The sequence below is a fragment of the Dreissena polymorpha genome, chromosome 9 (assembly GCF_020536995.1).
Source record: "Dreissena polymorpha isolate Duluth1 chromosome 9, UMN_Dpol_1.0, whole genome shotgun sequence".
NCBI classification, from domain to species: domain Eukaryota; kingdom Metazoa; phylum Mollusca; class Bivalvia; order Myida; family Dreissenidae; genus Dreissena; species Dreissena polymorpha.
In genome coordinates this window covers 78890504-79023003 of record NC_068363.1, presented here as the reverse complement: position 1 = coordinate 79023003, position 132500 = coordinate 78890504, and the positions used below count along the sequence as shown (strand labels likewise).

The window sequence follows — 132500 nt, the reverse complement described above, 5'->3', positions numbered from 1 at the left end:
CGTTTAATGTTCATCTTTTTAAAAGAGCAATAACATCTTCCAAGATAGTGCGTATTTTATGGGTGACCAGTCTAATTACATTTCAGAGAAAATATAATTCAGGAATCTAATAATCTAACAATACTAATGTCTTTTGTCACAAGCATTAGAATGAGGGTTTAATAATCCAATCGCTGACCAGGATTATGTGTTGTTTTTTTGGATATATTTGATAAGGGATGATCAGCATCATTTCAACGAAATACACTGTTTTTACTTCCTTAATTCGTCTCAATAATATGGCACAGCAAACAGCAATCAAACAGGTTTTCCTGTATTTACTATACTAATGAAAACAACACGTACACAAACATAGTGCACAAGACTTGTTTAATGGAATAATTTATGTATCTTGTAAAGTAAATGAAATTATAGCTGCGTAATGCAAACGTTTTGTAAAGGGATGTCTTAGTTATTAGAAGCGACATTTATATTGGCAGGTCCTTCATTTGAGCTTTCAAGAATATCATTAGCTATGGTACAAAAGGCGTAATAAAGTATACTCAAAAACATATAAATTCAGAATACGATCTTATAATTTAATATAAATTATAGTGCAATCAAGGGATTGATGCAATGATATAATTGTGTTATTTCGTAATAACCAAGTATTTTCAAGGCCTAAGAGAACAACATTTAAATCAGGATCTTTTCATTAGAAAAAACCTATTCAGATACATTAGGTAATAAAATGCACATGTTTACTCCGTTCAAAATTAAGATGTTAAAAACTCAACTTCCCCTAAAACGTCGCCCATGATCGTGTACCATCTTTTTTCAGCAGATGTCGTTATTTAAATTACTGTTTTATTTTCGGCGTATCCTTTTCCAGAGTGGAGAAGTGTCTCCATAAGCTCAATTCAAATACCCATTTAATGTGCTGTTGGCATTCAACAAATGTCGATGCCATTTTCATTCAGCCAAACTGCCGTTATGGGAAAGACAAACCGCGATCCTGTTCAATTGCTCTGATACTATATTTAAATGTGTTCATTATTATGTAATTAATAACAAATTCAACAAATACGGATGACATCAAATGCTTAGCGGATGATGCATTTTATATTTTTTATACAAACACGAAAGCAACATACATGGATCATGGATGTAGACGATTCTCACTTTCATGGTAACTTCATAATAAATACACTTGTTGGCTAGAGGTTATGCCTTTACTAATGAATTCAACGTAAATTGAATATATTGAATAGTCACGTTGCCATTAATACTTATAATTACACACATTGGTACAAACGTTAACACTGAGAAACACGAATGCGTGTTCATGCACATTAGCAAAATTTCGTTGTAATAGTGGGTGCTTTTATAGAGATTAAGTCTGTTCAATCAATCAGACATGCATACATTACATATTGGATTTATCGAATGATGTATATGAATGCTTTTTGTTTTGTTATATCTGATGCAAATTAAGGTATAGATGAGGGCCTTCCTTTTTGGACTCCACCATAGTTAAACTCTCTATTTTCTGGTAAATACAGAATACTCTGTGTATGTACTGGCTATTGACAACGTTATATAGTAAAGAATGTTAGTACTAAAGTGTAAACAGAAACTGACAATACACACGGTTAACCATCTGACGAATTTTCCCAACAGAGATGACAGTGCCATTTTTTTGGCCAACCAGTCATTGTTTTTGTCTTTGTTATTTCTGATATAGTTATAACAAATGTTTATGCCATTGACACATTTTACTGCATTTTCGTTTCATGGAGCTTCGGTATCAACAAATAATAATTCAGACGCGTAAGTTATATGTTTATTTGAAGTATTTAATCCTGAGTGATTTTACATGCTACTTTTCTTGTATGGTATACATACACACTTTACAATAATCTGCCATTAAAAACAATGGTCCAAATCATTCAAACAATAAATACCTTCCTCGGCACAAGAGGTCGTTGTGGTAAATTATCTGGTTGTTATATATTTCATCAAGGAAAGTTTGGAAGTCGTCAGACTAATGTCCTCCTTCTGGTAAGCAATTCAAAAAATGTTTGCATGTTTGTCACTTAGTGAATGTAGGTTTATTTATCTGAGCATAGTTTCCTTTACCTTTATTGAGTGTGTTCACGTTAAGTGTTGTGTTTAAAGGTTAATATAGGCTTTTTAAATTGTAAGCATGTGTTCAAAAATAAAATGTATTATTTGTTGAAGTTTTAGCAACGTTTTTTAAATAAACCCTAGCTCGCTGCGCATATGTTGTGTATCCGTGTAAGGAGTTAATACGATTAGTTATGAGTGATACATACAGAACCTCTTAAATGTATAATTACAATATTCGGCCAGCAATTTTCAGCAGCATAAATAGCGTTCAATAAAGTGCCCCCTCCCCCTCCAAAGTGTGGTTTCCTTTCGTTAATAAGACGATGAAACAACGAGTTTTGAAACACTCTCAGAGTGTGTTTTGTTCATACAAATTATTCAACAGATCTCAGTAATGATATATATCATATTTATACAAATTGTCATTATACGAGTTTTTAAATCACAGTTAATGATTACTGAACAGTGCATGGTGAACTTGACTTTTGTTACATCGTAGTTTACATGCGCTGATTATTTGCACTTGGTATCGGATTGTAGATTTAAATTTAACAGAAGCAAGCTTAAATCATCACAGTTGTTATTTAAAATTATGATTGTTCTTTTAGGAAGTTATATTTTGTTATTGCAGTTTCCTTTTATATTATACATCCAATATTGAAGTAAAAGATGAATACATTTCCTACACAGAATCATATATGAAATCGGAATAGAATGATCTCTTCGCTATACTATTATTATACGAAATCAATACATTATGGTACATAATGGTAGGCTTAACTTATATTCTTTCTGATTAATATCTTTTCCGTATATATTAATTATATTCATATATAATGCATAAGAGAGTACAAATTTAGTAGGCATTAACAGTAGGCGGAGCCGCTCGCATACTTTTCGTAGACAATTTAAATATTGTACAGATCTAAAAAAAGGTTCAAATATATTGGTGTTTAAACATGTTTTTAATTTGGTAGAAGATACGGGCCATTTCAGTAAATTTTCATGGTGGATGGCCAAGAAATCAGGAAAGTGATCGACACATGTATGCACACCTTTCACGCATATTATTTTTAGCTCAAGCAAGAGTATTGTACGATGGACCTTGTGAATCAAATTGACAGAATACTACTTTAAAAAACATATATGTTAAAAAATTAACACATTTTTTCTTTATGCTTAGTAAAAATGGTAAAATGGCGTATTTATATTTTGAGCTATTGCGAGTATAAATTGCAGTGAAGCGGAACAATGTGAACATTTATATTATTCGACAGTCAAAGTAACATTTGTACAACGTATACATGTTAACGAAGATAGAATTAGCAATAAAGGAACTTTTACAGGAATAAAACACTGAAATAGATTATGTCGATTTTTCTTTTTATTTGTAACTACTCTAAGTCATGCGTACGATGGGTGGATATTTCAGGCAAAGCTACATTATAAGGTGAACCTGAAAGAAAACTATTTTTGTTGACTATGCAGCATGTTTACGTCGACCGAGTGTTTTTGTCTATTTCCTTATGTTAAGTGTTCGTACTAGACTCTGCTTCGATGGCAAAAGTATTATATTTAAGATAGCTGACTTTCGAAACAATACTACTATTCTTAATAGTTCTTGTGCAAAGGACGTCCAATTAGACACGTAAACTTTGCAGAGTTATGTGTGGTCTTTTTGAAAATAACGATGAAAATCTTGCGGGTGTGTCATGTTCACAACATGCGCATTTATCATTTCATAAAAAAGTCTACAATTTTGTCACGGATGCCAACAAATGGTTATCCTACACAAAAATGTTATGAAAGTGCGAAGCTATTAGACTTTCTCTGATAAAATTTCTGATACATTTATTGCATTTTCGAAAGTCAAAAGGTCTGTCTGAAACTAATACATCATATGTCCAATTCAACAAATAACGTTATTTTTATTTTCAGACAGTCTGTCTGTGAATCTTTTACATGCCCAAAATGACTTTCAAGTAGATCAATATTCAGGTTTTGCAAAACAGTATAGCCGCTGACGTACATAGTATTCAAACCAAACAGCACGTATAACATTCAAACACTCTCTGCTTGCCATTGACTTATGCCATGTCAGGTTGGTCCAACAAATCAACTTATAATTAGTCAAGATCACATGCACACATATATACTATATACAAACATATTAAACAAGCATTTACCAAGTGCATATTTTCTGAAATATATGCCACATAGTAAACCGCTTTAAATATTAAATATTGTTGTCGATATGTGTGTGTGTGTGTGTTTGTGATTCTCACAATATGAAACAGCCAGACAGCTACAAACACATTTGCTTTCGTGCAATAGGATATTGTTAATCTTTCTAAAACGAAAACAACATACTTATGTTCTTTCGTTTGTTGAAAGCTTCGAGAAGCTTCTCAGCTCTATCAAATTGTTAGCACTAAAACCGGTTTACATGTACACACTCAATTATGTGCAAATTCCCTTCCATAGCGGTGATTTAAGTTGTAAAAATTATATGTTTATTGTTCGGTTTCTGGTATAAAATTCAATTTTTCTCGTTATATAGTTTCTGGAGTTGTATTGTTTTCTAAATGGAATCAACACGCAGATTTATTAGCGATGTTATTTTTTAAAGGAAAATTTATGATTAATAATATTTTTAAAGGAAAATTTATGATTATTAATAACAAAACAGTCATAGTTGTTTATGTTTAGTTCATATGTGAACACCTGAACATGTTGAACTTTGGTAATTTCGTTGTTTGATCACAGTCAGACCATAGTAAAGCATGATTACTCATGATCAAATACAACCAGAGTCTAAGTCAGAGCGAGCACCATAGTCAACGATGTTTCAACCACGTTTAACCGCGATAAAACTGTAGTCAATGTTAGCTTCTGACCGGTTTATTTAATACGAACGTTAAAGAAGGCTACATATATATATTGACTAGGCTTTCCTATTTAATATGTCGTTCTATTTACTTGTTCTTATAGTTCTAAACAAGTCATATTACATAGTTTTTCGAGTTAAGCTTTCTCCAGTTTTTAGTTGATTTTTTATCATAATTGAATCAAAACAACAAAAGTCTACTTGCATCTCAACATTACCGAGCTCATTGATGTTAAACACAAAACTACAGACACATTTTGGCACTGCTCTAAGGAGAAAAGTATAATCACACGTCTTTTCTTTTTATCATATAATCACGAAATTGCATTATGCCTTTAAACGCCTCGCAATAAAATACCTTTTCGAAAACCAAGATCGTTCTTTAAAGCAAACTGAATCTAAGACATATAAAAACACTCGTTTGCGTCTGTTTTTTATCAGACATACCACAATAAAGCACCGTGATCATCAGTATGAATAAACAATAAATATATTTCAATCTTTTAAACATATATTTTAGAGTATAATTTCCTGTGTATTGTAATTGTTTACTCGATTTTACCAAACACACAAAGAAAACGTTCTTTTTAAATTGCCTTTATCACCTTGAGCTCTGTGTATTTGCATGTGTGTAGGGTATTTTGTTCAATATCGTTTTGGTTGGTCAACCGGGTTCTTCTTTATCTGAGTTCAATTCAACTTCATGATCGTCGGATGTCTTTATAAAAGCATACCCAGTTTACATAATCCGATTTGATTTCAATGGAAACGATTGTTGAATTTTATCATACGCGTTCTTCAAATAATTGTAATATTCGCACGGGCCGAATTCGACTTGTATTGGAAAACGTAACTATATTATACGATGCTTAAAATAATTTATACGATTCATTTATATGGCAAATATGGCATAGTCATGCTCTCGTATTCATCAAGTCACCTGGTATACATCTGCTTTTCTATTGGATTTCTTTATATTTAAATGCGCTATCAATGATTCGTAGCTTAAATTTAAACTAAAATGCTATAAACCGTCCACTTAACTCATTTAGTGATCCGCAAACTTCTTAATTCATTAAAAAATATGTTAAAATGTGCATTTTGTGCATACAAATCCATTGGTGCAATTATATCAACGGTAGTGTTTGTCGATAGCGAAACATAACTTTAAGACGATTATTCACTAGACGCCGAAATTGGTTTTAAGGTGTGAATGAGGAATATTTTACAATGCAATACGTTACGTGGAATGCGTGTCTTTCAATAAGTGATCGATTGTAAGAGAATGTATATGTTCTAGCAAGTATGTCTGTACTCACAAGTTTCTTATACGACAAAGTGTTGTAAATGAAACCAATGGACTATAATAGTTCGCGAGCTGGTGAGTGGTTTATTTTACGTACGCATAGTAATAGAATCATGGATTGATATTAAGCTTAATATAATTGCAGCGAAAAGTGAAGACAAAGGAAACAGCATGTTTAAGATTAATTTCATCAATGACAAATGTTTCTCATTACACACGTATATGCATTTGAAATGAAACGTTCATCAATTGTAAATTTAGACCAAATACAAATGATATTCCATCACTTTTTTCCGTCAAGCTTTTCATTGATAAACGTATCGATCGACGTGATTAACGTAAATTATCTCAGATATCCAACTCAGCTTAAGAAAACCCTATTAGACTAAAAACAATTGAATGACACACTTATGTGCTCTTATGTACATGAATAATGGATATTTGCTATTTGTAATACGCCAGACTGATTGCTCTTTGATGGTATTCTGTGGAATACGGAAGCTCTATCAACCTTCTTAAGATTAATTTTGAAACGTGTGTCTCCCTTTAGACACATCAGACATTGTTTGGTTGTATGCTCAAAGCAACGCTGTATCGTGCTACATTACTATACTCTGCCGGTCATACACAAATTAAATTCGTTGAAAACTACCTCGTAATTCCAATATAACAATAACCATGCAGTATATACTGCCAGGGGTTACGCATTGTGTACTATATATAAACTGTATGATAAACCTGATTGTATCCATCAGTTCTATTATTTCACAGGCGTCACCCCCAAACTGTTAATGCGAAGGAAAACTTAATATAGTATGGAAATTAATTTTCAGTAAACGTCATTTTTCATTAGGCATTTGGAAAACGTTCATTACGGGATAACGACACGTTAATGTCATACTAATAGGAAGGTAAACTATTGTATTTCTTATTGCATGTTCATGTTCACGACGAGCCAATTTAGTTACGCTGGGAAGCGATAAATTTCCAGGCATATATATGTAATATATCAAGGTTTGGATTACAATAGTTACCTATATGCACACTATACGAGTTCATGTACACGTCATGATTTTTTTGGTCAAAAAATTGAGTTCAAATATTTGCATTTTTAGATCGCATTAGTATTTTATATAGATTGAGTTAAACTAATGTGGTTGATTGAGAAGTTGTATAAATATTTTAATTTTTAGTATTGCTTCATCTGTTAAGTGCTATATTAATTATCAAATGCTGACACAATCCTTTTTAAAGGTTTATGTCAACAGAAGCCGAAGTTTAAGCCAATATGAATAAACGTAAATCTTTCTATCGTGTCCATTAAACATATATAAATAAGTTAAACTCCAGTTGCTCCAGCATTATTGCAGTCCTATTATACACACGTTCGTCATAATAATTGCATAACTTTCATATATATTGCGCACGTTATTTTGAGCCTTGAACAGTCAAGTACTATTAATCATCATTTCGAAGTAAGTTATTTGTATTATTCTATGTTTTATTTCCATCTTTTTATATTTAATTCATAATATATTTAGCATAACATATAATGTATCAAATACATAATATTAAGTATCTTTGTTTCACAATGTTTTATATAAAATTATGGTATATAGCATCTATGAAGACTTTGATTGGTTTTAATAAAATATGTTGAAATAAAGTTTACCAACATGGAATAGAATTACAAAATTACATTATATATGGGTAGAAAACTAAATAGGATAAGTTGTATGTTGCTTTAAGGATATGTACCTATGGTGCAAAGTATATTTAGGGTAGGCGTACTAATTCAGCAATAAAAGCGCAAAGTGAGTATAATATATGTAATTTATTTTTTTTTGTCGCTATAAATTCATCGAGTTTTATTTACTTATTAAAATAAAAATCAAACATACATTTTCAATACTTATGAGAATAATTATTTCTCTCCAATCACGCATTTTAAACAAAGAGTTGAGCCGATGCATTTACCCCCAGTGCCAACATCGCACGTTTGATAACTGGTCGTCAGGCATTGAAATACAATGAGAATACATGCAGCATATTTTCAGGACTGATTTACTACAGATTTATAAACATCACAAAAAATCCAAAATATTAACACACAGTTAAAACACATAAGTTAAAGCCGTGCTTGTATCGCGCTATTGCTCTCGACAGGACGTTAAGCGTCGTATCAAATCACTCGTGCTTCGCGCAAACTGTGACATACACACATTATGTCTTTAGTAAAAACATTCTTCATGTGCGTCGTCCTGCTATTCCGTTAAACTATGTTTAATAATCAACAATATTTTACAACAAATAGATTTTCGTTAACAGGTAAAACAAGGACACGTTGATATGATTTAACTAGTATCAAGACAACTGTTGCGGGTGCATTATCAAGATCCACTTTGACATTATCACATCCCTAGTTAGTCAACACGATTACTTTACAAATTAATGTGCTGAATAAAATCTTGTTAATACTGAATCCGTGCGTTAAGCACGTATTATTCTTTAATATAAAATGTTTTTAATTTATAAAAAGGCGGGCCGTTCTTATTATAATTATAGATTTCTCATACAACTTGTCTTGTTCGTAGAAAAATCTATACTTGACTTTTTTATGTTGCCTTTGTTATTTAAATAATTACTCTGAAAACCTTTTCTTTTTACACACAAACTTGTTTGATGCACAATCTTCTTAAAGCGTTTCGATTGGCACCAATCAGTTTATAGGAAATATAGGCCAAAAAAGGCACCAGAGCTGATTGGTTTGCTTCACCGTTACGCTTGGAATGTATATATGTAAGCATAGTAAGTAACAATAAACTATGTGTATTGCACACTTCTAATATAAGAAGCCGCTAATCTTACATACCGCACATCTAAAGAACTGATTCGATTTCAATCGTTGCTGTCACTTTGTTACTGCTTATCTCCAGGCCGTTGCCATTCGCTCAATATCTGCTTAGAAATGTATAGATGGTTTATATTTTAAGGTGGTCGTATGTCTATAATACTGTTTGTACTTACACTTCATGACACTGTTTGGACAGAAAAGCAGACACCGGAAGATGATGCGTTACTGCTTTGCTGTGATGATAATCAGCACTATTATACATGTGTGTAAATACAGTCATGTTAGATGAATGTAATTTATTGAAACACGTGCTTAGTAAATTTCAAATACGATAACGTTTACTACAGGCTCAAACAAATTTTCGCAACCAATCAAAAATCCATTAACACTGCCGTGTACTTGTTTTAGAAGGAAACTCCTGTGACTGCAGGTTCTAACAAATATAGCAACACAATTAAAAGTCAGTTAACACTGCCGTGTGCTATTTTTAGAAGAAAACCCATACGCATTAATCTACTTCCCATCCAGTTAAATACATTAATAATCCAATTTCTAAGTATTGAACGTGTCGTCAACAAGTTACTGCTTTCTGTAGATGCGTATAATATTCTGTTTAATATATACACTCTGTTTAATTGTTCATAAATGTGTTAATGTCTAGCATACATATTTATATAAATGCCTTGTCTATTTTGACAGACAATCTTTATGATGACGCTGGCTCTGATTGCACTGATAAAATGCAGATGAAATAGGCACAACCGACATGCCTTTCGTTTCGCTTTATAAATATGTACTACTTTAACGCACTGTAATCGATATTTTGTGTTAAAGACCGAAGTTGGGTTTAAACCAAATTGCCTTGCAACAATGTCATCGGTTTTCATAATAGCAAAAACATGTAGACTCTTCAGCGCTTTAATTATTAAAAAAATTTCAAGCCGAAAACAGTTAAATAATTTATCATTTTTCTACATAAATAAGGATGTTGTAAATAATAAGAGAGTTATCTACATCAAATGAAGCTGGTTTAATTTTCTCTTTTAACCGAAGTCACTGTGGGTTTTGTCATTCCTGTTTTTGATACAGTTTGTTTTCGCATTGAAGAGTTCCCTTGCGATTTAACATCTATTCCTAACCGGACATTGCAGTTAGCGGTGACGAAAGAAGTCAAGGCTGCTCAGATCTGAAGTGCTCTCAATGAACTAGATCAGAACAGACGAGTTTTTTGTTAGAGAAAGAAGGTATATGATCAAATCTTAAATGATGTTATAAACAGGAAAACATGTTATTGTCATATCGTTTTATCATATATAAAGCTTGAATCGGAAAACCTCGCCGTTATCTTATTCTGAGAATCACCTGATAAATAACAAAACGATAGGGAACAAACTTGTTTGTCCCGATGTGTATGCTTTTTCGTTCAATGATTCACTTAAGCTTATTTAAACGTAGCAACTGAGCAACGTATGTTGTCATTTTTTCAATGTCCAGAGGAGAGTAAATATGTACACGAATATATTGCATGCATGGATTCCTCAGACCCATCCCACAGCTTATGATGCAGCTGGTGTTGTAATGGACATTCATTAACACATAATTAATCCCGTCTTAAGTAAGGATTTCATACTTATCTAACCACGCAATCAACCAAAAACATAAGCATCATGAAATCATGACTTACCATGACTATAATGATGTTTTATCTGTTGTTTTTTCCAAGTGTTTTCTTTTGTTTATTATTGATGTTGTCAGAAAATGCACTGTCTTGCAAACCACCATTTTTGTTATAAAGGCCATCTCTGCAATTTTGTAAGTTCCTTTAATTTATTTTAATACTAAGGAACGCTAATCTCGTTACACCGCATCATTACACTTAAGACCGGAATGTACTTATATTTCGGAACACAACTAACACCACAAATCTATGAAACATCTGTATGTTAATCCCAATTACTGTTTAATTATTACACAAAACTATGTGATCGATTGGGTATGTATATATATATATATATGAGATCTAGTCCTTTTTCCAACCATAGTATTTGTCGTCTAGAAATCATGCTCTCCGATACTGTCATGGTATTGTTGCAAGTAAGTTTAATTTTATTATTTAATGACCATTAGCAAAGCGAAAGATGGGTAACATTAACAAATAAAGATGAAGCTGTTATTGGTGCTAATTTGATCAAAACATAACAATAATAATAATTTCATGTAGATACAAATGTGTTATGTAACTGATTCGACTTTGTATAGCTAGAGCATTAAAAATAAAAACACCGAAATCAACACAAAACTTTACCGATATATGCTACCGTATATCTATTTACTAAAACATGTTTAACCAGTTAATAATTTTTTTTTAAATAAATATTAATTTAATTCTGAATTCAGTACATATGACTAATCAATATTATATGCACATCACAAACTGGCATTATACATAAACTTGTTAAGAAATCATTTACGAGAGATAATGTTCTTACGTTAGTTACACAACGGCATTTTTAACAATTCCAGTTTGGAAACGTGCATCGTTTAGACGTTTCTAGATTAATGTTCTTTTTAGATTTTCTTTCGGGCAAGTTAAATGTGCCTTTAGATTTTCAAACACGTTATGGATGTCCATTAGCATGTGTATCCATAGTGCCGGCCCTCGTAATGAATACATCTTAATATTTAAAGTGAACATATTAATAAACATACAAGTTTGACATGTTAATTTATAGTTAAATATGTATTCTGGGACATGACAACAAAAACTTCGTTACAATCGACAAATTATTGGCTAGCTAATAACATTCTTTAGTACAGTTTCAAAGTTACTCAAAATATTTGCCCTTCGGATTGGTTGCTAAGATTTGTTACTATGTGAATGTGATCTATACATAAATTCCTAATGGAAAAAGGAAACTCTACCTCATGTTGTTCTTAAAATATTTTAACACTGTTATCACAAATACGCGGTTTATAAAACTTAATATAAACCTACTAATTAACCATACACAAACTAGCACAATGATGTGTTACTTCATTTAAAGATGATAGAATCACCCTGCAAAAACATCATATACTTTCCAATTAAAATGAGAAATAGGAAAACAATGATCGGCATAATTGTCATTCATAAACAAGTAATTACAGTTTGTTAAAATTGAAAAAATAGCTGTTATGATATTTTAAAAATAAAACTCGTTATAATTACGATTTATGAGAAGGTCTACTTTTAATTGTGCATACATTTTCTTTGCTAAGATAAATGCTAAGTGTTTTTTTGAAGAAAGGCAAATACATTTTATGAAAGTATTTACCAAAATAAGAAGATATATTTAGAATGAAACCATATTTAAAAATTACATTAAAAGAAGGGTACGTAGTCTTAACTGTATTTTGTGGTAAATTGTATCATTATTCCCGATTTAATAAGCATAAGGCATGATATTTCATAAACCTTTCAAAACATAGATTTCCGGAATGGTATATATTTAAAGCTAAGATAGCGATTATAATCGATGTAACACACATTATGCAAACTAAATAGTGTCTTGTTCATTTAATAAAATGATAGGAAGCTCACCCTACAATAAAAAGTATATGGTAAGCAAACGATAGTGGTGCTGGTCGTGTGAGCTAGAAAGAAACACCATTTAACGCATTTAGGTTTGCATATACGTTTTTTATCTAGATTGTCTTTAATGAGTTAACACTTCAAGCCTTAACATATAGTCCGAGTGTAGTTGCATATTAACAGCTTATCCAAATCACTTAATAATAGTTAAACTAGTAAACACAGACATTTATAGTGTAAAAATAAACCTTATTAATTTTCAAAAATATATGTTCAGATCATCATGGTGCTGACGTGCGTTATATCGATAACAAATGCTGCTCCGGTCGAAAATGGTATGCCATCAGAGATCGCCAACTGTATAAACAGACTAACGCCTGTAGTTAACACCACGGATGCGAAGAAAGTGCCCGGACTTGGAACGCCACAGGATGTCTACCTGTATTGTCTCCAGCAGTTCGTGTGGAGAGCGGACATGGTGCGATGGGAGGACTACGACATAACTAAGAAAGACAAGGACTTCGTCAACGGCCTTCTTGCATCTGTAGGCATAATCGCTTACACACTATCTGACTGTCTGTAAATTTTAAATTATAACCAATCTCAAATCCACGTGCATCAACGCTTTAAGTTCACTTTTTAGGACAATTAAGGACAAAACGACATGATTTTTATCAATACTTATTTAGGAGCTCCTAAACAATAACTATTTTTACCGATTTGTTTAATTCACACTGCATGTGGAACTCTGCTGTCTTGAAAATTATCCGCCATACACGACCACGTGGTAATATAATAGGATTGTTTGACAATTTCAAAGAGTTAAGTAAAATTTATAATGCATCACCTTGTTAATATTTGTGTATAGAATGGGTTTTGAGGTCAATTGTCATTCCCATAAATATATTTATTTTAATAGTAATATATTTATTTAAATATGTTTCGTCGTATTACTGAAAACAAATCTTGATAGGACAAAAACGGAGGAATAACAATATATAATTGCATAAATCCACATCTCATATCTGACCTAACTGTCCTATGAAACAAATATAAGATTGATTATATTGAGTGTGAGTAATAAGCCTTTACATCCAAGCTGGTCGGGCATTTAATACCCTGTGTGTTTAATCCTCCAGAGATTTATTACGTTGATCTGGAATTGTAAGCAAATGACATTGGTTTTTAAATACTGTCAACGTAAAAGGATAATGCCGATACGCGTATTTATTGCATTCCATGGTGCCCAACATTTTGCAATAACGCTGATCTTATTTATGTTTTCAAATTGGTCATTTGCCTTGCATAAATGACAAAACCAACTGAACTTTTTATCCTGAAAGACTATGTTGAAAAAGATACAATATTTAAAATAGTAAAATATTCGTTTTAAATTTGCCAAAATGTCCTCAATTAGATGATGAATCCAACAGGGGAGACCAACTCAAGAAACAAGCGTCAAGTTGGCGTCTTCAACCCTCCAGTGACAGGTTTCCGCATCCGAAGGGAATACAGAGTTTTAAACGACACAGAAAGAAACGCGTTTCATAGTGTATTGCGAACAATGAAAACGGTATGGTCATAACCATTACATGGTCCCGATTAGCTGATTTGCTTTCGTTACAAACGGGCCAAATAATGCCGCCTACTATGTTTTCAAAAGAATGCAAAGAAGGCATAATCTAACACCGTAACATGTATTAAATATGTTATGTTCAAGACGTCCCCGATCTAAATCAGTTAAAGTGTTATATATGTGCTATAAGAAAGCTCAAGCTAGTATAACAATTACATATTTAAAAAAATGTTTTTGTACAGCTTTCCAATAAATTTGGTCAACTTATTGTATATATTAAAGACCGAAAAAAAAACACACAAGCGGTTATCGATTTCCCATTCTTGCTTCAAACGTACGATATATATCAAAAAGGACTCACCGAACAATAACCCTGAAATGCTTCGAAATGCTTTGGACTGCGTTTCAAAAAATGCACATACATCACACCATTAATTTGCTATTAACGCCGATTAAGTCATATATTAAGCCGACTGGCTCAGTTCGTAGAGTGCTGGTCTACAAATTCAAAACTTGCGGGATCGATTCCCGGCTCGCCCTCGTTTGTGTCGTGATCGGGTCTGACGATTAAATACATGTACTTTTGACAAAGGCAACCACGCGATAGCGTATAAATGGAAACAGAAAAAAAACACCATTCATGATATTCATAAGAACAAGGATATGTTTAGCTTGACATCGATACCGACACGTCTTCTAATGCATGTTACTTGCCCAAGTAAGTGTCTATAAGGCGTTTGTATTCCTACATAATAGTAGGAAATCAGCATGTTCAGCTCGTTTAACCATCAGCAATCGTTAGAGAGCAAAAACTAGAACTATGGGCAACTTTCCTAGTCTAATTCTATTCATTGCATTGTTTTAGTAGTATAAACCGCAACAGGTCGTATGTTTATCTGCGAATATATACCGAGCAAATTTTCTGTCAAACTCGGTTAATTTATATCGAAGGTTCTCGAAAGAAGCTAATTCTTATCTGAAATATGTTTGCTAAATATCGTAGACGATAGCATTAAAACCCAATATGTTCGGACCAACGCTATAAAGCGATATGTATTGCGTGTTCAAAATTGTTCACCAAGCATCGAATGTATAGTTCATGAAAGAAACTACTGACCTCGTTTGTTTGTTTATGTATGATCATATTCACTTTTTATATTGTATTTTATTGTTTCAGAATGGGGAGTATGACATGTTCGCAAATCTCCACATGGGCGGTGTATCAACTTCTGCCCACGGGGGTCCGAACTTTTTCGGGTGGCACAGAGTATATCTAGTTTTGTACGGAACTATAATATTAAATTTACGATGCAAAAATCCTTATATAAAACGTCATTGCCATCTTTAACGTTTCCGTCATTAAAATTATGTTCATGAATGTGGTACATTAATTATTCAAGGTTAGAGGAAGCTATGCGAAGAATTGACAGAACAGTTTCCCTCCCATACTGGGACTCAACGCTCGACTTTGAAATGGACAATCCAGCAAACACAATCTTGTTCTCAACGGAGTTTTTGGGAAACGGATACGGATTTGTCACCACGGGACCATTCGCCAACTGGACAACCTCACAAGGTCAGTTAAGAAGGAATATAGCCGGCGGCAGTCGTCTGATGACTAGAAATGCTATCAATTTGATCTTGACGCGTTGCCGGACTCGCCAAATATCTCGCCCTACTGCCACTGCGACATACGACCTTGAGTTAGAACACGGAGGCCCTCATGTTTGGGTCGGTGGACAGATGCAGGGTTTAAACACAGCCGCCCACGACCCCATATTTTTCCTCCATCACGCATTTATAGACAATATATGGGAAAGGTTCCGCGTCCGCCAATCATCTGCATGTGGAGTAAATCCTAGCATTGATTATCCATCAGCTACTGGCCAACATGCCCCAAATAGAATAATGGACGGAATACCAGAATACAGAAATATTGATGGTTATAGCAACTACTGGACTACTAATTGGTTTAACTACGAACCTGCTCTGAGTTGTCCGTCGTGTGGCGCATCTCCCTATATAAGATGCAACACGGCCCGCAATGTGTGCGTGTCCATTGCACGTACACTTGTTCCACAAGAAGGAGCCCTAGTGGGTGGAACTTTAGCGTTCTCCCCTGCTGAAACGGCATCATCGATTGATGCAGTTGAAGCAAGAGAACTGGAAGCAATTCTCGACGTCGGTCCAGTTTTCGCAGCCCCTCCCGCTGAACCCAGAACGCAGAGGGGTCAGATGGCCCGCATGGCAGAAGCGGCCCGCTTAGGAAACGCCAGTCGTCCTTAGAAAAGGGCGATACCGTAGTTCTACGTTCATATTATTGCATGGTACATTAGTACTTCAATGTACAACTTTACGTTCTTCTTGGTGCAATGGAATATATTGCATCATATATACACAGAGTGTACTATTATTGTTCATTCGTAAAATAAAATGTAAAGCACTAAAATTATTCCTTTTAATATCAGAGAGGCATTGTGAAGATACAATGTGATGTATTTTCAACAACAAAAAACATATGTTTAAAATAATATATTTGGAGCGAATGATTTTCAATGGCTGATGAAAGACAGGGGGGGGGCGTTAAAGTTAAACATCACTACATTTTTTATATTCCAACAACAACTGGTAGGTGCTTCGCTTGGGTATTACAATAACAGCACACATGGCGGTAAATTATGTAACTGGCTCTTATGTGAAACTGAAATATTGTATCATAAAATATGTACAAGAAAAATAAAATTGAAGAAGCAAAATTAACTTAATTTGCATAGATTATACAGTGTATGATGTACTCATTAGAAGATCAACTATATGCTTTATCGATGTTAGGCTTTACTAGAAAGAACATGACATTGAAAACAAACTTACGTTTGAGGAAGTTTAATATCTCTGTTTGGAACTGATAATTGCTTTTAAGTAGATGGGATTACTAAATCATAAAAATATAATTTTCATGTAAAGTACTCACGCTAAATCAAATTGTAGCCGAGAGGAGCGCTTCTGCGCATCTGCGCAACGGATGCGTATATTTATTTAAGTAATAGTAAAAAACGGCAGAACTTAAGCATATGCATACTTTCCCTGGGATAGCAAAGTCGATCAAAGCGGAGTACTTGTTGTACTAAAGTTGACAACTGGAAACAGCTATTACGTAATCCTAGGTATATTTGAAGCATTTAAACTACACACCATTCCCAATTATGTGTCAAAGCCGGAATTTTACTTTCTAAATCCAGCTATACGGATTTTTCTTTACTGAGCTAGCTGTGTTTGTTTGCTTATATTTCCTGTAAATGAAGAAGTTTTATGAACGGGCATGAATTTGAGTTACAAAACGTAATGATTTGAACAATGTTGATTTTACAAGTATCATTACATTAATCTATATTTTAGCATTTTCTTGAGCATGAGTTGAACATTTTTTTCAGGATCGATAATTAGGTTGTTTGAACATTGTTATTTTGTATAACTTTGCACAGTTTCCAAAATAAAAAGTAATTATCGTAGTGTTTTTGGTAATTGGGAATAAGTCTGACCTTGCCGGTCGTTTAAACTTAACACAGAGATGACGTCTCCAGCCAATTTTAAGTCAAATATTAAATTCTTATTAAGTACGTTAAACTTTATATTTGTTAATGAAGACGATGACTGGATATTCCTTAATTGTTGTGTTCAAGGCAATTATACGTGAGTCATTATTTATGTATATTTCGGGAATGTTATTTCTATGAAATCTCGATTTTTAATTTCACGTGGGCCGTTACAATTATAATTTAGGAAAATAATTTTCACTCATTAATCTTATATTAACAACCTGATGTTTACACCATCAGATTGGTGTTGAAGTTCTGAAATAACATTGATTAAAACCACAACTGGGCGTATTAACATCATCTATTATAGCCATTGGTTCACGCGAACATGTTTAGAACAACTAACTTTAAAAGATATGCATTGTCCCAAAAACAAATCAAATATTTAATATATTTCCCTAAGGTGAGAGATGTTACAAATTACCATAACCATGTCAATATAAAACGCCTGACACGTACAACAACTACATATCTGTTCGAAGTATACTAGTGGCAGACGGTGAACTGTTGTGTTTTTATTTCTTAATGTATACAAATTGATCATGAGCGCCGACACAATAGTGATTATAAAGGCGTATATTGACGCAGAAAACAGACGACAAACCTCTAGCATACCAATATCGCATATCACGCAAAATCAATATCTCACTTTTTTTAATATCATCATTCGTCGAAACAAAGCATCATAATATTTATATTTGATGATTACACTGTCACTCTGTCGTTTCCATGTATAGGGCTAAAGTTTATTTGTTTTTGTTTTTACAAAAGATCACAAAATTAAAAAAAAATCGTTTGTTTCGGAATTGTTATGGGTACAACCGATGTATTGCTTAAAACACATTAACAAGGAGCGTGGAAACAACAGCATTAAAAAAACAATTTCCCCGCTTAGTACCATGCGACACCTTAAGTCTAACTGCTGCTGGAAAATGCAAACAAAACTGTTTCCAGATGTCGCAGTGACAGATTAGTGTAAACTAATCGAACGTGAGCTTTTCCTCCTGAAATATCTCCTGGTAGGAGTGCAAGACGAATCGTTATGTTCTACTTTATTTTATTTAGATTGCACTTCAACTATTGCAAGTTCTACTTATCACGCGAAAAAAAGATAAATAATCTTATGGATCAGCATATAAGCAATAAACACCACAATGTTATTAGATCCTTAAATACGCTTTGTATTTATCTTATTGCGGCTATAACACATTTCCGCTTAATACTTGTTCAAAATTTGTTTGCTCCTGTTATGTTTATCCCGAATAATACCTTACAATATGTGACGTCTTATGAAAGTACTTACTCTGCAATTAACCTAACTTTAACTTCTAAATGAACCATGCATATACATGTAATTGGCTTACAGGAATGATATAACCGTTGTACAAGAGTGGATGACAGATGGTGTGCAGGAAATACTGCCTTGTCGGATGCCTTGTCGGATGCGATCGATTTTGACCGACAATAATAAATATTGCAACGATAAATTCCGACAACGAATTAACGGTATCATATATGAATGAAACATAGTTTGTTGTAGCATATATATTTTTAATTATTTTAATCTATACTACTTTAAACCAATAATAAAATTACATATGTACAAAGTACCGGATTTAATGAATTTGTTTTATCACCTTAGTGTCAATTTTTGTTTTAGAATCCTTAATCTGAAGTTGTGTGAATACATTTTAAGATATCACTAAGTTGTTGACCTTTATTTAATCTATAAAATGCCCTCATCAGAGCCAGCTAAACATCTATATTTCACCGCCATTTTTTGTGTCGATTGTTTTAAACGTTAACAAATTAAAATCACTTACAGATTCAGCTTCTTTTTTTTAAATGCTAAAGATGCCCATAATTTTGTATAAAACTTCGGTCAAATGTAAATTCCTGTTAAGCTACATAATAAGTAAAATACTTAATTGGTCTTGTTGTGTAAAAAAACAAGTATCAAATACATATATGAGTTATATATATAACGTCGTTTATTTATTTATTTATTTATTTATTTTTTTTTTTTTGTCAGTTAACCATATACTCAAAGATCAACGATGACGAAAATAATACTATTTCGCATTGATTATTTAAACATAGCAAACACAAAATATTTAAAGTAGTATTGGTTATACTAGTTGTAGTAGTAGCAGTAGTTGTAGTAGTAACAGCCGTTGAAGAAGTAATCGTGATAGTTAAAGTAGTAGCAATAGCAGTTGTAGAATGAATACGAAGCAATAGTATTATAATAGTATTATAAGTAGCAATTACATTACTAGAATAATAGTTAGGAGAACTAGTTATTGTTGTACCTGCAGTAGACGAAGTAGTAGAATAATAAGTAGTAGTTAATCTTTGTTGTTGTAGCAACAACATCAGTAGAAGAAGTAGCAGTGCTAAAACTAGTTATTGTTATTGTTTTTGTGTTTGTTGTTGTTTTTATAGTAGCAGTATTTGGGGGTAGTAGTTTCGGTAGCAACATTTTAAGTAATAATAATAGTAGTAGTAGAGGAAGTTATTGTTGGTGTAATAGTAGTAGTGGAAATTATAATGCAAGTAGTATGAGGAGGAGGAGGAGCATCAGCACTTGTAATTGTAGAATAAGAAGAAGTTATTGTCATATCAGAATATAAAAGTTGACGAAGCAATAATTTAAGTAATGTTAGAAGCATTAGAGTTTTAACCAAATAATTTACCTTTCTAGCAGTACTTAAAAATTGTATAGCTTTTTACATAGCTTCCACAGGAAAGGAATATCCGTCCGGAATATTAGGACAACATAGTGACAAGGAAATTCCATGCCTACACATGTATACTTAGAGAATGTTGCCGGGATGTCAAACAACCCTGCGGCAAACTTGAATATGATTACAACAAAGGGACATGCTTTATACCTTTAAACCATATGCACTCGTTAATAAATGTTAAATAAAACGGTAATGTCATTACGGGTCCGTTTGTTAAAGCGGGCAGTGTTGATGTCATCCGGTTTGTCCACCGGGAGGGCTGGAGATCGAGTATGTTTGCCGCCTTACAGCACTGAAGATATATGTATCAACAGCTATGCATGCCCGCATATGTTACCAAAACATATGTAATTTAATAATGTATCAGACGAATTAATAATGTATCAGACGTATGCTATAGTATGGAATGTTGGTACATTAATTTCATGGTGTAATTATAAAGCTTCAACTCTTCATCGGTTATCTGGAAAACAAAAGTCTATAACTAGCATAGCGTTAAATACGCAATTATCTTGCTACGCTTCAAATTATAATGCTATAATATTTATGCATGTATATTATGTCAAATTGCGTCTCGTTTCTATCGTCTTCCTATATGAATAAACGTTCGTTACAGTGAATAAGTGTCCCGCCGTAATACAGACGGTTAATCATAATGACACAGTATCCGATAAGTGCCAAGCCTATGCGGACTGTGGCGATGGGGAGCTTTGTTAGACTTCAACGTGTGAAAAACATTGCAAGGGTCCTGGCTTTCCTGACTAAGATTATCGAGTAAATCAAATTACTTATTCCACATTTTTAATAAACGTTGCTCGTTTTCATGTTTCTCTGTTTTCAACAGAATCCTAATGTTTTGATATATACCAACGTTAATGCACTACTTTCCTATAACCTGATAAGATGAATAAATACAATAACCATATACAAATCAAAACGTGTTATTGGGTAGGATATTATATAAATACTATATAACACCATCAATCTTTATAAAAAATTTATAGGAATGTAATCAACTCAATGTTGAGATAACGTGTCTTGCGTCCTTTGTTGACAACATTAATTGGGCAAAACGGTTTCTCTACTAAACATTATCATAGTTATATTCTCATCTAACGTTTTTTTAAATTGAAAATATGAAATTTAAAAAGTTCTAGAACGACTTAGAATTTGATATCAATACATTTTCCAAAAACATATAGCTTATGAAAGGTCATTAAATGTGCATCTTTATAAAATTGCAATAACATCTTATTCCAAGATAATGCGTATTTTAAGGGTGACCAACCTAATTACATTTGAGAGAATTTCATTCAGGAACCTAATGATCTAACAATACTAAGGTATTTTGTCACAAGCATTATAATGAGGTTTTAATATTCCAATCGCTGACCAGAAATATGTGCTTCCTTTTCTGATACTTGATAAGGGATGATCAGCATTATTCCAACGAAATATAATGTTTTTACTTCCTGAAATCGTCTCAATAATATGATACAGCAAACAACAATCAAACCGGTTTTCCTGTTTTAACTATATTAATGAAAACGATATGACAAAAAACCTAGTGCACAATACTTTTTTAATGGAATAATTTATGTATCTTGTAAAACAAATGAAATTATATATGCGTAATGCAAACGTTTTGTTAAGGGATGTCTTCGTTATTAGAAGCGACATTTATATTGGCAGGTCCTTCATTTGAGCTTTCAACAAAATCATTATATATGGTACAAAATGTGTTATAAAGTAAACACACAAACATATTAATTCAGAACTTAGTTTAAATAATAGTACAATCTAGGGATTGATGCAATGGTATAAGTGTGTTATTTCGTAATAACCAAGTAGTATCAACGCCTAAGACAAAAACATTTAAATCAGGACCATTTAATTAGAAATCCTATTCAGATACAAAAGATAATAAAATGTACTTGCTTACCCCGTTCGATGTTTAACACTAATCGTCCCCTCAAACGGTGCCCATCAAGGCATGATCGTGTACCATCTTTTTCAGCACACGTCGTTATTTAAAATACTGTTTTTATTTCGGCCTATCCTTTTCAAAAGCAGAGAATTGTCTCCATAATCTTAATTGAACGACCCAGTTAATATGCTGTAGGCATTCAACAAATGCCTATGGCATTATCTTTCAGCCACAACTGCCGTTACGGGAAAGACAAACCGCGATGCTGTAAAAGTTTAATTGCACTGATACAATTTTTGCATTTTGTAATTATTATGTAATTAATAACAAAACAACACATATAGATGACCTAAAATGCTTAACGGACGATGCATACATGTATTGTAATTTTTATACAAACACAAAAGCAACACACATGGATCATGAATGTACACGAATTTCACTTTCATGGTAACATCATAACAAATACATCTGATGGCTAGAGGTTATGACTTTACTAATGTATTCAACTTAAATTGAGTAGATCGAATAGTCTCATTGCCGTTAGTACTTATAATTACATGCATAGGTCCAAACGTTAACACTGAACAACCAGAATGCGTGCTCATACATTCTAGCAAAAGTTCGTTGTAATGGTGTGTGCTTTTATAGAGATTAAGTCCTTTGAATGAGTCAGACAATGAGTTTGTATTGCTATATCTGATGCAAATTGACGTATAGATAATGGCCTTAAAATGTCAATATTGTGGTTAATACAGAATACCCTGTGTATGTATTGGCTATTGACAACGTTATAGAGTATAGAAGGTTAGTACTCAAGGTTAAACAGTAACTGACAATACACACGGTTAACCATCTGACGAATTTTTCGGGTGACAGTGCTCATGTTCAGGCCCACCAGTCATTGTTTTAGTCTGTGTTATTTCTAATATAGTTAAAGAATGTAAATGCCATTGGCACATTTTATGATCACAATACTGCATATTGGTTTCATGGAGCTTCATTATCAACAAAGCATAATTCAGAAACGTAAGTAATATGTTTATTGTAAGTATTAAATCCTCAGTTTTAGCAACCTCTTTTATCTCCAATAAACCCTAGTTCACTGCGCATATGTTTTGTATCCGTGTAAGGAGTTAATACGATTAGTTATAAGTGATACAGACAGAACTTGGTAAATGTATAATTAAAATTTTCGGCCAGCATTTTTAAGCATAAATAGCGTACGATAAAGTGCCCCCTCCAGCTCCTAACAAATTGCGGTTTCTTTTCGATGAAAAGACGATGAAATACCGAATTCGTTTTGAAACACTTTCATAGCCTTTTTTTCATACAAATTATTCAACACATGTCAGTCATGATATATAACATATTTATACACATATTGAAGTCAACGATTATGGTACATAATTTTAGGCTTTTACTGATATACATTCTTATTAATTTCTTTTCCGTACATATTGATTTATTTTCATACATAATGTATGAGAGAGTAAGAATTTAGTAGACATTAACACTTTACTGTTGTTGTGCACTATTTTAAGTTAAACTCAGACAGCTATATTGTGAGATGGTTCGGAACCTCTCGCATAATTTTCGTGGAAATTTTAAATATTTAACAGATAAAGGTTCAAAATATAATGATGTTTAAACATGTTTTTATACAGATTAAGCAGAAATATTCGGCTATATTGTTCATTGAAGCGGAACTGTAAACACCTGTTTAGTAGAAGAGTCCTACGGAAAATTTCAGTAAATTGTAATGGTGGATGGCCAAGAATCAATATTCAGGTTTTGCCAAACTGTATAGCCGCTGACGTAAATAGTATTCAAACAAACAACACGTATTACATTCAAACACTCTCTGCTTGATATTGAATTATTAATATGTGCCATGTCAGGTTGGTAAGACGAATAAACTTATATTAACAAAAGATCACATGCATTCATATATACTATGTACAAACATATCAAACATACAATAACGAAGTGCATATCTTCTGAAATATATGCCACATAGTAAACCGCTTTAAATATTAAATATTGCTGTCGATTTGTGTGTGTGTTTGTGTGATTCTCACAATATGAAACAGACATCTACAAACAAATTTGCTTTCGTGCAATAGGATATTGATAATCTTTCTAAAACGAAAACAACATACTTATGTTCATTCGTTTGTTGAAAGCTTCGAGAAGCTTCTCAGCTCTATCAAATTGTTAGCACTTAAACCGGTTTACATGTACACACTCAATTATATGCAAATTCCCTTCCATAGCGGTGATTCAAGTTGTAAAAAATGTACGTTTATTGTTTGGTTTCTGTTATAAAATTCAATTTTTCTCGTTATAGAGTTTCTGGAGTTGTATTGTTTTCTAAATGGAATCAACACGCAGATGTATTAGCGATGGTATTGTTTAAAGGAAAATTTATGATTAATAATATTTTTAAAGTAAAATTTATGATTATTAATATCAAAACAGTCATAGTTGTTTATGTTTAGTTCATATGTGAACACCTGAACATGTTGAACTTTGGTAATTTCCTTGTTTTATAACAGTCAGACCATAGTAAAGCATGATTACTCATGATCAAATACGACCAGAGTCTAAGTCAGAGCGAACACCATAGTCATCGATGTTTTAACCACGTTTAACCGTGATAAAACTGTAGTCAATGTTAGCTTCTGACCGGTTTATTTAATACGAACGTTAAAGAAGGTTACATATATATATGTTGACAAGGCATTCCTTTTTAATATATCGTTCTATTTACTTGTTCTTATAGTTCTAAACAAGTCATATTACATAGTTTTTCGAGTTAAGTTTTCTCCGGTTTTTAGTTGATTTTTTTTCATAATTAAATCAAATCAACAAAAGTCTACTTGCATCTCAACATTACCGAGTTCATTGATGTTTAACACAAAACTACAGACAAATTTCGGCACTGATCTAAGGAGAAAAGTATAAACACACGTCTTTTCTTTTCATCATATAATCACGAAATTGCATTATGCCTTTAAACGCCTCGCAATAAAATACCTTTTCGAAAACCGAGATCGTTCTTTAAAGCAAACTGAATCTAAGACATATCAAAACACTCGTTTGCGTCTGTTTTTTATCAGACATACCAAAATAAAGCACCGTGATCATCAGTTTGAATAAACAATACATATATTTCAATCTTTTAAACATATATTTTAGAGAATAATTTCCTGTGTATTATAATTATTTACTCGATTTTACGAAACACATAAAGAAAACGTTCTTTTTTAAATTGCCTTATAACCTTAAGCTCTGTGTATTTGCATGTGTGTAGGGTATTTTGTTCAATATCATTTTGGTTGGTCAACCGGGTTCGTTTTATCTTAGTTCAATTTAACTTCATGATCGTTGGATGTCTTTATAAAAGCATACCCAGTATACATAATCCGATTTGATTTCTATGGAAACGATTTTTTTTTTACTTTTATCATACGCGTTTTTCAAATAATTGTAAAATTCGCACGGGCCGAATTTGACTTGTATTGGAAAACGTAACTATATTATACGATGCTTAAAATAAGTTATACGATTCATCTATATGGCAAATATGGCATAGTCATGTTCTCGTATTCATCAAGTCACCTGGTATACATCTGCTTTTCTATTGATTTTTTTTATAATTAAATGCGCTATCACTGATTCTTAGCTTAAATTTAAATTAAAATGCTATAAACCGTCCACTTAACGCATTTAGTGATCCGCAAACTTCTTTATTCATTAAAAAATATGTTAAAATTTGCATTGTGTGCATAAAAATCGATTGGTGCAATTATATCAACGGTAATGTGTGTCGATAGCGAAACATAACTTTAAGACGATTATTCACTAGACTCCGAAATTGGTTTTAAGGTGCGAATGAGGTATATTTTACTATGCAATACGTTTCGTTAAATACGTGTCTTTCAATAAGTGATCGATTGTTAGAGAATGTATATGTTCTAGTAAGTATGTCTGTACTCGCAAGTTTCTTAAACGACAAAGTGTTGTAAATGAAACTAATGGACTATAATAGTTCGCGAGCTGGTGAGTGGTTTATTTTACGTACGCATAGTAATAGATTGTGATTAAGCTTAAGATAATTGCAGCGAAAAGTCAAGATAAAGGAAACAACATGTTTAAGATTAATTTCATCAATGACAAATGTTTCTCATTACACAAGTACATGCATTTGAAATGAAACGTTCATCACTTGTAAATTTAGACCAAATACAAATGATATTCCATCACTTTTTACCGTTAAGCTTTTCATTGATAAACGTATCGATCAACGTGATTAACGTAAACTATCTCAGATATCCAACTCAGCTTAAGAAAACCCGATTAGACTAAAAACAATTGCTTGACACCCTTATGTGCTCTTATGTACATGAATAATGGATATTTGATATTTGTAATACGCTAGACTGATTGCTCTTTGATGGTATTCTGTGGAATACGGAAGCTCTATCAACCTTCTTAAGATTAATTTTGAAACGTGTGTCTCCCTTTAGACACATCAGACATTGTTTGGTTGTATGCTCAAAGCAACGCTTTATCGTGCTACATTACTATACTCTGCCGGTCATACACAAATTAAATTCGTTGAAAACTACCTCGTAATTCCAATATAACAATAACCATGCAGTATATACTGTCAGGGGTTACGCATTGTGTACTATATATAAACTGTATGATAAACCTGATTGTATCCATCAGTTCTATTATTTCACAAGCGTCACTCCAAACTGTTAATGTGAAGGAAAGCTTAATATAGTATGGAAATTAATTTTCAGTAAACGTCATTTTTCATTAGGCAAATGGACAACGTTCATTACGGGATCACCCCACGTTAATGTCGTACTAATAGGAAGGTAAACTATTGTATTTCTTATTGCATGTTCATGTTCACGACGAGCCAATTTAGTTACGCTGGGGAGCGATAAACTTCCAGGCAATATATGTAATATATAAAGGTTTGAATTACAATAATTACCTATATGCACACTATACGAGTTCATGTACACGTCATGATTTTTTTTTGTAAAAAAATTGAGTTCAAATATGTGCATTTTTAGATCGCATTAGTATTTTATATAGATTGAGTTAAACTAATGTTTTTGATTGAGAAGTTGTATAAATATTTTAATTTGTAGTATTGCTTCATCTGTTAAGTGCTATATTTATTATCAAATGCTGGCACAATCCTTTTTAAAGGTTATGTCAACAGAAGCCGAAGTTTTAGCCATTAGGAATAAACGTAAATCTTTCTATCGTGTCCATTAAACATATATAAATAAGTTAAATTCCAGTTGCTTCAGCATTATTGCAGTCCTATTATACACACGTTCGCCTGTATGCCTTTTGTTGAAGAAATCGTCCGTCATAATAATTGCATAACTTTTATATATATTGCGCAAATTATTTTAGCCTTGAACAATCAAGTATTATTAATCACCATTTCGAAGTAAGTTATTTGTATTAGTCTTTGTTTTTATTTCCATCTTTTTATATTTGAAGCATAATATATTTAGCATAACATATAATGTATCAATGCATAATTATATTAAGTATCTTTGTTTCACATTGTTTTATATAAAATTATGGTATATAGCATCTATGAAGACTTTGATCGGTTTTAATAAAATATGTTCATATAAAGGTTTACCAACATGGAATTGAATTACAAAATTACATTAATATATGGGTAGAAAACAAAATAGGATAAGGTGTATGTTGCTTTAAGGATATGTGCCTATGGTGCAAAGTATATTTAGGGTAGGCGTACTAATTCAGCAATAAAAGTACTAAGTGAGTATAACATAAAGGTACTTTATTTTGTTTTGTCGCTATAAAATCCACGAGTTTAAATATTGTATTTAAATGTAAATGAAACTTACATTAAGATTCAATACTTGATGAAATAATTATTACTCTCCAATCACGCGCTTTAAACAAACAGTTGTGCAGATGCATTTACCCCCAGTGCAAACATTTCACGTTTGATATATGGTCGTCAGGCATTTAAATACATTGACTACATGCAGCATAATTTCAGGGCTAATTAACGTCAGATTTATAAAGTCAGTATAAACATCACAAACAATCCAAATATGACCACACAGTTTAAACATAAAAATTAATCCGTGATAGTATCGCGCTAGTGATCACGGCCGGACGTTTAGCGTGGTATCACATCACTCGTCCTTGGCGCAAACTGTGACATACAAGTATTATGTCTTTAGCAAAAACATTCTTCATGTGCGTCTTCCTGGTAATCTGTAAAACCTGTGTTCAATTATCTGCAGCATTTAACAACAAATATATTTCCGTTATCAAGTAAGACAAGTATACGCTGATATGATGTAACTATTATTTAGACACCTTTTGCGTTCGCATTATCAAGATCAAATTTGACATTGTCACATCCCTGATTAGTCAACACGATTACTTTAGAAATTAATACGCTGAAAACAATCGTGCTCATACTGAATCCGTGCGTTAAGCACGTTTAATTCTTTGAAAATAATATGTGTTTTTAATTGATCAAAGTTAGGCCGTTATTAAAGTATAGATTTCCCAACATTTATACAACAGGCCTTCAACTTAGAAAAATCTTTGTAAATATACATCAATGCCATTCTATCAATACATAGTTTGTAGTTGATGTTTATTTCTGACTACCGCGTATTTGTCACGGTGCCACGATGACAAGATGAATCAAGTAGTATTCTGCCACACGATGCATACATTCATATAACAAATATATGCAGATTATTTAGAACCTTCCAATATACTTGTAAAATCCGATTTATTCGATAGTTGTGTAGTAAATTGTAGTAAAAAACACACATAAATACTTTTTGTTGGTGAACATGCAAAGTAAACAACGACACGCATGTTAAAGGGGTCTTTTCACAGCTTTTGGCATGTTTTGAGTTATGTAATTAAATGCTTTATATTGGTAAATGTAAACATTTGGATATAAAAAGCTCCAGTTAAAAAACAAGAATAAAATGAAAAAAAGATAAAAATGGTAACCCTCTTCAGGGCTCAAACCACTGACCCCTGGAGTCCTGGAGGAAAAAGTCTACCACTTAGACCACTCGACCATCCTTCCGGATACAATGCCAGATGTATTTTATACTTTATATAAGCAATCCTCGTAGTTTAACAAAATATAACAACAACAACAGAACTCTCCAAATTATTAATTCGTTTCGCGTTGCAATGCTTTATAATTTTCGGATTTTTAAATCGTCAAAAGATGCATATAATGGCTATTTTAGAGCATGGTAAATGTTCAACTTTACTGTTTCCTCACAAATACAATAACTAAAACGAAAATGTTCGAATCTGAAACAACTTTTTTCAATTTTGTCAATTAACCCAAACGTGAAAAGGACCCTTTAATATTCATTTTTAGAAATGCAATTGCGTTTATGTTGCCTGTGTTATTTTAATTATAACTATGCACATTATTTCATTTCACACACAAAATGGTTTGATGCATCATTGTCTAAATGCGTTTCCATTGACACCAAGCAGTTAATAGGGAATTTAGGCAAAAAAACGCCACCAGTACTGATTTGTTTGCTTCACCGTTTTATTGGGAATGTACATATGTATGTATAGTAAGGAACAATAAGCCATGTTTATTGTACACTTCTATTAGAAGAAACCGCTAATCTTACAGAACGCACATTGTTATCGATCGTTGCTGTCGCTTTGTAACTGCTTTCCTCAAGGCCGTTGCCATTCGGTCAATGTCTGCTAAGAAATGTATAGATGTTTTATAATTTAAGGTGGTCGTATGTCTATAATACTCTTTGTACTAACACTTCCCGACACTGTTTGGATGGAAAAGCAGTCACCGGAAGATGATGCGTTACTGCTTTGCTGTGATGATAATCATCACTTGTATACATATGTGTAAATACAGTCATGTGAGATAAATGTAACCTATTTTATCATACCACCGCATTGATATCTGCCTGATATAACGTTGCCTGATATATTATTTTATATCATGGTCAACAGGAAGTTTTTGTATCAGTTAATGTTTAGAGTTACGTGGGATTTGCAATTAAGTCAACCGTTTCTATCAACATGAATTAGGTTAAAAAAACAAAAAAACAATTTGATACCAAGAACGTACATATTTTATTCTAGTTTAAAGTCATAAATCACAAAAACGTTTATTTAAAAAAAAATCACAGCCCGCACTAAAGAAGTTAAATGACGTCATCAATGGGACAATAAATCTTGAATAGCGATATAGTCATTGTATTCGCAAGTGTTGCACAGAAAGTCAAGACAAATGATGACTGTGTGCTAATCCTCAACTATTCAAACAAACGATTTAACACCCTTATTTCAATATTGACACCATCATCAAAATGTCAATTTCAATACGCATCTCCAAAATGGCATCTCCAAACTATTCGGTGAAGTGTGTTCTTCGATTAAATTTGTCGCTGCAGTCCATTCCTGATCTCAAATTCAATTCGTTTATAATTAAAGCGGGTGTACTCTTCCCATTCGTAATGCAAATATTTGTTCTCTATACGATGTTAAAAATAAGCGATTATTCGTGTCGTCTTTTTGAACGCCGTTGCAACATGTATGTCCACGTGTAAAAGCCGGATCAGCAAAATCAGCGGTGATCCGTACATTTTAATTATGAAGAATGGATTGCTTTGCAGATTTTTAGGAAACTGTGGTATGATAAACAGAAAAAACAGGTTACTGTCCCATCGTTTTGTAATATATCAGGCTCTGCACGAATAAAATAACGGCTCGGCAAGCCTCGCCGTTATATTATTCTAAGCCTCACCTGATATATTACAAAACGATGGGACAGTAACCTGTTATTCTCTATAAAACACGTGATTAGTAAATTTTGTATATTTTATAAGGAAACTCCTGTGACTGCAGGTTCTTACAAATTATAGTAAAACAAATACAAGTTAGCTAACACTGCCGATTGCTTTTTTTAGAAGAAAACTCATATGCAGTAATCTGCTTCCCATCCTGTTAACTACATTAATAGTTAAATTCCTAGGTATTGAGCGTGTCGCCCACAAGTTACTGCTTTCTGTAGATGAGTATAGCATTATGTTTATAATATACACTCCGTTTAATTGTTCATAAATATGTTTATTTCTTGCATACATATTTATATGAATGCCTTTAACTCTATTTTGACAAGACAATCATAAAGATGACGCGGGCTATAAAAATGACGATTGCATTGATGAAATCAAGATGTAATAGGCACAACCGACTTGTTTCGTTTCACTTTATAAATATGTACTTCTTTAACGCACTGTGATCGATATTTTGTTTTAAAGACCGAAGTTGGGTTAATAACAAAGTAACAACAATACCATCGGTTTTCGTAATGGCAAACACATGTAGACTCTCCATCGCTTTGATTGTTGAAATAATTTGCTGCCGAAAACAACGAAAGTGTCTATCATTTCTCTACTTACATGCTGCAAATAATAATAAAATTATCCATATCAAATAAAACTGGTTTGATTGTACCCTTTTAAGGTACGTCAATGTTGCTTTTTAAATTCATGTTTTGGTACAGTTTGTTTTCGCATTAAAATGTTCCCTTTCGAGTTAAAATCTACTCCTTACCCAGACATTGCAGTCTAGACTTCTCAGAAGTGCTCTCAATGAACTAGATCAGAACGGACGAGTTTTTGTAAGAGAAAGAAGGTATCTGATCAAATCTAAAATGATTACCTCTATGTTATAGATTTGTTAAGTTTTCGTTGTCGACAAACCTGCAGAATATGCTGACATAAGTCAATGTTGTCTTTTTGCATTGTGTCGTAACGAATATTGTTATTAGTTAAATGTTTATATCGTTCAATGCATCTTTATTTCTATCTATTATTAGTACGGGTCGTTCTCCAATTTTCTTTAGAACGTGTTATATGAGTTTAATTTTCATTATTATATAAACTGTTTTCATTATTATATAAAAGATAGCATATGCTTGTTTTATGTTGTTTTCTCTGAACATTTATATGCCAGAAGCAACCTGTCCAACATATGTATTGCACGTACCCTACAGTTGAGGTAAAAAAGTTTGCACTGTCTGTTAATGTTATGATCTGAAAATAAGCATGTAGAACTTTGTTTTAACTACGATCGATTCGCTAATTATCATAAGTTAGCACGATTATATCAGGTTGGTATGTAGCCGCTTTTATAAGCCGATACGTAGTATTACTCGAAATCAATTATTGGATACCAATAAAATATTTAGACGAAAAGTTTCAAAATACAACCTTTGCATGACGTTATGATTTAAACGACAAACGTCATTCAACATAGTTACTCCGGCAATAAATGGGGATGTGATACACTGGAACACGGTTTAATTGTCTTATCGTTTACTAGTTATATATCAGAATTAAATCGGAAAACCTCGCCGTTATTTTCTTCTTAGAATCGCATGATACATTACAAAACGATAAGGAAGTAACTTGTTAGTCCCAATAGTCACAATGTGCTTGCCTTTTCGTTCAATGATTCACCTAAGCTTAAGTAAGCGTAGGAACAAGGCAACGTATGTTGTCGTATTTTCACATTCCAGATATAGAGTAAGTATGTACACGGATATATCACATGCATGGATTCATCAGACCCATCTCGCGGCTTATGATGCAGCTGGTGTTGGGACATGTAGTTATACCTATTTAATCCCGTCTTAAGTAATGATTTGATAATTATCTAACCACTCAATCAAACAAAATCATACGCGTGATGAAATAATGACTTACCATGACAATATGGATGTTTTACTTCATTTTGTAGCATGGCCATATTAACATGGCTATTGATACACACGAGTAGAAAATGCACTTTCTTGCAAACCACATTTTGTCTTATAGAGGCGACCTTTGCAATATGGTTCCTTTAATTGATTTTCTAACTACGGAACGGTAATCTCGTTGCACCGCATCAATACACTTAAGACCGCGATATACTTATATTTCGGAACACAAATAACACCACAAATCTATGAGACATCTGCACTTTTACCCCAATTACGTTTTAATTATCATACAAAACAATGGGATCAATCGTGTATGTATATATATTAGATCTAGTTTGTTTTCCAACCGTAAACCACACGTGTTTGTCGTCTAGAAAGCATGCTCTTCAATACTGACATGACATTGTTGCAAGTAAGTTTGATTTTATGATTCAATAACCATTAGCAAAGCGAAGGATAGGTAAAGTCAATATAATAAGAGTAGGCTGTTATTGATGCGCATGTGAACAACGCATACCAATAATAATTGTAATTATATAATGTAGAAACAATTTCTTCATTGATTCGATTTTGTTAAGTTAGAGTGATGAATATAAAAACAACACCATCAACACAAAACTTGACTTATATATGATACCGTATAACCATTTAATAAAACTTTATTTTAAAATACATTTGTAAATAGTTATTTAACGTTTGATCATATTAATGTTCGATGTAAGATGTGCAGCACACATGTTTGATATGGTAATGTTAAGTTAAATGTGTATTATATGAGAAAACAACAAAAACCTTGTTAAAATTAATAATGTTTAACAAAATTCTGGCTAGCTTAAGCAACCTGTAGTTAAGTTTCAAAATTTCTCACAATATTTGTCCTTCTGAGTGGATGCTATGCGAATGTGATCCATAGGTAATTTCTTAATGGTAAAACTAAGAACTATCTAGTTTAAACCTATTTATTTTAGCTCGATTGCATCGAAAGCCTAAGGCCTAAACGCTCTCGAGTCCGTTTCCTGGGCCTAGAACCAGTACTTGGTGTCTTTGGGGGAGATCTAAAGAACGCTCCCACGGTGGGGATCGAACCCGTGACCCCCCGGTCGCTAGGCGGACACCATATCCATTACACCACGGCGACCTCTCTATCTATCTAATGTCCTTAAAAGATTTAACAATCAATTCACAAATAAGCGGCTAATAAAACTTATTATTAACCTACTCATTTACCATACACTAACTAGCACAATGGTGTGTAACTTCATTTCAAAGATGACAATTTTTTTCGAATTAAAACGGGAAATCATAAAAATGATCGGCTTAATTTCGATTCTTAAAATTATTTACAAATGTTTAAAATTAAGCAAAATACCAACGGCATGAGTTTCCTAATAAGACTCGTTAAAGGTGCGATATATGAGGATGGCCGCTCCTAAGAAAATAGGGGATACTTTAAATTGTGCATGTATGTTTCTTTTGCTATGATATATGATAAGTGTTTTTTTAAAGAATGGCAAATACATTTATTTGAACATAACAAGAAGATATATTTAGAATGAAATAATATTTTTTAAATATATTTAAAGAATGGTACGTAATAAGTCTAAACTTTATTGTTGTGGTAAAATGTGTAAACGATTCCCGATTTAATACGACTTAGTCATGACATTACAAAAATTTTCAATAAATATGTGTCCGGAATGGTAGATATTTGAAGCTAAGATAGCGATCAAAATCAAATTTAACACACATTAGTGCAAACTTAATAGTATCTTCTACGTTTACCTAACATTAAAAAGTATATGGTCAGCAAACGATAGTGGTGCTGGTCTTGTGCGCTTAAAATAAACACCATTTAACGCATTTAGGTTTGCATATAAGTTTTTGTTATCTAGATTTTCTTTCACGGGTTAATACTAAAAGCTTAAATTCCTATTATAGTTGCAAATTTATAAGTTATCCAAATCACTTAATATTTCTTTAACTAGTAAACACAGGCATTTAAAGTGTAAAGTTAATCTTTATTAATTAATATTTAATAATATATATTCAGATTATCATGGGGTTGACATGCGTTATTGCGATAACAAATGCTGCTCCGGTCGAACATGTCGTGCCATCAGAGATCGCCAACTGTATCAACAGACTTACGCCTGTAGTTAATACCACTGATGCGAATAAAGTGCCCGGACTTGGGACGCCACAAGATGTATACCTGTATTGTCTGCAACAGTTCGTGTGGAGAGCGGACATGGTGCGATGGGAGGACTACGACATTACTAAGAAAGACAAGGACTTCATCAACGGCCTTCTTGCATCTGTAGGCATAGTCGCCTACACACTATTTTGACATCCTTTCAATTTTAAAATATAATCAATCTTAAATCCATGTTTATCAACGCTTTAAGTTCACTGTTTAGGACAAGTATGTAAACGTCATGTGTTTTATAAATACCTATTTAGGAGCTCCTAAACAATTAATATTTGTACCGATTTATTAAATTTGCATCACACGTGGAACATGCTGTAAAAAGATTATCTTGAAATACATAATTGCCAATTATCCACCAAACGCGACTTCGTGTTAATACAATCGGATTGTTTGAAATTGCTTTCCATGGTGCACAACATTTTGTAATAATGTTGATCTTATTTATGTTTTCAAATGTGTAATTTGTCTTGCCTACACGTCAACACCAACTGAACTTTAATTATGATAAGACAATGTTTGAAAATATAAAATATTTTAAATATTTAAATATTCATTTTTAATCGCCGAAATTGTCTCAATTAGATGATGAACTCAACCGGGGAGACCAACTCAAGAAACAAGCGTGGCGTAACGAACCCTCCGCGGCCAGCGACAGGTTTCCGCACCCGAAGAGAATACAGAGTTCTAAACGACACAGAAAGAAACGCTTTTCATCGTGTATTGCGGACCATGAAAACAGTATGGTCAATATCATAACATGGTCCCGATAAGCTAATTTATATCGTTACTAATAAGGATAATGCCGCAAAGTATGTTCTCAAAAGTATGCAAAGCAGGCTTAATCTAACGGAACATGTTTTAAATATGCATTGTTCAAGACGTCCGCGCTCTCTATCAGTTCAAGTATAATATCCTTTATGAAAGCTCAAGATGGTATAACAATTTATTAATTAAAAAAAGAAATGTTTATTTTTTTACAGCTTTCCAACAAGTTTGGTCAACTAATGGTATATATTTAAGACCAAAAAACACACACCCGGTTATCGATTTCCCATTCTTGATTCAAATGTACGATATACTTTAGGAAAGGATTCACAGAGCGATTACCCTGAAATGCTGCAAAGCGCTTTGTACTGCGTTTAAAAATTGCACATATATCACAACAGTTATGTGATTTTAACGCTTATTAAATCATACATTTAGCCGGCTAGCTCAGATGTAGAGCCCTGATTTACAAATTCAAGACTTGCGGGATCAAATCCCGGCACGCCCTCGTTTGTGTCGTGATTGGTTCTGGAATCCTTTATACGGATATTGTCCATCTCTGATTCAGGTAGTGTCCTTGCCAGTTAGAGTATTCACTTATCACAAATCAACAAGCTCGCCCAAAACAAGTTTGAGTTGATTAACTGACCGCCGTGATGATTAAATACTGTTGAAAAAGGCAACCAAGCGATCGCGTATAAATTGAAAGAATAAAAACACCATTCATGATACTCAAAATAACAAGGTTATTTTTAGCTTTACATCGATACCGACACTTCTTCTAAATCATGTTAAAGGTCCAAGTTAGTGTCTTTGTGGCGTTTGTATCAGTACATAATATTCGGAAATCAGCATGTTCAGCTACTTTTACAATCATTCGAGAGCAAATATTAGAACCATGGCCATCTTTCAACGCCTAATCATATCCAAAGCATTGTTTTTGTAGTATAAACCGCATCAAGTCGAATGCATATCTGCGTATATATACTGAGCAAAGTTCCTATCTACGCCAGGTTAATTTATCTCGAAGGTTCTCGAAAGAAGCTAATTCTTATATTAAATATGTTTGCAGACAATCGTAGATAATAGCCTGTTTACCCAATATGTTCGGACCAATGCTATAACGCGAGATGTATTGCGTGCTGAAAATGGTTCACTAAGCATCGAATGTATAGTTCATGAAAGCAACTACTGACCTCCTTTATTTGTATATGTATGATCATATTATTTTTTCTAATTGTATCTTATTGTTTCAGAATGGGGAGTATGACAGGTTCGCAAATCTTCACCAAGGCGGTGTAGCAACTTCCGCCCACGGGGGTCCCAACTTTCTCGGGTGGCACAGAGTATATCTAGTTTTGTACGTAAATAGAATATTTACGATAAGAAATTCCTTATACAAAACGTATGTCCATCTTTATCGTTTCTGTTACTAAGTGATGTTTATTAAATTGGTACATTTATTATTTAAGGTTAGAGGAATCTATGCGAAGGATTGACAGAACAGTTTCCCTTCCATACTGGGACTCAACGCTCGACTTTGAAATGGACAATCCAGCAAACACAATCTTATTTTCAACGGAGTTCTTGGGAAACGGATTCGGATTTGTAACCACGGGACCATTCGCCAACTGGACAACCTCAGAGGGTCAGTTGAGAAGGAACATTGGCGGCGCTAGTCGTCTGATGACTAGAAATGCTATCAATTTGATCTTGACGCGTTGTCGGACTAGCCAAATATCTCGCCCTACTGCCACTGCGACATACGAGCTTGAGTTAGAACACGGAGGCCCTCATCTTTGGGTCGGTGGACAGATGCGTGGTTTAAACACAGCCGCCCACGACCCAATTTTTTTTCTCCACCACGCATTTATAGACAATATATGGGAAAGGTTCCGCGTCCGCCAATCATCTGTATGTAGACCAAGAAGAAATCCCAGCAGAGATTATCCACCAGCTACGGGCCAACATGCCCAAAATAGATCAATGGACGGACTACCAGGTTACATAAATATTGATGGTTTTCGCAACTACTGGACCACTACTTGGTATAGATACGAACCTGCTCTAAGTTGTCCGTCGTGTGGCGCATCTCCCTATATAACATGCAACACAGCCCGCAATGTGTGCGTGTCCACTGCACGTAGTGTTTCTCTGCAAGACGGGTCCATGGGTGCAAGATTATCGTTATCCCCTGTTGAAACGGCAACATCCAATAATGCAGCTGAAGCAAGAGCACTAGACGAAAGGCTCAGCGTCGGTCCAGTTTTCGACGCACCTCCCGACGAACCCAGATCGCAGAGGGCTGAGCTGGCCAGCATGGCAGAAGCGGCCCGCGTGCCAAACGCCAGTCGTCAGAAAAGGGCGATACCGTAGTTCTTGGTTAATACGTTTTGCATATTATTGCATAGTACATTAGTATATATGTATTGCAATCATTCATACAAAGAGTTTGCTATCATTTTTCCTTCGTACAATAAACTGTTAGTAACTCAAATTATTTCTATTAATATCGGAGTGGCACAGTGAAGACATGTTTTTTCAACAACAAAAATCATATGTTTTAAAAGAATTTATTCGGGGCGAATGATTTTCAATGTCGGATGAAGGTCAATGGAAGATTAAGGCTACACATCACTAAATTTGTTTCTATCCCAACATAAACTGGCGCTACACTTGGGTATTATAATAACAGCACACATGGCGGTAAATAATGCAACTGGCTCTTATGTGAAACTGAAATATTGTATAATAAAATATGTACACAAAATGAACAAATATATTTTTAAGAAGCACAATTAATTTGAGTTGCATAGTGTATACAATTTATGATATACTCATTAGAAGATCAACTTTATGATTTGTCGATGTTAGGCTCTACTAGAAAGAAAATGACATTGAGAACAAACTTAGGTTTGAGGAAGTTTTATATCTCTGTTTGGAACTTTAAGGTACATGGAATGACATGCAAAGTACTCACGCTTAATAAAATTGTATCCGAGAGGAGCGCTTCTGTGCAACGGTTGCGTATATTTATTTAAGAAATAGTAACAAACGGCAGTATTGTTTTGATTTTACAAGTATCATTTCATTAATCTATATTTTAGCGTTTTCTTAATATGCAACCTTTTAATATTGCTTGTGTGAACAAAATTTGAAAAACAAAATTCAGGATCGATGATAAGGTTGTTTGAACATTGTTATTGTGTAAAACTGTGCACAGCTTCGGAAATAACTAGTAATTATCGAAGGGTTTGGGGTAAAATGGGAATAAGTCTTACCATGCCAGTCGTTTGCACTAAACTCAGAGAATACGTCTCCAGGCATTTTTAATCAAATATAACATTCTTATTTATTACTTCTATATGTGTTGATGAAGACGTTAACTGCATATTCCTTTTTGTGTTCAGGGCAATTATACGTGAGTCATTATTTATGTATGTTTCGGGAATGTTATTTCCATGAAATTTCGATTTATTATTTCACGTGGCCCGTTACAAATATAATTTAGTAAAATAATGTTCACTCGTGAATCTTATATTAACGACCTGATGTTTCCACCATCAAATTGATGTTGACGTTCTGAAATAAAATTGATTGAAAACCAAAACTATGATAGCCTGTTGGTTCAATTCAATGCTTCACGCGAACACTATTATAAATAACATGACATATTTTTGTAAATGTTAGGTTTAATTATTTGGCATTTCACAATCAGAGAGATCTTTGAGGCAAATATAATAATCACGCACCGTTTGGTCAGCCACGATATATGACATGTTACTCGGGATTTAGAGAGTTACTTGGCTAAAACAGAGGCTTAGACATCTTCACTTCATGTCAGGATATATTTGAAGTTTAAAGTGCAGCGATTGGGAATCTTTGACGTTATCAATTCAAATACTTAACAATCAAAACATTCTCACCGCAGGACTGAACAACCGACCGACGGAATTACTCCAAAATAATGTTCGTCCGATGTACATGCATCTCGCGTGCAGACGTATTTTATCATAAACTCCGCATACCTTTTCGCTACAAACTCCATATCGTTTGATATACTGGTGCAGTGTTTACTTCTCTTTTGTGCAATGCACAATCATTCGGATTATCTAAATAAATTATTGCAATTAATTCCAATAGAATTGTGCATAATACGCATGTCTTGATATAATGGTCAAACCAGTTCTCTCACTCAATCTTTAACATAACGTTTTTTAGTTAATAGATTAAATGATTGTTGGATGTTAGATACAAACATATTTGAAAGCAAACGTGTTACGTGTAGACTCAGTTTTGTGCTAAATCAGTAATTTAATATGTCGGTAATAAAGTGTACGAGACATAACGTATACGAGACATTATTAAGTCACATTGAGTCACTTTTGGATGAAAGCATAAATACCAGCTAGCCAGAATTGTTTCGTCTTATGTCAATGTTTGTCTATAACTGAGAGAGAAACATTGGCAGATATGTGTTATCCGTTATATTATAATGTTAGTGGGAATAAACTTCACTTAGGTGCATTAGGTAGTCTCACATTATAACTGCTTATAATTTGTGTATAAATAAAGAATGATTTTCAATCGGAATAAAAGCGGTATTTTAAAATGTATTAGCTTTGACAACATACATACACAATCATTACAAATTATGAACGCAGTTTGGGCAAGGTGATTGTAACACAATAATAAATTTGGAATTGTGTATCGTTACAATAAGTTGTTATAATGTTATATTTGATAACCAAGCAAAGAAACAGGCACACAATCCAAACCTGCCGTTGATCAATTGTATTCATATTATAACAAAGCGATGTCACCCGTATATATTCTAAAAGTAGTTAAATGTGAAATGGACTTGCTGAGCGAAGTCAAAAATGAATCATTATTATGTTTTGTATGAATAAATTCATAAATAACTGTCTAGCACAACGTGATTGTAGATTTTATAATAGCATGTCTTAAAGGTGCTCGTGTAAGTGATCCAATGGTGGGACCAGCATTCCAGTCAGAACTGTACAAAGGCAAACCTGGAGATACACAGCGTCTGCATAGGCATCCGCATGTTCTAATTCCAAAGCCTACATGATAATTGATCACAGTAAATAATTTATTGTATCGTAACACTAATATTTTCATTTTTTAAATGCAATATAATTAATCAGCTTATACATTTTGCTGAAAATATTGAACTAGCTTGAGGGGAACGTATTAAATTAACATGGTTTGAACAACTACATTAAAAAGATATGCATAATCCCGAAAACAAATCAAATATGTAACACATATCCCTAAGTTGAGAGATGTAACAAATTACTCTTACTACAGTCAATATAAAACGCTTTACGCGTACAAGAACTACATATCTGTTTGCTGTATATTAGTGGAAGACTGTATTATTTTTTTTAATTAAACGCGTGTTACGTTATGTAGGTTTTAAACCAACGAGCAAAATATAGACATCTAATCAATGGCACATCTGCCTGACTCGTAAATAAACTAGATGACAAATTGCATATACCGACAGAACTCTTAAATCATAATCGATTATATATCTGTCGCCAACAAACAAAAGGGGCAGTACAATATGTTCGTTTTTAGAACTTGACCGTCAAAGAAAGATTTGAATAAATTTTTATGTAGATTGGCAAACACATTAAAAACATATTATAGGAATTAACACTGAAATGACTAGCCATTGTATTAGTGTTCGACTACTTCTTTCAGTCAAGTGTATAATGCGTCAATATTACCGGCAAAGTAACATGTACAGTAAAACTGAATGAAAAATGTAGTAATTTATATCACAAATTATCCGCGACTTTAACTTGTAACTACCGTTTTGCGGTACTTTGCCAATCCGCTTCTTCCATTAAAATTATAGTTGAATTAAAGAATAACCTAAGAATAAACTAAACCATGGTTATTAAAACAGCGGAACAATAGTTTTCCGTATTTTCTTTTGTTTTTAATATGGTTTAAATTAGCCTAACCGCTGCTTATTGTAACCGTTTCAATAGCCACTGTTAACTGAATTAGTTTTGTCTAATCAATTGTATCAATCTTTGAATGAAATAGAATTGCTAAATAAAAATAAATACAAAAATCTTGCTGTATATATGCATGACATAAATTGTATCATAATCAGTTATGCATTTTAGTTCGTAGCTTGACAAAATGTTCAGTTTCTGAATACACATCGATTTCCATAAAAATGTGCATTCGTTTGTTTTACTATAAACATATTAATAATATTCATGTCTGTTCATGGCACTGTTTTTTTCTGTAATTGTTTGTCTTAAATTCTTTAGATGGAAATACATATGAAACAAAAGGATGTTTTCAGTTTTCATGGCAACCACGAGTATTTATGGTTTATAATGCTATAATTAATTAGGTATTCGGTAATCAATTTATATATTCATAGGCATACGTAAATAATGAAATTATTCTCAACACAAAATGATTGTCGCATAGCAAGATGGATTATCAAGTTATTAAATTAAATATCTTAAATATAATAATAAATTCTAGTTAAATGGTATATTATATATAAATAGACTAAATACAATAAATATCGAAGATATAAACAATAAGAAACTCAGTTGGCAAATTCTCTCTATAACCAATATCGAACATACAAAGATAATATATGGCATGTGGTGCATGGAAGTATATTCGATCGTAAGACAATACACCAATGACGGGTTATTGTTTAGATTGACATTCAGATATGAAGGCCATGATGGAACTGCACGATAAAACCCGTCACGAGTTGTCGTCTTACGTAACATACGGACGAATATAGCTTAGGAGCGGTGTCTGCATACTGAGAATCATAATTGAACACGAAAGACCTAAACGATCAGATAGGAAGGGCAGTGTACCTTATAAGTATACCCAATTAATTAATCAAAGGATACATGTTTCCGTATGATGCCAGATGTCCAGTACATGCATCTCGACTTATATAATGCTTACCCCCAAGGCATGATATGGCACTAGTGTTAGGAAGTAGGATAGGTTTTTGTTTGTCATTTGATAAGTCTTTTGAAATTATTGATTATTATAACTTGAGATTGTTGATTAATAGAACTTAGCATTGTGAACTGACTTAGTTGTGTTCTTTCATACTTATAAGGTTAAAGTATAGAACTACGTTACATGATCACAATAACGTGTACTGATACTTTTTCAATTAAAATTAATTTCATTCAAAAAGGCGATATTCGGCGTAAATGACATGAAACACAACAAAAATGACAAAACTTCGTCATTTTATGGAATTGGAGGCTCAAATGTCAGATTTTGATTTGTCAAACCTAGCACTGAGATAATTTATATGCTTAACTGAAAAGGTCATTTTTGACCAGATGGGTCAGATCTCGTTTTATGTTAATGTCCACCGCTTGCGACGTATATGACGCTAAGAAGCCTTAAAGTTCCAGGTATATAGGTAATAATTATCATATTACCGTATTCCAAAGGCTTCGTTAACTATAATTATCTGTATGCACGAGTTCATGTAAACAGCATGTGTATCTGTCAGTTTGCAAAACCTGTTAATGTACAGATGACATTTGTATTTTATGTAGATTTTGTTACATGTACGTTATTGATTGAGTAATTTGTATGTTTATGTGTTTCTTTTTTTTTAAATGATGTGTATCTTATTGTTGTATACGTATATTACCTTTAATTATTTCCCAAAAGGTGTTTGGATTTGCATCTTTGTTATTTTGAACTGTATTGTATTTTGAATTGTATTCAATTTGGTTATTTCCTGTTTTATTTGTATTTGATAGTGTGTATCTAATAGGATGCTATTATTAAGTTTAAAGTATCCTGGGCCTCTTTCAGGTTGTATTTTATGTAGTTTAAGTTCAACTAGCGAGTGGTCAGTCATTAAACCTGGTTTTTTGTTACATATGTCAATTATATTGCAAAGTGACTCAGATATTAAAAAATAGTCTGATCTGCAAAATATTGTTGGTTTTGTGTTTGATTGTCAGGTGAATTTTCTCCTATTCGGGTTACTGTACGCCAGATGTCTATTAAATTGTGGTTCTCAATTATGTTATTCAAAATGTTTCTATTGATTGAGTGAGTATAAAGGTTTCCATTTCTGTTATCTAATAATGGGTTAAGAACAATATTGAACTCAACTCCGATTATAATGTTTTTTATCTTGGTTTCTAATTATATAGGATTGCAGTGTTTCGTAAAATTTTGATTCATCTATGTTAGGGCCGTAAACGTTTATTAATGTTAAATGTGTTTCGTGTATTTTTATATCTATACTTGCTTGTCTGCCAATTATTATTTCGTTAAAGTTATCCACTGTTATCCCTGTATTAGTTTTGATAAAAAAACGATTCCTTGTTTATGTGTGTGTTGTCTACTAAGATAAATATCTCCGTCCCATTCGTTTTTCAAGGTTTGTGCTAAAGTAAGTGTTAGGTGACTTTCCTGTAAAAGACATATATTATATTGTTCTTCGTCTAACCATTTGATAAAATGTGTGCGTTTGTCTTTGTTAGTATGCCCTTTTACATTAAGAGTACATATGTTAATACTCATACAAAATGATAGTTAAGTAAATGGTAATTTTTTGTGCGTCAGTCCAGTTGGCTGTTAGTACCGTTTGTACACAAAGGCAAAAATTTAAAGTTAATGATCTACAGTCTAAACGGTGATTTGTACAGCATCCGACAGACATTCTAGTTACAAAAGTTACAACAATTTCAGACGTTTTATCTGTTAAGATATGCCCTTATGATAGAAAGATCGCTTCTATTCATTTGTGTTTTGAATATGAAAAACGCTTCTAGCTGGAATTGGTGTGCGCTTGTCAAAATGTGTGCGTGGTACGTTGTTCCACCTATCTCGGAACAACATTTAAGTCAGAGGAGAAAAAAGTACGGACAAAGTTAATTATTTATAAAACATTAATACATCGCCTATCCCATTCAAAAGTGCTGTATAAGTGATGCTGTTTCCGTAATAATCTTCGTATACACGTGATTAAAATAAAAAATAAAACATGTGTTTTTGGCAATTCTTTTAAAATTATGTCAATGAGTCAGGCAATCAACCTTAAGTCAAATATCCAACGAATCCGGCTTATTTAAAATTTTCAAAGGAGTACATCAAAATCTGATTATTGTTCGTTTGTATCTTTTTTTATCAGTTATCACCGAATTGTTTATATTTGTAATAAATTGTAGTATGTTTTTCTAAGCTCTAGTATTTTATTATTTTCAAATAACATACATAGGTTTATCGGCAATTGTTGGTATCAAGTTTTAAATCTCGTTCTGTAGTATCCCATGAATTCATAAATGGGTGTGTTCTATACAAACCTTGTTATTCAAGCGATGCATTTCATAGTTATATACTCAAAAAGGCATAGTTGAGCGTATATTAATGGGCATTTCTTGAGACTTCCCATGTAGTCTAGTATAAACTGAGGTTCACGATACACGATTAGAACATTGTTTTAAATATGCTGATAATGTTCTACATTTTCTTGGGTAAAAGATAATTGTTGTTCCAAAGAACAATTGTATGCCCACGGGGTCTAAATCCAAGATGGCCGCCAAGATGGCCTATCAAAATCATAGGAAAAAAAGTTTTTTCACAAATGACAAAAACACAATTTTTTCCATGATTTTACTAAGATTATTAATGTTCAAATGATCTATACTTGTTATTTGTAAAACAGTACCAGTGGGTTAGGTAAATGGCAAATACAAAGAAAAAATACCTTAGGTGCATTTTTATATATTTTTAGATATACTAGGCTTTTTTACTTGTTATGTTTATGTATTTGGATAATTTTGGTTTACTTGTAAGTGCATGAACATTGTTTTTAAACATAAAATACATTTCTCGTAATTAAACTAGCAAAAATAAAGATAAAAACAATTATTTATCAACAAATGGCAAACAAATCTCTCACATTGAGCTCTGGTAGTATAGGGGACTCACGCTCCATGATTCTAAGATTTTATTTGAAAATGCTGATGATAGTCTACAATTTCTTGGGTAAAAGATTACTTCTGTTCACTCGAAACTTATTGATCACATAAGGTCCAAAGCCAAGATGGCTTCCAAAATGGCTTCCCATAAATTTATAAAAGTCTGCGTTAACACAAATTGCAGAAACCACATCTAATTTTGACCAGTTTTGTTAGCTGTTTAACTTATGCAGTTTATAAAATATTATTAAAAAACAATTTACTGTTTTTGATGAAATATAATACATGTAATTACATAATTATTAAATACACTTTAAAGGGGCCTTTTCACAGATTTTGGCATATTTTGAAGTCTGTCATGAAATGCTTTATATTGATAAATGTAAACATTGGATCTTAAAAGCTCCAGTACAAATTCAAGAATAAAAGTAAAAAAAGGAAAAAAAAGTAGCCGGTACCAGGGCCCGAACCAGTGACCCCCGAAATCCTGGAGTTAGTCTGAAGTAAATACGCATTAGCCCTCTCGGCTATTCCGACGGGCATACACAGGTTAAGTATTTTATGCCTTATATAAGCAATCTTCGTAGTTTCGTAAATTTAAACGACAACAACAGAACTCTCCAAATATTTAATCGTTTCGCGTTGAAACGCTTTATAATTTTTAGGTTTTCAAATCGTCAAAAGATACATATAATGGCTATATTGGATGTTCAGTAATACTGTTTCCTCACAAATATCATAACTAAAACGAAAATTTGCGAATCTGAAAGAACTTTTTTCAATTTTGTCAATTTACCAAACCGTGAAAAGGTCCCTTTAAATCAAAACATATAATGGTTGTTTTCGCGTAGGACATTTTTTAATTTTTACCTGACAGGCTATTTGGATGTAATTAACATGTCAACTACATATGTGGCTGGGAACGAGATTTTGACCGATCTGGTAAAACATTGACTTTTTCAGTAAAGCATATATTATGAAAGTGATACATCAGACGAATCAAAATCTCAAAATTGAGCATCACATTCCTAAAAATGACGAGGTTATGTCATTGTGTGTGTTTTATGTCATAAATAGCGCCGTTTTGAATGAAATGACGTTTAAATTCAATAAGTATCAGTACTTGTTATGCTGATCAGTGTTTGTTGATAATAACTGCATTATTCGCGTATGTCGGTGAACATAATTGAATACAAAATGCAGAATTAGTTGTAGTAATATAAATCATAAATACTCATGTTGGCTATGAAAAACAAATGTTTTTTTTTTTATATTTATTAACATTTTAAAGAATATACGTTTAAAGCCCTATACTAACGTTTAAATTTAATCACAATCATTATGATATATATCGTATATTGGTGACAAGTTTACGATGGTAATGAAAGGTAACAAAAACAAAAACAATTTACTCGGCCAATGACGTAAGCGTTGTCTGGATCATCTTGTACCCCGGCACAAATGTTACATAAGCATGTTTTGTGTATCATTAGCATGCCTCAGTAAACCGTGTTACGGCTTTTTAAGTTGTTAAAATCATCTTGCTCAAAACAATCCGTTAGTAAGTCGCAGGAACAGCATAGTTAACGTGTGGTCACGACATTTCAAGTTGTGAAAAAGCAATACATTGTTCCATCAATGTGAGACAGCTATATAATCAGAACACTAGTAATTTGTTAAACGTATGTATAACACGACTGACAAATAAATACTGTCATGACTGTTTATGATATGAATAGGATAGGCTCGTGCATTTAAATGATTTTCATACAGCGTGTATTCTGATTGTTTTTTACTACGAGTAATCTATCTCAATCACTAGTGTAAGATTTATAATTTTCAAGATTTATTAAGTTGTTCACGTGAGTCAGATATGTCTTAACCACTACTTAGGTACTCCTTCACGGGACTTGATAAGTCGTTCCCACAAGTTAACTATATCCTTCTCTCAAATTATCATTGCAACTCATTTCTCACATTATTTCGTGTATTGTAGAGTTTGAAGAAATTTACTGATAATCGGAAAGTCGATGATTCGCTGAATAATGTTAAATAACTCAAAGAGATAAGCCTGACACAATCTGCACTCTCTATGAACAACAGGAAAGTACTGGTCTTTCTTATATAAGCATTCGCTTAATTAATCCCGTATTAATACAGGGCGATATGGTTGTATTGACTGTATTTTAAAATGATTGTCATTTTTATGAATACAGTTCAATAAACACCCGTTCGAACGAAGACACCAGACATTGTGCAATTCTATATGTTCTTATTTACTATAAAGAAAAATAGTTACAATCAATCTAGGCAGTGTTGACAAAACGCTTTGTTTGGAATACATGTATGCCAAAAACATAATCGGCTCAATAAACAGATTAGAAAACGCACATACAACAACAACAACAGCATTGTGTTAAAATCCTGTAAACACAATAAGTAGAATACGAAGGATTATCTTAAACATGTAAATTGAACACATTTAAATTAGACATGGGTGCCAGCTCCCGTTATAAGCGCCACCTCCACGACACGGGCTAGTCTTTGGAAAATGCAATCATATCTAGTGCATCGACCAACAAACAGACTTCTTGTTGAAGCTACAAATTGTATATTTTGTTTATGTTATAGGTGGATTGCAATCTCATTTTCCTTTGCACTTAAAGGATTAATGAATCTTTGCTGAATCGCATTGCATTGCTGGATTTTACGAATAAGGTGCCATTTGTTGAAAATTAAACAAGAACTCTCCACTCATCTTGTTTTTATGATTTTTTTTTAAACACTCTCAAACTTAGCGACCCCTTGGAAGTGTAATAGACCCTTTCAGTTATTCGCATTTACTAGTGTAAGAGTTGTGTCCCTTAGCCGGATGTGACGTAATGAGATGATACAAAATCCGCCAGAGAGAGAATTGTACAGCGTCGCTGATTATATCAACGTTTCTTGCACTATATATGCTTAAATTGCACATATATTTCATTTTTTATTATATTGACGCTTATTAAAGTTATCGCTTTTCGCATATTTCATTTACGTACGTTGAAGCGTGAAAATACATTAAACATTCCATTCAATAACCCTGTGTGTCGCAAGACAAATCCCGTACTGTTATCACTAAACTTTAAACGCAAATATTTTATTAAAATGCCAAATATTTAAAAAAAGCGCCAAACGTTTATATTTTAATGGTATTGATCATTGGCATATGATTTGAGCGCATTTTTACCACTTGGAAACATGATCTTTATCATTGAAAATGATAATTGAAGTGTCAATTCACCCCACCTGCAAAGTTTAGACCCCGCCCACTGGTTGGCAAAATGAGGTGTAATTCATAAAAACGCATACAGGGAAGGTAGACACAATCATCGTTTTTAATGATATTCATGCAAAATATCAAATAAAATGTTACTAATTATGTCTGAATAAAACATGTGCATGCAAGGAAATGCATTTTTGAAACGATAATATTGTTGATATTATTTGTTTTTACTAAAATCGAACTCGGGATTAGAACACAATGTAAGAGCTCGGTATAAAGTTACGACAAAAATCTACATACTTGGCGCTTCTTCGCGACCATTTTTTTATTAAAGAATTCTCATAAATTGAACTTATTTCAGAATAAATTAAATTTAACGAACGAAAGCAAATACTGATGAAAACAAACAACAAATATATCAATTTTATGTACGCAACTTATTGTACCTGATTTGAACCTTTATTTGTCTGAAAAAAAACATACCTTGTTACACATAAAATAAATTCTCTTGATTAATATAATTGTTTGATTTAATTGTTCACACCAATGTTAACACTTTTTGTTGTTGCATTTTTATACCGGTGTTTTATTACACCTTTGATCATCACAACCCTATTATCTCGTTATGATCGGATACTGTCCAGACAATTACAAAGAAAACAAGGTGTCATAAACCTAGGGACCTATACTTGGGTCCCTGCATAAACCACATTTTGCAGTCTAGTGTCTGGTAATTAAACACAATTTATGATACCCCATATCATCCCTCCTTGGCACATTGAGCAGTCATTTTAGCCGAATTTTAAAGCCAAAATACTGAACAGTTGCTTCAATAAAATATTTTAAAAAAATGAAGACATTATCGGAAATGGATTTACCGGAACTAGTGTATACATATTAGCCAGTTTATTCATAAAAATACAATGTTTAATAACTATAAATAAATTTAAAATATTGTGCAATTTAACTGCTACGCAACTGAGGTATAAAATTGGTACCGGCAAATGTGAACTCCGCTAGTACGTGAAAAGATTTCAAGTACGTTATTGCGGTGTACGAAACACCATCATGAAAACAAGCAATCACAAAAGGGTAAACAATACTTGCGTTAAATATTTTTATATAGATTTATTGATCATAAAATGCTAGATTGTTATCACTCCTTATCACTAGTAAAGAGATTTCAATGTGTATACATGCAGACATTGAATTTGCATTATATGCAGAGTTCTTTTCCGTATGTTTGCTAAAATGTATATAAAATTGTCATTTAATGTAAAGGAAAGCAAAATCCATTCAATGGAAAAGAAAATCATCACAGCATTAGAAAAATTGTAATGTATTCCGCCTGTTAGTGCTTTGTCTTATAATTATTGCATAAACTCTATCTATAATGCCCTCTGGCGGGGTGCAGAAACTTGGCAAAAGGAGGGCTTGAACGGGAGAAATCGTGTATTAACAATGCGATTCACGTGCCTTTCAAGCCCTGTTATGTGTTTTTCATATCCATAATCTGGTCCACGCGCAGTTACTTCCCTTCTCCAGCCTTCGACGACTTTCCAAGCATAAATGGGGAACTGAATAAGCACCAGTTTCCTCATGCATGCAGGGATAATGACTATTTCAATCCACTTTTCAAGTTATACCATCTGCACTCTCTTGACAACAGCTTTATTTTATTGGCAACGTCAATGAAGTTAAGGTTATTAACTCAACACTTTCAAAAGACTATGCTGTAAATGTAAGTGTTTATGTACCTTCAACGTTCCTGCTGTAAATTCCAAAATAATTCCTCATTTCTTACTTTGCGCGGCTGCATTTCAACTTTGCATTAATCCACTGTATATTTCGGATGATGACCGAGTAAGGCATATGTAAAACACAACCTTGAACTGTATTGAAATAATCGAATTATTTTGTCGATGTCGAATGAACAAAACATATTGTTTTTAATGTTATTTAAATTTATTTTGGAATGTGTGATTTATTTATGCAATAATAGCGAAATACACATTTGCTCGGACATGATCATCTGCGGGCGCTCTCAAAATCAGTTCCTGCCCTCGTGCTGAGCGCTCGGGCAGGAACGGATTTTTCGAGCGCCCGCAGATGATCATGCCCTCGAAAACGTGTATTATCCCTATATTGAAATGCACTTTCGATCGCTGACGAAAAATATCACTTTCCACTCCACTTTTCCATTTGCATGCTTAAAATCATTAATATTGTCATTCAATGGAAGTACAAACCTTTTTGTACAAAAGTTCACTCCATTTACATCGTTGAAAAAAACATTTTCAAACAAGATCTCTGTTCTCGTTTACAATCGATACACTCGATAATCATCGCATGACGTCACTCAAGGGAGATAATTAAAAACCAACAATAACTGAAAGGGTCTATTAGAGAGGCGCCTGTGACCAAGGGCTGTCTTAGTATACTGAATGAGTTTATGCATACCAGTGTTGTGTGTGGTCAGCTTGACAGGCTACGGTTGTTTAAAATTTTAACAGCCTGCTAAGATAAACGTCATTAAAAAAACAATTCAGTCCCAACAAATAATACATTTAAAAGCAGTGTTATTTTCAAAGATTTTCAAGTTATTATAGAAACCGAATTTGCTCCTAATTAACATATATTGAAGGGTTAACAATAACGTAACATAAATACCTTGATGGAACAATCTACGACTGTAAACCGAAATGGCCGTTATATTTTTTTTTAGCAAACTTGCATAGGGAGCAGAGAAGTGCATAATATGGCCTCACACACTTCAAGGAATTAAACCGGTTAATTTTTTTTGGGGGAGTGGGGGGGGAATAGCTTTTTTAATAAGATGGAATATTTGTTGTTGTTTTCTATCAAACAAAGAAAAATAATTATTAATTGCATGACCAACATTTATTGACTTGTTGAGTAAAATTGAATTGATTTATATATACACTCAGATATTGATTTTGTTTTGGTCATTTTGATTTTATTTTCACAATTGTATACTATGAAATATATACGTTTTAGTAAAATAAATAAAAATATAATAACTTAACATTCAAAGAGGTATAAATGACACTGTTGATGTTTCAAAACGAATATGTTTTATAGGGCAATCACATTAATATCTATCAACATGTATATTATTTTCCAAATGTGAGAGATTTTAATGCGTTACCTCATTTTATAGATATATTCTTATTTTCCTTTTGTACATTAACATTTTAGTTACAGTCTAGTATATTCTAATTTTATACATTGTTCGTTCACTTATCAGTATAAACCAATTCACAATATGTATTAAAGAAGATAACAAGACAACTATATCTTGAAATATATCAACACGCACATTAGGCATGTTTTCGTCAGATTTGTCGTTTACTCACTTTTCATGTGGCATATTATTCCTCAGTCTCTTTGTTTTTTATTAATGTAGTGCAGTGTGTATACTAATTACATTCAAATTACTTTTTTCGGTAAAAATTGAAATATATCTCAGTTATCTCGGATATTCAACACAGCTTGAGAAAACTCGATTCCGATAGAAGTAGTTAAATGAAATCCGTATGTACATGACTAATGTATATTTGATATTTGTTTTTAGCCAGACTGATTGCTCTTTGAGAATATTCTGTGGTATACGGAAGCCATCAACCGTCACGTATTATTTATCACCATATTGCAGTATGTTATTTGTGTTGTTCTATGTTTAATTTCCATCGTAATGTATTAAATTCATAAAATATTAAGCATAACATTAGAATCGAGCACCTCTTTGGTATTGATTTTGGTGTGTTTTGCTGACATGTACATACGACTGTGTTTACTTCCGTCTCGTTTCGCGAACAAGGTTAGACATTAAGCGCGGCCACATTTAATAAAAAGGTTGGTAAGTTAGAAGTATATGAATATATTTAAAGGTCATTTAGTAGTATTTTTGCCTGCAAAACACCATTTCAGTTTTTTTTCATTTTTAAGATTTTGCACCACCGTAAAGGGCATGCAGAATTAGGGCAATAGCGGATAAAGCGTGTCAAGTTTACATGAGTAAAAAGGGCTGTCTCAAACGCTTAAAAGGCCATCCAACGGTGTTACTGACATAAAAATTAATTGTTTAAGCTGTAAGGGAATTGTTTAGTCTTATGTCATGAAGGTTTTTGTCTAAATAAGAGCTTACGGTGTATGACACATATTTACATTATTATGGTTAACGTATACTGTTTATTTATTTATTTAAAAGTGAACAAACGTAAATAGATTTATTGATTGAAAACGGTTTCATCCCTAAAAAAAGTGCATGTATATATCATATGTTTGTATGACACCGATGTAGGCATAATTATTAACTTGTCAACAGCATCAACATTAACTGTTAAATTTACATGTATTGCCAACAACAAACTCTTGTTTCTTTCACATTTCCAATGAGATAAAACTGAAACTTCTAATATGTAATCGCCATGAATTGTAGATGAGAATGACACTGCATCTCACACATACCTGAGTTATTTGTCCTTGAACATGGCCGAGAATTATTATATTCATATTTTGCAAAGCTATTAATATTGATGATTTAAAGTATTTGTATGTGTATGTTTCAGGTAGCCACCGAAGAGGCTAAGAAGGGTTGCAGCCACCAGTCACTTGAGCACTTTCAATCAACATCAACGCATTCTAGTAAATATCATGATTGACAATTCAGTAATTTAGGGTTACCATGTTTATATAATTAAACCCCCTGTCACAGTTTCTTACTGTCTTATTGACCGGGAGTATACAAACCATGTAGATAAGAATGCTTGTCTTGTATAGATCCATAACATATATTAATGTATTATCTATTTGCATATAATGGTCACATATTTAAAGAAACACGTTTGACATTGTCAGATATTGATGGCTTACTGTAAGCCATATCCCAGGCACATTGTATGGCAGCATTTTTAGAATATTGTACTTTAGACTATATTAATGCGATTGTTACAGGAGAGCCTAGTCTAAGCGTTCTACCATGGCCTGCCGCACAAGAGACATTGTCATAACTCGTTGATATGTTGTTGTTGATGATACAAAAAGCACTTTTGCCAGTGTAACTGAAGCACGTTCCGATATGTTTGAGGGCAAAGCTATGCAATTATCAAAGTTTTGATAAGTTTCATACTTTGTATCCTTCTTTGAATGATTTAAAGTCTCAAGCACGTGTAACATATACATATACATATATAACATAAGTACTAATATAATTCTTAATTGTCCTTCAATATTCGAAATGCTTAGATATTTACACATACCTATAGTGTGTGCTATTTTTCGTAGATAATTACATTGATTTTTACTGCAACCTTTGCTTAAAAAAATTACCATCAAAACATGTAATTAGACCAAGACTGTAATTAAAACCTTTGAAGGTTCAGTATCAATATTATTTGTGAATCGGTGTCTTTCAAAGAGCCTACTTACTGCGCAGCATTTTTTTAAAGTCATAAGTCTTTTCTCATTTGAAACTTTCAATTTTCTGTTCAACAGAGTCATTCAAGTTGAGTCTTTATAACATGCAGCATTTTTAGAAAGTCATAAGTCTTTTTAAAATATATTATTTGAAGTTATATTACTTTTCAAGATCAGTCGTTTAATTCTTTTAAATGAGGCATGAACATGTTTCAAACAGTCATCATTTTAAATATAATGATATGATCAATCTGTTGTATGGTGTGATGCCATTTTACATTTATTGTGTATCTTGTTATGCTATTTTACATTGTTATGGTATCTTGTTATAATATTTTACGTGATTGTGTTCAGTTATTTTAGTTCTGTTTGGCTTGCTTATAGTTTACTGTTGTTTATGATAATATATTTTGTTTACTTAATACCGCCCCATTGGTAATATATACATATATTAAATTTAAACAATATGCAAATCTTGATGACTTTTACAATAAATGATCTCAAAAGATTGTTCACGTGTTATTTGTGTTTCAGATTAAATATTGATGATTAGATATGAATAGAAATTATAATGTTGTATACTTAAAATACATACCCGTTGGATCTTTTGAAGACTTAAAACACACAATTCACAGTGAAATAATATAGATTTCTCTTAAATCGATAGCCTGTGGATAAACCCACTTATATCTGATGTGTAAAAAAGGTTGTCCTTTTGATAATTCTTTTAACATCACATAGCATAGCAATTATGATTAAGGGAAAGAAACTATCATTGTTGGATAAAATGGGCCAGGTTAAAATGGTTAGAAGGTTTTTCCAGTCTAGTGCAGACTTTGCAATGTCTTTTTTCACGGCGTGCAAAATGTAAAATATTAAATAAAACACAAAATTATCACTGTTTTTAAGCATATCACCTCTGTAAAATATTTTATTCACAGTATAGAAGTACAAGTTTCAGTATAGAAGTACAAGTTTCATGTTTTGACAGTTCAAATAGTGGTTTTGATCACGTGATCCGTTATGACTACAACTGATCCGTTAATGCCTCAATTCCACTGTGACAAAAACGTGTCACCAAAAGATACAACGTATTGTCTGCATTTTATAACAGCTTTTTTGCTTTAACTATAGCATAGGCAATATTTTTATAAAACTTGTGTAATATAAGTATCAAAACATATATTGCTTCTAACAAGCATAACTTTATTACGCTACTGATTCGGTAATGGTAACTCGGCTGTATATTTGTGTCACATTTTATATATTTATGGTAAATAACATCTATGAACACTATGGTAGGTGTTAATAAAATATGTTCAAATAAAGGTTTACCAATATGGAATAGAATTACACAATTAAATAAATATATGGGCAGACTAATTGTGCAAAGTATATTTAAAGGTTGATTAGGGGTTGGCGTAATTGATTGTTTGTTGTCGCTATAAATTCATTGAGTTTTATTATTTTATTAAATCAAATTTGAGCAACAAAGTCAAAAGTCAGTTAACACTGCCGTATGCTATTTTTAGAAGGAAACTCGATCAAAATTGCATTTTTTTAATTATTATGATCACGGATAGCCCAGTGGTCTTAGCGATAGACTTTTACTACATGGGTCAGTGGTTCGAGCCCAGTTGTGGGTTACTTTTTTTCGTTCATACATTTTCTTCTTGTTTTTTACTGCAGATGTTTATATTTTCAATATAAAGCATTTTATGAAAAACGTCAATACATGCCTAAATCTGTGGAAAGATCCCTTCAAAGTCATACTCTGAATATTAGTATGTAGTACATTATATTATCTGCGATCGATTCGCTTATTACCATATGGTAGCATGATTATATCAGGTTCGTAGCCGTTTATATAAGCCGATACGTAGTCAAATCAATTACTTGATACCGATTATGTTTTTTAGAAAAAAGGCTTCAAAATACGTACTTTAAATACCGTTATGATTTAAACGTTGAACTTCATATAGCATAATTACACTCGTCATAGATGGGGATATGATAAAAAAACAACAGGTTATTGTCTTATCGTTTCGTAATATATCAGACTCGAATCGGAAAGCCTCTCCGTTATTTTATTCTGAGCATCACCGGATATATAATAAAACGATAGGGAAGTAACTTGTTATTCTACAATGGCTCTTTTTCAAATACACTCTTATTTTATTTAGTTTTGCACTTTTTTTTCTAGCTCGGAGCCACGACATAGCTAACTCGTGGCCACGAGTTAGTAAGTCGTGTCCTCGAGTTACTAAGTCGAGGCCATGCGATAGAAAAAAGAGGAATGCAATTTTAAATAAGACGAGTGAGTGCCGTCTCTATGCCACCGTATCATTCCCCATGTGTATGACTTTTTTGTTCAATGAATCAGCTAAGCTTAAGTAAGCGAAGGAAATAGGCAACGTATGTTGTCGTCTTTTCAAAGTCCAGATATAGAGTAATTATGTACAAGAATATAGTGCATGCATGGATTCCCCAGACACATCTCGCAGCTTATGATGCAGCCGGTGTTGTATCGGACATTTAGTCACACATATTTAATTTCGTTTTAAGTAAGGATTTCATAAATATCTAACCACTCAATCAATCCAAAACATAATCATGATGACATTATAGTAACTTGACATGACAAAATATATGTTCTATTAATTTTTGTTCTTGTTTTCAAGTGTTTATCTTTTTTAAATTATTTATGTTGTCTACGAAATGCAATCAATCAATCAATGAACGCCGATATTATATTTGCGACATACGTATACGGTTTTATCATTAGCGTTTGTGTTACTAGCCATTCTTGTTTATCAATATGACGTTGTTAATTCTGAAAAATGTTTCCCCGTGTTACATAATAATATAAAGTTGTTGGTTTTTAATGCGGAAGCAGTTGCATTAAGTTATCCATCTGTGTTTTACTTCATTTCTGTAGCATAACTTAATTTTAACATGGCTATTGATACACAAGAGCAGAAAACGCACTGTCTTGCAAACACCATTTGTCTTATATAGGCCACCTTTGCAATTTGGTAAGTTCCTTTAATTTATTTTCATACTACGGAACGCTAATCTCGTTACACTGCATCACTACACTAAATACCGGGATATATTTCGGAACACCACAAATCTATGAGACATCTGCAATTTGTTCCCAATTACTGTTTAATTATCATACAAAACCATGTTATCGATTATATCATATATATATATACTTATATAAATATGAGATCTTGTCCTTTTTCCTACCGTACACCACACGTGTTTGTCGTCTAGAAAGCATGCTCTTCAATACCGTCATGGCATTGTTGCACGTAAGTTTAATTTTATTATTCAATAACCATTAGCAAAACAAAGGATAGGTAAAGTTAAGAAATTATGAGGATGCTGTTATTGGTGCGCATTTTAACATCACATACCAATAATTATAATTATTTAATGTAGAAGCAATTTCGTTATGCCACTGATTCGAATTGCTTCGCTTGAGTGATAAATATAAAAACAACAACATCAACACATAACCTGACCGATATATGATACCGTATAACCATTTGATTAAACCTTTTTCTAAATAAATAATAATTTAACATTTGATCATATTAATATTCGACGTAAAATGTTTTGAAGGTTGCAAATAATAACAACATAGCATCTGCATTCGTTACAGTCATATGACTTATCAAAATGTTATGCACAGAACGAACCGGTATTTTATAAATGAACTTGTAACATTGCTTAAAAACTATTTATGAGAAAAAAAGTTCTTACTTTAGTTACAAAACGGAATTCTTAACAATTCGATTTGAGAAACGTGCATCGTTTAGTCGTTTCTTGATTAATATTCTTCTTTGTTTTTCTTTACGGCATTTTAAATGTTTCTTTATGTTTGCAAACACATCATGTATGACCAGTAGCATGCGTATCCATAGTTGCGGCCCTCTTAATGAATATATATATACATATTCAAAGTGAACAATTTAACAACACCCATGTTTGATATGTTAATTTATAGTTAAATGTGTCTTCTTGGACAAAACAACAAACGCTTCGTTAAAATCGGCAATGTTTAAAAAAATACTGGCTAGTTTTAGCACCATGTAGTTAAGTTTCAAAGTTCCTAAAAATGTGTCCTGATTGGTTAATGAGCTTTGTCACTATGCGAATGTGATCTATAAGTAATTTCTAAATGGAAAAACGAAACACTATCTCATGTTGTTCTTAAAATATATTAACACATTTTAACAAATAATCGGCTTATAAAACTTATTATAAACCTACTTGTGTACTTCACACAAACACAAACTGTGTTACTTCTTTTAAAAATGATAATATCCCCCTGAAGTGAACATTGCATAGTTCCCAATAAAAACGGGAAATCAGAAAAATGATCGGCATAATTGCCATTCTTAAAAAAAGTAATTAAAACGTGTAAATATTAAACAATAGCAATGGTAATAGCACTGTTTTTTTAATAAGTTGTGATATACGAGGAGGGTTGATTCTATTAGAGTAGGGGATGCTTTAAATTGTGCATAAATTTTCTCATGCTAGGACTTATGGTTAGTGTTTTTTTTAAGACTGATATATTTAATTGAATAATTTAAAAAAAGAAGAAGAAATATTTAGGATGAAATCATATTTTTTTAATTACATTAAAAGAAGGGTACGTAGTTAGTGCAAACTTTATGTTGTGGTAAATTGTAAAACGATACCCGATTTAATCAGAATTAGTCATGACATTACATACACCTTTAAAGCATATATTTCCGAAATTGTATAGAGTTGAGGCTTAGATAGCGATTATGATCAGTTGTAGCAAAAATTATTGCAAACTTAATAATTTATTGTACATTTAGCAAATGTATACATTTAGATGCTGGTCGTGTGAGCTGAACAGAAACACCACTTAACGCAATTAGGTTTGCATATAAGATTTGTATCGAGGTTTTCTTTCATGAGTTAATATTAGAAGCTTAAACTTACAGTACGAGTTTAATTGCATATTTACAGCTTATCCACATCGAAATATTAGTTTAACTAGTACACATACATTTAAAGTGTAAAGTTAATCCCAATTAATTAAAAAAATATATGTTTAGTTTACCGTGGTGCTGGCGTGCGTTATTGCGATAACAAATGCTGCTCCGGTCGAAAATGGCATGCCAACAGAGATCGCCAACTGTATAAGCAGACTAACGCCTGTAGTTAACACCACTGATGCGAAGAAAGTGCCCGGACTTGGAACGCCACAGGATGTCTACCTGTATTGTCTCCAGCAGTTCGTGTGGAGAGCGGACATGGTTCGATGGGAGGATTACGATATAACTAAGAAAGACAAGGATTTCATCAACGGTCTTCTTGTATCTGTAGGCATAGTCGTCTACACACTATTGTTACTGCCTTTCAATTTTAAAATACAATCATTCTTAATTCCACGTTCATCAACGCTCCAGGTTCACTGTTTAGAACAAGTATGTAAACGTCATGATTGTTATCCTAAAATGTCCTTTAAATGTCCTATTTAAAGGGGCCTTTTCACAGATTTTGGCATTTTTTAACTTATTCATTAAATGCTTTATATCGATAAATGTAAGCATTGGATCGTAACAGCTCCAGTAAAAAATCAAGAATAAAATTTAAAAAAGGAAAAGAACATTGCCCGGTCCAGGTTTCGAACCAGTGACCCCTGGAGTCCTGCCAGAGTCCTGAAGTAAAAACGCCTTAGCCTACTGAGCTATTCCGCCGAGTACACGTACTTGACGTATTTTATACCTTATATAAGCAATCTTCGTAGTTTCACAAAATTTAACGACAAAAACAGAACTCTCCAAATTATTCAATCGTTTCGCGTTGCAACGCTTTATAATTTTTAGGTTTTAAAATCGTCAAAAGATGCATATAATGGCTATATTAGACCATGGTAGATGTTCAGTATTACTGTTTCCTCACAAATATCATAACTAAAACGAAAATTTGCGAATCTGAAACAACTTTTTTCAATCTTGTCAATTTACCAAAGCGTGAAAAGATCCCTTTAAGAGCTCCTTAACAATTAATATTTCTACCGATATATTTATTTTGCATCACATGTGGAACTATGCTTTCTCCTTAAAAACATTTCTTGAAATATATAATGACAATTAAAATCGATTTGTTTGAACATTTCAAGGAGTTAAGTAAAATGTATCATACACAATATTACCTGGTAAATATTTGTGTATAAACTCGGTTTTGTGGTCAATTTGTCATCCCCATCAATATATTCACTTTAATAGTAATATAAATTATACATATGATTCGTTTGTATTACTGAAAACAAATGTTAAGGGTAAGAACGAATTTATATGAATATATAACTGCATGAATGCATATCTTCTATCTGCCCTATCTGTCCTATACAACACATTTTATATTGATTTTATAGAATGTGTGTAATATGCCTATAAATCCAAGCTGGTAAGAATTTAATTAATGTGTGTGTAATTCCTCCTGAGATGTTTTACGTTTATCTGGAATTTGTTAGCATATAACATCGGTTCTTACAAATTATCAAGATGAAAAGATAACGCCGATACGTGTTTTCATTGCATTCCATGGTGCCTAACATTTTGTAATAATGTTAATCTTATTTATTTTTTAAAATATGTTATTTGCCTTGCATACCAACTGAACTTTTTATCCTGATAAGTCTCTTTGAAAAGATAACATATTTAAAATATTTTATTTTAATATTCATTTTAAATTTGCCTTAATGTCCTCAATTAGATGATGAATCCAACAGGGGAGACCAACTCAAGAAACAAGCGAGGCGTCACGAACCCTCCGCAGCCAGGGACAGGTTTCCGCACCCGAAGGGAATACAGAGTTTTAAACGACACAGAAAGAAACGCGTTTCATCGTGTATTGCGTACGATGAAAACGGTATGGTTATAACTATAACATCGTTCCGATGAGCTAATTTCTCTCGTTACAAGCGGGACTAATAATGTCGCCAAGTATGTTCCCAAAAGAATGCAACGCAATCTTAATCTAACTGAACATGTATCTAATATGTTATGTTTACGACGTCCGTGCTCTGTATCAGTTCAAGTGGTATCTACTATCTGAAAGCCCAAGCTGGTATAACAATTAAATAAATAAAAAAAAAAATAATGTTTTTAAACAGCTTTCCACCAAATTTGATCAACTTATTTTAAACATTAAATATTAAAAACACACGATGTTATCGATTTCCCATACTTGCTTCAAATAAACGATAGGTACTATAATCGCAAATTTACCGAGCGATTACCCTGAAATGCTGCGGTTTGATTTGTACTGCGTTAAAAAAGTGCACGTATATCAAAACAGTACTGTGCTATTAACACTGATTAAGTAATATATTTAGCAGGCCATCTCAATTCGTAGAGCGCTGGCCTACAAATTAAACAATTGATGGATCGATTCCCGGCTCGCCCTTGTTTTTGCCGTGATTGGTTATGGAATTATCTCTACGGATATTATCCAAGTCTGATTCAAGTAGTGCACTTGCCAGTTAGATTAGGCATTTACCAAAAAAATCAATTAGCTCGAGTTAAGTTTGAGTTGATTTACTGACCGCCGTGACGATTAAATACTGTTGAAGATGGCAACTAAGCAGTTGCGTATAAATGAGAACAAACAAAAACAACACCATTCATGATATTCATAAGAACACTGTTATTTTTAGCTTTACATCGATACCGACTTGTCTTTTAATTCATGTTACAGGCCAAAGTAAGTGTAAATGTGGCGTTTGTATTCCTAAATAATATTGGCAAATAAGCATGTTCAGCTCGTTTTACAATAAGCATTCATTCGAGAGCAAAAACTAGAACCAGGGACATCTTTCCACGTCTAATACTATTCATAGCATTGTTTTCGTAGTGTAAACCGCTACGAGTCGTATGAATTCTGCGAATATATACCAAGTAAAGTGCCTGTCTACGCTAGGTTGATTTATCTCGACGGTTCTCAAAGGAAGCTAATTCTTATGTGGAATCTGTTTGCAAAACATCGTAGACGATAACCTCTAAATCCAATATGTTCGGACCAATGCTATAACGCAAGATGTATTGCGTGCTGAGTATGGTTCACCATGCATCGAATGGTTAGTTCATGAAAGCATCTACTGACCTCCTTTATTTTTATATGTATGATCATAGTAACTTTTCTAATTGTATCGTATTGTTTCAGAATGGGGAGTATGACAGGTTCGCAAATCTTCACCGGGGCGGTGTAGCAACTTCCGCCCACGGGGGGCCCAACTTTCTCGGATGGCACAGAGTATATCTAGTTTTGTACGTAACTAGAATATTTATTTTACGATAAGAAATTCCTTATTTAAAACTTAATTGCCATCTTAAACGTTTCCGTAACTGAAGTGATGTTTATGAATTGGCTACATTTATAATTCAAGGTTAGAGGAATCTATGCGAAGGATTGACAGAACAGTTTCTCTCCCATACTGGGACTCAACGCTCGACAACGAAATGGGCAATCCAGCAAACACAATCTTGTTCTCAACCGAGTTCTTGGGAAACGGATTCGGAGTTGTTACCACGGGACCGTTCGCCAACTGGACAACCTCAGAGGGTCAGTTGAGAAGGAACATTAACGGCGGTAGTCGTCTGGTATCTAGAAATTTTATCAATTTGATCATGACGCGTTGTCGGACTCGCCAAATAGCCCGTCCTACTGCCACTGCGACATACGACCTTGAGTTAGAGCACGGAGGCCCCCACGTTTGGGTAGGTGGACAGATGCGTGGTATAAACACAGCCGCCCACGACCCCATATTTTTCCTCCATCACGCCTTTATAGACAATATATGGGAAAGGTTCCGCGTCCGCCAATCAACTGTATGTAGCCCAAGAATAAATCCCAGCACAGATTATCCACCAGCTACTGGTGAACATGCCCAAACTAGATCGATGGACGGACTACCAGGATACAGAAATATTGATGGTTATCGCAACTACTGGACTACTACTTGGTATAGATACGAACCTGCTCTCAGTTGTCCTTCGTGTGGCACAACTCCCTATATAACATGCAACACGGCCCGCAATGTGTGCGTATCCACTGAACGTAGACTTGTTGCGCAAGAAGGAGCCATTGCAGGTGGAAGATTAGCGTTTTCCCCAGCTGAAACGGCAACATCTGTAAGTGCAGCTGAAGCAAAAGCATTGGACGAAAGACTCACCGTCGGTCCAGTATTCGACGCACCTCCCGCTGAACCCAGGACGCAGAGGGCTCAGCTGGCCCGCATTGCAGAAGTGGCACGACGCGCGGGAAACGCCAATCCTGAGGACGATACCATAGTTATCGGCTAAAACGTTGTGCACATTAGTACATAAGTATTTGAATGTACGTTCTTTTTGGTGAAAGCGAATATATTTCAATCATTCATAAAAATGATGTACTATTATATTTCAATCATAAAATAAAATGTACATTACTCAAATTATTTCTATTCATATCGGGCAGGCATTGCGACAAGACAATGTGACGTGTTTTCAACAACAACAAAACACATATGTTTTAAAAGAATACAATCGAATGATTTTCAATGGCTGATAGAGTTCAAGAGAAGGTTAAGGCTATACATCACTACATGTGTTTCTATTCCAAAAGCAACTGGTAGGCGCTACGCTTGAGTACTACAATTACATCACACATGAAGGTAAATTATGAAACTGGCTATTATTTAAAACTGAAATACTGTCATAAGATATATAATATAAATTCTTTTTTTAAAGAAGCACAATAAACGTGAGTTGTATAGTGTATTCATTTATTTATTTAATATTTTAACAATTTGTAAAACATGGTACATAGAGCATATATTACACATAAAATAAGTTGTATCTGCTTATGGCATAAGGAATAGCAAACCTGTAAATTAAAATAGCATCACAGTTGATAAATCAAGCAAACAGAGATACAGGTTAATAACAATTCAATACATTTTATATAACTTAATATAAAAATTTAAAACAGTAAAATAAAAATACTATTTTTGGTAAATAAATGTTATATATATATATATATATATATATATATATATATATATATCTATATATCTATATATATATATATATATATATAATATCGATGTTAGGCTCTACTGGAAAGAAAATGACATTCAGAACAAACTTACGCTTGGGGAAGTTTGATATGCCTTTTTTGAACTGATCATCGCGTAAACGTAGATGGGATGACTTCATCATTAATATATTGTTTGACATGTTAAGTACTCACGCTTAACCAAATTGTAGCCAAGAGAAGCGCTTCTGCGCAACGGTTGCCTATATTTATAGAAGTAACAGTAAACACGCCGAACTTTAGCATATGCATACTTCCCCTGGGATAGCCAAGTCGATCAAAGCGAAGTACTTGTTATACCAAAGTTAACAGCTGAAAACATATATTTTATAATCATAGTTATATTTCAAGCGTGTGCAGTACAAATCATTGCCAATTATGCGTCAAGGCCGGAATTAACTTTCTAAATCCAGCATAACGGATTTTTCTTGTCTGAACTAGTTATATTTGTTTTCTTATATTTCCTGTAAATGAAGTTCGCTTTATTCAGTCGGACTGAATATGCCTTGTGGGATTTGTGTTTTAATTAAGAAGAAGTTTCATGAACGGGCATTAATTTGAGTTGCAAAACGTTATGATTTAAGCAATTTTAATTTACAATTATCATTACATTAAACGTTATTTTAACATGTGCACAGCTTCCGAAATAACTAGTAATTATCGTAGTGTTTTTTGTTAATTGGGAATAAGTCTGATCTTGCTCAGAGAATACTACTCCAGGCAATTTTAAATCAAATATAACATTCTTATTTCCTACTTCTATATTTGTGGATGAAGATGTTAACTAAATATTCCTTTTTATGTTCAAGGCAAGTGTACGTGCGTTACAATTATAATTTACGAAAATAATGTTCACTCATAAATCTTATATAAACGACCTGATGTTTCCACCATCAAATTGATGTTGACGTTCTGAAATAACATTTATTAAAACCACAAGTGGGCGTATTAACATAATCTATGATAGCCCTGGTTTAATAAAACACTTCATGACAACACCGTTAGAAATGAAATGACATGTTTTTTTTTAATGTAACAGTTTGATTATGTGACATTTCACAATCAGAAACAAAATTTGTGTAGCAAACTTACGTCACGCACCGTTTGGTTAGCCATGATATATGACATGTTACTCAGGATTTCGAGAGTTATTCTGGCTAAACAAGTTGCTTAGACATCTTCATTTCATGGTGAGAACATCTTCACTTCATTGTGAATTTTAAAGTGAAACGATTGGGAATCTTGGGCGTAATCCATTCAAATACTCAAAACATTTTAACCGAAAGACCGAACAATCGACCTACGGAATAACTTAAAAGTAAGGTCCGTCCGATGTCTCTCGCGTGCAGAAAGTATTGTTAAATTAACTCTACATACCTTTGCGCTAAAAACCTCATATTATTTGATATAGGTGCATAATTTACTTATCTTGTGTGCAATGCACAGTACTCCGGATTAACTAAGTTAATTGTGGCAATCAATTTCAATATAACTATGCATAATACGCATATTTAGTTGATATTATGGTCATACCAGTTCTCTTACTCAATCTTTAACATAACATAGCGTCTTTTATTTAATAGATTAATGATGATTGGTTGTAAGGTGCACAAACATTTGACAGAAAACATGTAAAGTGCAATTTGATGAGTTTGTATGTTTAATCAGCAATGTAAAATGTCGGTAATAAAGTTTACGTGACATTATCAAGTCACATCGAATCACTTTTGGGTTAAGGCATGTCATGCTAGCTAGCCAGAATGGTTTCGTCTTATGTCAATGTTTGTGTATATTTGAGAGCGAAACATTGGCAGATATGTGTTTTCCGTTATAGTAGTATGTTAGGCAACAACAAATTGAAGATTTGTTCTATGGATTCACGCCCCCCCCCCGCCCCCCCCCCCCCCCAATAAAATAACAATGGAGCGAGCGAGTGAAATAAGAATAAAAATATTTTGTATTATGTTTTTTTTAATCACAGGCGAGCGAAAAGCGAAATATAAAAAAAATACATATATTGTCTATGTAAATTGTTTTATTTTTTTTCCAAATAAATGCACGATATCGGCATTACTAATAAACGATCATTCAGTAGTAATAACTGACATTTAGTTCTAATCAAATGTTTGAAAAAACAAATACAAAATCTCCGCTAGCTAGTGACTACTTAAATTAAACATGGTACACTGTTGTTTTCATTATCACAGTTGTATTAGATGCTCAGCTTTGTGTCAATTTTGGTTTCATAACATGAAACAATGAATAATACAATAAACATCACATAAAGCATAAACAGTGATTTTTCTTCGCGTTATCTTTTACAGCCTGTGCCTTTTTTATTGGGGAAAATGCGATAAACCATAAAAACGTGAAAAAAAAACAATAATCTTATTATTATAAAAAACAGTTATCAGTATCCCAATTGTTAATAAGTGAATGTTAAACTGGTTTCGAAAATTTATATTTGAAAGTGCTAGGAAGTTAAACTGCTGTATGACCAATTTAATTTATTTACAAAGTTTGGCCTATTTTTTGGAAATTTTCGCCAGATTTTGAGGATTTTTTTTACTGTTTTCCAATGGAAAACAGACTTTTTTACTTTTTGTTATTTGGACACAGCCTGTAAGAGGTTGAAAATTGGGAATAAAAACATTGATACGAAATAAGTAAAACATGAAATGAGAAGTTCAAGTTTTGAAAAGTAAACAAAACACATAATTTCCTAATTAAAGAACAATAAGACATGGGAGTAAACGTTTTGTATTTAAATATAAAAAGTCAATCACATCCAAGCAAGGGTGTTGAGGTACAGAAAAAAAAATTACGTTCGCACTAATGTTAACTTTAGGGCATAATGTACACCTTGGACTTAACTATCAACAGTTTAAACTAGTAGATGGGAGGCATCTTCATAGTACACTCGACAATGTGTTGTCCAGTTTAACGGCGACACTCAGTTGCATGTTAATGTTTGATATTTTAAATAAATCAATACGAACAAGTTTATTGCAGATTTATACCAAACGCATACCTGCGACATTTCACATCATGATGTAGATTCGGCTGAGATAATAAATTACTAAAATTATCTGCGATGTAATGACCTGTTGCCACGGGGAAAATTAACATTTCCATTTGTGTCTTTGGCCGACACGACAAGACAGACCAACACCGCCATGTTTTACCATAAACATAAATCTATTAATGCAAAGCGTTATAACTGTTACAGTTTATTTCGTAAAATACGTGGGCTTAATTAAACTAAATCATTATATGAATCGGTGAGCAACCAAATTGTTGCTGCTGGCGCAAAATAAAAATAAAAAATATTTGTATTCCGTTTAAAGATTTTAAGGTGCGGCAAATCCGACGAACATTTAATCAATATGCTGTTGCATTAGTTGGAATAAACTTTAGTAAGGTGCATTAGGTAATCTCAAATGTTAACTGACCTTGAGGTTAATTATTGTTATTAGGTTTATCTATTCATCGCATTCTTCTTCTAATTTGCGTTTAAATTCAGATGGATTTTCCATCGGAATTAAAGCGATATCTAAAAATGTATCAGGCTTTGACAACATAAATGCGCAAACATTACAAATTCTGGACTCGGACAATATTACTTTTGTGGACAAGGTGATAGTAACACAATGATTGCTTTTATATTGTGTATCGTTACTATAAATTGTTATGATGTTATATATAATAACAAAGCAAAGAAACAGGCATATCATCGAAAGCTCTCGTTAATCAATTGTATACATATTATAAGTTCTTTAAGTAGATGAACTTGAAATGGACTTGCTGGGCGAAGCTGAAAATTAATCATTATTATGTTTTTAATGTCTAGAGCTGACCGTTTAAACATTAAGTGTTTTAAGTATTCCTCGTAATCATTATTGTTCACATAACACATACTTGATTTCAAAATCAAAAATAGCACAATGTAGGAGGTTAAAAAAGTTCAAATAATTGCCTTAACAAGATGCAAGTTTTAGTAACTTTAAGATTGACAATACAATCATAACAAAACTAAGTTTTCGAAACTGACTGATATATGCATTAACCTTGTCTATTTTGAAAATAATTCAAAAATAACTGTTCTGCAATATTGGATTGTAGAGTTTATACTATCATGTCTTAAGGGTCGTTTTTGTGGGCGATCTGATACTGGGACCAGCATACAAGTCTGAACAGTACAAAGTCAAACCGGGAGCTTACACAACGTTTACATAGGCATCTGCACTAATGTTCTAATCCCAAGCCATCCGAGCATATTGATCACACTGCAGAAATTAAAGTATTGCGGAGGGGTGTTTTTATCAAATATATCACTAATATTTTCATGCTTAAATGCAAAAAACAATAATCAACTTATAAATTTTGCTTAACATATTGATCTAGCTTGAGCTGTAGTCAATTCAAAACGCCTTACACGTACACGAACTACATATCTGTTCGGTGTAGATTAGTGGCATACGTTGCAATGTGGTGTTTGTTTGTAATTAAACGCTTCCTATGAATGCAGCTTTTTAACAACGAGCACAATGAAGACATCTATTAAATGGCATATCAGCCTGTCCCGTAAATAAACCAGTTATCAAATTTCATATACCGACAGAACTCTAAAATTATAAACGGTTATATATCTGTCGCCAACAAACAAAACAGGCAGTACAATGTGTAAGTTTTTAGAACTTGACAGTCAATGGAAGATTTGAATAAATTGTAATGTAGATTGGCAAAGCAATTAAAAAAATATTATAGGAATAAACACTTAAATGACCATTAATTGTATTAATGTTTGACTCCATCTTTAAGTCAAGCGTATAATGTGTTAATATTACAGGCAAAGGTACATTTACAGTAAATTTGAATGAATAATGTATTGATTTGCATTACATGATACACGTTGACCTATTATGTGTTGTTGATGGTCTTTTTCTTTTATTAGATAATAGTACCAGACTCAATGGAAAGTGTCTGCTTTGATGGCAAACATTATTGTATTTAAGATAACTAGTGTTGCTTTCAATACTATTATTCGTATTAGTTCGTGTGCAAATACCGTTATTTTAGCCACGTAAACGTTCGAAATTAAAGTGCAAAAAGTGTCTTCTTTAATATAACGATGAAAGGATTTAAAATCGTGTAATATTCACAAATCATTTAATAACATACGTTACAATATTTTGATTACCTACTGAAACGAATGGTTGTGATTTAAAGACAAATGCTATAAAAGTGCAAAGGTTTTAGACGTTCTCTGCTTGTATGTCTTATATACGAAATTCATCATTGTACTGCAAACTGTGTGTCTTTAACTAATTAATCACATGCCAAATGCAACAGATAACATTTATCTATATTTTCAGACCACATGTCTGTTAATTGTTATCAGCCGAAATACAATATTCCGTTCTGTTCTGTTTGGTTTCATGCCTAAAATAACGTTCAGGTAGATCAATATCCAGTTTGTAACAAAATATATACCCGTTGACGTTCATATTAATAAATATTAATAAATACACAACACGTATTATATTGTGATTGAAATTGTTTTATACATATTCGCCATGTCAGGTCGGTCGAATACAAAAACTATATATACTTTCAAAAATGAATCTTTTCTGAAATATAAGCAAAAACCGAAACTTTGTTTGTTGGTCGAGGTGTGTGTATTTGTGTTACTTACAATATGAAAGTGTAAGAACCAAATGGGGAAAGGTGATGTCGATCCAGGCAACGTATATGTGTAAAGTTTGGAATCCCATATTTTGATTTACTGTTCAAAGTATACCAAATTCAGCTGTGCTTTACACATAATTGTTCCTTCTTTCTACCTTACAAATTTGGATTCTTGCGATAGGGCATATTTCATCTGTTTTCAATGGAGACAACTAGCGTATTCGCTTTCTTTTGTTGAAAGCTTCCATAAACTTCTCAGCCCTGCCAACTTTTTCTCTGTAATAAAAGAATTGGTAAACAAACGAATAATTAGCCGGTGATTAAATAAAGATTGAATTTCAGAGTAACTTTTACGAAGATCTTAAAACTTGTTTATGTTTTGCTCATATGCCCACATCCTGCACACGTTGAGCTTATGTGATGCCTTATTTGCTAACATACATACCATAGTCAAATCATGATTACTTATGGTCATATTTTGCCAGAGCCATAGTTGAATCGAACACCAAAGTCAACCGTGTTTTAACTTGCTTTCCAGTACGTGGAGGGCACATGTTTCAGTCTCATGTTTCAATTTATCTATATTGTTGTGGTAAAAGACAATCATTATTGATAATTATTATTTGTTGATTTCAGATTCATAATCCGTAAAAAAGATGTCCCGCTACGATTATAGAAAGGTATAAGCAAATATTGGTGTAAAACTAGCCGAAAGAAATAATACATTTAGTTTTGTATAGAATGTACAGTGTGCTGTTGCATTGGTTACATTTACTAAATTATGAATTTGGTGTTTGTGTCCAAAACCAAATAAAGATATATACCAAAGATGCTCTCGACTACTTATATCAGAAACAAAGGGATTACACTTATAAAATAAACAACTTTTTGAGACTGTCTATTGAAGCTTGTGAATGCATGCCTCCATAGATAAGACATTACAGCGCGGTGCGTTTTAACGAGATGTAAAGGGTTCGAATCATATATAGTTATTTCCGTCAAGTATTAACAACAATTGAAAACCAAAGTTTTGGTATCACCTTCAGCATCGGGAGAAAAAAGTCTTCTTTTCTTGTTTGTTTTGTTTGTTCAAACATAAATTTGAACGTCTCTTCCTTCTGAAAGAAAATATATCAGAATAAAGTGGTCGTAAAAAATCATAAAGATGCGGTGCTTTTACGGACATTGTTGATCGGTGTCCATATTATTATAATGTCAGTGTTGAGCGGTGCATACTTGCTAACACGTGTAAATGTAAATAATCACAGTAATATTCAATAAAGCATGTCATAATGTGTTGTAAATTGATTCTTCTACCATAAAATACCGTTTAACAAAAAATATTTCATTTAAAATGTTTAAAATCGACAGTGCGATTTTTCGCGTCACGAAAGTCACTTCTTTCACGACATGCTCACATTGTTTTCACTATTTTGAAGTTAATAGCGACTCCATTTTGATGCGGTAAACGGCAATTAGATGTAATGTATATACTTCGTTCGATGGAATATCTTTTTATTATCAACTTACCGTCTTTTCTCGTTTTCCTCCTTTTTTTAAATATGAAACACGCTTTAAGCTGGAATTTATATGTGCTAATAAACATGTGTGCGAGGTACGTTTACCCACCTATCGAACAACACCAGAAAAGTTCTAGGAGTAAAATGGTAAGGACAATAGTAATAATTTATAAAACATTCCTACATACTACATAACATTCGACACTTTTTAATGATTGTATGATCGCCTATCCCATTTAAAAAAGCTGTACACGTGATGTTGTTTCCGAATAATTGTTAGTACACATGTGATCACAATATATGTGTTTTGACAAAGCTTTTATAAAATATAACAATGAGTTAGGCAAAAAACTTGTATTCAAGATCCAAAGCATCCGGCCTATTTTCAATATTCAATAGAGTTCATAAAAATCAGATTATTTGTTTCGTATGTTTAATTTTTAGTACCGAAACGTTTATATGTGTAATAAAGTGTAGTGTGTTTTTATAAGCTCTAGTATGTCCTTGTTTCCAAATATATCATACAGAGCTTTAACACTAATTGTTGGTATCAGATTTTAAATCACGTTATATGTGTTGTAGTATCCGATGAATTCATACATGGGGTGTTCTATTTAAATCTTGTTATTCAAGCAATGCATTTCATATTTATGTTCTCATAACGGCATAGTTGAGCGTACAGAGTTTTCTTGAGATTTCTCATGTATGCCCATGGTTAAGTTACGCTATGAACAGTCGTGCAAATGACAAATGTTAAATGAAAGCAAAAAATAACATTATCAATATGAAGGCATTTTAGAACTTATTGACTTCACTTGCTTTTCTCACTCGATCTTAATATAAACATGATCTTTTGCCATACTGATTTTAGAAATTCACACGATTTGGTGTACCTTTATACATACCATGTGTCTAAACTTTTTGAAAGAAAGTTGATTTGCATTTACGAGCGCAAATGATTATTCATTATCTTTTTAAAACAATACACTTTTATGTAGAAAAACGAGTTGGCCCGAATCTTAATAAAACTTCCAACTTTTTTGGGAACAATAAGGCCATCAGAACTACTTGTTTTCCCCCTCTGCGCTGGAAATGTATATATAGTGTTATAGCAATAAACGTTAAACATTCTGCATACCATTCTTCTTATATAGGAAGCCACTATGGTTACATACCGAACATGTATTGCACTGATTTGATTTCGATTGGCGCTGACAGTTTGACATGTTTTTTCTCAATACCGTTGTAAATAACTTATTGTCTGCTTAGCAATGAATCTCACGTACTCGTCATAAAACTGTCTGCGTGGAAAATGAGACACCAAAAGACGATGAGTGATAATTTGTTGTGGCAACAATATTATAGATGGGTATGAATTAATTCTCGTGGTATGGAATTGAAATTTGATATTGATTTACTTGGATGAATATAACCTAGTTCAAAACAACGCACCGTGAACGCTCTTAGTAATTTAAATTAGTAATTCGGCTTATACCGAAGAGTTGTAAAACAATGCCCTCGGTTTTCACAAAAGCAAACACCTGTAAAGATTTCAGCGCTTTGATTGGTAAAAGTATTTTAGCCAAATAAACGAAATCATTCATCCTGTCTCTATCTGAATAAGAATTGTAAATAGTGATTAATTATCGACCTCGATTCATGGTGGTTGTTTTCCATTAAACAAACTTTCTTTGTTCAGTGCCTATTTTGTCAAACGACAAAAATATTGAACCATCTTCAATGAAGGTTTTCATTGCGAGTTTCATTATTCTTATGATGGACATTATGTTGTGCCGGAAGTCTAGGCCCCTCATAATGGATTTCATAAGCCTCGTATTGTTTTGAAACTAACCTGTGAATTAAATTGCCATTAGCCAATGTCATTTAAGAAGTGATTATTTGTTCTTATTCAGTCATGCATAGTATCAATGTGTTTAATTAAAAAATACTTAAATGCATTTTTTTTCTACTTTTAGAAGTAAGTGTGTTTTTGCAATATTCGTACGAAAGTATAAAATAATTGGATTTTGATTATTTTATAAAATAAAACGTATGCTTATGTCTTTTTATAACTGGATTAATACTCTGGTGGCAAAATCAAACTGCTCAACGTACATGTATTCAACATCAATAAAGCATGATCTAAAAAATAAGCATGTGCTCTAAGTATTAAGCGTTAGTTTCCACGATGGGCTGTGACACGCTCGCCTCTTTTTAAATAATACGATTCAAGAGAAATAATTCAGGTTAGCAGACGTTTACATCCGTTCATGTGTATAGGCACGTAATTAAATTTAAAATCAACTAAAATAACGTAATTATTTTCGGTAAAAACGATTCCGATAAGAACAAATAGTAATTTCTCAGCAAGATGTAATATATTTAAGACGAAAAGCTTCAAAACTGCAAAACAACGATGGTCACACGACTCCATGACTTACACATCATACAATATATTCAATGCCTCTAAAAATGCACCGTTCCACCTATAATATTATATTATTTTCTTCAAAAATGGGGGCATGGAAGTGTTATAAACAGGAGAAGATGTTACTGACATATAGTTAAGCAATATATAAGGTTCGATTCGAATATACAGCGATAATTTAAGCTTCCCCTTTACTTTAGTATGAGCATCATCTGATATATTACAAAACGATAGGGAAGTAACTTGTAAATACATGTGTATGAATTTGTAGTCCGATGTTACATAGCGTATGAATTAGGCAACGCTTTTGCTGTCCTTACAAATTCCGGATACAAACTAATTATGTACACGGATATATCACAGGCATGGATTCTTTAGACCCATCTCGCACCTTCTGATGCAGTTGGTGTTATTTGGGACATTAAGTTACAAATATTTCGCTCCGTTTAAAGCAAGGATTTCATAATTATCTAACAACGCAATTAAACTAAAGCATACGCATTACATTGGACAAATGGATGTTCTATTTGTTCTCGTTTGATAATTTTCTCTTTCTATTTCGATACAATTAGCGCAGCGTTTGATTATTTTCTTTTTCATAAATTAGTTATGCCGTCTAAGTAATGAACTAACTATTTCGATACAATTAGCGCAGCGTTTGTTTTTTGTAAGATTTATTGATAAAGATGAAAGTACATGTACTCATGGCGACTTACGTATACGTTTTTATTATTTTGTCAACACATTTGCATGTGTTCTTTATATAATAATGCTCAATCTCAAAAGTATACTCCAGTGTTACACAATAAAATTAAAGTATTTTTAAAAAAGTTGTAAAGCGGAATCGAATTCGTTATGGTAGTAACCTTTGTTGTGCTTGATTTTACGTACTATTGTACTTTTTACCTTCTCTATTTATCCACTTGAATAATGAAGGTATTATCTTGTTATATTAAGTCAAACGTACCATTGTACTTTTTAACATCTCTATTTATCCACACGAATAATGCATGTATTATCATGTTACATAAAGTCAAACGTTGAGGTTTCTTAACTATATAGTTTAGTGAGCAACTAAGTAATAGGATATATTTCTTTAATGTATTCCCTCTCTGCGAAACGTTAATCTTGTTACAGCGCTGGAATATGCTTACATAGCGAGACAAAAATAACACCGCAATCTATGAGACATCTGCAAATTGTGCGTGCTAAACGTTTAATTACCACACAAAAGGATGTGATCGATTTTTTTCCATATATAGTTATATAAGAAACCCCTTTTTCCCCAACGTAGACACCACTAGTTTATTGTCTTGAATAAAATATTACATTCCCTCCTCTAAGGTCATGGAATTGTTGCAAGTAAGTTATATATTAAATTCTGATAGCAATCAATAACGCGAAACATAGTAACTGTTTTAGTTAATAAATAAAGATGAAACTGTTGTTTATGCATATTTGAACAATAAAAAACAAACATAATCGAAAAATCTTATGGAGAAATACATTCATTCGTTTTGTCAATGATTCGAAAAACTGATCCGATTATGTTGACATCAATAAGATGCTACGCGTAGTCTGCAACAACAAAAAACTAAATCGCTTCATTCGAGAACAAAGCGATATCGAAAAAGTTTAAAGTATAAATAATATTATTAAGTGCCTCATTTTTTGCAATGGGTGACCGACTCATATTCCAACAAATGTTGAATAATGCAAAAGTTTTTGTTGTTTATTCAATCTGTGATTTCTGTTCAAATCAAAACGGCATACTTTATGTTACTCAGTATTGTGCTTTTAATATAATTTAGTGACTGTCGATTAAGATAAGGGTCATAGAATTGACGTTGTATGTATATCAATCCTGTATTTCAGTTCCTTTGACAAAAAATAAATCCAACAATATTGCTTTCCAACAGTGACCTGATAGGTGTGAAAACTATTACAGTGGATTTCGCGATTGAATTGTGATCGTGATCTGTAATTGTGCATTTGTTTCACGAAATAAATGACCCCAAAACAATAAGTAATTGTGATATTAGTTTACTGCCTATTACCAGATTATGGTACGAAACTTATTGCACTTATGATAACAGTTCTTTATACTTTGCATAATACAGGATAGGATCAAGTGTATATCTATAGAACTGACACACGTTCTGAATTCATTCTTGTAGTTTTCATCTTTCTGTTTTGCCTCATACATGTCATAGCTCAAATCATATTACATGAGTCAATCCACAAGCTGTTTGTTTATTGAAGTAATATGTATGCTGATTACTTTAAAATAATTAAAAGCTCTTGTTATGTTAAAACAGGTAATATATACCAGAAGAATTGATAGAATATTCTTGTGCTGACCATAATTTGTTGTTAAGTTTCAGACGTTTTGTTTGTTAAGATATGACTAAAAGCTTGCTTCTGCTGCATTTTCGAACCTCTGTGTTTTAAATATAAAACAAGCTTCAAGCTGGAATTTATCTGTGCTAATAAAAATGTGTGCGAAGTACGTTTACCCACCTATCGAACAACACCAAAAAAATGTTTAGGAGTAAAATGGTAAGGACAATAGTAATAATTTATAAAACATGCGTATGTTCTTCATTACATGGCTTGTTTATGTACGATCACCTATCCCATTAAAAAAAGCAGTACAAGTGATGTTGTTTCCTTAATTATTTTTTGTATACGTGTGATCACAATAAATATTTAATGTATTATGATAAAGTTTAAAAAAATATATAAATAAGTCAGGCAACATTTATTCAAACATCCAAAGCATACGGCCTATTTTCAATTATCAATAGAGTTCATAAAATTCAGATTATTGTTTCGTATGTGTCATTTTTATCGCCGAAAATGTTACATTTATAATACAGTGTAGTGTGTTGTTCAAAGCTCTGGTATGCCATTGTTTTCAAATTTATCATACAGAGCTTTATCAGCAAGTGTTGGTGTCAGGATTTTTATCACGTTATATGTGTTGTAGTATCCGATTATTTCATACATGGGGATGCTCTATACATACCTTATTCTTCAAGCGATGCATTTCATATTTATGTTATCATAACGGCATAGTTGAGCGTACATATATAGAGTTTTCTTGAGACTTCTCATGACCAAGGTTAAGTTACGCTATAAACAGTCGTGCAAATGACACATGTTAAATGAAAACAGAAAATTACTGGATCACTATGGGGGCATTTTAGAACTAATTGACTTGACTTGATTTTCTCACTCAATCTTAAGACAAATATGATCTTTTGCCATAATTATTTTAGAAATGTACACGATTTGGTGTACCTTTATACATACCATGTGTCTAAACTTTTTGAAAGAATGTTTATTTCACCTTTACGAGCGCAAATGAGTATTCATTATCTTTTTAAAACAATACACTTATATGTAGAGAAACGATTTGGTCCGAATCTTGATAAAACTTCAAACACTTTCGGGAACAATAATGCCATCAGAACTACTTGTTATTTTCCCTCTGCGCTTGGAATGTATATATATATATATATATATATATATATATATATATATATATATATATATATATATATATATATATATATATATATGTATACTGTTACAGCAATACACGATAAACCTTCTGAATAGCATTCTTCTTATAAAGGAAGACACTATGGTTACATACCGGAAATGTATTGCACTGATTTTATTTCAATCGGCACTGACAGTTTGACAATATTGTTTTCTCAATACCGTTATCAATAACTTAATGTCCGCTTAGCAATGTATCTCACGTACACGTCATAAAAATGTCTGCGTGTTTAATGACACGCCAAAAGACGATGATTGATTGAGATGATGTGGCAATTATCAGCAATATTATGTATGGGTGTAAATTAATTCTCGTGGTATGGATTTGAAATTTGACATTGTTTTTCTTGAATTAATATAACCTAGTTCAAAACAACGCACCCTGGAAGCTCTTTGTAATCTACATTCGATGTTCGGCCTATACCGAAGTGTTGTAAAACAATGCCCTAAGTTTTCACAAAAGCAAACACCTGTAAAGATTTCAGCGCTTTGATTGTTAAAAGGATTTGAGCAAAACAGACTTAAATATCCATCCGACTCTATTTGAATTAGAATGTTGTAAATAGACACACAAGATCGACCTCGAATTATGCTGGTTGTTCCCATTGAAACTTACTTGCTTTTTTTAGTGCCTATTTTGTTAAACAATAAAAATATTGAACAATCTTCATTTAATATTTCTATTGCGAGTTTCATAATTCCCGAGATGGACATTTAGTTGTGTCGAAAGTCTGGGCTCCTCAGGAGTTCTCTCAATGCATCCGATCAGTACAGACACGTTTCTGAAATGAAATAATACGTCGATTTGATGGATTTCTTAAGCATCGTATTGTTTTGAAACTAACCTGTGGAATTAATTACCATCAGCCAATGTCATCTAAGCAGTGATTATTTGTTCTGATTCAGTTATGAATAATATCAATGTGTTTAATTTTAAAATTCTTAAGTACATTTGTTTCTACTTTTAGAATTAAATATGTTTTTTCAATGTTCGTAATAAAATATATAATTAATTGGATTCTAATTAATTTATAAAATAAAACGTATGTTCTGTTGATTTGTTTTAGCTTCATTAATTCTATTGCAAAGTCAAACTGACCGCCGTGTATATTGAACATCAGAAAAGCATGATCTACAAATAAGCATTTACTATAAGTATTACGCTTTAGTTTCCACGATGGGCTGTTATTCGCTCGCTTCACTTAAATATGATACAAGAGAAATTATTCAGGTAAAAAGAAGTTGACATCCGTTCATGTGTATAGGTAAGTACTGAAACTCAAAATCGACTATAATACTGTAATTATTTTCGGTAAAAAGGATTCCGATAAGATCAAATAGTAATTCCTTAGCAAGATGTAATATATTTAAGACGAAAACATTCACTAACTGCAAAAAAACGATATTCATAAGACGCAATCATACAACATATATAATGCCTCTAAAATGCACTGTTGCATTTATTATAAGCTATTATTATCTTTTAAAATGGGGGCATTGAAGTGTTATCAACCGTTAACAATGTTACTGACATACAGTTTAGCAATATATATATATATATATATATATATATATATATATATATATATATATATATATATATATATTTATATATATATATATATATATATATATATATATATATATATATATTTATATATATATATATACATATATATTTATTTATTTATTTATATATATACATTCGATTCGAATATACAACGATTATGAATTTGTAGCCGTACCTTTATTCTGAGCATCATCTGATATATTACAAAACGATAGGGAATTAACTTGTTAATATCCATGTGTATGATTTTCTAGTCCAATGGTTACCATAAGGTTACCTAGCGTATGCATTAGGCAACGCATGTTGCTGTCCTAACAAATTCCAGACACATAATAATTATGTACACGGATATATCACATGCATTGATTCTTATGACCCATCTCTCAGGTTATGATGTAGATGGTGTTATATGGGACATTAAGTTACAAATATTTCTCTCCGTTTTAAACAAGGATTTCATAATAATCTGACCACGCAATCAAACTGCAAAATGTACAAGCATACTTATGATAAAATAATTATTTACATTGGAAAAATGGATGTTATATATGTTCTCGTTTGAAAAAAAATTTCTCTTATAAATTAGTTATGCCGTTAGAGTAATGACAATACTATTTCGATACAAATAGCGCAACGTTTTTTTGTAAGATTCATTGATAAAGATAAAAGTCCATGTAATCATAGCGACTCACGTAATTATTATTTTGTCAACACATTTGCATTTTTTCTTTATATCATGATGATCAATCTCAAAGTATGCCCCATTGTTACACAATATGATTTAAGTATTTATTAAAAAGTTGTAAAGCGGAATCAAATTCGTTATATTAGTACCCTTTGCTGTGCTTGATTTTATGTACCATTGTACTTTTAAACATCTCTATTTATTGACACGAATAATTAATGTATTATCTTGTTACATTAAGTCAAACGTTGACGTTTCTGAAATTAATAGTTGGTGGGCAACTAAGTAATAGAATAAGTTTCTTAAATGTATTCCCTCTCTGCGGAACGTTAATCTTGTAACAGCGCTTCATTTCACTTACGACTGGGATATGCTTACATAGCGAGACAAAAATAGCACCGCAAATCTATGAGACCTCTTCAAATTGTGCGTGCTAAACGTTAAATTACCACACAAAACGATGTGATCGATTTTCTTCATATAATAAACCTCCTTTGTTCTCACGGAGACACCACTCGTTTGTTGTCTTGAACACATTATTACATTCCCTCGACTAAGGTCATGGGATTGTTGAAAGTAAGTGTTATTTTAAGTTCTAATAGCAATCAGTAAAGCGAAACTTACTTTTAGTTAATAAATAAAGATGAAACTGTTGTTTATGCATATTTGAACAATTAAACACAAACATAATCAAACAATCTTATGGAGAAATTCATTCGATTTGTCAATGATTCGAACAACTGTAAGTCAGAGTCACAAACATAAAAGTAACATCAACAAACACTTGACTGATATAAGGAAACATATTATTATTTAATAAAACAACTCAAATAATAGCGTGTAATAGTTCTAGTTGACAACTTACTATTAATTGTGTACCATTAAAAAACAACATTAAAATATGGATAGGTTAGTCTTCTTAATTTTATTTTGTGGTAAAGGAGTGTTGCTGCAGTTTTGCTGATTTTTTTCCCACCAAATAGTATAATACAATTTATATTCAAGTACTATATACAAATATAATATGAAACATGAAATAAAAATATAGGGTCACCGGCCTTGTTTTGATTTAATTCACAATTTTATAACATGCACTTTTCCATTTAAACTGGAAAATCTCTAATTGCCTCAAACTAATTAATAACCTATGAAATAGACAACATATGGATATTATATAAGCTGATATACATAAAATACCATTTAATAAAACAACACAATGCCAAAACAACGGAGAACACAAGTTAAATTAAAAAAAAAAAAAAATTCATTTTTATGTCGACCCAAAAAACATCATTTTTTAATATTTTTAATACCAAAATGTAATTTAAAAAAACATTTGTCAAATAGAATTCTGCAAAACTGCTCAAATACGTTCATCTACGTGTTGTCATCATAAAACCCAAATAAAAAAATGGGGTCACCGCACTTTTAACCTAGATTTTTTGTTTTAACTGTCCTTACCGTCTACGTCAAATTTTATAAAAATACATCAATTAGGCAAAACCCAAGTACCGGTACATAGATTGTAAGACATATGCATAAACATTAGACATTGTTTACAATCTTAACTTGGATCACAACAGCTTACCAAAAGATATTAATAAAAAACAATATTTAATCACAAACATAATACCATACCGTATCAAACTCGACCTTAATCATTAATAACTTACATGTACTTGTTCACAGATTTCGGTTTGTTTTGAAGTTTGTGATTAAATGCTTTAAATTGATAAATTTAAAAGACATGACTAAAAAGCTCCAGTATAAAACATGAATGAAATTAAAGAAATAAAAAAAAGTAAAATAAAAAGTTACCCCCACCTGGAATAGAACCACTGACAATTGAATTATGAACCAACTCAGTCATTTCTGATGATACTGATAACAAAAATATTGAGTTGTGATAATAGCATCATCGGTGTTGCTATAAATATATTCTCGGTTAAATAACCTGCAGCAACACCCCTTAATTGATTAAAATTTCTCTATTAAATAAATATAAGAACTGACATCATCATATCTGTTTTTTCTTTATGAGAGTATAATTATATTTGAAGCTTATGTAGCAAATATGATCAAGTGTAGCAAAACGTTGCAAACTTGAAATGTGTTTTGTGTGAATTAAGCAAACTGATAAACAAATAAGTTTATGGTCAGCAAAAAGTAGTTGTGTTGGTCATGTAACTTGAAAACACAAATCTATATAACGTCTTTATGCTTGAATATTATATTGTATCTATACTTTTTCTAATTGGACAATACTAAAAGCTTAAACGTATTTACGTATTGTAGTTTCCTAGTTTCAGCTTTAATTTTATCCAAATTACATAATATAGTCGTACTAGTACACACGGACATGTGAAGTGTACATTTAATCGGAACTTATATTTACTGATATTTTTTCTGATTATCGTGGTGGTTACGTACGTATTTGCGCTAACAAATGTTACTCCGCTCAAAAATGTCTTGTCATCAGAGATTGCCAACTGTATAAATAGACTGACACCTGTAGTTAACACCACTGATGCAAAGACAGTTCCCTGACTCGGAACGCCAGAAGTGTATTTGTATTGTACACAGCAGTTCTTATGGAGAGCGGACATGGTTCGCTGGGAGGACTACAACATAACTAAGAAAGATAAGGACTTCGTGAATGACATTCTGGATTCTGTAGGCATAGTCACTTGCACAATTTTGATAATTTTAAACAAAATTCAAACTGAACCCCATATGCATCAACGCTTCATGTGCACTCTTTGTAGTATAAACTTAAATACGTTATGATTGTTTTTAACCCTGTTTAGGAAAAACTACAGAATTTCATTTTTTTACAAATTTGTTTAATTTACATCGCCTGTTGAACTCTCCTTTCTCTGAAATGAATTGAGTTGGTATTTATAATTGGCCATTATCCCCCATCAGCGAACTACGTTGTCATTGAATAGGAGTTTTTATAATTTCAAAGATGTTAGTAGGATTCACGGCGCATGTGGTAGCCTGTTATATATACATGTATGTGTGGAACGTGGGTTTTGTCATTACCATAAATACATGAATTTGCATAGTAATCACGGCGCTTGTGGTAACCTGTTGTATATATGTGTAGAACATGGGTTTTGTGGTCAATTTGTCATTACCATAAATGCATGAATTCACACTTTTATAGTAAGATAATAAGTTAATTTTTTTAAAATTTTTTGTATTTCTTACTACACACGTTTATGTCAAGGAATGATAAAAAATGATAATTACATAAATCTACAACACCGACAGTCCTGCAATACGCGGGTGGGTTTAACATGTTATGTACAAGCCTTGAGCGCTCATGATTGGTTGAGTTGAAATGCCCTATTGATACCTCAAACTGGTAAGGAAGAAAAACAATAATACTATTTTTAAACAAATTTTCGCGTATAAATTGTATATACTGAATTTTAGTAAACGATTAGTTAAATTAACAACTTGATAATGATTGAATAGTTTTCGTTTATCAGTCGAAAGCAGTTATGTAATTTCGATTATCTCATAGATGAGCGTTGATGATAAAGTAAGTACTATGATTTGTATAATAATATCACTTGTTTAAAGTTATAGTCAGTTTAATAATGAACATCGCCCCTGTGTTTATATAAACAAAAATTCAAATAAATGTAGATTATGTGGATGTACATGGCACCCGTTTGTATTCAGATAAATATATAAGTTGCCCTTCAAACATGGCATGCTCTATTATTGCTTTTTATCAAGATTAAGTTATAAGGCATTAACCGGCAGATATTCCTAAATTTCTTTCTACAAAAATACACAATTAAAATATATTGATTACAGTTGTTAAAGCAAACTATCTCCAAGTTATTGTATATCTTTAAAGTCTAACATCATAACGCGGATATCGAACGCCAATTCTAGCATGCAAACAATAATAAACTAACATCACGGATTGACCAAGCGAGAAAAGTGCACACCTATTACACCATTCCAGTATATTTACCACTGATTAATAAATGATTGTCAATCTTTTGATGTTTATATAACGTACAAGCAGGGTCATCTTGTACTGTTAGTAAACCGCTTTGCTACACATTATAAGATTGCAGGCTCAATTCCTGTCTCGTCCTAAAAACCTGAGTCGTACAAGGAATATTTTAGTAAATGAACACACCGCATACAATAGTGTTACAAAAGGCACAAAATCAACGAATAAAACAAAGAAACACTGCAGATAAGAGAAAATACTTTTTGAACGTCGCAGACGGAAATTAAACAATACAAAAGTACTATCTTCACGTTTTCATAACGATCTGGCTATTTTAGCGTTTCGCTGATTCAAAAACATCTTTAATTTTTAGTCAAATGGCCAACATTTGTGTCTATGTGACTTGTGCAATATAGAATTGGGGATTTGCCGACACTGAACCGTTTTACTTACTTACGCTTAACTCATTCATGAAAAAACAAATAAAGCTTATGTTCTGATGATTTTTTTTAAGTAAAGCAATACAAGTTTAGGATTTATTCATTTGGATCCTATGCTCAGAAAGTCTCCAACACACGATTTGTTATTTAAATTAAATTAGGTAAGATAGGTAAGTAAGCTACTCCGAATCAAAATGTAAGCAACAAGTTCATCCCACTCTTTTTATGTAATGCAATTTAACACTAGTAATAATCAAACTACTATAAAAAACATTATGTGGTTATGGACATTTCTAGTACCGATTGTGCCCTAAAGCAACCGATAACAAATATGTAGTTCTGCATTATGCTTACAACACGATACTTAGATTGGCAACATTCGATCATTCTATTAACACACATTTGTTACTCATCGGCAAGTTCTGCGAAATACGGTATTAATTTGAGAGTAAATACTAAACGAGTCAGGATCTTTCCGCGTCTCATCCTTGTCATTGATTGCACTTTTTGAAGTGTCAACCACAACCTATCTGGAAATACATGCCAAGCGAATTTCTTTGAACACGGCTCATTTTATTTCGAAAACTCCCCTCGCGTACCTTATTGTATCGGTAACATGTACCCACATAACAGTAATTATGTTGTAGAATGCATCCGTTACGCAAATGTGATGTGCTAGTTTAATGATGTACAAATGTACTGCAAACTGTATTGCGTTGTCAAATCGTTTACGTCGGTGACAAATATTGAAGCATTTAATGACATCCGTTATTTGTACACACACGAATATATTTACAATTCGAATGTTATGTTTACTTCTCTTTTTTAGAATGGACAGTATGACACGTTTGCGAATCTTCATACGGGTGTCAGCGCGTCTGCCCGCGTTGGTCCCAATGTTCTCGGGTGGCATAGAGTATATCTAGTTTTGTACGGAAGAAGAATATTGTATGTACGATAAGAACTTCTTAAATGAAATGTTATTGCAATGCTTTACGTTTTTTCACTAACGTAATATATGACTGTTTCAACTTTATTTTCTAGGTTCGAGGTAGCGATGCGAAAAATTGACAACACTGTTTCTCTTCCATACTGGGATTCAAGGCTTGATTATGCCATGTCCGGTCCGGCAACTACAATCTTGTTCTCAACGTATTTTTTTGGAAACGGATTCGGACTTGTCACCACGGGGCCGTTCGCGAACTGGGATGCTGGGAGCTTTGGTAAGCTGCGCAGAAATATCGGTGGCGACAGTAAGCTTTTTAGCAGAGACGATATCAGAGCGGTCCTGAAACGTTGTAAGACTAGCGAAATCACATTTCCTACTGCCACACTTAAAACCGACTTTGAATACTTCCACGGTGGCCCTCACAATTGGGTTGGTGGACAGATGAGTGGTCTAGATTCATCTTCGACTGCATATGGGAAAGGTTTTGCATCCGCCAATCAACTGAATGTAAACCGAAGATTAATTCCGAGTTAGATTATCCACCAGTCTCTGGTCTTCATGGTCCATTATGAACAAATGGTCGCATTACCACCATACAAAATTATCGATGGTTATTGCAACTACTGGACAAAAAACTGGTATAAATGCGATCCTGCCCCTACCTGCCCGCGTTGTGGTAAGGCCGGTGTGTGCGTGTCCATTGAACGTACATGCACGGAAGAAAGATGCGAACCTGTAGGCAATATGGCTCAAGCAGTATCTACTGATGAAGCCATCAATGTTGGTCCACGTTTCAGGGCACCTCCCGCTGAACCCAGGACTCAGAGGGCTCAGATTGCTCGCGCGGCAGAAGCTAGTCGCAATTAAATTCAAATGTTTTTCTCAACCAGAAGCAACTTGTGGACGCTTTGTGCCGATAGTAAAGTGTTTAGGTAAACGTTTTGCAAACTAGAAGGCATATCATACTACTTAATATAAATTAAATTTAAATGATTTATGTTAAAGTGATATTTAGGGCATCTAACAGTGTATGGGTGTCTATCGCAACCGTTGTTTATTTTTGTTTTTTTCACTTCATACACACTCATATTTGTTAATGCAGCATCAACATACTTAAACAATATCCCGTAAAGAGAGAAATAAAGCATTTGCATATCAACCGTACTTTCGTTTGACAACTGATCATGCATGTACGATGTGAACCTAAATTTAGTTTTAGTGCAGATTCGTTCATTCGACACAAAGACACAATTTTGTTTTACGGATCACGGATCATTTCGGCCTACAGGACTGGGTGAGTCACGTAAAATATTGAATATAAAATATTTTTTTATAAACAACTGGTAGCAAGATGAGTTGCGGAAGTTTGGTCAGTAACCAAAATATAACTAAATCTTTTGACCTGTTAATTCTTTTCAGCTCAACTCAACAGTGCAAAAATGCCCATAATATCACTTTAACATATTTATTTACAAATTTAAAACAATGTATTTAAAAATGCAAATAGAGTGGGTTGTATATTTTCTATAAAGGCCTTTGTAGGAATTTGTACACGTTTTAATACACGTATTCAAGTAATCCAATCCGAAATACATTTTGTATTCAGTTGATGCTTTACAAATATATAATAACTGTACTGTAACAAACCACCACGTCGAAATTGCTGTCCCTAAAATCCACGGAGTCTTGCTTAAACTAGTATGTTTCCGAAAAAGTTCCACTCTTTCCTGATATATTTCTTCTAAATGAGATTTCTCAAAATTTGATTTTTGAAAAAGCCTATTTAGGCGAAATATATCAGGAAAGAGTTAAACTTGTTCTGTGTCAATTCATATGAATCCCTACTGGAAGCGGAACTGAGTACTAGTATGTTCTTCAGAGAAAATACGTCACGCTAGATACGTCATAATTTTCGTGATAAAGTAAATGAAAATAAAACATACGGAAAGCTGGTTGTGTAATATATTTTTTAGAAGAACAAAAATAGGATGATATATAATATAATTATAAAATTGATGCAGCGTCTCAATAAATGTCAAAGGTCAAATATTACAACATGCTTATCGGCGCGTAGGAATACGTACTTACGGTAGATCGCGGTCACGCGAGGTAATGTCGGAGATAAACTAGTTTATTCGACCCTGCTATATAAGGTCTATGTTTGCAACAGAGGCAGGATAAAATGAATTACTCAGAATAATTTATTTAATTTAATTACACAGATGTGTTTTTTTTTCAAGAAATAACAGTATTTTTTAATTTGTGTTATTCGTTTCGGTCGTGAAAATACATAAAATAAATAAATGCGGCAATATTCAATCCATACATGAATCAACCATGAGATCGGTGAAAACAATATAATCAAATATACCAACTTGTGTGCTTCAGGAACTTATGAAATGTAAAATTGTTATGTTGAATGCTGTTCCATACACCAGTGAATTTTCTTGCAATACACAACTCATGGACATTTGATTTTAATGGACTATAACTCAATCACTGGAGTGACAGGGGATTGCGAATCTGCAAGAGGCAAGTTTGGTTGGGGATTTATACAATTTATAATATGCGCATTGTTTGAAGTGGATTATATACGAGGTTGGTGTCTTGATGTGTGTCGTTGTGTTTTGTATGTGAAGCCTCGTGTAGTGTTCATAGTGATTTTTTTTGAACCAAAACAAATGTACAATTCAGGATCATTTAAAATACATCATCTTATCAGGCCTCATTGACAAGTAGCACAGTGTTATAAACATCACACAGTGAATAAAGCACAATTAAACATTAAGGTTTAATGTAATAAGTGCCACTGTGTTGATCTACATGAGGGCAACATGGTACAAACATAAACAAGTGGAACTTCGTCTTCTTCGGTGCTGCTACAAATGCTTGCATGTAGATAAAAGCAGAAAACATTGCAAATACGCCCATTAATAGGTGGAACGGTCATTTAAGCAATCAATGCTGCAAGAAGCGTTTATTTCTTAGCATTGTTGATGTTATCGAAACACACACATATATCATTACTGAAATGTGCTATATTATAACACACGTTGTTGTCAACCTTTAAAACGTCTTAACCAAAAAGTACGTGATCTTTTAAACTAATTTTGCTGGTAACAAGGATTCTGTTTTTTAATATCGTGTACTGTGTTTCGTTTGTGTTGAAATAGATTAAAATATAAAAGTTGGATGTACTCCTTTCCATTATGTTCATTTTTTACACGGTTCCTCATCTTCCTCGTAATCACAATCATCAACCACACAACGTCATCAGTATCATCAACAACAGAAACTTAACAAACAATCTCCCATAATATACCATCATATTATTCAAAGTATTATTCTATTCTCATCCCACAAAAGCAAATAATACCAACGTCTACATCATCATTTCATCTTCATTATATACATATATGCACTTCTACCACGTTCTGCGGTTTCTTTCTGGTTTTACAGACAGAAGCTGTGTTTAAAGCAAATGTTGCCCTCTATTGGTGGTATTTGTAAGTCGTCTTACACCTTTTCACGCCTTAGGGCTTGAATACTGGTGTTTTTAGATAGAGTTTGTGTCAAGACGTCAAAGTTAAACAAAACGAAGATAAAATGTGCATGCATAGTTATAGATTATCGAAAACACATAATGTTAATTTTACCAGTTCACACGGTCCTTTAAAGTTTACAATTAAACGTAATTAATATTTACTGATATATTTTCAAATACCATGGTGGTAATGCGTGTATTGGCGGTAGTAATGCTGCTTCGCGCGAAAATGATGTATTGTCCTCAGATCTTGCCGACTGTATTAATATACTTAAATCTTTAGTTTACACCACTGATCCAAAGAGAGTTCCCGGGCCCCAAACGCCGGAAGAAGTGTACATGTACTGTATTCAGCAGTTTGCGTGGAGAGCGGATATGGTTATGATGCACTGGGTAGACTATACCATGACAAAGAAAGACAAGAACTTCGTCAATGGTCTAAACAAATGTTTGTTTGAAATGCTTTGTTGGCACAGTGTTTATTTCGGGGAGAGTCTTTAAAGATATTTCGTATATAATAATCGATGGCATACAAACAGTCGCCGGTATTTTGCGTGCGTCTTAAGTTTGTTTTGTTCATTTTTAAATATAAATAAAAGTCATTGCAGTTTTCAGAAAGAGCAAAAATAAAATGCAAAAAAGCGTCCTGATGATGACGTTTGAACTCAAAGTTTGACTATGACATCATGAAAATCATCAAATAAGTAAGCATCTCCATACAATTGGGCAAATATTTCACCAAATTTAAAACGTTTTAAATGGAAAAACTGGTTAACAAAAACGTTCAGAATAAAAGTTATAATAATCAATACACGATTGGAAAAGCTTTAATTGACAAAGTTAAAATTTGTTGTTTGGTTATTTCGAATTATACAATACATTAGGACGCCCGCACTGTTTCGGGGTGTATTGACCGATCTGCTGATTTCATGTTTACATACATACTTACCAATCTTCCTAGAGTTAGTAAGTGTATAATTAAACCTGTACACGTCTTGCTTAAATATTGTGCGATTAAACGACATTTTGTATTGTTTAAGTACGCATGGAAACAAATGTCCATTTGTTCTAAAGATTTGCGTCTGTATGGTACAACCGCGGCTTTATGTGAGCATTTTCAATCGGACATACAGGTCATTTGGTCAACAAAGTGTGTCATCTCAATATATTGGCAAAAGCATATTTCTGGCGAAATTAATGCCGACGAGATTCAAAAAGAACTAATTTAAAACCTGCCAATCAATGAGAGTTACTATGACAACAGATAATAAATGCATTTAAATGCGCGCATGGTGATAAAGACAATTGTATGCGTACAGTGTCTTCGAAAGTTTTAACTTCTCACCAGAAAAGTCAATGCCAGAAATTGAAAATCAAACTCACGTTAGATTTTGCGAATAACACGAATGGTAACATTTCATTTTGTATACAAGTCTGGGACACTAAAAAATACTGGATACCAAAGTGTGATAACTGGATACTTTTGATGATAAATTCTAGATTATCATTTCTTAAAGGGATCTTTTTACGGTTTGGTAAATTGACAAAATTGAAAAAAATTGTTTCAGATTCGCAAATTTTCGTTTTAGTTATGATTTATGTGAGGAAACAGTATTACTGAACATTTACCATGGTCTAATATAGCCAATATATGCATCTTTTGACGATTTAAAACCTTCAAAATTATAAAGCGTTGCAACGCGAAATGATTGAATAATTTGGAGAGTTCTGTTGTTGTCGTTAAATTTTGTGAAACTACGAAGATTGCTCATATAATGCATAAAATACTTTAACCAAGTAGGCTTGGCAGAATAGCCGAGCGGGCTAATGCGTTTTTACTCCAGGTTACTCCAGGACTCCGGGGGTGCCTGGTTTGAGTCAAGCTGCGGATACTTTTGTTTCCTATTTTAAATTTTATTCTTGATTTTTTACTGGAGCTTTTAAGATCCAATGTTTACATTTATCAATATAAAGCATTTAATGACTTATTTCAAAACATGCCAACAACTGTGAAAAGGCCCTTTTAAGGGTCGTGTTCACTAAGTTTTGTATTTTTAAAAATGTCAAAATGCTTAAATAGTTATAATAACAACAAACCCTGTGGTACAAAAGTATTGCCTTCGACTCGCACCAGAAACTCTTAAAGCAAAGGCTAGGTCACCAACTATGTTCAACAAATACGAAAATAGCTCACGGAGAATGTTTAACTATTAACACAAGATAATATCAATTAAAAGCTTAACGAAGCTCGATGTTCAACGATTTCATTCAAGCTTTCCTATCGATGAACCAATATTTGTTTACGTGTCCATTATGTGAGACGCTGAACACCATCCTTGATAAATATCTTTTATGGGAGAGACATTGAGCAAGGCTCTCACTTTACCATGCTATTGACCTTTACATAAACATACCTTGTTCGTCCAATATTTAATCAAATATATAATAATTCTTTAGTATTGTCGTGAACAAGTTAGTTCTATACTTGAAGCCAATTGCACGTGTCTAATTATAGTTTACCCATGACTTTATTCATATACGTTTCAGAAACTGTGTTTCTATACAAAACTTGGTTAATAACTTCGCATCGGTCAGTTGCAGAATCAATATCAGAATAATTAAGAAAAAACTAATTTTACTTCCTAAGCTGACCATAATATAGCGATTGTCGTTAGTGAACGCTTCGGATTACCAATATTCAAATATCAAGTTATATTTTTCAACTAATGGTTTAACGTGTTGTCATTTCTCAATCAGAAGCCAGATGTGTGACATAAATATTATAACCCCCACACCGTGATGTCATCTTTCTTCAAGACAAATAATTCAATTCAATAGTTTCTTAGTCTTGAAGGTGAATACATATTCGAAGTTTTATTTGTAGCGAATGTTATTTGAAGAAGTAATCCCTTTCAAATTTGAGAATATTCTGTGCCTTCAGACAGAAACATAGACCAACCGAATAACTCCTAAATATATCCCCCGCGGGTAGAAAAACTTAAATCAATGCATATCGCGTGTAGAAAGCATTATATTGTATCATTGAACCTTCATACCTTTACGTTACAACTTGCATTCAATTTAATATCGTTGAATTCAATGCACTAGCAATCATCTTATTCAAACAATGAAACAAAAATATCCATTATAGACAACACGCTATATATGACAATACATTTCCATTTAGTTATGTATGATAAACAAGAGCAGATAAACATGGTATACCATTTCTTTAAAAAATAGTTAACATTACTGTAATACTTAGAATATTGTTGGGCTTAAGGTGCAAATACAATTGACAGCAAACGTGTGAAGTGCAGACTGACGAGTTAAATCAGCCATGTAATATGTCGGTAATGAAGTTTACGTGACATTACCACGTGCCATTAAATCAATTTTGGGTTATGACATGCGTACCAGCTAACCATAAGGGTATTGCCTTATTTCTTTTGTTGACGACGTAATAGTAACACAATGACCGTTTTGAAATAGTATATCGTTACTTTAAATGATGTTATAAATGATAACTTAGAAAAAGAAACAGGCATATCATCCGAAGCTGACATTACTCAATTTTAAACATATTATAATAAAGCGACGTTACCTAAATTGATGAACTTGCAATGGACTTGCTGAGCGAAGTTGAAAATGAATCACTATGATATTGTGTATGTCATAGCGCAATGCATGAAGTTTAAATAGTTCAAATACTTGCCTGAACATAATGCAAGTTTTAGTAACTAAAAGGTTGATGATACAATCATAACAAAACTAGGGTTGTGTAACTGACTGAGACGTACATGAACCTTGCCTATTTTGAAAATAAATTCGAAAACTGTGTTTCTCTATAATATGTAGATATTTTTTGAAGCAGTTTTATCATAATTAAATATAATCAACCATAGACGAAGCAGAAAGAGCAAAAAGAATGATATGCATGAATACATTACTTGGGTGAACTATTAGTATAGTGCATAGAGATTCAAAGTCAACAACTTCTTCGCTTTTCAATCTTAATAGCTTCAAGAATGCGTCAAGTTTACCGATCAGTTTTGTATATATTAAACACATACAAACACACATAGTGTGCAACTGAACAGTATAAACAACGTCTATTTTTTTAATCATACGAACACAAAGTGTGTTATGCCTTCTATAGCATCGAATTAAAATAAATAAGTGAAAGCCAAAAACTAATTTTTAAGACAATCTTGCATTAACGACATATACAAACAGTGGGTGATACCTCTGTTTCATCTGTTTTTTGTCAGACTTAGATAAATAAAGGTACATGCTAAACAAGTCAAAACTCAAAAGAATATATTAAATCGGAACAAAGCAAAACACAACTTTTTTTTTCAAATACCTTAATACTTTAAGATCTGTGTATCGACCTTTTTGTCGGGGTTTGTTTTCCTTATCTCTGGGTTGTCGCAACCAGATTCTTCTTTATCTTATTTTAATCTATCTTAAACAATCAGTCAGCATTATCCGAATGTTAAATCATCCGAAATTCGATGTCTATTGACTTTTGTCCGATACATTCGTCAAATAATTGTAATATCCCATGTACTAAAAGTCATTTGTATTGGCAAACGGAAATTTAGTATAAGATGCTTACATTCAATTATGCAATGTATGACTTTGAGAATTTCGAGAGCCATTGGTAACACAGTCTCGTTAGACAAAGGAAGAATGCTATTGGACAGATCAGATCAGAGAAAGTTTGCTTCTATGTTTAAGTGTTCATCAAGTCACGTGGCATCAATCTGCTTTTCGATTTGACAATTTTGAAATTTAATTGCACTTATCACTGATTGTGTGCTAAAAATACGCTTATATATTATGACTTAGCTCAAGTCTTGATCCTCAAAGACTAATTGCGTTACAAACGCAAGGATTCTGGTAGAAATCACATTTTGAAGAAGTCCATCGGTGCGATAATCTCAAATTAAATTGATGTGTGTAGATATCGCAAATAGATTTAGCAACAGTCTTTACATGAATTCTAATAAGGTATTCTTACTTAATAAAAATCAGATAGATTTGGGATGAATGTTGCAAGAAACGTGTTACCGTCCTACAATTTATCCTATTACTAGATGAAAATCGATAGTATACCAACGATCGTAAAAACATGAGCTTTAAACTATCGCTATTTTTAGACCACGGTTTTCCGATCTCTATCTTAAGAACACTATATGTTTCAATGTTACGTCGTAGCAAATGATGACGTTGCAGTAAACAAACTCTTCGGATTCAACTTGAAAAAATCAGCGCTGTTTCTTTGAATTTTAAAGTATTTTTACTCTTTTTGAACGATTATCGATTACAAAATAATAGGATAAATAGAATATTATGTGAGTTTGGGATAAAGATCAAGTTTATCATGCGAGGCTCGAACCATGTTAGCGCTCGGCAAGCCTCGCGCTACATCGGTTCTAAGCCTCGCATAATAAACTTGATCTTTATCCAAAACTCACATAATATTCTCTATTTATACTATTACCACATGAAAATCGATAGTATAACAACGATCGTATAAACTTGAGCTTTATACTATCGCTATTTTTAGATTAGATTAGGGTTTTTCCAAAAATTGGAGATTCTGTTTTTTCTACCACGGCAAAACAAAATCGTCAAAAAATGCGATATTTGATGATAATTAATTGAAAAAAGGAGAAAATTATAGGATAAATAGAATATTATATGGGTTTTGGAGAAAGATCAAGTTTATCATGCTCGGCTCCAACCATGTTAGCGCTCGGCAAGCCTCGCTCTACATCGGTTCTAAGCCTCGCATGATAAACTTGATCTTTATCCCAAACTTACATACTATTCTATATATATTACTCTGCCGTTCAGAAATCAATTGCATGAACGTGTTGAAACCAACATCGTATTTGTAATACCATGCAATCGTTTGATAGTTTATATTATTTTATCGTATTACCAGATAAAAATCGATAGTATAACAACGATCGTATAAACTTAACCTTTATACTATCTCTATTTTTAGACCATGGCTTTCCGCTCTCTATCTAAGAATACTATATGATTCAATGTGACGTCATAGCAAATGATTACGTTCAACGGCGTTGAAGTAAACACACACTTCGGAGTCAACTTGGAAAACCAGCGCTGTTTCTTTAAATTTTAAAGTAGTTTTACTCTTTTTGAACGATAAACGACCACAAAAAGGATAAATAGAATAGTATGTGGGTGTCGAATAGAGATCAAGCTTATCATGCTCGGTCCGAACCATGGTAGCCTCGCGCTACCATGGTTCTAAGCCTCGCATGATAAACTTTATCTCTATCCGACACTATCATAATATTCTCTATATACCTCACTTTTATTCACAACGCTAAACTGCCATAGGCCATCGTGACATAGAAATACTGTCAGACCCAGCGGGAAAAAAAATACTGTCCAAAAAATACTGTCGCCCGCTACCTTAGCAATCACGTGCGGAATGGTAAACAAATTATACTGTCCCATTCGCGCATGCGCAGTTTTGCATTTTCGTTGTATTTGGATCATTACAATAATGCATCTGAAACTGTGCTGTAAAATAGATTAATGCCATTATTTAAGCTGTGACAGGAGTCAACAAAAAATCAATTTAGTATAAACGACACGCTTACCTAAATAGCAACTTTAATCCTATGCTAATAACAATAAAGTTACAACGATATACACTTCCAGTTTCTGTTCTTAAGGTGTTATGCATGACGACCACACAATCCGAAATACGTTTTGGATTCGTTCGATGATTTAAACAAATATTTTACTGTTAAGAAAGCACCACGTCCATATTGTTGTCCCAAAATGTTTCCTCACCGAAATGACGAGTACGTCATAAATTGCGTAATCAAGTGATGAAAATAAAATACGGAAAGCTAGTTCTGTAATATATGTTTAAAGAAATAATTGACGACTAAAAAAATTGATGGTATAAATCGATTACTAGGTCGGTTCCGAATAAAGCGAAGTTCATTTTGCTCGGTCCCAAAATCTGAACCACTTAACATATTAATGGTTGTTCATTGCTGAAATTAATTACAATTATTGAATATTAAAATTGTTCATGGTTCATAAAAACTGTTCATGTTTGAATAGTTTGTTCGGTGTTATAAAATAAAATCGCTTCGTTAGACAGTATTTCCTCAAGTTAAAAAATTTACTGTCACCCTGTCAAACATGTAATATTTATATACTGAAATGGCTATGCGCATCGTGTACAATAGTTGAACTCACTGAATGATCAACCGGATTTGATCCATCAGTTCTATACTTTCATCGCGTGTCCTAAAACTGTTGATATCAATGATAATTTTAAAGGTCATTTCTCACTAAGCAAACGAACAACGGTTACTACTGGAGCACGACACGTAAATGTCATTCAATTTGTAATCTAAAATATTGTATATCTAATTTCCTTTTCATGTCAACCACACGCGAAATCTATGACGCTCTGGAGCGTTATCGTTCCAGGCCATAAATGTATGATTATCTCATTACCATATTCCAAGGCTTCGTTAACTATAATTATCTGATTGCACGCTATACGAATTCATGTAGACGTCATGTTATTTGCCAGTTAATGTTTTTTTAAGTATGTTCGTTTTTTAAGTATGTTCATTTACAGATTACATAAGTATTTTATGTAGATCGTGTTATAGTTATGTTAATGATTGAGCAATTGGTATATAATTTCTTTTTTATATTGATTTAACTGTTACGTTTTATATTTATTATTAAAGGGATCTTTTCACGCTTTGGTAAATTGACAAAATTGAAAAAAGTTGTTTCAGATTCGCAAATTTTCGTTTTAGTTATGATATTTGTGAGGAAACGGTAATACTGAACATTTACCATGGTCTAATATAGCCATTATATGCATCTTTTGACGATTTTAAAACCTAAAAATTATAAAGCGTTGCAACGCGAAACGATTGAATAATTTGGAGAGTTCTGTTTTTGTCGTTAAATTTTGTGAAACTACGAAGATTGCTTATATAAGGTATAAAATACTTGAAGTATATGTACTCGGCGGAATAGCTCAGTAGGCTAAAGCGTTTTTACTTCAGGACTCTGGCAGGACTCCATGGGTCACTGGTTCGAAACCTGGTCCGGGCAATGTTCTTTTTCTTTTTTTAATTTTATTCTTGATTTTTTACTGGAGCTTTTACGATCCAATGTTTACATTTATCGATATAAAGCATTTAATGATTAAGTTAAAAAATGCCAAAATCTGTGAAAAGGCCCCTTTAAATGCTGATAAGTACTAACGTAGTTTATTTTATTGTTAGCCTTATTCATTATTTGAGTCAAATAAAAAATGGAAAGGTTAGTTATACAGTCATCTATATTGATTCCAGAAAGATTTACTTTGCTGTTTATAAGACGTTTATTAATCATCTTTTTAAATAAATAATCGTATATTAATCATACAACCACGTCGTAGACGATTAAGAAAAGCTAAGTACGTCCGCAATTTAACGATAACTCATGTACACCCTGTATGGAAATATAATTTGAGCGGTATTGTCATAGTCTGCATTTTTGTTCTCGATGCGTTTAGAAGTAGGGTTTCTGAAGATATATTATCGAAAAAAAATTACTTTCTTGCAGAAGAATTTAGTATATTTTATAAGGACCATTGTATTCGTATAACTCCCGTGGAGTATGCATATATACACTCAAAAGCATGCTTCATTACGATGCAATATAGTATGACATGTGCATGATGCCCAATACTTACAAACGTAGTTGTTTTTGCCAATTAAAAGTTTCTGGTAATTAATATAATCCTATAACTAGGCTTTAAAGTTCTACGACACATGCATGATTTAATAAAATGGTTATTTACGAACATCGTAGCAACGATTAATGCTTTTCGTTATTTTTTACATGAATGTTACTTTACAACCATGCTTGTACTAAAATATGCTAACATAAAACAAAGTGTTGCGTTTTTTTGTACTTAACATTTGAGTGTATCAATAACGAATATTGCCGCTCAATGATTAAAAATTCTGCTATGCCATTTCTGTTAAATGCCATTCGTATTTTAGACATTGTTTATGCATCCATGACTCGAAAGTATAAGCCAGTATGTGACTGTTTCCTGGCAACGCGTTGATTCGCTTTCAGGCCCAATCGACGCATTTAAGGAAACGATGCCAATACTTCGAAGGCGAAATCATGTTTATCGACAATAGAGTAAAGACATTGAACGTTATAGAAACCTTAATATGTTACTGTAAACAAAACAACTACGAGTAAATGCAACGGGAAACACGAGACATTTAGTTCTTATTCAAGAAATTGTTCAATATAAAATATACACATAGCAAGCATACAATCTAAATGCCATGAATATTAATACGAATTCGAATCTATTGTAATATCAATCTGCTATTATCAAAAATATGAATGAAAATAGTATTGGTGATGCATTTTTTCTTGCCTAACCCCAACTTGACATGAAAAAAAGTTTAATCTTTGACCATGGCACATTAGTTGACATAATTGTGAATACTATTAACTTAATTTAAGAACTTTCCACGTAAACGGTACTGGCATACCTTAAACCACAATACTGACCTATAGATCGTATCAAATGCAGCCTTTTAATCTATGAATGCAAAAAAAAAGTATTCTCGGGAGTTCTAAGAAAATTAATCTGCGCGTATAAAACACACATATTTTCAGCTTTTGAACACTGTTTACGGAAACCCGTTTGATGCTTGCCAATAATTTCAAATTTTAAGATAAATTCAACACCTCAATTGTTATGGGAGGAGTAGGCAAATTCCAAGCGCGCGCTAAAAACAAACAGTTCAGTCAATGCAATTACCAAAAGTGCAATAATCGCAAGTCTATTATTTAATATACGTCATGAAAAGTCGCGTAAGAATCGAATCAATACTTTTGTGTTATAGTTTGTTGCACAATAAGTAACAGCCGGATGTTCAGATGCGTGATATTAAATCACTCAATATCCGCGCAAACTGTGAGCTATAGTTATTTTTTTAACACGCACATACGTTATATACGTCTTCCTCCTAAACCTACATCTGGTGTTCTTTAATTTGCAACAACAGACATTCCCTTTAACAAGTTAGACAAGGGAGTGTTTTAACGATGCGATGATTTAGATTATCTACATGTACACGCTTTTTAAATTAGATGCGTGTTTGACATTATCACATGCGTGATTAGTCTAAACGATTAGATTTACATTAATGCCGCTCTATCCATTTGTCGTATTGGAGCTAAATGCGGAATGTGTTTTTTTAATTGTTGTTCTGACATGCATGTTTTCGTCGCGATGCTACAATAACAAGATGACTAACTCTTTTTCTATTTAATGTTGCATAATTTCATGTAGCCATTTTTCTACAGATTATTAAGCGCACGCAGATGTATTCTTACATGTAGTCTATGCATTCGGATTAATATTTGTTAAGCCTCATTTAATACAACACACACATAATTACTTTCTACTTGGTGAACTTGCATTTGAATTTGCTCTGTTGTTGAATTTGCATTAAAAATCCGAAGACTCGTTTCACGCAAATAGATGACTTTATGCAACAAGAAGTAGATAACATCGTTATCCTTTAAGGTGTAATTATGCCCGGCATTAATGAAAGCATGGTGTGGAAATGGCTATTCCAAAAGGGTATCCTACTCAATCTTATATATAGAGGGGGATAATCATCAAGTTCAAAATGTTAATGCACCCATTTGGGACATGATAAATACAACCAATACAAGATATTTAACACTCAAAGTAAATTTATCTTAAAACAAAACCACGCATTGAACATGAACAAAAAATTCAAAAAGTGGAATTGTCTGCAAATTCCGCCAAGTAAATTAACGTATTCGTAATGTTTGCTCTTATACGGTTGTATAAATGTTGTCAAACTCATTAAGGGGCATTATTTAACACTAATCATTAAAAAATGATACACATTAACAAACTATGTATCTTTAAAATTATCCTCTCTAACCTCTCAAAAATGAACAACGGAACTTAAAAGGGGCATTTTCTGCACACTCCGCCAGGTATGCATAACCTATTTTTAGTGTTGCTTAAGCACTGTTTATATATCCATGGTATGCTCTCACGATTGTTACTATCAGCTAATACTAAACGACTGATTTTAAAAATATTCGAACACGTATTTTACTTAAAATACAAAAGTAAATGATAATTTATTAAGTTACGAGATCATGAAAAGAACTTGAACCTTTTAACCGTGTGTATCAAATTCGCAATTTTCTTAGCCATTCAATACTTTTTCGGAATGTTTCATATATCAATGTGGTTCTGTAACTCTTCTTGCCTGTGTATGCATTAAGATCATCTCCAAATTGCTGTTCTGTTTGTGTCCGCATCTTTCTATTTGGCAGTTTCACCTGCATTGGATCGATTTAACGCATAAGTGTGTTACTTTCTTTGGAAACTTTGACATCAATCCTCATTGCCTTCAGTTTTGTTATAAAGATCAAACGTTGCTCCGCCAACGAACGCCTCAACTTTGCCACTGTTAGTGAAGGGTCAACCTTTGGATTTCAGAATGTGCAGTCATTTCCCCTCCGTGAGCAATCTCCTATTTCTGCTCTGTCTCTCTCTAGAATTGAGTCATCATTTAGCCTTTACTCGAGCTTTGTACAACTTCTCTGTTGTTGTTTTTGTTTGTTTTTTTGATTGTTTTTGTTTGTTTTTTTTTTGTTTTTTTTTTGGGGGGGGGGGAGCTGCTGCCTTGTAATATCTAAAGGATGTACACGATCCATCCATAAGCTTATGACTTTTTGTTAAATTAATGACCAACTTACTGCGTATGGCTATTCCTCAAATTATGCTAGTCGGTTGTTTCCCTTTAAAAGAACTTGCTTTTTACAGTACCTATTTGTGAAAAAAGAGATAAAAATGTTAACCAAGCTTAATAAAGGTTTCTCTTGCAAGGTATAATAATTATGATATTCACATGACGTCATGATTAACAAATGATAAGATATATTCAATTCCGCTACAAATGCACCTTGTACCTATTATAGTATACTATTTAATTAAAACAGGGGGTCATGGCAGTGTTGTAAACAGAAAAAAGATGTTACTGACTTATATTTTAGAAATCTATATGGTTCGATTCGAATATGAAACGAATCGAAATGCCTCGTCCTTACTTTATTCTTAGCACCATCTGATATATTACACAACGAAAGGAAAGTATCTTGTAAAATATCCATGCGCATGATTTTTCCTTCCAATGGTTTCCCTAAGGTTACCAAGTGTATGACTTAGGCAACGCATGGCATTGTGCATACATATTCCAGATATACGGTAATTATTTACCAATTTTGCAGCTTATGATGCAGCTGGTGTTAAATGTTGCATTTAGTAAACAGAATTTCGCTCCGTCTGAAGCAAGGATTTCATAATTATCCTACCACGCCATGACATAATAATTATTTACACTGGCAAAATGAATATTTTATTCGTTCTCGTTTGCAAGTTTTCTATTTCTTAAATTATAAAAAGTGTCTACAAAATGCAAACACTATTTCGATACATTCAGCTGATTTCTGTGTAAGAGTCATATAAAAGTATGTGCAAGTGTTATATAAAAGTCAATGCCATCTTTTCGATATATGTTCTCTATATTATGATGGTCAGTCTCAAAAGTTTGCCCTCGGGTAACCCAATATCCTTAAATTAAAGTTGTTAAAGCAGAAGCAAATGTGTTATGTAAGTCACCTTTGTCGTACTTTATTTCCGTAGCACAACTTTGTTTTAACATAGCTATATATTCACATGAATAATGTATGTATTGAATTGTTACATAAAGTCAATCGGTTATGTTTCTTAAATTAATAGTTTAGCGGGCAACTATGCAAAAGGATACGTTCCTTTAAAGTATTCCTTCTCAGCGGAACGTTAATCTGGTTACAGTGCATCAATTCTTTTAAGATAAATACGCTTACATCGCGAGACAAAAATAACACCGAACGTCTACGAGACATCTGCAATTTGTTCCGACTTAACGTTTAATTACGATGTGATCGATTGTGTCCGTAAATAAATAAATAAATATATATATATATATATATATATATATATATATATATATATATATATATATATATATATATATATATATATATATATTATCAACCCATTTTACAAACGTATACCACACTTGTTTTGTTTAAAAAACAGTATTACATTATCTCCACTACGGTAATGGCGTTGTTTCAAGTGAGTTTAATTGTACGATTTAATCGAAATTATTAAAGCGAAAATAATTATATTTAATGTATTAAGAAAAAAAAATTGTTTATGCGTATTTGAATAAAAACATAAACATAATAATATAATCTTATGTAGAAATACATTCGTTTTGTCCATGATTGGAGGAACTTTAAGCCAGAGTCATAAACATAAAAACAACTTCAACAAACACTACAAAAGTATAGAATGACCTAATACAAAAACTAAATAGCTAGTAATAGTTCGAGTTAACAGAACTATTAATTATGCACCAGTCTTAACCTATGTACATTAAACGAAAGATACGTAGGTATTCTTAATTTCAATATGTCTTTAATGTGTTCATGATTCCCGATTAAGTACGAATTAGAAATGACATGGACCTATCTTAAAAAAATCTTTAAGAAAGTATATATTTGAAGCTTTTCGAGTGCATATGATCAATGATAGCATAACGTTGCGACCTAAATATTTGTTGTGTGAATAGAACTAAATGATACAAAACATTCAGTTTAAGGTCAGCAAAAAGTAGTTGTGTTGGTCGTGTTACTTAAAAACATACATGTGTATAACGCCTTTAGGAGTTTATATAAATTTTGATATAGAGTTTATTTCATGGGTCAATACTAAAAGCTTAAACGTATGCAGAGATTGTAGTTGCATAGTTGGAAATCCTCCGAATCATATAATATTAGTTGTACAAGTACACATGGACATTTAAATTGTAAAATAAATCGGTCTTAATATAGACTAAAAATTTATACAGATAATCGTTGCGTTTACGTTCGTATTAGCGCTAACAAATGCCGCTACGGTCGACAATGTTTTTCAATCAGCGATCACAAACTGTATAATTAGACTGACACCTTTAGTTAACACCACTGATCCACAAAAAGTTCCTGGACTCGGAACGCCACAAGAGGTGTATCTGTATTTTCCCCAGTAGCTCTTATGAAGAGCAAATATGGTTTGCAGTACAACATCACTAAGAAAGACAATGACTTCTGACCTTCTTATTTATGTACGCATAGTCGCTAACACTATTCGGATTGCCTTTAATTTTAAAGTAAAATCAATCTTAACTTTACATGATTCAACGCTCAAGGTACAGTCTTTGTAGTATGAGCTTGCATTCGTTATGATTGGTTTTTACCTTAGTAAGACTCAACTTAAGAATTACATTTTATACAAATTTGTTTTATTAACATTGCATGCGGAAGTCTACTTTCTCTGAAATGAATTGGGTTGAAACTTATAATTGACCATTACCCTTCATAAGCGAAGTACGTTGTCCTTGAATAAGATAGTTTATAGTTTCAAAGAGTATTAGCTGATTTACAGAACATGTCGTAGCCTTTTAAACACACATGTATGTGTGGGAAATGGGTTTCGTGATTAAGTTGTCAATCCTATCAATAAATTCACTTACAAAAATGTCATAGTAAGAAAATAGTTTAATTTTGATTTGTTTTCATTACTTCATACAAATGTTAAGGGCAAGAAAGAAAGGGAACAGATATGTGAATAATCCACATCCCCTATCAGCACTGCAGTACACATGTGGGTTGATTTAATAGAATATGCGTTTAACGCGTATACATCCAAGCTAGTCGGACAGATTATAGATTAAACCCTGAGTTTCTTATTATTACCGAGATGCATTACGTTCAGATCTGCAACTTTCAGTATAACAGGGGTTATGTGTTCTGTTCAAAAATAAATGATAAAGCTGTAACTTCTATTTATTGCAATTCTTAAAACGTTGTAATCATGTTGATTTTATTAATTTTGTCTAATATGTCATTTGTCTTACATAACGTACTTCTGGAAATTAACTACCATTTATCGCCTAAAATATATTAGCATGGTATATGCCAATATTATATAATATTGTGTTTGCACATATCAACTATATTAAATATTAGGGTATTAATTTTACAGGTTCAAGTGTTTCCAATAAGTTGATGAAACCAGAAGGAAAAAGCATCCAAAAAACAAACGCCGTGCTTCAAACAATCCAACGCCACCGACAGGCTCTCGCACCCGACAGGAATACAGACTGCTAACGAACGCACACAGAAATGCTTTTCATTAGGTATGGAAAACGATGAAAACGGTATGATTATAACAATGCAAGTGTGCCGATTAGATTATAGCTTTCCGTACAATCGACAACAAAGCCAAAAAGCTCTTTAACAATGCAAAGCATCAGTAAGTGACATACAAATGTATTAAACATGTTGCGTACAAGCCTTTCGCGCTTATAATCGGTTGAGATGTAGTTTTCTATCTGATAGATCAAGCTGGTAAGAAGAAAAATATTTAAAACAATATAATGTTGACAGTTTTTAAGCAAGTTTTCATCATTTATTGTAAAAGTTGAAATCCTTACAGCAAAACGCGGTTATCAATTGCCCATGTTAGATTACAATGGATGATTAACTAACATGCCAAATTGATCAAGCGATGAAGGTACTCACATATCATAGCGTGGCGGTGATGATTAATTTATAAATAACAATGGTGTGATGTTTACATAAATTAATACATCGGGTCATCTAGTTCAGTTAGTAAAGCAATTGACTACGCATTTAAATAATTTGGGAGTTTATTCCTGTCTCGGCCTCCAAACCTGAGTCTTATAAAAAATATTTTCAGTTTAATAACGATATTAACAAAGAAAATCTGAAACTACGAGAATATATGCTTTTGAACCACACAGAAGGGTATTAAAAGAAAAACAAAAAAGTCAGGCATTCATGATATTCATAACGACTAGGTTTGTTTTAGCGCTACGCCGATTCAAAGACGTCTTATTGATGTCACATAATCAGCACGTGTGTCTATGTAACGTTTGCATTATTTATTACAGACAAGATGATTTTCCGAAACTGATCCTTTTGAATCATTCATGAAAAAAAGAGTTTATATTCTAGTGGCTTTTTCTAAAATAAACCAATACAAGTTTAGGATTTATTCATTTTGTCGACTGGTCAGAAAGTTCTCAAACATAAAAAGTCTTATTTAATAAGGTAAGATCCTATAGCAACCGATAACCAGTTCTGCAATTTTACTTACAACACGATTTGCAACATTCGATAATTCGATTTCCACACAAAATATAACGTTTCAGCTGTTCTTCATAAAGGACAGATCCTTTCAGCAGTATCGTTATTAATTTGAGAGTAATTACTATAACCACGTCTTATCCATCTCAATGCTTGTTTTTGAAGTGTCTGCTCAACATGTCTTCTTATAGATGCGTGGCTAACGTCGGCTCATTTTATTTACAAACTTCCCGTGCGTAGCATATTTTATCGGAAACCTATACACAAAACAGAGATGCTGTTGTAGTTTGCAGCCTTTACACCAGCAGGTTGATATAATGGTGTATCGCAAGATGCGTTTCGTTTTCAAAATGTTGACGGTGATGATAAGAATGGAAGCAATCAATGACCTCCGATATGTGTTTATACACGATTATATTTACATTTCTGTTTGTGTGTGTTTCTTCTTTTTTGAGAATGGACGGTATTACAACTTTGCGGATCTCCATTGGGGTTTCAGCGCGTCTGCACACGGGGTTCCCAATTTTCTCGGTTGGCACAGACTATATCTAGTTTTGTACGGGAGAAGATTATTTTATGTACGAACATAAATTCCTGAAATGAAATATTATTGTTTTCCTTCACGTTTCAATCATTGGCGTTATATGTATAACTGTTGCACCTTTATTTTCCAGGTTTGAGGAAGCGATGCTAAAAATTGACGACAGCAATGTTTCACTCCCATACTGAGATTCAAGGCTTGCCTATGACATGGCCGATCCAGCAACCACAATCTTGTTCGCAAAGGAATTGTTTGGAACGGATTCGGACCAGTCACCACGGGTCCGTTCGCTAACTGGATCGCTGGGAGCTTTGGAACGCTAAGAAGAAATATCGGTGGCTTCAGTTCGCTTTTAACGAGCAACAAAATCAAAACCGTCCTGAGGCGTTGCAACACAAGCGAAATCACCGTTCCTACTGCTCAAAATGCTACCGACTTGGAATTATTACACGGTGGTACTCACAATAGGGTTGGTTTACAGATGGGTGGTCATCAGCAAATCAATTGTATGTGACCCTCAGGTTAATCCCGAGTTTGATTATCCGCCAGTCGCTGGTCCATATAATCCGAACGCACAAATAGTCGGATTACCACCATACAAAGATATTGATGGTTATTGCAACTAAATGACGAAAAAAACTGGTATAAATGCGAATCCGCCCCTACATGCCCGCGTTGTGGGAGATCTCCGTATTTAAAATGTATGGCCGGTGTGTGTGTGTGTCCATTGTACGTAAATGTACAGAAAAAAAAGATGCAAACCGAAAGTCAATTTACTTGAAATAGTATCTGCAGATGAAGCCATCGATGTTGGTCCACGTTTCAGGGCACCTCCCGATGAGCCCAGGTGCAAAAGGGCTGCGATTACCCGCATGGTAGAAGCTAGTTGCAATTAAATTCCTCAACCATACCAACACAAGTGTCTAAACGACAGTTTTAAAAATGGAAAGACTATAAAAAAGGGCTTCATATTGCTGAATGTTTTCTTCTTAATCAGAAGCCACCGGTGTGCGCTTCGTTCCGGTTGAAAAAAATGTAACAAATAAGACATTATGCAAACGCAACGGCATAAAATGACACTTAATTTAATTTAAATGTAAATAATTTATAATAACATATGTATTAACAAATGAAAAAAAATGAATTTAAACATTGCAAATAAAGTGGGTCTAATATTGTATACTATAGCCTTTCTAGACATAAGCACATTTTAATATACTTGTTCAACAGTAATACAATCGCAGTACGTTAACAAATGAACACTTTTACTTGGATACCTAAGTCGATGAAAGAAGATTACTACCACTTAAGTCAGTAACTGAAAACAAACATTATTTTATCAATGGTAAACACAATAAGTTTACCTGCAAATCTTCCCCAAGTATTAGGTCAAGGTCTGAATGCACTTTAAAACATTGTCGGATCGTTGCATCTCTGACCAAGCTTCGTCTGGTAAAACTTACTTGTAAAGCGTACTCTTTCATTTGCGGCCATTTATTTGAGTTTCAATACGGAATACTAAATAACATATTTATATATAAGTCAGATTAACGAAGTTAATAAGTAATTAAAATAAATACTAATTTGTTACCATAAGGATATACACTGAATAAAAAAGTCATTGTACTTTGTAAACAATACTATTAAAATTGAGTTTATTTATGACTCCTGCCAAAGTTTAAACAGTTACATCAACCAAATACACAGCACAATTACAACTGCGGTCGATATTTTAATTATCCAAATAATGTGCTTCGTGTAATTATAATTATTTTCCATTTTCGATTTGTTGTGTTGATTTATGACTCGATTTTATTAAATCAGTTGACTTACATTGAATGTGACTGACATTTTGTTAAATTGAATGTTCAAATAAAATTGAATTTATGTTTTTCTGCTTCATTTGTTTTCAATTGTTAGCAATAAAAATATAACAGTCTCGACTCGATATTGTTTTCTCTAGTTTTTCTTATAATTTCAACAGGAACGTGTAAAAAGGAACAGTTTAATGAAGAACTTAACGTGATACAGTCGGTAGTTATTATTCTTTAGTAATGTTTTGTACATGTAGGAGTCGTGATCAGAATAAATTGTTATGTCAATTGACCATTTTTCTTTGATAAACTGTGTTAGCGGCATTATTATAAAAAAAGCAGGTCAGTTTGAATACAATGTTGGTCGAGAGATGGAGAAAGATAATCCTTGCTAAAGATCGCTCTCTTTTCTTTTCCTAAACTTTACTGGATAAATTTGCTCCATCACAGAACCAATCATGTATTATCTATGTCATATAGGGTGTTGGTAATCTGTTAAGGAATGTTGACGGTTTGCTTGCGGTCAACCAAATGTTTTACGAAAATGCGCTTTATAATATTTCAACTTTACAACATCTTACGTGTGAACAAATATGTTGTCCCAATAGTTTGTCTTATATTAAACGATGAAATGGGGAAAAGGGTGAAAACAAAAATTCATGTAGTTTTGTGTGGGGGTTATTATCTTGATAGGTACCAACTTCTAATACAAAATATCTCCACAATGACAAAATGCACCATTCCTCAAGTGGGTGTTATCATATTCCTCTTAATGCAATTTATCCTCCTCCCTCCATCTATCGTATAATTGTTACTGTCATTCCGATGTCGTGAACATGCCGTTATCATTATCGTAGTTTTTTTTCCAATCGCACCAACAATATATAATTCAACGCAATGATTATTTATTGCTTATTATAACAGAAACGTATACGTACTCCATTTGACTGTAACCGGTTAACTAGTCTATGCAGTATTTGATTTTTATGAAATGTCAAGATGTGGTATAACGACTATCAACAACCACTTACAATATTTGCAATTGTCGTTTAAATCTTTTTTGTGAACTGATCCTGTTATACATGATCAGATCATTATGGATCTGGTGCTTTTAAATATTTATTTCCTTACAGGGTATTTACGCTTGTTAAACAAACATACTTGTCATTACTACCAGCATAGATATATCTATAATTAACGATACAATCTGATAATACGTGCAATATATGTTTTCTTCTTTATAACAATTTCAATAAAATATTGAAAACCCGGACAATAGTAGTTTTTCTTCATTACCATTATTTGATGAAGTATTCTAATATCTAAATTCATGATATGCATCTGATTCAGTTATAAATCAAACGTCGAATTACATTAACTGGAAATCAAGTATTGAAATTAAACGTTGACTATACATGCAGTTTCACATGACATCAGCATCATAGATATTTAGTCAATAACAAACATATATTGGCACATTAATTAAAGGAAATATTATAATGTATTCTATAGATAAATATGTAGAAAAGGATTTGGTCTAAGTCGTGTTAAATCTGAAAACTCTTTAGAGACAAACATAAGGCCATCAGAGCTGATTGTTTATTCTATCCGCTGCGCTGGGAGTGTACATAGAAACGATACTCCTTCTTCATAGCATACCTTTGTATACGAAGCCGCTAATGAAACAGACCGAACATGTATGGAACTAATATAATTTATATCGATGCTGTCCGTTTCACAATGTTTTTCAAGGCCGCTGTCATTAACTTAACGTCTGCTTAGAAATGTATAGATGTTGTATACTATATGATGGTTTCGCGTCTGTAATACTCCTTTCACGTACACGTTATGATTGATTGCATTGCTTGAACGATAATCAACACTATTATACATGTGTAAAAATACATTTTGGATGAATGTAACCTACTGGAACACGTGATTAGTAGATTTCAAATTCGGTTATGTTTACCACAGGTTCTAACAAATTTGAGCAACCAATCAAAAGTCAGTTGATGCTGTCGTGTGCTAGTTTTTGAAGGAAACTCAATATGAGATTAAATTTGCTTAGTTTTTATTATTATTATTTTAATAAATGTTTGCCAATTTGTTTTAAAAAACAACACAACACAAAATAAATTTTTGTTTTAGTATTTTCACAAAAACCTTGACAATTCTTCAAAGGTAGGCGGTAAACGCAGAAAGTCCATACGTAGAAACCTACTTTCCATCCCGTTAAAAATATTCATAACATTTATAGGTATTTAGCGTGTTGTCAAAAAGTAATTGCTTTCTGCAGATACGTATAATATCCTGATAATAGTATACAATCTTCATATATATATGTTATGCCTAGAATATATATTATATGAATGCCGATAAGATGCCTTTAACTTAATTTTGACCTAGACAATAAAAAGGATGACGCCTGTATGTATCCTACCGTAACCCAAATTAGACGCAACCTAAAATCGACGATGATTTGTTTTTATCGCGTCATCGGAATTCACGCGTGATTTAAAAGGTGAAGGTCGCTTATGTTTTTCCCACGGTCTACTTCCGCGCTACGCTCCCGAAGATTTCCAAAAATAATGGAGATTTGACAGGTAATTGTTATATTTTCAACGAATTCGCTCTGATAATTACTTTTCTTCACACCTGACTAATCATGCCTTCATATGTTCTCGTTTTCATACTGAAATGGTTCGTAGTACATTGCATCGTCTGCCATTGATAGTAAAGATGACGTCATTCGCCAAACACTTAAAGAAATACGAAAGCGCATAATTAAGTATTTACTTTAGAAAACAAAGGGCATATTTTGCAATTGAGCTCTTTGTGGTTTTCAGTTTGTTTTATATATTTTGTGTTCAGAAAACTGATGCAAAAAGAGGCCCATATCGAAGTTGCTATGACCAGGCAGATTTAAATTTGGATTATGATGCAGTGATGATAAATCATATGTCTGTGCAGAGATCTGCCACTACTTATGATGTACCAGTCTATACACTAAAAGATAGGGTCCATAGTAACATCCCACTAGATAATGTGCAGTCAGGCCGCACCCAATTGTTCTGAAAAGATCAAGAAACCATGTTGGCCCGGCATTTGAATTCCACGGCAGTGGTCGGGTATGGATATTCGCGAACAGAAGCTATGAACCTGGCATCTGACTATGCGGTTGATCTTGGTCTCAGAGATAAAGATCACCCTTTCACACTCAGATGGCTATACAAATTCCTGAGCAGATTTCCTGAATTATCCGTCAAAACGCCTCGCAGTTTTGAGTCGGCCCATGCTAGATGTGCCACCAGAGGTGCAATTTCAAATAATTCCACGGAGCTTAATAAGATCCTGAGTGAAAATGATTTGCTGAGTTTCCCGGAAGCAATTTTCAATATTGATGAGAAAGGCCTATCAGTCTACCACACACACCCAAAAAGTATCGCTGATGCTGTATACAAGGCCAAGGCAATAACATCTGCAAGGTCGCACACAGTAACCTTAATTGGAGGAGCCATTGCCATGGGTAATCATGAACCACCATTTTTTGTCTTTCTCGGCAAGCGAATGTTACCTGAATTACTGCATGGAACTTCAACTGGAGCTGCAGGTGTTGTTTCCGAAACGGGTTGGTCAAACACTGGTATCTTCAGCCAGTACATAAGGGAGCATTTAGTGTAGTATTTGCCACCCTACCATGCAAAATCATCATGGCTTGTCTTCTGTGATGGTCATACAATATAAAGAAGTAAAACTCCAGCTGCTGGAGCAGTTTTGCATTCTCATTATATACAGTTAGACGGTCCTTAATTTAAGGCAAGTGACCGATTGTCAAAACAGTAAAAAACAGTACAATACAAAACAACATAAACACATATAAGAATAAAGCTGGGGTCACATATAAAAGCAACATATCACTGCTACTGATTCAATGGGCCAAGCAAAACCATATAATCCTGTTTGCCTTGCCTCCACATTGCAGCCACTTACTCCAGCCATTAGACATTAGACATGTTTTGGTCCATTTAAAGTTTCCTTGAACTCATCATGCCATGGTTACATGCGAGAATCTGGTGAAATAATTTATACCAGTATGATGTGTGCAGATAGGCATGCCAGGTATATTCAAACACTCTGACACCATCCAATGTTCCAGCAGCCTTCAGGAAGAGTGGAGTATATCCTCTGAACCAGGATGTTGTGTCAGTCCTTGACATTGACCCATCATTGAGCTTCCAGCTGCAAATGAAAGTGACAACAGCAAAACTAAACAGCTTGAAACTAAAGTTGTAAACACTTGCACTGATGCAGCAAACAGATTCCTGAACAACAACGGTGGCATTATTTTGGAAAATTTTAAGGTTGCTAAAACTAGAAACACACTCAGCAAAGTTGTAGGAGGCAGGGAAATCACTGATTAGGATGTAATAACAAAAATACACAATAACATTCACTCACAGTCCACATCTATGAATAGAAAATTAATTCCTTCAGTGAAAGACCACCAAACACACCAGATTGAAATCTCTATAATTAATAACACAAAAGTAAAACAGCCACAAGCTCAACACCAAAAGGGAAGACAATCACTCCCATGGATTCAGACGATGACATTGAATCCGAAGAAGAAAAGTGTTGTGTATGTGGAAAGTTCTTCCCTGAAAAATCAGATTATGACCACATAAAGATAGTTCAGTGGGGACAATGCGACACTTGCTACAAGTGGGTCCACTTGATATTCTGCACAACAGTGAAAGTATTCAGACGTGGTGATAGTATTGTCTGTCACACATGTTATAAGAAAAAGAGTGATCAATAACTATTAAACACCTACCTGTAAATAAGTTCAATTAAGTTCAAGTTATCAACTTTTGAATCTTACTGTTCATGTTATTGAAAATCGCTGTATAGCCGCCCGCCATATATTGACCTCTATGATGAAGAGAACATTCACCAATCAAAATCGTCGAATTTAGGTGACCTTTCATGCACACTGGAAGTGAGTCATATGCCGCCATTTTTGTTGTCAAGTTACGATTAAATGGTTGTTCATCAACTTGGAATCAATCCAATGTAATAAAACTAAGTTCATAGTTAATGACTGTGTGATTAAACAGTTCACTGTTTCTTTCATTTATTTGTTATTGCTGCTGTATCTGTTACATCGTCGAATCGAGGTTACACCGGGATACTACTTCAACGCACTGTGGTCAATCTTTGATTTTAAAGACTGAAGTTGAGTTTATACCAAAGTATGGTACAATAATGCCCTCGGTTTGAATATTAGCAAACATCAGTATAGCCTTCAACGCTTTGATTGTTTACAGGATCTGCTGCGCGAAACAAAGAAATTTTCTATTATGTCCATATTCAGATTATGCTGGTATTTGTTTTCCTTTTAATCGAAGTCTCTGTGGCATTTTAGTCTCTATTCAAATAAGAATGCTGTAAATAATATTTAAACAATCCATCTCTAATTATTTTGATGTTTTCCCTTCAACAAACGTCACTGTGGCTTGTTTTGGTAATTCATGTTTTTGATACTTGACTTTTGCATCGAAAGTTTCTGTGCGAGTATAAATTCATTCCCGAAGCCGACGTTATATTGTTAAGATAGCGGTTGCGCAGGAAGTCTAGACTGCTCAGCGTTTCTCTCAATGAACTAGATAACAACAGACCAGTTTGTATAAGAGACAGAAGGAATATGATCAAACCTAAAATGAGTACCAGTACCATATGGATTTGTTAAGCTAAGCCTTCTTTATCTTATAAACATCACTTGATATATTACAAAACGATAAGGAAGTAACTTGCTATTCGCCACGTGTATGAATGTTGCGTTCAATGATTCACCTAAACTCAAGTAATCAGGGGAACTATGCAACGTATGTTGTAGTCTTTTTAAAGTGAACATAAAGAGTAATTCTGTACACGAATATATTACATGCATGGATTCCTCAGACCCATCTCTCAGCTTATGATGCAGCTGGTGTTGTATAGGCCATTAAGTCAAACATATCAAGCTCAGTCTTAATCAGGATTTTATAATTATCTAACCACTCAACCATACAAAAACCATAAGCATGATTATATAATGACTTACCATGGCAATATCGATGACTTATTTGTGCACGTTTTCAAGTTGTCCTCTTTCTTTAATAATTATTGTGTTCTTATTAATTCAAACACTACTTCTATACATTCATCGCAGCTGATTTCTGAGTACACAGATAAAATCAATGTCATCTTGGTAACATACTTACGCGTGTGTATCATTGGCGTCAGTGAAAATATGCATTATATATTTTCCATACGACAATTTGTGTGTGAAGATTTGCCCCCAGTGGTACACACTATGATTAAAATAAAGCGGAAGTGGATTCGATATATTAGTTATATTTGATTAACTTAATTTCCGTAGCATTGCTATATGTTAACATGACTATTTATACACCAGAATCAAATGCATTGATTTGTATAATACAGGCAAACCATCATTTGTCTTAAATAGGCAACCTTTGCCATAGGGTAAGTACTTTTAATTGATTCCCTTAATACGGAACAATAATCTTGTTACAGCGCTTCAATACACCTAAAGCCTGGATATACTAATATCACTGAACAAAAATAACACCACAGATTTATGAGACATCTGTATTTTTGCCGACTAAATGTTTAATTACCACACACAAGGATGTGAGCGATTGTGTCTCACTATATAAAATCTAGTTTTTTTCCAACCGTAGACCACACTTGTTTGTCGTGAAGAAAGCATTATTAAATTTTCTTTACTACGGTCTTGGCATTGTTGCAAGTAAGTTTGATTTAATGATTAAATAAGAATAAGTGAAGCGAAGGATAGTTAAAGATAATAAATTAAAACGAAGCTGTTATTCACACATAATGATAATAAAATATAATGTAGAAATAAATGTGATATGAATATACAGACAATAAGCTAGAGTGATAAACATAAAAACCACATAAAACAATTTGACTGATTTACGAAATCATATAACAATGAAGTGAACAACGTTTTATGTGAATAGCAATAAAGTGTTTTGTCAAAAACAAATTCGTCGTAAGTTGTTCATAAGGTTTCGATTCGGTTAGTATGTGTTATCAATATTATACGCACATCATAAACACATAATAATTATTAAATTGTAACACATCATTAAAAACATCATTTACGACAGAAAATGCTCTTACGTAAGTTACCAAACGCCATTCTTAACCATTCAATTGTTGAAACGAGTGTCGTTTAGACGAGATTTTGTAACCTTTCTTGCTAAATATTTAAATATAAATGTAGATTTTCAAACAAAGCATGGATGTTCGAATGTGCAGTGCTTTTAATTGTGCATCACTCTTAGAAAATGTTTTGCTAGCATTTATGCTGAGATTTCTTTTTACAGCAAATTCAAAACCATTTAACCGATTTTTTTTTAGAAAAACAAGTGGATAAATTGTTGTAGAAAACACATTTTTGAAAATACATCAATGGACGGGTACGTAGTAAGTCTTAACATTATGTTGTCGTTAATTGTTTCAGGTTTCTCGATTTGAAAAGAATTTGTTTTGACAACAACTTAAAAAAAAATTACGAAGGTGTATATATCTGAAGCTTAGTTAGCAAATATGATCAAAGGTAGCACAGATTATTGTAAACTTGTTAGTTTCTTGTTAATTTAGCAAACTCATAGAAAACTCCCCTTAACATACAAAAAAATTTTTGGTCGGCAATGATGATGTTGGTCCTGTAAGTTGGAAAAAACACCTTTGACTTGCATATAATTAATTAATGGAGAATAGTGTGTTTCATGAGTTAATACTGAAAGCTTAAACTAATAATAGCATTGTAGTTGCATATTTATAGCGTATCCAAAACATATTCTATAATTAAACAATTGTACACACATACATTAAAAGTGAACACTTAATCATTATACATATTTACTTATATTTGTTAAGGTAATCGTGGCTCCTTAACTGCTGCTCCGGTCGAAAATGTCGTGCCATCAGAGATCGCCAACTGTATAAACAGACTAACACGTGTAGTAAACACCTCTGATCCAACGAAAGTGCCCGGACTCGGAACGTCAGAAGATGTGTACGTGTATTGCCTCCAGCAGTTCTTATGGAGATCGGACATGGTGCGCTAGGAGGACTACAACATAACTAAGAAAGACAAGGACTTTGTCAACGGCCTTATTGATTCTGTACGCATTTTCGTAAATACTATAATATTTGCCTTTACATTTATAGACTTATCAGTTCAAGTCACACAAATGAACGCTTCAGTTTAATATTTTAGGTTAACTATTAAACATTATGGTTTCCATGTCCACTCTATATTCAGGAACTTCTTTACAATTACATAGTTTCACCCAATTCTGAGGTTCACATCTCATCTGGATCTCTGCGTCTTCTTCAGTGGAATTTGTTGTAATTTATAAGTGAACGTTACCATTCATCAGCGATCTTTTTTGTAATTAAATGGGATTATCAGCATGTTTTAAAGCGCATATGTTAGTCTTAATCAATATATGTGTATAGAATGGATTTGTTGCACTTGTTTTTTTTTCCATTAACATATAAACCTTCAAAACACTATGCAGTGCAAGATACTTTTAAACAAATGTGTTCGTCAAACTAACAACGCATGTAATTTTGCACAAATATTTCAATAAGTTGATGAAACCAGCTGGAGAGACCTCATCAAGAAACAAGCGCCATGCAACTACGCCTCCACCGGCAAGTGAGTTTCCAGCGACAGGTTTCCAGACGGTTATCTGACTCAAAAAGAAACGCTTTACATAAAGTATTGGTTCACATGAAACAGGTATTGCAATATCTATAAAATTGTTTCGATCGCCTTATAGATTACGACACAATCGGGATTAAACCTTCTTACCACTGTGCTCCCAAAGAATGCAAAACAGGGGTACTCTACCAACAATTGTATTAAATGTTATGTAAAAAGCCCCGTGTATTTAATATCTTATTCGAAGGTTCAAAATAACATTCATGAAACAATACATATTTGTAATGTTATTCAGCATTAAAATGTTATAACTGATAGTTGAACATGTTTACACTATTAATAGAATTAAAACATAGGTTTTATTCCTCAATATAATTTTAGTCATGTCTCAACTTATATCTTTTAATCTAGACCGCCCCTGTTTTTATATAAAATTACATTTAAAGAAATATTCGTCGCATACATGTATATATGTAGAGCTGAACGATGCACGTACATTTATGTGTGCGGATATGTACTTATACTTGTTTGCTCTTAACATCGAATACTATACTTTGCGATACTGAGCGTTTTCATCACTGTTTTTAATATACGGCATTACTGAGTGGTGTTCTATAAAATTCATATTATTCACCCAATGTTTTTGTATTGTTTACAGTTTGTTAAAAGTAAATTTTAATACTACATAATTTGGCTGTAGCATGTATTTAGTACGATTCACCAATACAATCGAGGATAAAGTGCAAACGGTTTTATAGGTAAGCCATTTTTTTTCAGATATATCATAGTTTCACAGTCAAGCCGCTTTTATGCAGATAAAGTAGTTTGTTTTGAAGCGAAGATGGGTTATCTTTTTTCCTTTGTAATGTGGAATAAAATGTTAGGAGTATCTTTATTTTTCCAAACCTTATGACCGAAACGTGTGGCGCTTACATACATGTATGCATAATAGTTCAATACAATACGTCATAGTACTGTGGTCAGAAAGTGAAAGAACAATGCAATCGCAACGTATCGTTACGTTACGCAATAAGAATGAATACACTGATGCGAGGACATTCGCAAACGCATTTATCCTTTTGATGAAGAAGTCATTAGAAAAGAAATTAAACTATTTCAAATTGAAAAATGTAGTGCTTTTTTGCTTTCCTTGCATTATTACATTTTCAGTAAAATCGCAGAAGAATTTAGTATACTATGAAGAGATCGTCAATATATCAAATAAATAAATCATTTACGAAAGCGTAGTAGAATTTTACAGTGTTATGATAAACTCGCTTATTCATAGATGCACTAAGATTGTTTATGCATTTATTTGACATCTTTTAGTCCCCCAATTTTTTTTATCGTGAATGCGCTTTTTACGCTGCCCATGTATTCATTAACAGCTTGATCTCTTAATAGGGCAGGGATAATAACACTATTTGCAGAGATTACATGCCTTATCTGTTAAAAGTGAGTAACGCCATCAGCTAGTACACTATATGCGAACATTAGAAGATAATAAGTTAATGATTAATTCGTGTTATCGTTTATGGTACAAGATCGAAAACATTTCTCTTTGTCGTACGAGTACAAGGGATTGTTGGGTATTTCGACTCAAAAACAGTATTGAGCTAATATTCTGAGCGATTTCTCTCTAATAAGCAAATGAAAAGTAAGGATTTAATCATTCGGGTCAACTGCAGGGAAAGTTCGCTTTTATTCAATTAGCTCTTGTATAAAGCCCACTGTGGCAAAAATGGATACTATGTCGAAAAAGAATCAAACTGAGGCACTAGCACATCTTATTCTGCTTATGGATGAACACAATAGCAAAAAATATATAGTAAGTTAGCGCATTGACTTTACAAACCTAAAGTACCAAAGTCTAACCGATAACACATATGTTGTTATGTTTCGTGTTTACCCAGCTAATATTAGTTCGGCTTCATGTTCGCAATATAACGGCAGCCTCGCAGCTCTATCGGTAATAATCAAAGACCCTTTACTAGAACCATTTGCATCTTTCCTTGTCTCAACCTGCCAAAGGGATTTTGTGTTAGTAGTGTAAACAGCAACCTGTCTAAAGATACTGGCTAAGCTAGGCTCAATGTATCTCGAAAGGGAACGAAGCAATTTATCATCGGAAACATGTTCGCTTCACATTGACAATGCTGTAGTCGGTGGCCGTGAAACCAGTAGGTATATATTTATGGAAGTAACGCGAGGTGAATTTCGTGTTCAAAGCGTGCACCAGGTATTGATGACAATTATTATGGAAGCAATCAATGACAATTATTTGTGCACAATTCGATTATACATATTCGCATTTCTACTTAAAGTGTTTACTTCTCCTTTTAGAGTGGACAGTATAATACGTTTGCAAATATTCATCAGGGTGTGAGCATGTCCGCCCACAATGGTCCCAACTTTCTCGGGTGGCACAGAGTGTATCTTGCTTTGTACGTAACTAGACTATTTAATTTACGATGCGAAATTCCTGAAATGAAATGTAATTGTCATTATTTACGTTTCTGTCATTAACGATGTGTATATGGATGTTGCATTGTTATTATCCAGGATAGAGGAAGCCATGCGAAACATAGACAATACGGTTTCCCTCCCGTACTGGGACTCATCGCTCGACAATGAAATGGCTAATCCGGCAAACACAATCTTGTTCTCGAAGGAATTCCTGGGAAAAGGATTCGGGCAAGTACCCACTGGACCATTCGCCAACTGGGCAACCCCTATTGGTCCGCTAACTAGGAATATCGGCAGTGATAGTAGACTGTTTTCTAAAGAGAATGTCAAAGCGATCTTGACGCGCTGTAAAACAAGCGAAATCACCCGTCCTACTGCATTACAACAGTACAGTCTGAACGTTGGCATGGTGGCCCTAACGTTTGGGTCGGTGGACAGATGAGTGGTCTAACAACATCTGTGGTGATTTTTAACCTACCACCGTTCTTTACTTACGTTCATTTTCTTTGGGTATATTGTTTCTTTTAGTTAGTATATTAAAAGCGTCCATTGATTTCCGGTAAGCATTGCCGAGATTTTATTCATTGTTGAAGATATGCCTAGAAATGTATCGTTGTGTGTTTTTATATCCATTTGTTTGATAAATGTTTATTGCGTTGATAAAAGCGCGCGTTTCTTCTATGAATAGTCAGTTCTGCTCCCGATTTCGTCGAGTTAACATCGGGAAAATAGGTAATTAAATTATATAATTAACATAAATTAGGGACTCTGTGCACATAGAGACTGGCTATCCTCTTCAAACGTTCAGAGAGCCTTGAAGCTTGATTCCTACTCCTCACAAGCACGGGTCACTAATAGTTGATATATAAGTCACATACCTTCATACAAACACTACACGGCTCCATACTAGGTTATCGAGTCACACAGACGCGTAGTCATTACGAAGTGTTCCGAGACATAGGTCTCCATACATAATCTCGAGGCATAGGTCTCCATACATAGTCTCGAGGCATAGGTCTCCATACATAGCCCCGAGACATAGGTCTCCATGCATATTCTCGAGGCATAGGTCTCCATACATAGTCTCGAGACATAGATCTACATACATAGTCCCGAGACATAGGTCTCCATACGTAGCTCCGAGACATAGGTCTCCATACATAGTCCTGAGACATAGGTCTCCATACATAGTCCTGAGACATAGGTCTTCATACAGAGACCCGAGGTCATAAGCGTAAATAGTTAGGTTCGAGGTCATTTGATTGTAGCATTTTGATTACATTTGATTTACTGTTCCAAACCAATTATTTAATTAATAACCAATCATAAAGCAAGGTAGCTTGAGGACAATTATATACTATTGTATTGTGCTTTGTGTTTTATTGTCTGAACCATACTATTAAGACCGACGCTCGGTCGAAGACACGTTACTTATCCTCATATGACCCTTATTTTTCCTTCACCACGCATTTGTGGACTACATCTGGGAAAAATTTGGCACCCGCCAATTAACTGTCTGTTCATCCCGAAGTTTATCCATCAGCCTCTTGTCTACATGCCGCAACCAATCCATTTGCTGGATTTCCAGGATATATCAATCGTGATGGTTATCGAAACTTCTGAACAAAAAACTGGTATAAATACGAAGATTCTCCTAGGTGTCCGTCTTGTAAATCTAAATATTTAAACTGCGACAAGGTTAGCCGTTGTTGCGTACCCATTGAACGTTAGCTTACCACAAAAGAAGGATCCACAGTTAATGAAGCGTTCAGGAGCGACGCTGCTGACACGGCAGTATCCGAAAGTGCAGCTGAAGCAAGAGCTGAGGTGGAAAAGCTCGATTTTCGTGAAAAATTTGATGCTCTGAAGCTGAACCTAAACGCAGAGGGCTCAAATGGCCCGCATGGCAGAAGCGGCCCGCGTGGCAGAAACTAGGCCTTAAAAGAGAACCATACCATAGTTATTTATTTATATGTTGAACATACTAGTGCATTGTAAATAAGTACTTGAATATACAACTTAAAGTTATTCGTGATGAAAGCAAAAATATTGTAACCATTCAGACTAAGATTATACTTTCGTGTTTCATTTATAAATAAAATGTTAAGAAATCAAATAGTTGTTTTTCTATTAATATTCAGACAATGTTCAGTATTTTCATGGAAAAACCTGTTTTTCTATCCCAACAGCAATTGGAAGGCGCTACGCTCGGGTATTAAAGTTACCGCACAAATGGCAGTAAATGATGGCACTATCTCTTATATTTAACTGCATATATAATTTGAAGTAATGCATTTAAACAAACACAATTAAAGTGAGTTGTATAGTTTATACAGTGTATGTACAAATTAGCAGAATACTCATACGCCTTATCGATGTTATCGACTAGGATACAAAGGATATGGAGAACACACTTACGTTTATGGAAGTTTAATATGCCTGTTTATATCTCACATTCGCGTTACGGCAGATGGGATGGCTTAATCAAATAAATATATTTGGCATGTAAAGTACGCAGTTTTTAGAATAAAAAATGCTAAGTACGTCCGCAATTTAACAATAACTCATGTACATCCTGTATTTAGACAATAACATAAGGCAGAGCTGGGCCGGACGTCTATAATTTTCCCGCTGCCGACATAACGGCCCAAGGGCCATTATGCGGCTTAAGCAGATTTTAGACGTCCGGCCCAGCTCTGCCGTGTGTTTTCGTTTATATTACATATCATACTATTTTGGTTCTTTACTTAAATGTATACGAAACAAACTTTCCGTACTTTTATTTTTATTAAATTAATTGCGCAAATAATTTTATTTCTATCAAAGCTCCAAGTTATGCATGACAGACACAAAATCCGAAATACGTTTTGGAATCGTTCGATGCTTAAACACATTTAAGGCTACTCAAATTTGATTTGTTGGTGTACGGATTATTTTTTTAAAGTTGAAGAGGAGAGCGAAAAAAATATTTTTTTTTAGAAAACAGGAAAATTCTCGAGCGAGCGAAGAGAGAAGAATAACAAAAATCACATTTGGATAGACAAATATTGCACTATCAAGATATACAGGTTTAAACAGTTATTTTATACATTCAAATCAATACTTATACAAACAATATATATATCGACCTCATATTTATAGGAGTAAGTTGCATATGACATTTGACCACGAAATATACATGTAAGACATATCATTAAAGTGAGGGACACATGTCTACCTACTGCTGCTGGAATAGCACTTGAAGAGGGACAATTATCAAAATGACAGACAGTCGGACAAAGGCCATGCATATAATCCATTGTCGCTACCTTATTTTTAAAGGGGCTTATCGATGGCTAGTACGGTATTGTATTTTTCTGAAATAAATGTATACATAACAAAGAACTTATTTGATGTTTCTGAAATACACGGACCTAGCTGTTAAACATGTTCCGTCAACCATGTATTTTAAAAACTATAAAACATTGTCCCTGTGAAACTTTTAGAACCAGCATTTAATGATTTTATGTTTATTTTTTGTTCACTTAAAATTGTGTTATAGAAAAAAATTTGCCTACATATAGGGAAATACCTTCCGTATGCCCAATTAATGAAGAAAAAGAATAAATAATCGTACATCATGTTTCCCGATTTTGTTTGAAATTGAACATGCTAAAACGGTATCTGCTACTAGATGCATGTTCGAACGTAAACAACCACATTCAAATAAGTCACGAACGTAGAAGATGTGTTTATATTTATAAGGGTTGGCTGCAGCAACTTTTCACCGCAATTTGTTAAAAAGGTCACGACAGCGAAGCATGTACTGCTCGCGCAGGATGCCATTTTTTCTGGTCGTCTCAATCGAATTTTTTAGCGTCTGCCATTATCGATTTAAAAGGTTACGAAACGTTATATTTGGCATTCGTATTCAGCGTCAAAATTGTTTCTGCATGATCGCGTTTTTTTTCCACAAATTAAAAATATACACGCGCTATGATTACAGAAGGACGCAAATATGAGTGCGAGCGGTAAAAAAAAATAATTTCCATTTTGAAAAAAATACGTTCGGCAAATCCGACGACCAACAGATCAATTCGGAGTGGTCTAACGCTCTTTCAAAATCAAAAGTCCCAACGTATATATTGAATATAAAGAAACCATGATTTTCAAATAAGTATGTACTATATGTATTAAGTTTAAGTTTACACGATTCGCTGTACCGTCGCTACAATACAATACTATGATACAACAGAAGTTACCAATCGTTTACATTCGTCCATGAGTATAGGTACGTTATGATACTCGAAATAAACTATAATAACGTTATCATTTTCAGTAAAAACGAATCCGATCAAAAAAATAATAATTTCTAAGCAAGATGTACAATATTAAAGAAGAAAATCGTCAAAAACTGCACAAAAAAACGATAATCAAAAGATTAACACATAATCCAATATATTTAATTCCGCTTAAACTGCACCCTTGTGCCTATTATATTACATTATTTTCTTATAAAATGGGAGCATAAACGTTGTGTTAACAGAAATAGATGTTACTGACTTATAGATGATTTATAAATAAGGTTCGATTCGAATATAAAAAGAATCGGAAAGCCTCGTTGTTTCTTTATTCTTAGCATCATCTGATCATATAACAAAATGATAGGATACCAACTTGAAAATATTCACGTGTATGGTTTCCCTAAGGTCATCTAGCGTATAACAACGCATGTTGTTGTCCTTACAAAGTCCAGGTACATGATAATTCTGTTCAAGGATAAATTACATGCATGGATTCTTCAGACCCGTCCCCCAGCTAATGATGCAGCTGGTATTTGATGGGACATTAAATAACAATTATTTTGATCCGTCTAAAGCAAGGATGTCATAATTATCTAACCACGAAATCAAACAAAATAACATGATGAAATAATATCTTAACGTGGCAAAATGGATGTTGTATTTGTTCTCGTTTAAAAGTTGTTTCTCTTTCTTAAATGTGTGATATTATCTACCAAAGGATAACAATATTTCGATAAATTTAGCGCAAATAAAAGATAAAAAATCCACTTTATCTTAGCGACATTTGTAAACGATTTTCAGCCTGAAGAAAGGGAGCGGATTTGTTATGTTAGTCGCCTGTGTTGAACTTCATTTCCGTAGCATCGCTATATTTAAACTTTTATACACGCGAACAGCAACTAAATAATGTCCCGTAAAATATAGGCAAACCATCCATTGTCTTAAATATGCCACCTTTGCAATACGGTAAGTTCCTTTAATTTATGTTCATGCTACGGAACAATAATCTCGTTTGAGCGCATCAACACACTTAAGAGCGGGATATACTGATATTTCGGAACAAAATTAACACCACAAATCTATGAGACATCTGCAATTTGTATCGACTAAGCGTTTAAATACCACACACCACGATGTGATCGATTTGTTATGCACATATATGTATACATAAATATGATCCATTCCTTTTTCCATCCGTAGACCACACTTGTTTGTCGTCTAGAAAGCATTACTCCATTCTATCCACTACGGTCATGGAATTTTTGCAAGTAAGTTTAATTAAATAATTAAATAACAATAAGCGAAGCTAAGGATAGTTAAAGATAATAAATAAAGACGAAACTGGTATTCATGCACATTTTAAGATGACATAATAATAATACAAACCGTTAGGAAACCGAATCCCTAAAATTTTAGCTAGAGTGATAAACATTAAAAAACATGCAATAAACTTTACTGATATACGAAACAATATAAACAATATTTCTTAATAAATAGTAATGTAAATTTTGGTCAAATAATTATTCATCAGAAGTTATACCTATAGTTGCCAATAATTACAACAAAGTATCAAAATGCGGTACATATGACTTACCAATAGTATGCACACATCACAAACTCGTATTTAAGATACACGGGTAACACATCATTCTACACATCAAAAAATCATTTACTAGAGGAAATGTTCTTACGTAAGTTACCAAACGGCATTCTTAACCAATACATTTTTAAACGTTTCTAGATTAATGTTCTCCCTATAATTTTAGTTTATACTATTTAAACATTTATGTAGATTTTCAAACATTGCATGGATGTTCGAATGTCCTGTACTTTTAATTGTACACCACTCTTGTGTTTTTATTCTAGGATTTATGCTTAATTATGTTAAAAGAAAGGCATATACATTTAATTGAGTTATTTTACGAAACAAGTAGATACACTGCTAATGAAAACATATTGTTAATTATACATCAAAGAAGGTTCCTTAACTAGTCTAAGCTTTCTGTTGTCGTCAATTGTTTCACGATATAATAAGAATTCGTACCGACATACACCTTTCTTAAAAAAATCCTTTAAGAAGGTGTATATAGTTAAAGTTTAGTTAGCAAATAGTATCAATTGTAGCACAAATTAATGCAAACTTGATAGTTTTTTTTTGTAAATTAGCAACATAATAGACATTTCCCACTGGAATGCAAACAAAAAGTTAATGGTCAGCAAACAAAAGTAATGTTGTCCTGTTAGCTGGAAAGAAACACCGTTGAACTTATTTGGGCTTAAAAATAGTATTTATCAAGATTTGGTTTTCATGAGCAATTCTAAAAACTTGTACTAATACTCTCATTGCAGTTGCATGTTTACAGCTTATCTAAAACACATTCTATTAATTTAATTACAGTTGTACACAAAAATATTTGAAGTGGACAATTACTCGTTATACATATGTATTTATATATTTACAGATTATCGTGGTGGTGACGTGCGTAATGGCGATATCAAATGCTGCTCCGGTCGAAAATGTCGATAATGTCGTGCCATTAGAGATCGCCAACTGTATAAACCGACTAACACCTCTAGTTAACACCACTGATCCGAAAAAAGTGCCGGGACTCGGAACGCCCGAGGATGTGTACGTGTATTGCCTCCAGCAGTTCTTATGGAGATCGGACATGGTGCGCTGGGAGGACTACAACATAACTAAGAAAGACAAGGACTTCGTCAACGGCCTTATTGATTCTGTACGCATAGTCGCAAACACGTTTTTCACTGCATTTAAAATTTATAGACTTATCAATATTAACATAGCCACCATCAACGCTTCAGTTAAACTCTGTTTAAGATAAACTTGCATACGTTATGATTAATGTCCATTCCTTTTTTCAGGAACTTCTTTAGACTTACATGTGTTTACCTAATTGTGACATTCACATCACATGTGAATCTCTGATTGCGCTTAAGTGCACTTATTTGAATTTTATAAGTGACCGTAACCATTCATAAGCGATCTTCTTGGCAATTATCCCCACGCTTTTCGGAGAAAAAGTGGGGATTTTGTGGTTATCGCCGCCGTCTGTCCGTCCTGGCCACTATCTTCTCCTACACTATTGGCACTAGAACCTTGAAACTTACACACATGGTAGCTATGAGCATATGTGCGACGGTGACGGCGACGGAATTTTGATCTTACCCCTGAGTAAAAAGTTATGGGGTTTGGAGTGGGGCCGGATCAGAGATGTTCACCTGACCGCGATTCGAAAAAGGCTCATAACTTCTGTGTCCCTTCAGATATTGCTTTCATATTTGGTATGCATGTGTATCTGGACAACACCATTCCATTCGCATGAAATTTTTGAACATGGGGTCCGCGTTCAGATTTCGAAATATGCGACCGCGATTAAAAAAAGCTCATAACGTCTGTGTCCCTTCAGATATTACTTTCAGAATAGGTACGCATGTGTATCTGGACAAGACCATTCCATGCGCATACAATTTTTGAACCCTGTGACCTTGACCTTGAACTTAGGGTCCGCGTTTAGATTTTTAAATATAGTTTGTGGTTATCTCCGCCGTCCGTCTGGCCCGTCCGTCCATCCTGGCCACTATCTCCTTCTACACTATTAGCACTAGAACCTTGAAACTTACACACATGGTAGCTATGAGCATATGTGCGACAGTGAACTATTTGGAAGTTTGATCCGACCCCTTGGTCAAAAGTTATGGGGGTTGGGGTGGGGCCAGGTCAACGATTTTCACTCATTTTTTATTATGTTATTTTACATTAACTTCTTCATTTCTACACCGTTTTACTTCAAATTGATACTGACCATCCAATAAGGTCAATCTTAACTATGCATGGCCCCATTACCAACCATGGGGCGTCCCTGGGTCAAACATGCGGCGTGGGAATACGAGTCGGCCTCTGCCGCGCCATTTCTAGTTTAGTTTGATAGTCAGCATGGTTAACAGTGCATATAATCTGTATCAATATATGTGTACTACAAGCATTTTTCGTGGTTAATTTGTCAGTTCCATAGGCATATAAACTTTCAAAACACTTATCAGTGCAAGATACTTACAAAATAGTATGTTCGTAATACTGGCATCACATTTCATTTTGCCCAAATAGTTTCAATAAGTTGATGAAACCAGCAGGAGAAATCTCCTCAAGAAACAAGCGCGGGTTGCCTACTATGATTGAACCGCCGCCAAGTGTGTTTCCAGCGACAGGTTTCCGTATCCGAAGGGAATACAGACGGTTATCTGACTCAAACAGAAAAGCTTTTCATTCAGTATTGATTCAGATGAAACAGGTATGGCATTAATTACGAAAGTGTCCCGATTACCTTTTAGTTGAAAAAATCGGGATTAAACCTTCCTCCCACTCAGCTCCCAAAAATGCAAAGCAGGGATACCAAACATTGTATTAAATATGACATGTACGTGCAGATATGTGGAGATGACCGATACACGTGCGCGTATAATTACATATATTAGATTCCTCTTAACATGACATACTAAACTTCGCAATACTGAGTGCTCTTTTCACTGTTTAAATATATAGCATTACCAAGAGGTGTTCAATAATTCATTTTCATAGAATTCACCCATTTTTATTTTATTATTAACAGCTTTTCAAAAGCTAAATTTGCTACAACAGATTCAGCATGTGTTTAGTGCGATTCACCAATATAATCGAGGGTGAAGTGCAAACGGTTTTATATGTAATTCATTTCTTCCTCAAAAATAATAGTTTCACAGTAAAGCCACTTTCATGCAGATAAAGAAGATCATTTTGAAGCGAAGATATGTTGTCTTTTATCCAATTTGATGTTGAAAATAATGTAAAGATTTTCTTATTTTTTTCCAAATCTCTTGTCCGAAGCTAACATAACACTCAAATAAATGTAACAACTTATGAATCGTGTGGCGTAAACATACATATATACAAAATAGTGCGATACAATACGTGATAATCATGTGGTCAGAAATTGAAAAACTATGCAATCACAACATATCGTTACGTTACTAGATAAGAAGAAACGCAGTTATGCGACGATATATATTTTCGTAAAAGCATTTATTCTTTTGATGAAAAAATTTATAAACACATTACAAAATTGAAACTATTTACAAATAAAAAGGGTGGTGATTTTTGCTTTCCTTGCAGAATCATCGTTTTAGCAACAATATAAAAAAGTTGTATACTATGAAGAGATTGTAAATTGATTAAATTATTAATTCATTTACCAAAGCGAAGAACACCTTTACACATTGGTATTATAAACTAGCTATTTATTGACATAATTTGTTGTTTTTATGCATTTATTTGACCTATTTTAGTCTCGAAACTGTTGTTTTATCGTGAATGCGCTTTTTACGCTGCATATTCATTATACTCTTATTCATTAAGAGCCTGAGCTCTAAACAGGTGATGGAAAATAAAGTTACTCGCAGAGATTACATGTCCTATATGTAAAAAGCGCATAACGCAATCAGCTTATTCACTGTACGGACTTTAGAAGTTAATAAGGAACAGATTTATGACCGGCAAGTGTTCTTGTAGTTGTTGTAAGACCAAAAATTATGTCTCTTCGTCATATGAGTCCAACATAATGTTGGATATTTGATGTCACAACATGTATTTAACCTATATTCTGAGAATATTAGGATTTGATCATTTGGGTCAACTGGAGGGAATAGTTTCCATTATTCAATAAGCTATTGTATTAGGCTTAGGCGGCTACTAGCACATCCCACTCGTCTAATGCAATGGATGAAAACAATATCAATACAAATCAAAAAGTAAGTAAGCGCACATACTTCTCATACACAAAGAACCTTATACCAGCCGAGAAAACATATGTAGTTATGCACCGTGTTTACCCAGCTAACCTCAGTTCGGCATCATTTTTGCAATATTCTTAGAGCTCTATCGGTAATAATTGGAGACCCTATACTAGAACCAACGGCATCTTTCCTCGTCTTATCCTGCTCAAAGGGATTTTGTGTTAGTAGTGTTAACAGTAACCTGTCTGAAGATCCTGACTTAGCTAGGCTCATTAAATCTCATAAGGTCACCGAAAGTAGCAATTTTTATCGGGAAAATGTACGCAAAACATTGACACTGCTGCAGATGCTTGCCGTTAAGCCATAAGATTAAGGTGAAGTAACGCAAATGCAATTATTGTTCAAAGAGAGCACCAGGCATTAATGATGATTGTTTAGAAAGCAATTAATGAATACCATTATTTGTGCACGATGCAAGTATATTAACATTTCTACTTAATGTGTTTACTTCTTCTTTTAGAATGGACAGTATGACATGTTTGCAAGTCTTCATGATGGTGTGTCAAACTCCGCACACAATGGTCCAAACTTTCTCGGGTGGCACCGAGTCTATCTAGCATTGTACGTAACTAAATTATTTAAATAACGATTAGAAATTCCGGCAAACAAAATCTAATTGTCATTCTTAACGTTTCTGTCATTAAAGTAGTTTATGCTTAAGTTGCATTTTTTATTTTACAGGTTAGAGGAAGCCATGCGAAATATTGACAACACAGTTTCCCTCCCATACTGGGACTCATCGCTCGACAATGAAATGGCTAATCCGGCAAACACAATCGTGTTCTCGAAGGAATTCTTCGGAAACGGTGACGGTGAGGTTATCACTGGACCATTCGCCAACTGGGACACCCACCATGGTCCGCTGACTAGGAATATCGCAGGTGAAGGTCAATTGTTTTCCAAAGAGAATATCACAACTGTCTTGACGCGTTGTAATACAGCCGAAATCACCCGTCCTACTGCATTACAACCGTGCGACTTTGAACGTTATCACGGTGGCCCTCACAATTGGGTCGGTGGACAGATGATGGGTCTCACAACATCCTCACACGACCCCGTATTTTTCCTTCACCACGCATTTGTAGACTACATTTGGGAAAAATTCCGCTACGGCCAATTACTCTGTAAACCTCCAGTTGATCCCGAAGTTTATCCACCAGCCGACGGTCTACATGCCGAAACCAATCCAATGGATGGATTTCCAAGATATATCAATATTGATGGTTATCGAAACTACTGGACACAAAACTGGTATAAATATGAAGATTCTCCTAGATGTCCGATCTGTGGATCTAAATATTTGAAATGCGACAAGGTTAAACGTTGGTGCGTTCCAATTGAACGTAAGCTTACCAGGAAAGAAGGATACATAGTTAATGGAACGTTCATGACCGACGCGGCTGACACGGCAATATCCGAAAGTGCAGCTGAGGCGAGAGCTGCGGTCGAAAAGCTCGACATCGGTAAAAAATTCGACGCACCTGATGATGATTATAGAACGCAGAGGGCTCAGTTGGCCCGAATGGCAGTTGGCCCGAATGGCAGAAGTGGCCCGCGCGGCAAACGCACGTTCTAAGAAGAGAACCATACCGTAGTTCTTAGTTGATACGCTGAGCTTCGAAGTGCATAATATATTAGTATTTGAATATACAACTTAACGTTTTTCTTGGTGAAAATAATTAAACCATCCAGACTAATATTATATTACCGTTTTTCTTTCATAAAATAAAATGTTAAGAGATACAAGTATTTATAATAATATCGGAAAGAAAATTAGCATTATTTTCAACGAAAAAACATATGTTTCACAAGATTATATTCGGATCGAATGATTTTATTTTTAAATGGCTGATCATGTTTTAGTAGAAAAAAGGCTTTATAGCATAACATGTGTTTCCTATCCCTACATTAACTCCAATACGATACGCTACGGTATTAAAATACAACACAAATGGCGTCATATTAAATGACTTGCTTTAGTTATACATTGAAATAGATACTATTTAAAAGATATTATTAAAAAGAAAACACAAGTTAATAGAGTTGTATACTGTATACAGTGTATGTACACATTTGCAGAAAACGCATATGGTGCATCGATGTCGGGCGATTCTCGACAGAAAATGGCATTGAGAACTTACTTACTTTTGTGGAAGATTGATCAACCTTTTTTCAAACTGACATTTGCGTTTAGGGAGATGGGACATGTTTACCATATACATTATATTGTTTAAGTAAATTACTAACGATTTACCCAATAAAAGCCTGAAAGCGCTCACCCTAACGTAATTATATAAATATGGAAGACACAGTAATAAATCGGATTATAATTTACATATGCTTGATCAATTGAATATACGCCGGTCCCTCTTTTATGTTAAAAGCTATTGTACTTGAATCATCTTTCATCTACTTTTCGAAAATGTTATATGTAAAAAATCTCGGTGTATCACTTAACGTAAGTCATTATCAAAAAATTAAGGCTAACACTGTTCGTTTTATAAATCTTATATTAACAACCCGATGTTGATACAATCTAATTGATGTTGGTGATCTGAAATAAAATTGATTAGTTTAAACCTTTTTATTTAATCTCGATTCCATAGCAAGCCTAAGGCTTATTGGAAACGCTCTCTAGTCATTTTCTTAGGACTAGAACCAGTAATTGGCGTCTATGGGGAAGAACTTACGAGTGCTTTAACGATGCGGACAGAATATCCATTACGCTTTGCAATATCCATACACTTGATTAAAACCACGACTGGGCGTATTAACAATATCTGTGATAGCCATTGGTGTAATTTAACGCTTCACATGAACACTATTAGAAATATCATGACATGTTTGTGTTTATTACATATCTTTGTCAAAACTA

General features: G+C 33.3%; 4 protein-coding genes across 4 annotated transcripts; all 4 read left to right on the top strand.

Moving 5' to 3' along the window:
• Positions 1-13048: 13048 nt before the first annotated feature.
• On the top strand, positions 13049-16768 carry LOC127846794 (tyrosinase-like protein). The gene is made up of 4 exons (XM_052378301.1): positions 13049-13271; positions 14145-14300; positions 15481-15584; positions 15704-16768. Exons 1-4 carry the CDS (start codon positions 13065-13067, stop codon positions 16587-16589), a joined length of 1353 nt encoding a protein of 450 aa, XP_052234261.1. The 5' UTR covers positions 13049-13064; the 3' UTR covers positions 16590-16768.
• Positions 16769-35445: 18677 nt separating this feature from the next.
• LOC127846197 (tyrosinase-like protein) lies at positions 35446-64484 on the top strand. The gene is made up of 5 exons (XM_052377371.1): positions 35446-35706; positions 36181-36253; positions 61892-61974; positions 63268-63371; positions 63491-64484. The coding sequence occupies exons 1-5, from the start codon at positions 35446-35448 to the stop codon at positions 64404-64406; spliced, it is 1437 nt and encodes a 478-aa protein (XP_052233331.1). The 3' UTR covers positions 64407-64484.
• An 18756-nt stretch (positions 64485-83240) lies between these two features.
• Positions 83241-86538, top strand: LOC127846196 (tyrosinase-like protein 1). Its single transcript, XM_052377370.1, has 3 exons — positions 83241-83309; positions 85885-86003; positions 86100-86538. Exons 1-3 carry the CDS (start codon positions 83241-83243, stop codon positions 86536-86538), a joined length of 627 nt encoding a protein of 208 aa, XP_052233330.1.
• Positions 86539-126264: 39726 nt separating this feature from the next.
• On the top strand, positions 126265-131201 carry LOC127846195 (putative tyrosinase-like protein tyr-3). Its single transcript, XM_052377369.1, has 3 exons — positions 126265-126516; positions 130086-130186; positions 130307-131201. Exons 1-3 carry the CDS (start codon positions 126265-126267, stop codon positions 131199-131201), a joined length of 1248 nt encoding a protein of 415 aa, XP_052233329.1.
• Positions 131202-132500: the final 1299 nt, after the last annotated feature.

What these genes read in the sequence shown, in the direction of transcription:
- LOC127846197 (XM_052377371.1), top strand. Translation starts at nt 35,446, where the DNA reads ATGGGGTTGACATGCGTTATTGCGATAACAAATGCTGCTCCGGTCGAA. An exon ending in CCCTCCGCGGCCAGCGACAG is followed by an intron (nt 36,254 to 61,891) that starts GTTTCCGCACCC and finishes AGCCAGGGACAG; the next exon opens with GTTTCCGCACCCGAAGGGAA. An exon ending in TATTGCGTACGATGAAAACG is followed by an intron (nt 61,975 to 63,267) that starts GTATGGTTATAA and finishes GTATTGTTTCAG; the next exon opens with AATGGGGAGTATGACAGGTT.
- LOC127846196 (XM_052377370.1), top strand. Translation starts at nt 83,241, where the DNA reads ATGGTTCGCTGGGAGGACTACAACATAACTAAGAAAGATAAGGACTTC. An exon ending in TGAATGACATTCTGGATTCT is followed by an intron (nt 83,310 to 85,884) that starts GTAGGCATAGTC and finishes TCTCTTTTTTAG; the next exon opens with AATGGACAGTATGACACGTT. An exon ending in TTGTACGGAAGAAGAATATT is followed by an intron (nt 86,004 to 86,099) that starts GTATGTACGATA and finishes TTTATTTTCTAG; the next exon opens with GTTCGAGGTAGCGATGCGAA.
- LOC127846195 (XM_052377369.1), top strand. Translation starts at nt 126,265, where the DNA reads ATGGCGATATCAAATGCTGCTCCGGTCGAAAATGTCGATAATGTCGTG. An exon ending in TCAACGGCCTTATTGATTCT is followed by an intron (nt 126,517 to 130,085) that starts GTACGCATAGTC and finishes TTCTTCTTTTAG; the next exon opens with AATGGACAGTATGACATGTT. An exon ending in CACCGAGTCTATCTAGCATT is followed by an intron (nt 130,187 to 130,306) that starts GTACGTAACTAA and finishes TTTATTTTACAG; the next exon opens with GTTAGAGGAAGCCATGCGAA.
- LOC127846794 (XM_052378301.1), top strand. Translation starts at nt 13,065, where the DNA reads ATGCCATCAGAGATCGCCAACTGTATAAACAGACTAACGCCTGTAGTT. An exon ending in TATTGCGAACAATGAAAACG is followed by an intron (nt 14,301 to 15,480) that starts GTATGGTCATAA and finishes TTATTGTTTCAG; the next exon opens with AATGGGGAGTATGACATGTT. An exon ending in CACAGAGTATATCTAGTTTT is followed by an intron (nt 15,585 to 15,703) that starts GTACGGAACTAT and finishes TAATTATTCAAG; the next exon opens with GTTAGAGGAAGCTATGCGAA.